Genomic DNA, 130,191 nt, shown 5'->3' with positions numbered 1-130,191 from the left:
TGGACTGTTTAGGCTGTAATGAATGAATGAATGAATGAACAACATCCACGGGTTCTTAGTTCTCCATAACATTTATATTTGTACATAATACATAAAATATTTGTTTTATTATTGGCGTGCATTATTTTTACAATAGTTTTACTTAAGACCAGTATTTCTAAAACTGTCTAGAATTGTTAGGATAGTCCGGCGCCGGCGCTAGAACGGTCCGGTAGTGGATTATTAAATTATCACTCATGCATCATATCTTTATCATATCATATCAAGATTTATTATAATCAATTATGGCCAATGCTTAATATAAAATCGATCCGATGGTGTTATTTTGCGCCGAGTCAATATAAATGTAAAGTTTGTACCTACATTTGTTATACATTTGTGATTGATTGTACCTACATTTAAGAGAGTAATATTGAAAGAAGAGTGAATGCAGGAAACAGGGTAAATGGAGCTTTGCACTCCTTTATAAGCAGTCGGAAGATGTCTAACAGGGCTTCTTTGGCTGTGCATGAGGGGGTGTTGGTTCCGACACTCATGTACGGAAGTGAACATTGGGTATAGCAGAAGAAACACGAAAGCAGAATAAACGCAGTTGAGATGAGAGCGTTAAGAAGTATGTGATAGGGGTTAAATTGAATGACAGCATAAGAAATAGTGAGATAAGGAAACGTTGTGGTCTGAAAGAAGATGTAGTGACAAAAATTGAGAAAGATATGCTCCGATGGTTTGGTCATGTCGAGAGAATGAGTGAAGAACGATTGACGAAAAAAGTGTATAAGGCGAGTGTGAATGGAAGGGTTGGAAGAGATAGACCTAGGCGGACGTTCCGAGACCAAATAAGGGACGTCTTGAAAAAAGGCCAGGTCAAGAGTACCCTAAACCGAAGAGCATGTATGCAGGGAATAATGAAAGTGGACGAAGCAAAAGAAGTATCTAAGGATCGTAGCAAGTGGAAAGAAGTGGTCTCTGCCTACCCCTACGGGAAAAAGGGTGTGATTATATGTATGTTCGTATGTATGTGTATTATGTGACACCTCTAAGTAGGTACCAACATGCACAACTTGTTAGAAGGAAAAAAACTATTATTATGACCTATAGTCCTATACAATAATTGTTTGTCTTTATACACATTTTATACATTAATTTATATAATAAGACTGATCTCTTGTGTCGAGGATATGAAAACTAACAACTAATCTATATATATCAAGGACAAACGCGACGAACGATAATAAATACATAGCTCTCTGTTTAGCCTATACAAACATTACTTTTGAATTGAGCTCGCAATCTCTGTTGCTACTCAGTAAGTCTGACGTCCAGCGTAGGAATTTCTACCAAAAATAGCAAATGGGTGAAAAACGTGAGGAGATAAGCAAACAATATTTTGACTGACTGACTTTGAAGTCATAATTTACATATTTCTGACCGAATTCAAAAAGGACGAGGTTTTCAATTCGGTTCAAATGAAAGAAATACCAGTAAGTAGGTACTTACTTAGATAAAGGCAATTATAGAATTCAACTTTTATATTTTATTCCACATAGCCCTCTATTCGCCTTATTCTCAAATAATGATCTTTTCTTGACTTTAAATACAGACATTAAATAGTATATTTTTAAAACAATAATAAATAAATTTTAAAAACATTTTGTTACATAATAAAACTTATGTTTTTGTTCACTGGTAAAGAAACCCCTTCACCTTGCCCTTCATTTTCCAAAGCACCTGTTCCGACTAGTGATCTCGTCGAGATCTCACATTTAGTTATAGAAATCTCGTCCATCGTCATCTTCGGAAACCACATCTACCTTTATTCAAGGTTTATTCAGCAAAGTCCTATTAATATTATAAACGCGAAATTTGTATGTATGGATGTATGGAAGTTTACAATAATATAACTTATACATTACTACCGAAAGTACTACCGAATGGATTTGAATGAAAGTTTACAATAATATAGCTTATACATTAGAATAACACATAGGCTATAACTTTTAAAGTTATGTGTGAATTGTACATAATTGTGTTTGCTCGCAAACGAAAAAAAATCGACTTCAATTACATCGACAAGTAATACAACGTAGATCGAACTACGCGTTATCAAAGATTACTCAAAAAGTAGTTATCAGATCTCGATAAAATTTATATGTGACCACATGATAAACATCAGCTTTCGATTAAATTAAAAATTATTAAAATCGGTTCACCCAGTAAAAAGTTATTGCGGATGTTCGAGAGTTTCCCTCGATTTATCTGGGATCCCATCATCAGATCCTGGTTTCCTTATCATGGTACCAAACTAGGGATATCCTCTTTCCAACAAAAAAAGAATTATCAAAATCGGTACATCCAGTAGAAAGTTATGCGGTATAATACAACGCAGGTCGACGAAAAAAGCGTCAAGTAAAAACGCATTATTAGATATAACTCGAAAAGTAGTTATTAGATCTCAAATAAATTTAAATGGGACCAATTGGCACATACTACCTTTCGATTAAAACAAAATTTGTCGAAATCGGTCTACCCGGTCAAAAGTTCTGATGTAACATACATAAAAAAAAATAAAAAAAATACAGTCGAATTGAGAACCTCCTCCTTTTTGGAAGTCGGTTAAAAATATAACGATAATTGTCAAGTAAATCGGAAAAAAATCTGCCATCTGCGAGCTATTCTGGCATACGCTGCAAATACCATAGAACGTACACGTAGGTATATAATGTATAAGAGAAATGCTTATCTTAATTAGTCCTTACAAAAAAGTCCGCGACAGCATAGGTATATCTTGTCTTTTATGAGTAAGCCGTTATCGCAAAAACAGTGAACCATAAATACTAATATTTCTAATGCACATTTGGTAGTAACAAATTGATTTTTATATCGCAGATTTTAATGAATTTTAATATAAAGATAGATATTGAAAAAATAATAAGGTACTCGAAGTACTCACTAATCCTGCGTAGACAAAGCCGCGGGTACCAGCTATTAATCTTATACTATTAAACGAGCAATTCTTGTATATATATATATATATATAGAATCTGGATCTCGGAAACGGCTCCAACGATTTTCATAAAATTTAGTATATAGGGGGTTTCGGGGGAGATAAATCTATCTAGCTAGGATTCATTTTCAGAAAATGTCGTTTTATCCCTGTTTTTAGGGAGCGAAAAAAATATCGTTAGAATGCGAAAGTAAATTTCGCATTTGTCAAGTTAGTTGCAATAGCTCGGTGGGAAATCGGTCGGTCGGGACCAACCGAGAAGATCATGGTTCAAATACCCATGTCCCTGGTCAATTATTTTTTCTTTTTCTTTTTCTAATTGCACTGGTTATTTTTTATTTAAATAGGCTGTTCCTTTTTATTTATTTATTATGTCGGTAAAATCGAAAAATATTATTCATATTTTATCATTATTATTTTTTAATTATTTTTTATTTTTGATTTTTGATTTTTTATTTTTATTTATAGTTTTTATTATTGTCGGTAAAAAAAATATTATTCATATTTTATAAATATGTAATTCGTAAATATGATTTTCAAAAAAAAAAACGATTTGTTGGAGCGCCTATCAGTTTTGAGAAGCAATTACTCTCAATCTTGTAATTGTGTATTTTATATCAATTTTTAATTCATCGTTATTTTTTATTTTTATTTTGTGTTAATTAATTATTAGTAATTGTGTTTGCAGGCAAACGAAAAAAAAATCGACTTCAATTACATCGACAGGTAATACAATGTAGGTACACGGAAAAATAGTCGAGAAATACGCATTATCAAAGATTACTCCAAAAGTTGTAATCAGATCTCGATGAAATATGACCACATGATAAATATCGGCTTTCGATTAAGTTAAAAATCATCAAATTCAGTACACCCAGTAGTATGTTAAGTATTATGTAGTTAATGTAAAGTTATGTGGATTTTCGAGAGTTTCCCTCGATTTCTCTAGGAGCCCATCATCAGATCCTGGTTTCATTATCATGCTACCACACCAGGGATATCTTCTTTCCACCAAAAAAAGAATTATCAAAATCTTTTCATAAACGACGAAGTTATCCCTGAACATACATTAATATATATACTAGCGACCCGCTCCGGCTTCGCACGGGTATAAAATATAATTATAGCCTATGTCATTCACTGAAAAAAAACGATTAATATCGATCCAGTAGTTTTGATTTATTCATTACTGCCTGTGGTCCGCACGCGTTAACTTTAGAGTAAAAGCCGGCAGGAGCTGCCGCAAACGCTACGTACCGCAATTTTTAAATCTACAATATCTTCAAAAATATTTATTTAAATCATATACTGTAAAGGGCCATATAGATCTATATTAAATCAACAATGTATTTAAGGTATTTAATTAGATAAGGATTAATGCTGTATTGATTAAAATCGCTTTGAAAATTAGCCATTATTTGTCGTAAAAATTAAATGACAAAAAAAATTTATTGTGGGATATTCATAAGAGATAGACATATATACCATAGCGGAGTTTTCTGTAGAACTTTTCAATGTGTATAATACTTAGTACATTATTTTGATAAATCTCGTAGGGTTCAGGCTGCGTTTGCAATGTAAGCGGTAAAATTGTAATTATTTACGACATCACAATAGAAACCTCAAAAATAACAGTATATCTCCACTATTTAATGGATGTTATTATAGATATAAACCTTCCTCTTCAATCACTCTATCTATTAAAAAAAACCTCATCAAAATTCGTTGCGAAGTTTTAAAGATTTAAGCATACATAGGGACATAGGGACAGACAAAGCGACTTTGTTTTATGCTATGTAGTGATATATATATCGCAACTTCGGTGCAACAAAGTCACAACAGCTTATTTCTTAATTTTACAGGAGAGGACTTTTAATTTTTTTTTTTTTCGCTTTTACTTCCTCTTTTCTGGATTATTATTTATGGTAGGTTTGAAATCTTTATAAAATTAATAGTTTACTTTCTTTGCTATAGTTTAAAAATCTTATATTAAATTATCAAAAAGTCCTAATAAAAGACATAACAAAAAAAGTGTCCTGAATTGTGACTTTGTTGCACCGAAGGTGCGATATATATATATTGAGTTTCCTTCAGCCGAATTGAGAAACCTCCTCCTTTTTTTGAAGTCGGTTAAAAAAGACTTCATCCAAACTGGCAGCGAATCATTTTAACTCTTTTCTACTACTAATCCTTCACGATTTACTAAAAATACCGAGCGGAGCTCGGTCACCCAGGTACTAAATATAAATGTGCCAAAAACTAGCTAAGTGATCTATTTGATCAGCGAGTTCCAGAATTATCGAAAAGGAATCTACGACCTTCTGATAACAATATTAAATTCATTTAATCTTGATTCCGGATAACATCTTCGATAAGCCTTAATATCGACCGAAGAATCCGGATTTAGCGATAGTAGAAAATTTATAAAGAAAAATTCTGTGTATGACTTTGAAAGGATTAACTGGTTTAGTTACATTTTAACTATTAACGATGAGAACAATTGATAAGAAATAAAAATATACGTCATCGATACAAGTAGACAAACTTAAATTAAAAAAATATATTTACGTATTATATCGTCATATAAACAATTAAATTTCTAATTCCTATTGTCTGGATAATAACTAAGAAATGCATCCAGTATAATTATTATTATACTTGGATACGTCTAAGTATTAAAATACACCGGCGAAATTACATTTTTACTACTCAATATCTACTCAATGTCTAACAGACATAGTGCAAAAATAGTTTGGTATACGAATCTAATCTATAATAGAACGTTTATTAATAAACGCGAGGTTATCTCCCTAAATAATTATTTCTTTGAACGTTTAGAACTAAAATATTTATAGAACTAAAATAAATTTGTCTACTAAATTAATCTTTGCTACAGTGTAGTCGCCAAGTCTTAAATTACATCGTGGAAATCATTACATAGTATAAAACAAAATCGATTGCCGCTATCTGTATGCTTAGATCTTTAAAACTGCGAAACGGATTTTGATGCGGTTTCTTTTAGTAAATAGAGTGATTCCAGAGGAAGGTTTATATGTAGGTATAGGTAATACATGAATAATATAGTAGAGGAACACTGATAGTTTTTGCAATTGAGCGAAGCCGGGACGAGTCGCTAGTAAATTATATATTGTAGTATGTAGTTCTTAGCATTTGATATGAATAATATTTGATATGAATAATATTTGAAATAAAAAAAAACGGGTGTGCTTTAGACCACACGACTAGAGAAAACTTCATCACAATAGTCTTGCACCGTGTCTTAGATTTACGAAACGTAACTGTCTATGAGAAAAAGGGAGAAAGAAAATGTGTGCTCGCACCTCTCTCTTGCTCCGTTCGCTCATCTGATCACATTTTTCGTAACGCTCTCGTCACGCATTCACCAGTTACCAAGTCAAGCGTGCGTAAAGATTAAGTTTTACTTCAAAAATAGTCTAAGTAAAATGCCTATGGCTATTTCCTATAAAGGAATGCCTTGGTTCCATACTTTTAAGGTTTAGTTAGATTTATAGTAGAGAGTATCCTAGGCTTTAGGCAATGCAATATTGTTTCGAAACATTCTACATACTTCTTATAACGTTTAGCGCCGACAGGCAGAGTAAAAATAATTTTACCACTACGTACTTAATACGTATGTTTCCTGTCGTGTCGAGATAAGATATTAATATTGGCTTTACCTCAATTAACGTGCTATTCACGTTATCGCATTATATACTTACGTCATGTAATATATTGCTCACGTTGCATCGCTTTCTTGCGATAGCACCTGTATATAACAAGTTTAACCTTTACCTACTAATTCACATAAACACTGATATGGGCCTCAGTCCCTTCCCATATATGTGTAAAGGCTAGTTTACACTTTGATTAGTGTGAGTGCAGGTGTAGTGCAGGTGCTTAATGATTATGACAAAACATGTGTGAACTGCAACTGGTTAGTGCGATTGATTAGTAATCAGCGTAATAAAGTAGCGTAGAGACGTGTTCTATTTTTTTACGAGTAGCCCCGTCCCGCGCGCCTTTACTTCCCTTTTACTCGCAGCTTGTCGGGCTAAGCACGTTTGGACATACTTGTTTAGTGATTGTACAGGAGTATCTATAACCTGAATGTCTTTATAATTATAAGGACCCTAAATATAATCCAGTCCATACTTGCTGTTTCGACGTCCAACAATTGAATTTTACTAAGTGCAGGAGCTAAACAATATTGAACACAACTAGCACTAAGGACTCGTACTCGCACTCGCATTTACTAAGCACCCGCACACGCACTAAGCAAAGTGTAAACTAGCCTTGTTATATTTAAAAATATTTAGGTTTTTTAGGGTTTAGTGCTGAATAACCTTTAGTGGATATATTTAACTGTTACATCAAAGTTTAGAAAACACTTAGAAATTTTTGGCAAAAATCAACGAGAATCATAAATCAAGCATAAATTAAATTTTAAAAATTTTAAAAATCAACAAATTTACCAAAAATCTAATTTTGAATAGTCTGTCTAGCAAACGGCATATACCCTATGGAAAAAATCTTATAAAACATGGACAAATGCAAACCAAATTCTCATACCGAGTTATGAGTCTACGAGAACTCTTATGCTCTCATGTTTTGAGTTTTTCCATAGAGTAAAAATTAAATAAATAAATGGGTAGGTACTATAATAGAAACAAAAAAAAAAATGCGGTCATCAATTAACACACAGTCTGGGCAAACTTGCTTTGTACATTGAAGGTGTACATGTTTTATGCATGCAAAAGCATACGATTGAAGATTCAAAGAACATGTGTGGCACCTTCTTTCTTTTTTTCTTTTATTTTTCTTCAACTTCTTCACGGTCAGGTGCAGGCATATGCTATCTCAGCACATCTACCAAGCTTAAACGTAGGTAGCTCACATGGCAACCTTTTGTTCAACGCTCGTCTTCTGATTTGAGGCAGTACTTTATGAGCTAATTAATTCGATCTACTACTACTACTATAACTAATTCAAAGCTATTTAGTATTTACAAAAAAGTTTCATGAATACTGAGGTGGGGTCAAAGGCTTATGAGAAATTTCAAAATGAATTTACTTACAGAAATTGCACACGCTGTTGTTGGCAGCCTTGGCGCAACTAACTCGTAGGCAATCGAAGGTATCGTCCCGTGTGCAAGGAAGTAAATTCAACAATTATATTTACGCAAGGCCTGAGAAGCTTCCATCAGTTGTAACTAGGTTATTATTCTCAACAGAACTTTGTTTAAAAATAAGAATTTTAAGGCGTTTCTAGATTGTCACCTAGGGAGTGTATACTTGAAATAAACTCTAATAGTTAAAAGGTTGAATAAACTTTCGAAAAAAAAAAAAGTATTTTAGGCTAAACATAACACGTTTAGTAATTGAATATATAATACAAAAGGTTTTGTATCGGATAAATCCGACTCAGGCGGAATAAGGCCAAAATTTTTTGTCGCATAAATGACAAATCCGACTAAGGCGGTAAAAGAGTTAACCTAATATCGACGCCACAGGGGTACTATTTCTTTTTTCAAGTAATTTAATTTCCTTCATTTCAGAGTACGGTATATAATTTCATAAGGATTAATTTTCATTGTTAGGGGTAATTATTTTTTTTTCTGTGTAATTAAATATTAAATATATTATAGCTGAAGCGATTTCTAAATTAGAATCTTAAATTGGTTACTTTCGTTATTTATCAGGTAAAAGGAAAAAATCAAACGAATAAATATAATTTATTTTTTTTATATTTGCATTAGAATTTCAGAGGCGTTACAACACCACAGAGCAATTAGATCTTAAATTGTGAAAGTTATGGAATGTTTAGTGTTTAATCAACCTCCTCGATGGTGGGTCCGGCACCGCCACCGGGGGCTGCGCCACCGGCTCCGGGCGCTCCGCCAGGGAAGCCCGGCATACCACCTGGCATACCGCCTGGCATGCCTCCGGGGACTCCTCCTGCACCCTGGTACATCTTAGTAATGATCGGATTGCAGATGCCCTCTAATTCCTTCTGTTTGTGCTCGTATTCTTCCTTATCAGCGAGCTGGTTCGAGTCGAGCCACTTGATGGTGTCATTGCATTTGTCTAGAATGGTCTGCTTGTCGGAGTCAGTAATCTTGTCCTTGAGCTTCTCATCCTCCATTGTAGACTTCATGTTGAAGCAGTAAGACTCGAGGGCGTTTTTAGCCTGAATGGTCTCCTTCTGTTTTTCGTCCTCATTCCTGTACCTTTCAGCCTCGTTGACCATGCGCTCGATTTCTTCCTTGGAGAGACGACCCTTGTCGTTGGTAATGGTGATCTTGTTCTCCTTGTTGGTCGATTTTTCGACGGCTGATACGTTTAAGATACCGTTTGCGTCGATATCGAATGTAACTTCGATCTGAGGAACGCCACGAGGCGCTGGAGGAATACCTGTCAGTTCGAATTTACCGAGGAGGTTGTTGTCCTTCGTCATCGCACGCTCACCCTCGAATACTTGGATGAGTACGCCGGGTTGGTTATCGGAGTATGTGGTGAAGGTTTGAGTTTGCTTGGTGGGGATGGTCGTGTTGCGCTTGATCAAGGTGGTCATGACACCGCCGGCGGTCTCGATACCGAGCGACAGCGGAGTGACGTCAAGCAATAGCAAGTCCTGGACCTCCTCGGACTTGTCGCCGTGCAAAATAGCAGCTTGTACTGCAGCACCGTAAGCGACGGCCTCGTCAGGGTTGATGGATTTGTTAAGCTCCTTGCCGTTGAAGAAGTCTTGAAGGAGCTTCTGCACCTTGGGGATACGAGTGGATCCACCGACAAGTACGATGTCGTGGATGAGAGATTTGTCCATTTTGGCGTCTCTGAGAGACTTTTCGACGGGCTCCATGGTGGACCTGAACAGATCAGCGTTCAGTTCTTCGAAACGAGCTCTAGTAATCGAGGTGTAGAAGTCGATACCCTCGAAGAGAGAATCGATTTCAATACTGGCCTGGGTCGAAGACGAAAGAGTTCTCTTCGCCCTCTCGCAGGCAGTTCTCAACCTACGGAGCGCCCTCTTGTTGGTGGTAAGGTCTTTCTTGTACTTCCTCTTGAATTCCTGGACGAAGTGATTAACCATACGGTTGTCGAAGTCTTCGCCTCCCAAGTGCGTGTCACCGGCTGTGGACTTGACTTCGAAGATACCATCCTCGATGGTCAGGATGGACACGTCGAAAGTACCACCGCCGAGATCGAAAATAAGGACGTTACGTTCTCCACCTCCCTTTTTGTCAAGACCGTACGCAATCGCAGCAGCAGTCGGTTCATTGATGATTCGGAGAACGTTCAAGCCAGAGATGGTACCCGCATCTTTTGTGGCCTGTCGCTGTGAGTCATTAAAGTACGCTGGAACCGTAATTACTGCATTTTGCACCGTTTTGCCGAGGTAAGCCTCGGCTGTTTCCTTCATCTTTGTGAGAACCATTGAACTGACTTCCTCGGGGAAGAATGTCTTGTCTTCGCCTTTATATGATACCTTAATCTTTGGTTTACCTCCATCACTGACCACTTCAAACGGCCAGTGCTTCATATCAGCCTGTACGGTGGCATCTTCGAATTTGCGACCAATAAGTCGTTTAGCATCTGTAACATAGAGAAGGCTAATGAGAAGCTTATTTATGATACTTATCATTGTATAATATGTTGAAAAAAATTCTCAGATTATTTTTATCATTCAATATGTTCAGAGACTCTAGTCTAGTATATTGGGATATCATCATAAAAATTCCAAAAAAGTAAAATAATCAAATTTGGAAATGAAAGATAGTCTATACAAAAATTATTTAATTGATAAGAGCTAAAAAATAGCATATCTGGTCTAACAATAAAAATGAAAGTTCAAAAAACCACAGGATGTTGCTTATCAAAACAATGCAATGATAAAGTACTAATATGAATTTCATATTCATCCGACCAATACTATGAGTAATCAAATTTACCTAAACATGAGTCATCAAAGTTTGGATGACTGATGTCAAGGTTTCTATATATTGCATCAAATTGGCAAACAAATGTTATAAATTTGTCAATTTAGCTATGTAAACCCCTTTCTAATGAAAATAAATCTTTATTTGGACCAATTACTTGACAACCTTTTTTTTTTTTTTTTCATTTACAATTTATTAGTATTCTCGCCCATGTTCTATAATACACCTTATTGCAATCAAAAATACATCTACAACCACTAAATAATAATAAGGTTTATGGCATGTTCTATAACTAATTGTAAAACAATAAAACTTATAAATATGCAATAAAGACTACATTTTTATCATTTATATAGATGCATCCAGAACATCATGGCTTAATGATAGTACCATTATGATAATTATTAATTACCAATATTCTCATAATTATCTAATAAACATTCTTTTCTTTATCCACATTATGTTACAGACATTGTAGTCACTTTGAAGATTAATTATTATTGTAAGCATCAAGGATGGATATTTACAATATATATTTAAAATTGTGTATATACATTTTCATATTAGCCATACATGGTGTTGATATTGCAGATTTTCTATTTTGTAAAAACTTGTTCTAAATTAATTTCTATTATATAAAGGAGAGTATCACTTTTAATTTATAAAACGAAATAGCAACAATAGTAGGCACAGCTTAGTTATCAAATTATTAGTTATTTTTGGTGGTAAATTAGACCCACGCGGCCATGATGTAAACCGTTAACCATAAAATATAACTTACCGAAAATGGTGTTGTTAGGGTTCATTGCCACCTGGTTCTTAGCGGCATCGCCGATGAGACGTTCGGTGTCTGTGAACGCAACATATGAGGGCGTAGTCCTGTTGCCCTGGTCATTGGCGATAATTTCCACTTTACCGTGTTGGAAGACACCCACACACGAGTATGTGGTACCCAGATCAATACCTACCGCAGGTGCTTTAGCCATCTGAAACAATATCAAGATGTCGTTAAATTAAATATTTCCTTCATAAAATGAACATGAATAATTATTATTCTCGACTAATATAACCTTAATAATTTAATTAACGGTATAATTGCGATCTGATGTAAATTAGGCAACGTATTTCCATACAAAAAAAAAAAAATCACGCGGTAAACGCATGGCGGCCATCTATGTAAGCGAACAATCGATGCGGGAACGTTCGGAACGTTCTGGAAACGTTAGAGAACTGACAGAATTAGCATAAAGCTTAAACAAATGTAATACTGAAGACCTAAAATTGTTTCAGACGTAACCACGTGTAATTAGAATTAGTAATTTAAGGTTGTCCGTGCAAAAAATATTGTTAGAATCGGTAATAATAATCATTATGAAAGTTACAACAAGGTATGTTTTAAAAAGACAAAACTGCAAAAATTACATAAATTATTTAGTGACTAATCGTGGAAACAAGTTCCAAGGTACTTTCCGTTTAATATAGGACCTACTGTTTTAAAATATCACATATAATATTAATATAGAACAAATCGTTAAATCTTATGAATTATAATTATAAAAATATAAAATTCAAAGAATTTCAATACTTACTGCTTCAGATTTAGCTTCTTCTTTATAAGACTTAATAGTAGAACACTCAGCAAAGGTGCGCGATTGACGGCCTCTTTTCACGAAATAAGATGGCGCACGACGCTGTACGGGGACTTTATATCCGAGTACGTAATCACTAGACGTCACGAGCGCTTTCTGGAATATTCCTGGCTTTCGACCAATAAGATTAAACCATTTTTGGCGGGTAACGCTACTATTGGTTTGAATTTTCTATTCCAGGACGTCCATATTGAATTCAAGCGTTTTCTGTCATAAGCAGTGATGTTGCATCCTTAAAATATATCGAGTATCGACTTTTGTTTTATTTTGTAGCTTGTTACAAGATAAAAAATAAGCAATATTTTTTGGACTATTTTCATTTGTTTCCTTAAATTTAAAGAAATAAAAAACGTTTGTGTATACCAATTACCCGATGCGCTGATTATTGAAACTATTTTTGAGGAACCACGCATTTTTGAATAATTAAGCAAATTTATCCTTTGATCTAAGGGAAGGTCAGATTCAGAGAGTTTGTTATGAATAATCTTTTGAAAACTATGTATTTCTTGATTAATTTATTCTGTCCATATTATTGTTATTTTAACTATTTTTACGTATAAATCCTGAGTTCGTATTTTATGTCTCCTATTTAATAATATATTAACAGAGCTGAATGCGATATTTAAATTATAATTCAAAAATTAGTATTAATTGCCCATATCTGACGAACTGTAAGCGATAAAAAAAAAATTAAGTTTAAGGTGCCGAATTAAATTTAAAATAGAAGCTATTCAATTTAATATGCATTTTCTAACCTCGCAATGTACGTAACTACGTATATTCGAAAGTAGTTTAGTTTATGTATAGCTATTTACTCATTATAGAATAATAAACACTCTAAATACCACTCACGATTCATGTTAACTCATCCTATTGTATTTTTATCTATTTAGTGAATTTAATATAGGTCAGAAGGCTTTTTTCTGTAGCTTAATTAGAAAGATCTAAAACTACTTAACATTTGGAGTTACTGTCTTGTATTAAATAAAATTTTATATCGATATTTTTCAAGCACAACATTAATAATTGAGTTTGACATCGTTGACATTGAGTGCCTACCACAGATAAAATATTTGCCGCCATTTTGCGATAGAAAAATAAATCAATAAAGCAAGGTGGGGTGCAAAGTATAGCCAAGCGCATTGCGTCTATTGATATATTTATGTAATATGGCTGTACTGGCTTGTTATGTGACTTCGTTAAAGGGGAAGGTTCTCAATTCAACTGTATTTTTTTCTTTTAAATGCGTGACTTCATAACTTTCTTCTGGGTCTACCTACCGATTTTGATAATTCTTTTGTTATCGAAAGCGTGGTACCTACTTCTTACTTGTCATGGGGTCCCGTTTAAATTAGGTTAAGATCGTCAGATTAGTAGTTTTTGAATTATTTTTGTATTCATCATCATCATCACATCAGCCTTTTGCAGTCCACTACTACTGGACATGGGCCTCCACAACCTATTAAATAATATAATATCATAAGGCCTCCACAAGTTCACGCCAAAAATGGCGTGAACTCATATGTTTGGCCCATAGTCACCTGGGCAGGCGGGTTGGTGACCATGCGGTGGTATTTTTGTATTACTAATTATAAATAAATAATAATGTCGATGTACTTTGAAGTTGATTCTTTTTTTCGTTTGCGAATTAATACATCTTTACTTTCTTCAATAACTCTTGTCTTTCTATGACCATGTATTAAATATACGAGTCTCAATTATTTTGTTGTACCTACTACAACTATACAAAATAATAAAAATATTACAATTAGGGCCTATTTCACTCGTTGTGGATAATGCTATTTGACGAATTACGATGTAACTTTTTGAATTCTACTTACTATATTTATAACTTTTTTCTATTTTCAAATATTAATCTAAAAGTTGTCTCTTACTATTTTTGTACCTAACTTTTTTTTAAAGTGCCAAAATCAAAAATAAATATTTCTGCATGCATTAAAAACATTTTTGAGTCATTTTGTAGAAGAGCTTATTATTATATGTATAATTAACTATGTATTACCGACTTAGAATGTCTATTTAGCTGAGGATTTGCAAGAAACTCAAAGGGTACCTCTGTGGGGTACCTAATCTTAACTAGGTAGTTTTTAACTTACTTTTTATTCATTTTTGTATTACAATGTAGAATGTTGCTAATTATGTAGGTAATTCCAATAGCCGCTTTAAGTGTATTACTGTACTTGTACACGGAAAATTTTATTTTTTTCATTTATTTAAAATTGGATACTAGCGTTATTTCCGATTTCAGTAGTTAGCAATAAAACACGTTCTAACTCACAAACTTTTATTAAAACAGTCAAATCAAATAAATAACTTTCACACGCCATTTTGAGCTAAAAATAACATTTAAATTTTTTATATAAAATTCAAAAACGTAAAAACAGACACAATATACTTTGTGCAACATCAGAAATCTTTACATGAGTATTTTAGTATATTTTTCACTTTCCCGTGTCCAAAAGTTTATACATTATGTAATAAGTATTTACTATTAACATGACAATAGTATATTTGTTTTACTCAATGAGAAGTAAAGTATAAGTTGTATGACTTATATTGTATAAGTGGCAAAAACCTATAACACTATGTTATCGATTACCACTATGTAGGCTATTTTAATTTTGTCTTATTTAGAGTTAAGAAATTGTTCTTCTTTAGAAAAAAAAAGTATTAGTTACGAACTGCTTCATTTTGAATATTTAAAAGTATTATACCATATATTTTTGTACCTAATATTGACTTAAGTTATAATTTGTCTTTCACACTTACATTAACACACTTCTTCTCTTATCGATTATTTAAAAATATTTATTACAAGAAAAACAACAAACATATTTAACAAAAAAAAAGCTTTCCCTCATAAGTGAATTGTATAAAAGCATTCTTCTTATTCTAACATAACACGAAATACCAATTTACAGTAGACAAGCTCACAAAAACTCAAAATTATTTAAAAACATTTTACACCATATTTTAATTCCATATGAGATTTCATATGTACTTCCCAATTTCTAAGAATTCATGGCAAAGGACATACATGTCATGTGATAACAATAATAAGATATAAATTACCGTAGTCTGATTACTACAAGCAAATGTTTCGTTTTGCTCATGACCTTTTATTTTTAATTATTTTATTTTGGAAATACATTACAAATATTCAATAAAAATATGTACAAAAATCATAAATCAATCAAGTTTCCAAATAAATTAAATACATATTGTATTCGAATTATTACACTTCTCAAGGTAAACGAATTATTTTGTGATATGGTAATCAGGCTTAATCGATACTATTGTAGCAGTCAAAACTATTTCAGCTTATTTTTTTTTTAATCACAATATTTGTCATCATCATCTTGGTCATGTTATAAATACAAACTTCTTTTGAATTTTAAAATTGAATAAATTAAAGATTAAATATAATTGAATTGAAAATTGAAATACTTAATTTAAACTTAATTTGAAATACATAGGTTTTTATTAAAAACGATTTCAAAATGATAAAGATTATAAATACGTAATGCTGTTAGTTTTTGTTTAAAAGAGGTATATCCATTTAGACTTCAATAAAATCATGATATAGTTTCTCGTCGGTCCTAGAAAGATAAAACATTTTGAACTTATGTTAAATAATTGGCTTCGTAAAACTAAATTTAGATAAACGTGTAATTTACTAATAACGGAAAATAACAGTAAACTCATTGTTTCCTATAACAAAATTAATTATGCGCCACGGTTCGCTTAAACCGTAATTTAAAATTATCATATCGAAAATTTCGCTCGAGCGGGTGTATCGTTCCATAGCTTAATTGGCTAGAGCGCCGACACGGTCAGTCGGAGACGCGGGTTCGAACCCCGCTGGAGCGGTCAATTTTTGATATGATATTCAAAAATGTTTAGAATTCCTAATGTGGGTAACACAACAATAAAATCTTAGATATTAATTATATATATGTTAATTTAATCTATTCTTCATATAATTCAGTCACAGTAATTTATAAATTAGCGTAATTTCAGGTTATTTTGAGGAGACTGCTTGACGTGTGAAAAATTTTGGCTTTAGAAGCAAAAGCTAATGCAAGGGCAAAACAAATCTAACTTGATGAGGCAAACCAATATCAATCAACTTACCAAAGCTGGCTATAGAGTTAAGGCTTATTAAATGTGTATTTAAATGTCTTACACTCACCCACATAGCTATCTCCATTATTGGTATTAGATCCTCTCTAAGAAAGTAGCTAGCCATATTTGCAATACCAATTGTACAGGTGGCCCTGTAACTACTATAGATAATTTCCCATATGTAGACAAAAATAAAAAAAGAGAAATATAAAATTTTATTCACAACCTGAATTCATCTTATATTTTATATATGAAGAACAAGATTATTATGTTAACGGGAAGAGATTTATTTCCTTGAAAGTCTGAAATTACTAAATCAAATTTACTATACCGTATTTACCAAAATTAATGTATGTCATCATGCTAAAGTACCAATGTGTCAACTAATCTGAAGGTTAAAACTTAAAAGGTAAAACCGCGAGGGACGTTAGTCAATACTAAAACTACGACTAGATTGTAGATCATGATATCCTGAAGTAGGACTGGTACATGGAACCCAAAGCGGTTGTCAGGAACCACGCGAAACAGCACCACCAAGTTGCGAAGCCGAACAACCCTCGATATACTTGTTCTGTGAAAACCTGAATGTATTTTAAATGGTATTAATTTCATTTTATATAAATAAAGTAGCTGGCCTGGCGAACTTTGTACCGCCTTTTTTTGTGAAAATAATAATTAATCATTTAGAAATAATAAAATATAGCCTATCTTATAAGTTGGATCAAACTGCACACAGTGTTAAAATTTGATTAAAATCGGTTAAGTACTTTAGGAGTCCATCGCAGACAAACAACGTGACGTAATTTAGATAAATATCTTTAAAACACACACAGTCGTCTTTTTTTATATCATTAGGTGACAAACAAGCGTCTGGCTCACCTGATGGTAAGCGATTACCGTAGCTTATAGACACCTGCAACACCAGAAGCATCGCAAGCGCGTTGCCGACCCAATCCCCAATCCCAGGAGAGCCCTCTGGTCACCTTACTCACCAACAGGACCAGAATACTGCTAGAAAACAGTATTATTTAGCTGTGATCTTCTGTAAGGTCGAGGTTCTGTAAGGTCCATGTTTCTAAAGTAAACACCTTAATGCTTGTGTGATAGGTAACAGTCGACTGATATAGCAATTTCTTTTTGGAAAATATAAATATACTTATACATAAATAAATACATATACACAACCCGTGGAACAGAACAGACCACTACAAAGTGCACCAACGGACTAGTCAAAGACCTAATTATATAATTTTACTAGTATTTGACTTAGAGAGGCCTGTGTCTAGCAGTGAAATACGTAGCCTGAATTGATGACGATGGTGAGTGATAATTTTATAAAGAGGTTATACTAAAGTCTCTAAATTAAATAAAAAAATAACAATATACTTTAATTTTTTATACTATTGTTTAAAAAAAAAAGATTCCTTACCATTTTCAAATTCTCCCACGCCATTTGAAACTGTTCCATTCCTTCAATATTTTCAACAGGTTTCTGTTCTGGTAACGCAGCCTCTTGTTTGTAAAATAAAGCTGCCCACGAGTACCCACCGAGTGTCTTATACATAAGTGCTAAATACAGACACATTATGATAGGACATATGTACTGTAATGCTACCACGCATAGGTAGTAAAATACTGATGCTATCTGTAAGGTAAAATATAAATTTATAATTCTTTCGGCTAACAAATTAGGAATGTTTATAAGTAAATCAATGGGTTATATTTTACTTATATGTAATGTATAAAATTCTCGTGTTGTGGTGTTTGTAGTTAAACTCCTCCGAAACAGCTTGACCGATTCTCATGAAATTTTGTGTGCATATTGGGTAGGTCTGAGAATCGAACCACATCTATTTTTCATCCCCCTAAATGTCAAGGGTAGTCCACCCCTAATTTTTTTTTTTAATTTTTAGATAAATTGTTTATTCTTTATTTTATTATGATTTGGCGTTGAAAAATACATACAACCTTAAATTTTCACCCTTCTACCACCAACCCTTTTTTTTAAATAGCGTTTAGCGGCATGACAACGTTTGCCGAGTAAGCTAGTTTTTTTATATTATTATCTTATGTAATGAATTTATTGGAAGTCGGCTTGTTCAATCAGATCTTGTCTGAACCAACTTCCCAATGTGCCAAATTTATACTAGAGTTTGTAATTAGTAGTATTAAGTTAAGATCTAGTAATAATTTAGTATTATAATTTAGTTTATTTAAGAATGTTAAAATAGTTAGTTTTATAATAGAAAAGTTTAGTATAGGACTGTCATGTACATATGTATAAAAGTCCCTAATAAAGATATTAAAAAAAATAAAAAAATCTTATGTAATGTGTGTCATTGTAAATTAATAAAAGTAGCGTACATAAAAAAACATATAACAGTAAATTAAAAAATAAAAGTGTAAGTAGTCTGGGAATATAAAAAAAAACAACAAAATGAAAAAAAAAGAGTGCTTAAGACCACCCGTCTGAAGTAAAACTTCTTTAGCTTCATCTAACTTATATCTCTCTCTGAACTTCCGTTCACCTCGCCCGATCACACTTTTCATTGATCACACGTTACGCTCTCGTCATGCATTCACCAGCTTAGAGTCCAAAGTCCAAGTCAAGCGTGCGTAAAGAAGCTTTACTTCAAAACTGATAAATCAAAAAATTCGAAAACAACGTGTGCCTGTAATTTCATAAGTCGGGGTTCTAAGTATAAGTTAAGGTCTTGCTGTACACATATTTACACTGTTTCAATCATACATATTACTATTAACATATGTATTTATATTTAAGTCTTTCATTATACATTACAAATGTAAATATTACCTTTTTCTGCAGGTCAATATTAGTTATCCTTCCAGCCTCTTTCTTTTGTACATCAAGTCGCTTCTGAGCCATATCTAAGTACGCTTGTAGTTGTCTAGGCATTAAAGCTATCCGAAGCAGTATTGTAGCTATAACTAGCACTAGACGAAGGGAATCAAATGCTTGGTCTGTCATGCTGAAATGACATAAATAATTTTCAATAAAAGTTATCTGTTTATGTCAATTTTTTTCTTGACACGACTTTGTGCAAGTTACAACCATTATTACAATTTAAAAATAAAACATCAGGCAAACCAAATATTGGAAAATTATAAGTCTAACTTTTGTTTAAATCCAATATACATATAGCTAATCTATATTTTATCGAATTAATTTACCAGTTCATTGATGAAAACAATAAGACAAAGTTACTCCACAATTTTTATCACTATCAATTGTTATCAATATTTTTTTTTGAAAGGCCAATAATAAATTCAACATGATACTTTAAAATAATACACCTCAAAATATTTATTGTAGATAATTAATAATTTTGTACCATATAATGTTACCATAATAAAAAAAATAATAAAAATCTCACAGAGGTTCAGTCATTCCTGAGAAAACTCTATCTGCCAGATAACGCCTAGCTACTGGTCGTAGCCATAGTAAAGCCAATGCCGCTGGCAAGCACAGGGAGGCACTTAGTAGTAGACTTGCACCTCTGCTGCCTTCATACTGACTGAAAAGATTATTTTACTTAAATGAGACTCAAGAAATTATATATCAGTTATATTTTTTTTTTGGGTGTAGTCGGTATGTATGTGCTTGTATATACTGTAGGTGTATGGATTTGCATGTGTGTGTATATAAAATGAATCAACATTTTTGCATCCGTGCATGCATTATAAGCAATTAATACAATATTGGCAATACGCCAATTGAACTCTAGTGTCCGTGATATTACAATATTTTAACATAGATGTTAAAGTGTTGACAGATAGTTTATGAGATATATTAAAACACAGCAATTGACTTAATTACGAAGTGTTATATAGGGTCAGGGGTTTCTTAACACATATATCCTTTTTTAAAGTTAAATTTTGGATCTTATCACCAACCCGCAGTGGAGCAACGTGGTGGATTAAGCTCAATCCTTCTCCTACGTGGTAGCAGAGGCCTATGTCCAGTAGTAACAACCGCTCTGGTGTAGCGGTGCGAGTAGTCACCTAAAACACCGACGGTTTGCGGGTTCGATTCCCGCTCGGGATGGATATTTGTATTTGAACAAATATTCCTTTTTTGATTTAGTTGTCTGTCCTTGTGGGTCTCCCTACCGTTCCTCGGAGAACACTTTAAGCCGTCGGTCCCATTTGTTATCATAAATACCTGATAGCGATCGTTACTCGTAGTAGGGAACATATTCGCCAACCCGTAGTAGAGCAGCGTGGTAGTTTAAGCTCGAATCCTTCTCCTACACCCTACCCAACAGTACGACGTTACAGGCTGAATGCATGCCCAGTGGTTGGATGTTACGGGCTGAATTAAATTGATTCTTCTTTGATCTTAAAAAATAAAGTTAGCAAATATAACAAGGCTCTTTATTATAGTTTAGCATTTAATAGCTATTCACCTTAGAGAATCCCAATGCATTCTAGCAACTCTTAAGCCGGGGAAAGTAAACAAAGTACCAATAATAGCTGCCCACACTGCTAACGATAGTTTCAATATCAACTTTGACGCTGGACCCCTGGAAATACAAATGATTAATATTACAATATATTTTTCTAATGTTTACGCGAATTTCACTCATTATAATGAAACAACTTTTTCGGAATTGAGTCCTTCCATGATCATGGTTGTTGTAAAGTATCCGAAATCGTGTATTTCTATTTAGTTCTAATATCCATGTATTTCTATTCAGTTCTAATATTTCATTGCTTCATTTCAGCCTATCGCAGTCCACTGCTGGACATAGGTTCCACAAGTTGGCGCAAAATGGCGTGAACTCATCTATGTTTCCCACTAGGCAGGCGGGTTGGTGACCGCAGGGCCGGCTTTGTCGCACCGAAGACGCTATTTATTATATTCTGATATTTCATGTACACCTATTTGATCAAGCAGATTTTAGTATATAATTGCATGTTTCAATAAAAATAAAACTTACACAGACGACAATCCTTGGTTTTCAAGGAATTTGGAAGCGTTTTCATAAAAGCTGTCATATGCGGGGTCCACGCCTACTTCCAAATTTGATTCATCAACTATCAACACTGCCATAGCGATAAGAAGGAACACACAGAATGCTACAATGCATGTCGACCGTTCACCGATGGATTCTTCACTTGTGAAATACTGCTTTGTTAGAGATAGTAGGATTTTACTGAAGGTTTGCTTAAGTCAATTATTCATACAAATATGTGGTATACACACAATCGGACAATTTATACTAATGTTACAAAACTGAAAAATTAGTTTTTTTTTATTGAATATGCTAATCTCAGGAAATACTGGTATGAATTGAAAAATTCCACTATATAATATGGCTATATAATATTTTAGTATGTTTTCATTAAATTAACGACGGTAAAACAGCGGGGTACAGATATTAAGTATTAATTAAATTTGTTTTGTTTCTGTATCTATTCACTTATGGCCAGTTTCAATACTCTATCTATCTCTAAATTTGCTTACTAGCGATAGATTTTTGACACAATTTATATGGAGTTAACGTCAAAATTCTATCTCTAGTAAGCAAATTTAGAGATAGATAGAGTATTGAAACTGGCCATTAATTTGCTAGTCCAAGATTTGGACACCTGTAAGTGACTTAACAGACTAAAAATTTTAAATGAAAGAATTAATTTAAAATGTAAATCTGTAATTTATATTATCTATATTTCTCTTTTAATAATTTTTTAATTAAAAAAACACATCAGATCAAATAAAGCTTGTTTTCATATCGAAAAATTTCCATTAATTATTTTGTAAAGGATACAATGAAAATAGTACTACGAGCAGACACCATACCATACTTAAGTTGAACTCATCTTTCAAAGGGAAGAATGATGTATAAATCTTAAAAAAACAGAAAACACATTACTTATATTATATGATTCAGCTTGTAACATCCCCCTGCTAGCATAGGACTCTTTCTCTATATAGGAGTAGGATCAGAGCATAATCCACCATGCTGCTCCACTGTGGCTTGGAGGATATGTTCCCTTCTATGAGTAACAATCACTCTCAGGTATTTATGATAACAATAACCCACAAGGACGGACATCCAAAGTGGAAAATATATTTGTAGAAATATGAATATCCATCCCGAGCGGGTATCGAACCCTACAAACCGGCAGTGTACTACACCAGAGCAGTTATTACTTTTATTACTTCACAGCAATATATAAGGAATAAGAGCTCATTAAACAAGCACAAGAATTTTCTTATATAATTATAATTTATTTTGTAAATGTAAACAGCTAAATAAAATAACTACTTAGAGTAACAGTTATAGAGTAAGATCCCCGGCCTTCTAGTCCTTTCTTATTTTATGATGGACTAAATATATACAATGGAGCAGTATTAGTGTGTACAGTAAAGGTACACAAACTGCTAGCTGAGGCCGAGGATCTTGTATTGTTACATTACATATGTTTGTTAACTGTAGTTAATTAACAGTGTTGTTGAAACAATGTTACATAAGGAATACAATTATTGCACAGTAATTCTTACACTTTCTAACTACTTTTCTATACCTTGTCCTATACCCAAAGATTGTCTGGATTAAATCACTCTTTTAGCTATAAGACGAGACGTACATCTTTCTCTAATTGTACTAATTTTGTTTTATTTCTGTATCTCTAATGGTGTACAATAAAGAATATATTAAGGAATGTATACGTACCTCTGACATTATATACACAATTCCCGTGTATAAAGCAAAATCTACTATCCATATGTATTCTGTGTAGAATCTTAAATGAACAACGTCCAAGGGAGTAACTGGAGTTGTCTCTAATTTTATATCTAAACTACGTGGTATATGAAAAGTCTCTGGCTTTCCATTTAACTCATTTTTCCCGCCTTTCTTTCCTTTCGGTTTATCCTTCGGTACGCCCGCTAAAGTCTTTAATTCACTGTTATCTGGATACAAATAACGATATAATCCTTGGGAACATAATAACCATCTTGCAAATGAGTAATTACCAAGCTTTTGTATCAGTGATACCATATTCAGTGTTATTACCAGCTGAGCTCCTAGTAAAGCCTAAAACCACGATTATTTTTGATTAATTACATGTAATAATTTATTAATAGCAACCCGCTATCGTTTCCGTGTAACATACCATTGCTGTATTAATTTCATTGGCTGGAAAATCTCATGACCGTCTAATTTTAATGAATTATTTTTAATTCTCTCCGGGATCTCTAACCTCAATCACTACTCCCACACAAAATATTATGAACTATTACGAATATGAATAAAGGTTTTATCTAGTTTATGTCATTTAAGAGACAGCTATATAAAAACTTTATGTGATAGAAAGAGGTGTGAATATAAATAACCTGTCAAAAATAGTACGTATTTATTTTAGTAGATTTATGTAAAGTAGTATTTGTTTAACATTCTTTATAAATATCAATCTCGTTCCTTTCATAAAATTGTAATCGGTTATTAAACATTCACAATATTTATTTTAATTTAATTTTACCAAGAAACAATCAAACAAACTTATAATTTTGCTTTAAGCTTAGATACTTGTAAAATTTCAATAAACTCATCTTTTTAATTATCTTTACAAATGCAATTTAAAATATCAAGTTGACGTTTTTGAAATTGTTTAAATTTTATATAATAAAAGCAAAGCAGTAAATATTAAAAAAATAAAATAAATAATAAAACACTCTAATGTAATTTTTGATACACTTACATTTAAAACGTAACTTTTAAATAATCATATGTTTTGGACTATTTTTTATAATGGTATCCCTTTGTAAATGTCGCGTTGCGCATCGATGACGAGTTCACTCGCTTGAAAATCTTATTGATCGATTTCCATTTATTTCGGTTACGTCGCCGCTGAAGTCCGTTCGCAAGCGGATGCGACGGACCAGATAATTTTTTTTTTTGTGTATTGTGAAGAAGAAAAAGCAAAATGGGGTCGTTGTTTCGAAGTGAGGAAATGACTTTGTGTCAACTTTTCCTACAGAGTGAAGCAGCTTATGCTTGCGTGTCTGAACTTGGTGAATTGGGTCTTGTACAATTTCGCGACGTGAGTATAAAACGCCCCTTTACAATTTTTAAGCTTATTAAAAAATACTTTAACTATTTAACTAAGAGATTTAAAGTATTGAAATGAGAAAGAAAGTTTTTGACTACTATTTATCGAATATATCTTTTCTAGTAGTCTCCTAAAGATATTTGTTTTAATGGCCTATAAGTATACATAAAATTAAATATTTGCCGAATTAGCAGTGATATTTATTTATGTCATCTTAGAATGAAAAAAGTATTAAAAATACAACTTACAGTTATGTTATATAGAAGTATATTCTCAGTTTAATTTATAGAAGCCCTAAATTGTTAGATCATAAGAAATTTAATTTGAGCTTAATGGCTAAATAATTTTTATTGCTTATAAAGTGCATTTAGTGATCCTCATCGAATTAAAAATATTCTATTTCTAAATTTAAAAAAAAAAATAGGTTTTTTGTATTGCCACAAAGTCAGGATTATTTTTAGGTTTTGATAAGACTTTAATATATAAATTGGAATTAAATTTATCTTGGAATTATAGAAGAATAAAATACATAGATATTTTCAATATATATTAATATTTAAAACTTATCTTAACCGAGTTATTTATCGAGTATATTATATATATATGACTCATATTGTCAATAATATAGGTACAATAATTCTGCAATTATGATTTTAATTAATCGACTATGTTTATAAGGAATAATGTTCTAAGATTTTATTTTATTAATAATAATGATTTCAATTAAGCTGGTATGTATTAAATGTTTTATATTGATTGATATATAAATACTGCATAAGTTAGATACAGAGATAACTTATAGTGTAGAACATAATACAGTTACTTTTTATAATATTACATTTCTTAACAATTCCTTGCAACAAAATTTACATTCACATTCATTTAAATCAAGTAGCTTTATAAACTTAATTTACTGAAACTAACTATAGCTACAAATACAATCATTGATAAAAACCAATATAACTATAATTTAAAACGATGATTTAAAACTGCTTTGAAATTCTACTTGAATAAAGAAAATTATGATTTCGATTAATTCCCACATAATGTACATTGAAAATTATATAATTTATCATATCAAAATATTATATAGTGTGTATCATGACTTGTCCAATGTAATTACATACAATAAAATATGTAACAAATATTCAATGTTAGTTTAATTTACTGACAACTAATCTTGAATCATAAAAAAATTTCCACATATTTGACTAGGCGGTTTATGCTGTTTGTTCTTATCCTACTTTGTATGTGGAGTTGATTCCCACTCTGATATATATTATATTTAAATATATTTATTTGTATGTCCCTATTTCCAAAACAATGTTCTATACCAGTCAACTGTTACCTAAAACCTAAACTACCTATTTATGTGTAAATTTATAAAAAAAAATTAAAACAGTTTTGTACAGTTTAATATTTCTTACCTAAAAAACAGGCCATTAAATTGCCTTAGGAAGAGATGACTGTTTATGTGTAACATATTTATTAATTATATTTGAGTGTTTGTTTCCTTCACTGACGTTCAATTGTTAGTCATTGTCACTTTATGTTTTCTTAATAAGGATGTTCTTAAGTGGAAACTAAATTAGTTTTATAAACACTTCAAAGATACTTAGACTAATAAGCAAGCCTTGTAAGCAATGTTTTTTATACCCTTCACTGTATATGGAATGGTATCCAAAATAATATAAGAGATCTCGGTGTCAACTTAATTTTCACACCTCCAAAGAACATTGTCGACATCATTTTAGGTATTTTGTTTTTAAAGGGAAACCACTAATAAATGTGTTAATTCTATGTCGTTCTAACTATTTGAGTTTGAAAAACCTGTAAATATTATTCAAATTGTGTTAGTAATGTAGCAATAATTGTCATTTTTTTTGAAGCTCCTCAGTATACCAGTATACAATAAATTGTTGGGCTTTTTTTTTTTAATTTCACTGTTGTTTTTTTTTTCATTTATTTTAGAAACACAATTGTTATACAATGTGAAAAATCCATTTTTGACAGTAGTTTCAAAGCTTTAGTTCCCTGAATATCTGGTTTGAATTGATTATGGATGTAATAATGCAACAAATAGAACATTTATATAACAGTCCAATAAAATAGAGATTTATTTAAAAATATATCATTTTACATAAGTATATAACTTGACATTTTAGACAGCATCCGGAATCATGTAGGATGTGTGTGGGACAGTGAGACTATGAAATTGGATGACATTGTATGATTTTTTTCATATAGGTATCATCTTTGTGATTTTTCTTTCATTCACTTCAGCCTATCGCAGCATCCTCCTATCGGCCTCCTTCTCGAAGTTATTGCAGCCTAGTTGGAGGGTATGGCCTAGGTAAAAATAATTCTGAACAACTTCAAGAAAGGGTACCATCGACCGATACCGGTCTCGGTATAACTTGGTTAGTAAACATAACTTTCGTTTTGTCTAAGTTCATACCGAGGACGACTCGTCGAGAGGATTTGGCCTAGCTCATCCAAAGTCTCCGCAAAAATGACGATAGACTCGGCGAAACGAAAGTGAGAGATGCATTTGCCGTTGACGTTGATGCCTCGTTCCAAGGTCTTAAAGACATCCTCCAGCACAGTGGTAAAAAGTTTCGGCGATATTACATGTTAGTACCTAGCTATATCGCAAGTCGATATGACATCTTCGCAGAGTCCAGGACAGCCCAGGTCTCGACAGAGTCGAAGGCTTTCTCGTAGTCCACAAATGCCATACACAGCGGCTGATTATATTCACTTCTTCTTCTATAATTTGCCGAACAGTATGGAGGTGGTCTACGAAGCTTTCGACGAGACGATTTATAACGACCCTCGATACCAGCTTATACATTTCTGTCAATACTACAATTTTTTTTTTACAATTAGACCTTCCGCTGTTGCCAAAGCTTTCAGTAAATTACAGTACTTTTCTGTTTTTTTTTTTTTTGGACATTGGTCATGTGAATAAAACAGGCTTATGTATATGACAGATACTTTACATTATGTAATACTATAAAAACGTAATATTGTTTCAAATTAGTTTAACGATCACTCGTCATAATGATATATATACCAAAAGAAATAGATACTGAAATTTATATATGTATAAGGAAAAAAATACCATTTACAGTGATGCCAACATGATGAATAAAAATCTAATTACATATTTTGAAATCATGTGATTTTAATTTTGTGTATTGTGGTAATACTTATACTTATCATAATCAATATTGAATTAATAATATTCGTATTTTTTTATCTGATAATTTTTTATCGTCTTATAATATCAATTACATAAGTGTATAAAAAACAATTGATGCATACATTTTTTTATATTTTGTACTAGCACCAGTGTAATATTAGTAATTTTAATAAGAAACCTTAGTTTTCCATAGTGATAATATGAGATGAATTTTTACCCGACTGCAATTGGACTAAGCTCCTTATTTAAATTTTATCAAATTCCATACTGCTTTGACTTTAAATTATGTATAAAATTTCACGCTTCGAGAAATACAATTTGCAACGAAAAACTGCTATAAAGGCTTCAGGGGATTCCCATATAATGTCTCGTGATTATGAAAAAAATACAGCATTCAATTATTTTATTAAAAACCTTTGTGTGCAAGTTTTACTCAGTTTAAGATTTTAGATTGACATGGTTACTTTTATTACTAAAACTTCATAAACGGGATAATGATGGAACGGAAAATGGTAAATACCATATTTTTTATTTGCATTTTGCGACTCTCGTGAACACATTCGCAGTTAATGTCAAAATATCGAGCTCCGCAAAATGAAAATAAAAAACATGGTAAATATCCCGTTTTTGGATAGTTTTTGACTCGATATTTATGTCGTACCAGGTCGGATATTTTTATTTTGCTGCTTGCTAGCTGACCCAACAGGTGTCCTATTCTACGAACTGACAAACGCGTGAAGTTAAAATAATCCCTACATTTTCAGGCGTTTCCGATTTTCATCTTTTCCTTTAGGACTTTTTGCATTGTATTAGAAATATTTAAAAAAAAATTAGCCGAATTGATCCAATCTTACCAATTAGCGATTAATTTTTATTTATGTAGACTAGTTTCACCCACGTTAATTTAAGAAAAAAGAGTTACTCCAATATTATATAGCCGTATAGCTCACCTCGATAAATGGGCTAACACTGAAATAATTTTTCAAATCGGACCAGTACTTCCTGAGATTAGCGCGTTCAAGTAAACAAACAAACAAAATCTTCAGTTTTATAATCTTTACAATTATAAATTACGCGTCACGTTGTTTGTCCGCGATGGACTCATAAACTACTTAGCCGATTTTAATTAAATTTGCACACCGTGTGCAGTTTGATCCAACTTGAAAGATATAGCCTATCTTTTAATGGCCTATCTTTTTATTTCGATACGAAGTTCGCCAATTTAGCTAGTATTAGTATAGATTTAGGTGTACACAGTACAGATTAATCATAATCTTTCTTATATATCAAAATGAATCGCAAAATGTGTTGCTAAGCGCAAAACTCGAGAACGATTGGACCGATTTCGCTAATTCTTTTTTTAAAATGTTCCTTGAAGTACGAGGATGGTTCTTACGGAGAGAAAAATTCTAAAAAAAAAAAAAAAAAATAAATTTCCTGAAAAAGTCTAAAAACAACACTTTTCTATACTCCCATACAAAAGATTTGTGATAATACTTAAAAGTCACTGTTAGGCGATACGAAGTTCGCCGGGTCAGCTAGTCATTAAATAATAATATATTTTACTTTTGTGTACAATGAAAGAAGGACTGATAATTATAATTACATATACAGAAGTCAATTAAAGTTTACATAACGTATCAAACTCGACTATAAATGTGTCATTTACGAGCATAGTTCATGTTCGTACAGTTTAATCGGCTTTTTGTATCAAGGCTGTTTATGTAGTTAAATGATTTCATTAGTATATAATGCCTATGTAACATGTTGATTGTTTTTTTTTTTTTTTAATACTAATTTGAAACCTAAAAAAAAATGTATGACAAATTGTTGGGATCGATACGATACCAATTAAAAAAAAAAAACCAGATCAATGTCAATGACATGAATGTTATTTATGCGTAGTCGTGTGACCGTATTGAGTTCTCTCCAGTTAGATTAATTAATATTAACGGTTACAGGCTTACGGCTCATCTCATGAGTTCTTGTGTGTTGTTTTATAGCCTTACTAGCTGACCCGGCGAACTTCGTATCGCCTAACACAAAATTTATCGTATGGTATTAAAGTTCAAATTGACTTTTAAGTATTATCACAAATCTTTTGTATGGGAGTATAGAAAAGTGTTGTTTTTAGACTTGTTCAGGAAATTTAAATTTTTTTTTTTTTTGATTTTTTCTCTCCGTAAGAACCATCCTCGTACTTCAAGGAACATTTTAAAAAAAGAATTAGCGAAATCGGTCCAACCGTTCTCGAGTTTTGCGCTTAGCAACACATTTTGCGATTCATTTTTATATATAAGAATAGGCTTATATCCCTCCTTAAAATATTAGTTATCTAATGCGATACTAATTGGACTTGTAAATCCGAAGAAAGAACAATTAAAATGTTCGCGTCGTTTGTGTGCCGAAGTGTTGATAAGGAAAATGTATATTAAAGCAGGCGCCTTGGCGTATAAACAGTCTGAGAGGGACGAGGGTCGTCATATTTAATTATTGTATCGAACATATAAGCTATTATCGTTGATGGTAATTGCTTTTGCTTATGACCTTTTAACGACGTTGGATAAATTTAAAACAAATAAAAAAAAATAACAAAGGAACAAAGAAACGACTGTCTAAGTTGTTACTATTTATTTTATTTTTAATTTTAAAGGTAAAATCGCTTGCTTTATATGTTCAGAGAATAGGTCCTGCTCCGTTCTCAGAAATTTGCAGTCTCGCACTGCTTGAAGCGAGCGGCTCCTTACTTTTTTTAGTCATCAGTCTCACTTCTGTTATATGAAAATGTTTTGCTCTTTATGGTGAATTTTAATACTGACAGTTCCATTCACAAATCTTTAATTTCTTTAAGGGTCTTGACGTTTTTAATAACATTGGCTTCCGTCTAACGGATAAAACTTGATTATACATTTAACTCAGTTTGTTACGTGATGTTGTAAATTTTTTTCTTACTATGTATAAAACTTTTACCATAATTATCTTCTATACTTCCTTGTTCCGCCACAAAGTTGGCTGTTACGTAGGTAAAGGAGAGTATACATCAGCAACTGTGCACTTGCCAGCTTTTCTATCAAGTTTGTTTGATACATCTAATAGTATAATTATCTTTTAAACCAAGATAGTTCGGTAGCCGCTGGGTCCAGTTCACGTTTTCCTCTTCCTTTATAGATTGACATCACATCAAAAACTAAACTTGTACACCCAGATTGACGCTATCGAACAATTTTTCATTCCACGGATGTTCAGTATGTCAACTTTTTGTTTTACAAGTTTAACTTATTACAAAAACTGGTTACTATAATTTTATAGTTTTCTTATATTATTTTTGATATCTTAATTTTTTTTACAGTTTTCTGCTTTGTCACCTAACTTATGACTGCTCCACTTTATTTGAAACATAAACTTGCCATGAAAATCTATTATATTTTCTCAGCTTGACGTCTTAAAAATATGACGTAACTGATATGTTGAGTTATTAAAGTCAGCATAGTCATACATCATGTACTAAACACATATCTTACGCTAAGTGCCTAAGTGGCACTCAGGAATAGATTAAATTTCTTTTAATTATCGCCGAGTGGCACGAAAAGAAATTAAAATTTTACTTAAATTTTAATTTCTTTTCGCGAAACAAAATTAAAGTTTAATTTTGTTTCGTGCAACTCGGCGTATAACAAGTAATCTATAATTAAAAATAATCAACGTAATTGTTGAAAAGCCTTTCGAAAAAAAAAAACTGTTATATTCTATCCAATCTATTCCAACTAATAATTTTAATGTCAAGTGCTTTAGTTTTGCATGGTATGTCCAATCTTTGTGAGATAATTTATTTTTCTTACATCATCACATCAGCCTATCGCAGTCCACTACTGGACATAGGCCTCCATAAGTTCGAGCCAGAAATGGCGTGAAATCATGTGCCACGCTGGGCAGGCGGGTTGGTGACCGCAGGGCTGGCTTTGTCGCACCGAAGACGCTGCTGCCCGTCCTCGGCCTGTGTATTTCAAAGCCAGCAGTTGGATGGTTATCCCGCCATCGGTCGGCTTTATAAGTTCCAAGGTGATAGTGGAACTGTATTACCCTTAGTCGCTTCTTACGACACCCACGGGAAGAGAGGGGGTGGCTATAGTATTTAATGCCGTAGCCACACAGCATTATTCTTACATACCTATTTGAAATCTTGACAGGCGTATTTGCGTAAAAATATTGCATTGAATGAAATGAATCCCTTTCTGCTATATGGAGTAAGAGAAGAAAGAGAGAAAAGTTCGCAGCAGTGGGAAGTTAGGCTAGATCAATAAAAAGAAAAATAATAAAAAAAAATTATGTGGTGTCATGGGACACCAGATAGGAAAGAAGTTCCTTCGGATAGTATAGAAGCAACACAATTTGAAAAAAAAATGTTGAATTTTATATATATTTTCTAGTTCTTGATTATTTTTTTTTTTTTTATTTTGTTGATTGGTTTTTAATTAAGTAGGTACATAATAGTATTTAGGAAATTTAGTATTTTAGAAAATATACAAATACCGTAATATAAAATAAATCAAACAACATAATAATAATAATATTTTAGTTTTACAAACGTCATATTATACAGTCGTGTGACTGATATTACGTCACTTTCGTTATATATTTTTCTTACGGTTTTAGTATCACATTTTTTACAGTTCGGTCGCCCAAATGTCAAGCTTGCCGTAAGGAACTTTGTTCCAATAAAGACGTATCTGTCTAGAAATGAAGAACTTACTGGTGAAAAACTTTCTTTCTTATAATAATTTCAAAACACATCTACACAACATCATTCTATGGAATTAAATTTTCTGTTCTAGTATCATACTAACTTTGTCCCAAAAACAATCAAAATATTTTTTGCAACGTATCAAATTGTTGTAATAAGTATTTGATAACCAATATTAACATTACCTTACCTTTCTCCAAGTTCTATTATATAGAGAAGGAGGCCTATGCCCAACAGTGGGATGTTACAAGCACGAATCAATAAATCATTCTTATATATTAATTGTCAACAGTTAAATCCAGACGTAAACGCCTTCCAACGCAAGTTCGTCAACGAGGTGAGACGCTGCGATGAAATGGAACGGAAGCTTCGATATCTCGAGAAGGAAATCAGACGGGATGGTATTCCCATGCTGGAGATACCGGGAGAGGTCCCAGAGGCGCCTCAACCCAGAGAGATGATCGATCTTGAGGTATGTATATGTGTAAATATTTATTTTATACTATATTGTACACCACAAATATATTACAAACAAAGCATAAAGATAGTTACAGACAGTGAAGTACAATGGGCGGACTTCTGGCTAATTAGCCATTTCTTCCAGACAACCCAAATATGTAGATACAGGGTCTATTTCTTTAATTGCCGATAAAGATATTACAGCAATAAGTTACACATGAATTTTATCAGTAGTAAATAAACCAAGTCTTAGTTAAGTAAAACTCCTCTTAAGTGCCTCGGAAAGCACGTTAAGCCGTCGGTCCCGGTTGTTATCATGTACATCTGATAGCGATCGTTACTCATAGTAGGGAATATATCCGCCAACCCGCATTGGAGCAGCGTGGTGGATTAAGCTCCGATCCTTCTTCTATATGGGGAAAGAGGCCTATGCCCAGTAGTGGGATATTACAGGCTAAAGCGTAGTTAAGTAAAACTAGGTCCTAGGTTTTGCTTGACCCAAACTTATAAATCATAACTTGGTTTAGCGATTTGCGAATCTACTCATAATCTGGTAGACAAAGAGAAAAAATATACAATACAGACACTCATCTTTTGCATAGCGTCTCCGTCAGATAGCTTTATGAGCAACTTATTAGACAGGTTCACAAAATTAAAGCGTAGTTAAGTAAAACTAGGTCCTAGGTTTTGCTTGACCCAAACTTATAAATCATAACTTGGTTTAGCGATTTGCGAATCTATTCATAATCTGGCAGACACAGAGGAAAAAATATACAATTCAGACTCATCTTTTGGATAGCGTCTCCGTCAGATAGCTTTATTAACAGCTTATTTAACAGGTTAAAAAAATTATGTCTATTAATAATAAAGAGCTTGGTAAAGTTGTTCAGATCCGTACTCTAATATTAACTTATATTTTTGGTTATTTTACTATTAATCACAGCGATCTCTTATTATCATGTATTGTGTAGGGTGATGATGATATGTTTACATTAAACTCGCTAAAGATTATAGTATATTATAATTATAAAAATACATAAACATAGAAAGTAAGATTATTATAATTTATTACGTTTTAATTATAAACTTTACAAGAAGCCGCTTCTGTTGAAGAGGTACGTCTGTGATTTTAGATATCGTCTTCAAACCAATAGAAATACATGTTTTAGTAAGAAAACATTTCGAGAAATAGTCTCCTACATAAAGACATGACGAAATTTAATAACAGTAATGCATGTGCACCTAAGATATCTTCAGCTACCGTATTATTTAACGAATAATACTGGGATCAGCCACTTTAGATATCTTGGTGAATTCATAATCCGTTAAAATTGTTATGTTATTAAAAAAAAGTCGAAATATCCATTTTCATATAACTCATAGCACCAACGAACTATAAAACTGTAAACAAACATGTTATTTGGCGTTATTTCATTAAGTTTATATCTACAGGCGACTTTTGAAAAACTCGAAAATGAACTTCGCGAAGTGAACCAGAACGCAGAAGCGCTTAAGAGGAATTACCTCGAGCTGACCGAACTCAAACATATTTTAAGAAAAACGCAAGTATTTTTCGATGAGGTAAGTCCTAAATCAACGCACCTGAAATTTGTAATTGAATAAAAATTTTAAGTCACATGATTTAGCTCAACATTTATCGATATAACAACGTTTAAATGTTAATCTATATGATATTTGATGTTTACGTAAGCCACCTCGTAGTTTAGACTTATAAATTAATCGTGAGATAAGATAAATCGTGCTGACAATACCCTCATGAGGCAACGTTAAAATAATTACGATTAACAACATTTTTCAGCATAACCAGTCGACCATAAAATTAGAATCCAATTACATCTCATAAAACTTAGTACCCAATGCCAGTAAATAATCAAAACCATTTTATCCTAAGCATAGTTATCCCAGGTAACGCTGCTGTTGTAGAAAAAAACTAGCTCCAAGTCGATTGATTTTTGAACCATGTTTTTGCGCATTTGATGTTTTTATTTTTCATTTACCTTGATTTAATTTTCTTTATGATTTGGAATCGATGTTTCATTAAACACTAGTTCCTTGTTCGGCGAACCGGCGTTATGCGTCAAAACAAATGATTTTTTTTACTAAATATCTCTTCGTTTACTAAAACCTCAGCACTGCCTCTGTACAATTTGTTAACACTTTCTCTTTTACAACGAGGTCGTGGGTCTTCTTCATGAAATCTCTTAAATAAGTGTGACATTGAAACAAACATTCAAGATATTTTGATTATACTGTTAGGATTCCTATAAAATTGACAATCACTAAGTTCATGGTCACTGTCACATTACTTTATATTATTACATGCAAATGAACGCTGCAATTGTTATTTGACTGGTCATTGAAAATAAATGCAATGGTAATGTAAATAATATAAAATGCTATCAAAACGCATTAGCGTCGGTAATGCTAAACTCTCCGAGAATGTGACATTAACATTGAACGCGTAACTGACCTTGGCGCCATTTCGGCGCTTGTGTGCACAAGATGGCGGACCCTTCGCGAGAGGAAGAACAAGTGACGCTACTTGGGGAAGAGGGACTCATGGCGGGAGGGCAAGCGCTCAAATTGGGGTATGCAGATAAACTTTAAATGTTCTCGGACGTGCTCTGACTCCTGCGTTTTTAGTAATAGGGGCGACGTAATGGAGTCAGAGCAAGTTATGGAACGGTATTATTTTTCCAGCGCTTGTACTGTGACGCTGATACGGGAGTCTACCGCTCACCACTCAGGCAAGCATTGGAGACAGCCGGTTTATAGTATATTATCAAATTAACACCTCTTTTACTTCTTGTGTGATGGAATGATAGCTTAGTGTAGCACCGACGTCACCTTACAATTCTCAATTTCTAATACGATGCTTATAGGTTTAGACGAGTCCCCTGTCGAGTGCTAATCAACTGCTGCCTGAGTGAGTTTTAACTAACAAAAGTTTTTTCGAAGACAATTTATTTTTGAAGTCCATCCGCGTAGCGAAAATTTTTTGGTTCGAATGAAAGTGTACGATCATGTTTTGTTCATACCGTCATGCTTTGTGTATTTGTTATAATGTTTGCATGCCAGTTTAATCATATCCGTAGCTATAATTCACTTTTATTTTCGAGAACACTGAAATTACATTTATTAAACGCAATCGAATGTAGGTAGATGTTGAAACTAACAATGCAAAAGCTTTTTTTTTAATTCATAGCGGTAATTGCAATCGAACATTTGAAGACGCATTGGCGCTATTTTTTTACTACAACAGGCAATAAAGAATTCATGAGTATACATGTGTGGGTTTAGCTTTCGGCTTGTGACGTTATTTGGGCAATGTCTTGTCTACATGTTTGTTTGTCCGCTAGCACGAGGGTGGTGCCAATACCACTGAATCGATGACGCGCGCCCTGATATCAGACGACCCGAACAAACATATGGGACAGGTTCAATTAGGGTATGTATGAGTGTACATACGAAACTAGTTGATACTATGGGAATTACGGCTGACCGGCAGTTACCCGGAGATGTTTTGATATCTGGAATGCATTTCAGGATGTGGTGCATGATTTAATGATATGGATACGATGGAATAACCGCTGCTTTTCGGCTGTATTTATCTTGTTTGCAGCTACGTAAACGGGCGTCGCAAATTTGGATGATGATTTGAATAGTATATCTAAATTCATAAATTTAACTAACATAAAGTTTGAAAACTACATAAAATCTAATAGTACCCTTTTCAGGATTCGGTTTCTTGTCTTGAGATAAATGTTTATTTAAATATATCCGAATATGTTAAAAATATAGTTCTAAACTTCTGTAAATTATTTTGTTGACATCATATAATTTGTACCAAATTTATATACTTTGTAATATTTTAAAATCGCTCCAGCGACACTCCTGGGTACGTACGAGAGTACTATTTTCACACTTAAACCTACAGCGATCTATCTAACTGTTGATACTAGCTTGACAGTTTTATTATTTGACGGTAAATTGTTCCCTCCAAAATAAATATTTACCATAACTCGCGCAAAACGCAAAGATCAACAGGTAAAAATTGTTGCTGATTTGAAAACTTAGAAGTCCCTCTTAATCGTAGGAACGAAGCCACAATGTCCTGCATGCTGAATTCAGAATTGACAAATAAACAGAACCACTAGTTGAACTAATAAAATTGCCATTGCAACCGCGATACGATTTCACAGTTATTTTTTTAATGATTGTGTTTTAAATATATTGATTGCTAAAATGTTTCCTTGATTTACTCCTTAGTTTTCGGGATAAACAAGAGTCCTTGGAATTCCTGCCTTGGTTAGTAGAATTGTAATTTATTAGTAGTTGGAAATTTGGTGAAGATTGTTATTGGTGGAAGGCTGTAATTTTATTGGCGGTGAATTTTATTCAACCTTCGGAATTGAAGATGAATTCAACAAGTTCCATACACAAATAAGTGTCAAACATTTGCCATATATGTTCGAATACGTTTGCTTTATCAGAAGTTATTCATTTCAGTTTCGATGGTTGTATTGTGTATTCAGCTGTTTTAGAAATATTTGTATTTATACGCTTACTAACACTTCGCCTTTCGCTATAGTATCACTGAACGTCACTGTCACGTGTACCTGTAAATATTAATTTGGACTTCAAGAATAGATAACGGATATAGGTGCGAATTTTGTAAATGCTAAATTTTATTCTGTTTCTTTGTCACATGTTTCTAATAGAATAAACCGTTCAATGTAATTGATAATTTGTAAACAGGTCGTAGTATTTATTAATTTCAATTTGACCCTTATTTATATGACTAGATAGCCTTGTCCAGTTTGTTCTATGTTTCGTTAAGTGCAGAAAACTTTGTGACAACGAAACGTAAAGGATACTATTCTTTCGATTATTCTAACAGCGTCTTGGTACGAGTGTATTAGATATTAATTTTTTTTGTTCTTTTTTTTTACTCTTGTTTTCAGGCGACTTAAACTTTTCATTCAGAGCTACATTTAATACCAAAATAATACTTACATAAAATATTATATTAAGTTTATCGTACAAAGCGAATTCCAATATTATAAAAAATAATTACCGTTAAAATTTTAACCTTCAATGCGATCGATGTCTTTAATAGATTATTTCGTTCTGCGTTCACGTTATCGAATACGGTGTGACACTGTGTTGTATTAATGGGCACTCTGTTGTATTTTACGTACAAGTATCAGTCTGTGTTGTTAGTTGGTAAACGTATCCAACATCGGTCGTTAGTATCACAATGGCTCTAGGATAGTCTAGTAAACGATGCATTATGAGATCACATATTGTCGTGCCTCGTTTGTCATGTAGGGCGGGTGATCCGTTAATTTTTATTTAACTTTGCTTGTCTAGTAAAATTATTTCAACAATATAAAATTTGTTATATGTCTTAATAATGTAGGTGTTGCAATTGTTTTAGGTTAAAGTTCGAATTATTTTACGGAATAAATAAATAATACGTATGAGTAACAATAGGTACACTAATCTATATATATAAAAGCGAAAGGTCACTCCACGAAATCTCCGAAACTATAACACCTACAAACTTGAAATTTGACAGGTAGGCTCTTTATAGGACGTAGAGATCCGCTAAGAACGGATTTTACGAAACTCGACGCCTTAAGGGCGTAAAACGGGGGTTGGAAGTTTGTATTCCTATGTTTTTGAAGTAAGAGACTTGAAATTTAAAATGTATGCTCGTATAGATGGTGAAAAGGTGTCCAAATAATGTATCTTTAGAAATTAACTCCCTTTTGGAGTTAAAACGGGGGATGGTAGGTTGATTCACTCATCACGAAATCTCCGAAACTATAACAGCTATAAACTTGAAATTTGACAGGTAGATTCCTTATAGGGCGTAGACATCCGCTAAGAACGGATTTTACGATACTCTCCCCCTATGGGGATAAAACGGGGGTTGGAAGTTTGTATGAAAGTCCTATGTTTTTGAAGTAAGAGTCCAAATAATGCATCGTAATCTATATATATAAAAGAGAAAGGTCACTGACTCACTGATCACGAGAACTCAAAAACCGCTGGATGGTCCATCCATCCAGGGTGGACAACGATGAAATTTAGCAGGGAGGTTGATTATAGTTAGTGTAGTTAAAATTTAATAAAATGGAGTTAAGTAAGTACCTGTTTGTTATACCTACTGTGGTTAGGATACAAAAGCCTTGTACAGTTTTGTTATTATTTAAAATTTTAACAAAATCATATTATTATATATTAAAATTATTATTTTGAACATATCAGTATTAATTTTAATAGAAGAGTTGCTGGCGGTTTTGCTCTTATTACATAATTTACTATCCTTTGAGAACTTCTATAATACAATAAACAATTATGTGTTATTCTGCTTATCCAGCTATATGAATGCTAAAATCATTTCAGGTTTTATTAAGCCGTTCTTGAGTGATTTTGTAACAAACACATCCATTGAAATTTTACATTTATATTATTACGACTTTTTGAATTAAAACGTCTTTACATACGCTTGATGCTGTAAGCTGGTGAATGTTTCACGAGAGCGTTACAAAAAGTGTGATCGAGCGAGGTGAACGGAAGTTGAGGGAGATATACAAGTTAGTGAAGATAGAAAGAGAGATTGAGAGTTACGTTTCGTAAGTTAAAACTATAAACTTCAGTCATATGGTCTGAAGGACACTTGCTTTTTTATGATTTTGATTTTTTGTTTTTTTTTTCATAAATAATGAAATAATATTTGTATGATAAGTTATCACGATGCTTGTTGTATTAGAGATGACACGCTTGTGATGTAAATAAAACCAATTGAGAAAGATATCGGAAATCAATCGAGATTGTAAGAGTTAAATCGTCTTTCTAACGATAATATTGACTCGTGCTTTGGTATTGTTTATCAAGGATTTGATCTAGATAGATTAGATGGATAGAGGGCTATCGAAATTACGTTCAAATGTTGATTCTCATTTAGAAATGAAGACATTAAAGAAAGTGTGGCTTTCGATTATGTAAATATGGATACATAATTTTAATAATGTCATGAATAGAGAAGATATGAAACCAAAAATTTCTAAACTACGTCAATTCGTTTTTAATTACATAAGCCTTATTCGGGATCAAAACGAATCGTTTCTTGAATGTAGGAATCGAGCTTACCTAAGTGTGTTTGATGTTTTCCCGAACTTTTTACAAAACTAATTCTTACACAAATAAATGAATTGTCACGTAGGATGGAGATGATACAATGTAGATTGTCTGTTGCACTTGAGAATCCCACCTTAATTAAAATTTAAAGACATTTCAAATAGTGTCAAATTCACAAATCTCAACCTAAACTCGTTTCTTAAACAAGGTTAATGACACTTTGAGATATGTAGGGTTGCCAACCATACTTTATAATAAAGTATTCTACTTTATTTTTGGTAAATATACTTTATACTTTTACAAGCAAATAAAGTATATGAAAATACTTTATTTTCAATCTTTACTGTGATGCGTGAAACAAATACTCATTATGGGTACTTAACTATTTAACGGTACACATAATGTAAAACGGATGATGGAAAGGATTTAAAATTACTGAACGAAATGTTAGATGTCAGATGTGGTGTTTTGAATGTGACAATCTGACATTTGTCACAGATGTCACTGCTCCGGTCACTACTCACTATCAACGATATTGTAGAAAAATTGACCGTTGGCTTTGTTTATATGTAGTTAAGGAATTAATGGTTGGAAAAATGGTTTGACCTTAGCGAAGATAACTGACTTTCAATACTTCCTAACGTGTCCTTAAAAAATGCGGTTAAATTTGAACATTTTGAAATGATAATTATAAAAATTAAATTGCAAGACAGATTAAATATTAAGATGTAGGATATATATTCCGAATTTATAAGACTTAAAGAGTCCAAAAAAAAAAAATCATTAATAATGATAAAGAATTTCCAGAGAAAAGTACAGTTGAAAAATGGCAATATATACTTAAAAATGCACCTGATAGCTTACCAAATATGAAAAAAAAAATTCTTACTTACTCTCTGTTCCCACTACTTAAGCTTTCACTGAAAGGGTTTTTTTAGTAATGAATCTAAAGTAACGAGAAGAGAGAAATATAGCGTCAATAAATTCAATTAGAAACGAATTTTTATTTATATAAATTTAAATATTCATTGTTTAACGAGTTTGAAACATTTAAACACAACAAAAAATTGTTAGCATGTGCTAAAGGCACACAAAAATACGTTTATAAAGCAATAAAAACATAAAATTTGAAAAATACTTTTTTTTTCCTTCCAAATACTTTATTTTTTCCTATCCAAACCATTTTATACGTTTTTTTTGTCAAAAAAAGTTGGCAACCCTAGAGATATGTTCTAGATTAGTCCATCCAAAAGACCATTTGAATCACTATTTGGAATGTTTGATTTAATCAGAACAGAAGTGTATTTGACAATAACATTGAACTTGAAGTAATGCCTGCGGTCACAAACCCTGCCCACTGCCCAACGTGGTGACTATGGGCAAAACACACGAGTTCACACCATTTTTGGCGCGAATTTGTGGAGGCTTATGTCCAGCAGTGGACTGCTCTACAGTAATTTAAATTATAAATACTAGAAAAAAAGAGGTTCCTATAAGTATTTTTTTTTAATACGTTATATTCTAATATTTTTATTATAGTATAAACTCTATCATAAAATCGGAGATTCCCTTAAATAAAATTTATTTACTCATACAAGCTATTCTTAGTACTGAATACGATATACGTCAAGTGAAAAAAATCGATTTGGTAACAACCAAAACAAATAATGACGAACAGAAAGAAATGTTCCATTGATAAAATACTTCTATTTTTAAATTAAGTGCGATGCTTATAAACTATTTAAATATATAATGCGTTATTCAAACACGATAGAGTACGATTAAATTATTAGATCAAATAGTTACTATATAATAATAATAATAATTTTGTTAAACTTTTAACAAAGCACTCGTTAACAGGAAACGTACCAAAGCTATCAAATGAAATGTTTAATACAACAAAGATTGTTTACAGATGGTGTCCGTTACATCGGACGTTTACCTTACACGTGAATTACGTATTAGTGATGTGTGAGACGTAAATATTGATTTAGTCATGTACGTTAACGCCTGGACATTTTTACATGAATTTAAAAATAATTATGTTAAATGTATAGTAAGCAAAACTAGAAATAGATAATTTGAAACCGACTGTGAATCATTTAAATCTGGTCCGTAAGAATCACGATAAAAAAAAACATAGTAAACATAGTAAACATATATAATTAGTTTTTAATAGTTTCATAGGCTTCTATATTTAAATATCTGGTCTTATTTATCTTCTATCTGTATAAATAAATAAAAAAAAAACTCAAATGTATGTGCGCGTTATAATTTCCGAACGATTACATTCAATTGGATAGTTCTTTCTTTTTGCGGAAAAGAAATATAAGAAAATCGATATAGGGGGATATCCATTATTTAAGTCTTTTTAAATATACAACTAGGTCGGTAAACAAGTGTACTGCTCACCTAATGGTAAGTAATTATTCTAGCTTATAGACGCTTGCAACGCCAGAAGCATCGCAAACGCGTTGCTGACCCTACCCCCAGTTCCCCCAGGAGTTCTGGTCATCTTACCACAGTAACACAACACTGCTTAAAAGCAGCATTATTTAGCTGTGATCTGTAAGGTTCGGATTTTGAGCACGATATTTCCTGCTGTGCGCTACCTCAGTTACATTTATGAGACTCCCTACCCAGTGTGACGTCAACATTTATCAATTTTATACCTATAAATTCTTATTTATTAATCAGGTTGGACATTATTATTATTCCCATGAAATTAGCAATTAGATATATTTTGAAATGTGATGTCACAAAATTTTGGATCCCTTCCCACCTGTAGTCACAAAGTCCACATCTCGACGACCCCCTTGACGTGTGACGTAATTTATGTTGGCCCTTAGTCACAATAGATGGCAGTAAAAAATTTGCGTTTTTTAATAAATATTAAAATACTCAACAAAGCGTATGAATGAATTGCACTGAATGCGTTACCCTTGGATACAAGTCTGAACGTAAGAAAAGTTTAAAAATAATTGCATTGACAATTGCTTCGTCTGTGTACGTATGATGTATGTATTTATTTTTAAAACTGTAATTATGACGAGCGTCTACCGGAATGGCTTTAGTATAGACAAACATTTGATAAGAGTGGAATAATTGAAACATTTAAATATTTTGTAATCTTAAATTACATTAGGTACTTAAAATTTTTCTATTTTTTGGCGATTACGTAATTATAAAATAAAAATAATCAATCGTATTTTGAACCTAAGTGTAGTGATTGTGAGTCGTCTAAGCTCTATATTAATTTTTAAATGATTTTTTTACCATTTTAAACAAGTCATTGATTAAAACGAATTCTGAATTTGTTTCTTTTACACACTTCTATGGGTTCTTTATTTAAAACATCGAAAGATAAGAATTACGTTAAACAATTGTGTTGGAACAATTTTGAAAAAAGAAAACTAAAATTTCGTCTTGAATTTTTTTTTTATAGAAATATTAATGTAATAAATATAAATATAATATGTAATTGAAAAACATATCCGTCACACTCATACTATATTTGACTTCTGATATAAAAAAATAACAATTCTAATTCATTTCTTAGTTAAAATAAATAAGGAATTCATACACATGACAAATTAAAGTGTATCAATCACGGGTTGTAATTAAAGTCAGAACTGATTATCGCAAGCGATACCGTCTGCGTCAACCTTATTTACGTTTACGTAATCTTAGCGTTTTCTCACAAACTTCACATTGTGCAACTTTTCTTATCGACAGTAAATTTGTAACGCGGTTCTGTTAGAGAATCGTATACTACAAAAGATTACGAAAGTCATTTGAGTGTTCCATATAATATAAAATAAATAGTAAGTAAAGTAAAGCCGCGCTCTTTCACACTGGATTGGGAATGTACATTTCAAGATCTTTTGGTCCACGATCTTGGAAAAGATATATAAGTTATGCAGTATACAGAGCTTGAAGGATTGGCGAACTATATTTCCGTCAAATGACGAAGTCTAGTTCAAATCGTCTGGGCTTAGTAAAGCTAGCTTTGATAATGGACATTTTGTGTATTTTCATTATTACCAAACAAATAAAATTGGTAAAAAGTATTAAACGGTCCATTGACAATTTTACTTTTAACATAGTAAATTTAAAATCTACATTTCGAATCGTTAGTAGCTTATATAACTGTATGATATAAATATACGATAAAATAATTTTACAAGGTAGGTATTTGAATTGTGCAGTCCTTGTGGGTCTCCCCACCGTGCTTCGGAGAGAACGTTAAGACGTCAGTCCCGGTTGTTAACATACCCGATAGCGATCGTTACTCATAGTAGGGAATATATCCACCAACACGCATTGGAGCAGCGTGGTAGATTAAGCTCTGATACGTCTCTTACATGGGGAACGAGGCCGATGCCCAGTTGTGGGATATTACAGACTGAAGCGTATTTGAATGAAGTAAATTATTATCTTTCATTAAACTATTTATACAACGCATAGAACAAGAAAGTCCAATATTATATGGGTGCTAATTATTTGTATCCGAGTAAATAGGAATAACCCACGCTACTACTGAAATTGTGACGTCACAAGTGACGCCATTATTGCTAGTTGCTACAGACGAAGAGAGAGCCTAAATAAGAGACTTGTATTTTTTATTTCGCTAAAATAATTAAAATGAATAGTAGGTGTAATTCTAGAAAAAAATATATAATTGACCCGAAAGCAATACCGTTATTAGTACATATAGTGACTATTTCTAAATGATTAAATGTTTATTTGACGTCATCGTTATTTTATATAATAATTGCTTTATAAAAAAAAATAGGAGTATTCTTATATTATCTTTCGTTTACGTAAATAATGTTTATATGTATGTATTCATGTGTGTTATGTAATTATTAATCCTTCTGAGAATATATAGGTAATAGGTAACATATGTATGTATTGTTGTAAATATATAAACATTATCGACTCTATAACATAATCGTTCTCTATCATTGTTATAGATATTATTATTTTTCATAGTAAAGTTTTAATGGAATTAGTCGTTTGAAGTTACTAATTATTTTAATATAACGCTCTGAATGAATGGTTTAGGTTTATCCACATATTCATTGTGCTATATTTAAAAAAGGAGAATTTGATTCATATTAAAAAAAAAGGTTTAAAAAGGTAAGTGTCGCTCGTAATCAATACGGAAAGGCTGTATGGATTATAGTCCTTTGATTTTTCCTATTGGGGATAAATTTTAAAACAACAACAATACGGAAAGTTTGTTTACAAAAATGGTTTTACACATATTCGGAAATATTTTATGTATATATACCGGAGGTGTGTTTATTAATGTGTGAATTGAGCCGTTATTTACTCGTAAAATTAATAGTACAAATTTCATAATATACGTATATAAACATATTTTATATTTATTTAAAAAATGCTTCGTAAGACTATACAGAACCATTTTTTTTTTAATGTATAGCTTTAAAATATATTTGTATATAATGACATGTTACATGAAATGATTATACAATACATGCATACTTAACATTTCCGTTTTTGGTCAGTGTTGTAGCTTTACATCCAGTATTGTTCGTAATATTACATCGGCACAATTGTCCAAAATGAGAAAAGACCCTAAAAACGTTACGTATACAGACAGACTTGGTACCGAGCCAAGGTGAAACGTCCCTATACACGAACCATACGAAATTGCACTTACACCTACCGTCTGAAGTATGAAAATTTGTTATCACCCTAATTTGTTCGTTTGACGATGTAATGTACCCCCTATGACCGATGGTTTAGGTTCAATATGTAATTAACTACATCTGTCTGTTAGAGGAAGTCAGAAATAAACCAGACGAACGTAATATGTTTATTATGTTTGGTAGTTCCCCGATAAATTCCGAAAACTGTCGATTAAATTTCGTGTTAACTATTTTTTTTTTTATATAAACAAGTTTTTATAACTTAGAAATACATAGAATAAATTAGAAATGTTTTCGATTCGGGCTTGGGTTGTTTATATCAATTTAACAAAGTATTGATTATCTCGTTATAACTAAAAGTAATTATACCTATGTGCTGTGTGGCTACGGCACTAAAGAATTTAGCCACCCCCTTTCTTCCTGTGGGTGTCGTAAGAGGCGACTAAGGGATAACAAGGTTCCACAACCACCTTGGAACTTAAGAAGCCGACCGATGGCGGGTTAACCATCCAACTGCTGGCTTTAAAATACACAGGCCGAAGACGGGCAGCAGCGTCTTCGGTGCGACAAAGCCAGTACTGCGGTCACCAACCCGCCTGCCCAGCGTGGTGACTATGGGCAAAACACATGAGTTCATGTTATTTTTGGCGTAAACTTGTGGAGGCCTATGTCCAGCAGTGGACTGTATAGGCTGTAATGATGATGATGATGAATTATACCTAGTAAAAGTGAATTATGTAGTTTGTGTAATAATTTCGCTGTAGTAATATTTATATAAAAAACTAGCTGACTCGGCAAACGTTGTCTTGCGAAAAATTGGGGTTGGTGGAAGAAGGGTGAAAATTTAGGGTTGTATGTATTTTTCAACGCCAAATCATAATAAAATAAAGAATAAATAATTTATCTAACAATTAAAAAAAAATTGGGTGTGGACTACCCTTAACATTTAGGAGAATGAAAAATAGATGTTGTCCGATTCTCAGACCTACCCAATATGCACACAAAATTTCATGAGAATCGGTCAAGCCGTTTCGGAAAAGTTTAACTACAAACACCGCGACACGAGAATTTTATATATTAGACTAGCTGACCCCGCAAACGTTATTTTGCCATATATGTTATTAACCCCCTTAATTCCCCCCCCCCCTCCCTATTACTTAGGGGGATGAAAAATAGATGTTGGCCGATTCTCATAGATACCGGATAAGCACAAAAAATTTCATCAAAATCGGTCAAGCCGTTTTGCAGGAGTATGGCAATCAAAACTGTGACACGAGAATTTTATATATTAGATTAACTGACGGTTCCAAAGATGAATTGGGTGTAGGTGCTGTTTTTAATGACGTGCAGAGTAAAAGCTTCAATATGACGTCAAATATTTCAATAATGCATGCGGAACTGATTGCCGTGTGATAAAAAATATTCTGTATCTGTCTATAAGAATCGTTGTTTTAGTGATAAGGCCCTATCTAATGGTTTATTTAGCTCGCCAGATTGCCAATATTAGGACTATTTGAAGACTAACAATGCGTTGAATTAATTATTTTAGTATTTAAAGTATACAACACTGTTACTGGTGAAGTTCTGGTTTCAAAGATATTGATAATGTTCAAGAACATAAAATTGTTTAAAACTAAAAACAGAAACAAAAGTACCAGGGAAACATGAAATGTGAAGAGGTTAATTCAGACACTTCGTAAACAAATCACGATCAGAACGAACGTTACTTATACATTCACATGATGAAATGAATAAATGAAAGCAAATGCTTTCGCAAGCTATTTGCAATTTATATCACAAAATACATTTTCCTGTCCTCGGTTATTGCTTTCACCGAAAAACGTGTTTAAAATACCATATCAGATTTTGTTTGTTCAAAGCCCCAAAAAATATATGGTTAAACATAATTATAGATGATATAAAAAGTATCTTATCAATATACCTATACAAAAAATACATGTCAAATCGTGTTTATTAAAGTTAATGGAAATTTTTAAACATGTAAACCGGTAGACAGAATATTAGAAGAATTATTTATATTTATAAGGACAAAAATCATGTTTAAAATATAAAATTTGTGAACTAAATTATTTATCACATAGAAGAAATAGGTACTGCGTGACACTATTTAAAAAAAAAAACTCCAAATAGGTTGTATATTTTATGAGATACTAAAAGAAAAATGACAACAACGAAGAACAATACAAGACCTTGTATCATGTTTGGTCGTTTATTTTCAGACAATGGACGTAGCACTCTTCAAATTGTATACGATTGAGACTCAACACAAAGACATCGACAAATATAAAAAATATACGTAAAATGACTTTAAATGTATCATTAAATGACAGCTTTAATTAAGTCTTTTGTTTGGTTGGAAAATTACCCTCTATTTGTAATCTTTATGAAGATGACTTCAAAATTTTCAACTGTAATTTGATTATCTCTCTGTAAATGATAGACAACAAATTAGTTTCTCGTGTCTCGACTCCATCTTTGTGCGGGCTAGTAATATTCAATATTCAAACAAAAATAAAAATAAAAGTTTAATAACTGAAAATACAGTCAAATCCAGACTCGCATTTTTACTACTAGCACGATTTTAGTGGTACTGATGGTAGGCTACCGTAGTCGTAACGTAGCGTTGCCGACTCGAACTCTGTCTACCTTAATCGAGATAAAGAACACAGAGAACAGTATTATTTGGCCCTCCGCTAATGTTATTATGAACTAAAAAGAACTTATTGTTAAGTAATAATATATTTTCAAAAACTTAATTTTACAATTTCCTGGTATGTCAGATTAAAAGAAACTTTATCGGTACCTTAAACAAATATTTACCACATTTGATATTAATCGAAAACACCTGGCTATTTATTGACCGGGCGTGTAACTGGGACGCTAACGTATTGACAAGCGGTATTATTATTGTCATGTTGCCATGTAGACTAACGATAATTTTATTTAATCAATTCCAATTAATTATAATGTATACGTATGATAAAAATTTTAGTTTAATCGTCTAATAACACATACAAAACATTTAATTAAGCTTTTGACATATGTTTATAACGAACCTGTGGTTGGAGGTCCTAAACTAATGTTTTCGTTAAAAAGAGGTGTCTGAATAGTTACTCATGAGATCACACCGATCACACTACAAACCATTTATAATGATAGTAAAAAAGAACAAAAACCAATAATTATTACATATTAAAATATTTCAATAAATTATAATTGTGTTTGCTCGCAACCAAAAAAAAAAAACGACTTCAATTATATCTACAAGTAATATAACGTAAGTAGACGAAAAAAATAACAAACGCACTAATCGCCACTACGATTTTCGAAGGTTTCCCTCGATTTCTCTGGGATGCCATCATCATATCCTGATTTTCCAACAAAATAAAATAAAATAGGAATCAGCGAAATCGGTTCATAAACGACTTAAGTTATCAGCGGACACACATCTTCTAATATATAAAATTCTAGTGTCATTATGTTAAACATTGATCTCCTCCGAAACGGCTCGACCGATTTTAATAAAATTTTGTGGGCATATCGGGTAGGTCTGAGAATCGGCCAACATCTATTTTTCATACCCCTAAGTTATAAGGGGAGGGGGGATTAAGCGGGTTAATAACATATATGGCAAAGAAACGTTTGCGGGGTCAGCTAGTAATATATATATACGGTCAAATTGAGAAAACTCCTTTTTTGAAGTAGGTTAAAAATGAATGAAAAGTTTATTTTCAAATATTTATTGAACTTATTTATCAACCGTTAGAGCTTTAGCATTAATCTATGATAGAAATATTTTGTAGGTCAGCATTCAATTTGTAACGGCAGATAATATGAGATAAGCATTAAATCCTATGTGTTGTAATAAACTACATTTTGAGAGCCACGCTTCTTAGTGACACCGAAACTAAGCCATGGGTTTGAACGAGGCCATTAAATTTTTATAACACCAATAATATTTTTTCCTCACGACACTTATAAAATAAAATTATTTAAACTGAGAATCTCTGGCTTAAATAAAAGTATAGCTGGTAATAGAAGAAAAGTTTGTATGTGTGGATAAAATACAATACAATTACAAAAAATAAAATAAAAAAATAACAACAAACATAAATAAAATAACACGCTCTTTAACACTCGTACAGGTACTTATGTTAAAGAGTTTCCTGTTTTAATTATTGCACCTATAATATAAGTACGTTATGTTTGAGATAACATTTGAAAACGACAATCACGAAAAGATAATTAGTGCAGTTTTTTATTGTTAATAAAAATTAATTACCCCATGACTTTGTAACAAAGCTTTACCTAGTTGGAATATTTGTTAAATAGGTCTGACTCGACGGACCAACATTAATTTTTTTTTTGTATTTTGCCCAAAAATGTTTAGTCCACTTTATAATATTGTAATATCTTTGCACAGTTTAATAAAGATGTATGATTATGATTGTTCCATGTTTGATTTTTTTATATAAACTAACTCTGTATAAGATTATTTTATAATAATCTGTCATACACACACGCACTGTCGTTATTGAGTTTTTATCAGTAAAATGATTTGCTGTATAAATATACTTATCAAGTTAGAATTCAAGGGATTAATGTTTTTTTTTTTATCAAGATTATATAATCAAATCAATCATACAATTTTAAACAGTCTATTCAACGTAAAGTCTATTCAGTCTATTCAAAAACTAATTACAATTATTTAAAAAAGTACATTGTTGTTTATAACGAATAAAAATGAAATGCAAAATACGTACATTAGTTAATATAATAATAAAAAAGTCAGTGAAATAATGTAAGATATGACAAAGCAAACAAGGAAAATTGTTAGAGCCAGATAAAAAATTGGTATGGTCTTTATCATTGATTTCCCCAAAATATCAGAACAGCTCATCACGCTTCTCTAGTGTGCTGTATTTTCTTGTATTTTTTTAATATTATATTATAATAAGAAGATTTTTTAAAGATAAAAATAACAACAATATCATTAATAATAGTAATAAGCCTCAAAATTTGAAAAGTTTTTCGTAGAGTTTTAATCCCATGTCCAAACGACCTCAGACATTTATCTTATCCTATATTGTAGTCTTACTATCGTTAGTCATAAGCGCGGAGCTATTCTGCAACCAATAATGCAGATCCAACTTGTTGTCCGCAACGACAACCAGCCTTCATTTATGCACATTTCTGTGTTAGGAGTTCTATAACAATCATTAGATATTTGAGATCAAGATGTAAAAACCATTTTGTAAACAATGCTTAAAAAATTCAAATGCGATATATATATTTTAACAAAACGATATCAATTTCTCCTTAAAACAGTTTATAAATAACAGTTAATTAAGCATTATACCAATTGGAGATTGGTTCAGGCGAAATTACAGTAAAATAATAATTTGGAATATTTAAAGTACGACAGTTGTATGTTATGTAAACGTTATTTATAAATTGGAATTATTGTAAATATTATTTAAATCAAATGATTCATTTTACATTCCAGAACTTATTTTTAAGTAAAACTTAGAAGAATGGTTTTGTTAAGCTTTTAATTAAAATGCGGTTTTGACTACGATTGGTGATATTAAAAATTGACTCAATATGGTAGAATAATTTTTCGACAGGTAAAGCTGTCACTGCAAAGCTATAACATTTTAGAATATATTTTGGAACACATCTAAAACGAATTGGAAGACCAGCATTAATACAATAGATAAATGCAAAATCAATTGTACAAAACTATTGAGTCAATTTTTAGACCACATCGACATTTGAAATGGACACCTTGGGGATCTTTTCTATTTTCATAATTTCTGAGTTCTAATGATATTTGGCGCGTAGTTTCGTCGCCGGTGTCATACTACGTGAGCGAATCCCGGCTTTTGAGAGGATGCTATGGAGAGCTTGCAGAGGAAACGTATTCCTCCGACAGGCTGAGATTGACACACCTTTGGAAGACCCTTCATCGGTAAGTAGAATTTTCTTATTTTTTGTCACTGACAATTAATGTCTATTTCCAAATGGGCAGTTTGTTAGCCATACTATATTATGATTTATTCTCGCGTAAAAATTGTCCTTTTGGAACTCCTTATTTTGTATACATAATCCAAAGGACTAAACGTTTTGACCTTTTAATCTTGCAATGATCATTAAAATTATATATGAATTAAGAATAACAATAAAAGGTCAAATAACAATCGTTCAATACTAAAAGTCATAAAACCAGACTTCATATAAAGCCTATAATGATATATTTATATCAGAAACAATATAAAACATTAAAGAAAATTTAGGATGTCTGGAAGAAATAGATAAGAAGCCATGGGGTCCTTCCGTTGTACTACACAATGTTTTGTGGTTAACAACAATACAGGGATATCCCAATGACCTTTTATCTTAAAATGAAAAGTTTGTAATTCTGCCGTAAATAATATCAACAATTGTCTGAATACGAAGTCAAGGTTACATTGTTACGAGACTTACAAGTAAATTTGACGCAGTTCGATTACGACCTACATTTAATGAAGCGATTTGAACTGCTTTTTCGATTATCCGTTTTTTAGACATTCGTGTTCAATCATGGGCCAATAGGAGAATGATGGGTTAGGCGAATTGTACATTGTATGGAACAATCTAAATGATCAATTCGGAAGGTCGGTTGTCAAACGCAAGTTTTATGATTACTGCGGCTATAGATTTTGTTGATGCTAATATGTTGTTTTTGAAGATTGTAAATATTTTGTAGAGTATTTAAAAATGTAATTATTTCATAGAAGAGTGACCAATAACGTAACAAAATTTCCACTATCAAAGAAGTCATCCTATGTCTAAGAAACGAAATCTCAATTTCGCAAAAGCGAGATATCAGAGTGATCTCGCAAGATTGCTACTGATAGTAGTATATAATTTAATAAAAAATGTAATAACAATTGTTACCTGTTTCAATGTTTGCTGATAATTCTATATGACGTATAACTGTATTCAACAGATAAAAGTTTGTTCTTATTATATATATTTTTCCCTGTCATCATCAAAATCAGCTTTTTCTGTCAGACATTTCAATTAGCGGCCTTTGAATCCAAATGTTGTAATTAGTTTAGATGAAATAATGGACTATTTCCTCCTACCACTTGGACCTTTCAGCAACATATGCGAAGGTTAATTTTATCACTGGAAGCTAAAATAGGCCCTTAAAATAATACTAAATGACCAATAGCTTTAACCAATGAATCTCTTTCAGTCGGACCAAGTCTATAAGTCGGTGTTCATAATATTCTTCCAAGGAGATCAGCTGAAGACCAGAGTTAAGAAGATATGCGAAGGTTTCCGAGCTACGTTGTACCCTTGTCCGGAAGCTCCAGCCGATAGACGTGAAATGGCCATGGGTGTTATGACCAGAATTGAAGATTTGAACACGGTAAGAAATATTTTTATAACAGTTTAATGGTATATTCATTAAAATTTGTTTTGACACGAGTAAAAATGAATTATTTTAAAAACATTTGAATTGAAAAAATATTTCTGTACTATCCAGAGGATTGTAAGTTAACTAACATATCGTAATTGTTATCGGTAGTGTCAGGAAGAATGTATTGGTTTATTTATATCTCTGTAGAAGATTATTTTCTTTGATCCAAAGTCTAAAGTTTAGACTCTAAACCCTTAATAAACTTTTGAGTGATAATTTAAAACATAAACATTTTTTAAGATTATAACAGATAAAGTACGTTAATTTTTATCATCTTATTATTTACACCAATTTAGTGCTAGTTTTAATCTTACGCAATGAATTATAATGACTATGTATTTAACTATTTAATAAGCATATAATGTCTATTTACCAACCTTCACTGCGTTCCGTGTCACAAGGTTTTGCGGTACCGTCTTTACGATATTGTGAGACTCGAACAATCGCGCCATTTAAAAGGCTTATAAACAATTGACACACGACGCTCCAAACATATGTGTGTATATGATAAAATTGTAAGACACACAAGTCTATAAATAAGTAATATAAAAAAAGCTACTTTAAAAGAAGGATTTTTATATCATTTGTCTGCCTATAAGTCTATCTTATATTTGATGATTTTTATCTCGATGTACAGTTTCCATCCAAAATGAATGAATGATAACTTATTTCCAAATTCCATGCATACAAAGTTTCTGGAAAAACTATTCGTACAATAATAATTGTGAAACTTGTGAAAGTGCTATTAATGTTGAATATTAATTTATTTTCTTAAGTATTAAAAGTCAAACAAAATTATTACAATATTATTAAACTTACATGGGAATCTTTATTAATGCTACTTACTTATTACTGTAATAACTATTTCGTGTAGTTGTGCGTGTAGTCGCCTAAACATTGACGGTTTCCGGGTTCGATTCCTGCTCGGGGTGGATATTTGCATTTGTTCAAATATTTTCCCGGTTCGGATGTCTGTCCTTGTGGGTCACGTTAGCCGAGCACGTTAAGCCGTCGGTCCCGGTTGTTATCATAAATACCTGATAGAGATCGTTACTCATAGTACAGATGAACATATCCGCCAACCCGCAATGGAGCAGTGTGTTGAATTAAGTCCAGTGATTTTCCTACATGGAGAAAGAGGCCTATTCTCAACAGTGAGATATTACAGGCTGAATCGTGACTTGTTACTTACCTTATCTTATTCAGAATATATTTCTACCCTCCTTAAATAACTTTATGCAGGGTACATTTTGGGCATAAACACATTATGTTAAAAATTGCTCGAAATTTGTACAATAAAAGTAACTATGGTAACTAAATATGGTATTTTTCTTGGTTATCAGGTTCTTGGTCAAACTCAAGACCACCGTCACCGTGTACTTGTGGCAGCCGCTAAGAACATCAAGAATTGGTTCGTCAAAGTTCGCAAAATTAAGGCCATTTACCACACTTTGAACCTCTTCAATTTGGACGTCACGCAAAAGTGTTTAATCGCCGAGTGTTGGGTGCCTGTTTTGGACATGGAGACCATTCAGTTAGCTCTAAGGAGAGGCACGGTAAGACAAACTTCTGATAAGAAGATTTTTTTTAAAGAATATCCCTTTTTAGGTTGTTTGTATTTATATTTTGCTAAATTTTTGTTTTTTACCAACTATACCTATCATTCAGTGTAATGCAAACTCAGCATTTCCATGTGTTACGGAGGACAATTTATTTTAATGATGCTTGTTCGAAATTTAAAATGTTTCTCCTTCAAAGGCATAACAATAAAAATTTATTGTAAGCTAGCAATAATTTAAGAAGTTTTCATGTATTTTTTGAATTGTTATAATGTAAATCTAAAATCTCTCTTCTTTATCTCTACGTTGTCATAAAGAGTTTACATTCTTTTTGAATTGACGTATTGCATTGATCAATCATTTGTATCAAAATGCTTTAATTTTACACTTTCTGTCAACTTAAGTATATCCATTCAACTATTAAATGCCAATTAATAATCAACAAGTCTTGGACCTTTATCGCCGTATGTAAATAGTTGATTCAAAAAAGTGTATGTTAATACTTATTTCAATTTATTTATTTTTACAGGAACGCAGCGGAAGTTCCGTTCCGCCCATCTTGAATCGTATGGAGACGTTGGAGGACCCGCCCACGTACAATCGAAACAACAAGTTCACTTCCGCTTTTCAAAACCTCATCTACGCGTATGGTGTCGCCACCTACCGTGAAGTAAATCCAGGTTAGTTATTAATTGTGTGAGTGTTTCAACACATCGACATCTCTCAGGTGTAGTGGTGCGTGTTTCGTGTACGCGTTCGAACACCGATGATTTCGGGTTTTTGTCTGTCCTTGTGGGTCCACCCGCCGTACCTCAAAGACAATGTTAAGCAGTTGGTCCCGTTTGTCCTCATAGACACCTAATAGCGATCGTTACTCATAGTAGAGAATATATCCCTCAACCCGCAGCGGAGCAGCGTGGTGGATTAAGCTTCGAACCTTCTCTTACGTGGGGAAAAGAGGCCTATGCCCAGCAATGTGTTGTTACAGGCTGAATCGTGAGAATTTGGAAATAGTATCTAGGTTATGTCAGAATCATATTTTTTATAATCGAAGTTAGAGGTAGTTTACGGAAACAGAGAGGAAATTCTATTACCAGTTAGACACAAATAATTTCACAAATGTCATGGGATAGAGAAAACACAATAAAGATCGATCGATGCTGTTAAGAATTCAACCTTAATTAACTTTTGGATACATTTTTCTCCAAAGATTCAACGTTTTTTTATGTTCGTTTTCAATCGATACAATAGGTACAGCTAACTAAATAATGAAATAAACTCGTATCTCCGCAGCTCCGTACACAATAATAACGTTCCCGTTCCTGTTCGCGGTGATGTTCGGCGACCTCGGGCACGGCGCTCTGATGGCGGCCTTCGGGTTCTGGATGTGCTACAAGGAGAAACCACTGCAGGCCAAGAAGATCGACAGCGAGGTTAGCATTTTTTTTTATACAACTAGGTCGGCAAACAAGCTTACGGCTCACCTGAGTGTAAGCGATTACCGTAGCTTATAGACGCCTGCAACACCAGAAGCATCGCAGTCTCGTTGCTGGCGCTATGCCCAAACCCCGACAGGTCTGGCCACTTTACTGTTGGGAGCTTTACTCACCAACAAGAACACAACACTGCTTGATAGCAGTATTATTTAGCTGTGATCTTCTATAAGGTCAAAGTACTTACTATCCCAGTCGGGCTGCTCCATATTTTAAGCAGGAAATTCCCTGCTGGGCCCTACCTCAGTTGGAGTAGTATAGCGGCATTTCTCTTACTTGTTATTGTAAATGTGCGTGCGTGCGTGTTGTATACGATGTACTTACGTTGATCAACTGATTAAAATCGGTTTTTGTTGTCATTTTTTTTGCCGAATTTCGTTATCTGTTAGTTTCGACCATTCTTTACTGATCTGTGCAGTCTACAATGCAAATGATAAAATCTTCTATCGTCTGTCTTCTATCTATCGTCTATTTTTAAAAGTGTAGTATTATGTGGTAGAACCAGATATATGGGCTGTATATTTAGTATATTAAAGAAAGTACATTTTCTAGAACTCCTTTTATTTAAAATTAATTTAAATGTTTTTTTTTTTCAGATTTGGAACATATTCTTCGGCGGACGATACATCATACTGCTCATGGGTCTATTCTCAATGTACACCGGTCTCATATACAACGATATATTCTCGAAGAGTCTTAACATATTTGGTTCTTCTTGGAGGACTAATTATAATGAATCCACGCTCAGAGAGAACAAAGATTTACAATTGAATCCAGACTCGTACGACTACCTGCAGTCTCCGTATCCCTTCGGTATTGATCCCGTTTGGCAGGTATTTATAAATTTTTATGTAACAATGATAGATTAAAATAAAAAGCGTTCATCTTCCTGCCCTCATCCCACTTATGTAGGGTCGGCACAACATGTTTTCCTCTTCCAATCCTCTCTATTATTCGTCATTTCGGCGCTCTACTCCTTTCTTTCTCATATCCTCACTCACACAATCCATCGCTTTTTTGGTCTGCTGATCGCTCTTCGTCTTTTGACATTCATCCTTAACATTATTTTACCAATATAGCGTTCATCCCTCTTCATTACATGCCCATACCACGCAAACCTATTGCTCCTCATTTTCTCCCTCACGGGTGCTACTTTCAAACTTTCCCTTATACACTCATTTCTAATCCGATCTTTCCTCGTCACGCCACACATCCATTACCACACATCATCTTAGCATTCTCATCTCGGCTGCGTGCACTCTTCTTTCATCCGTCACTTTCGTTGCCCAACATTCTGATCCATACATTACGACAGGTCTTATGATCGTTTTATAGATTTTCCACTTAAGTTTAAGAAGCATTCGTGGATCACAAGTTGTTTCAGAGACCTGTCGCCATTTCATCCATCCCGCATTTATTCTATTTTTCACGCCACGGTCTGTATTGCCGTCCTTTAAAAACGTTAATTTCTATAATCTCTGTTACAATTTATTACCAAGTCTTGTAAGTGGTCAAAGAAACTTTTATTATAACCCTTACATATAAATAAATATTATTACTGTTTTAATGGGTTTTAGATCATTTAAGTGACAAATGGAGTTACATAATTATTTTTTTTTGTCATGTAGCTGGCCGAAGCCAATAAAATCATCTTCATGAACGCCTACAAGATGAAGATATCAATCATCATCGGTGTCTTCCACATGTTGTTTGGTGTCAGCCTTTCGCTTTGGAACCACTTGTAAGTATGATTTCTTTTTGGTTAACTTCAAAGGTTTAAAAGTCGATAAGACAATGTCATTACCCTCGCAGTTTACTTGTGTTTAGTGCCGTTCTTTGTATGCAGTCACTGTTACCAGTGATGTCATAGTCAAATATATATTGATAGTACTGGACATTGAGAGGATATTTAAAAAAAAAATGTAAAAATAATTGTGTTTGCAGGCAAACGAAAAAAAACCGACCTCAATTACATCGACAAGTAATACAACGTAGATCGACAAAAAATAGTCAAGTAACTACGCGTTATCAAAGATTACTCAAAAAGTACTTGTTAGATCTCAAATAAATTTAAATGGGGACCCATGACACATATAACCTTTCGATTAAAAAAAAATTGTCGAAATCGGTCCACCCGGTCAAAAGTTCTGATGTAACGTACATTAAAAAAATACAGTCGAATTGAGAACCTTCTCCTTTTTTGGAAGTCGGTTAATAATATTTAGCTTTTTCTATTGTCGATATTTGAGCCAAAACTGCAGTTTTTTTTTTTTAATTTAATTGTCTGTATTTTGTAAATGTACTATTGTGAATTTTAATGAAACCGGCTATGATTTGAAGTCACAAAACGAACTGAGACACTGAGTACATTTTAAGTCCGAAATTAGTCCACTTATCTCGAGTGAAAGGATAAAAGTTATTGCCGCGCTTTGTGGATTTTGGGGTTGTAGAAATAGAATAATATACTAGTTTTTAAAGTTATGAATTTTAATAGCACGCGGTCAGAAAACAGGGGGTAGGTTCGGAATCAGGCGCGTTAGGCACCTGATTTTCAGCCTTTATTTCCTTAGCTGGCCCACGCCGCGACAACGTACCTTAGAAAGTAATATGGAAGGACACTGGCCTGACTAATTCCCGGTGATGATGGTCTTCAGTTCCGTCTTCGTCCGATGACCGGCGGAGATCTCCACCGGTGTAAATGCCGGTAATCAGTCAGCCCGTTATTAATCGAGGGCAGTGACTCGATTTGTAGCAAAGTATAATTAAAGATATAAATCTTAAAGTAAAAATCCTGGAACGAAGAAAGTTCCGAGTCAGGAAAAGAACAATTCAGAAACCAGTGTCACAATTAGCAAAATAATAAATAATTACAATTTTCTCGTTAAGTTAAGAACACCAGCAATATGTAACTATAATAGATATCATGAGAACTTACCCCAGCGGGATTTAAGCCGAGTTAGGGTCGAGGTTAGGTCTCGAGGTTCGGCGGCAACGAAATGCAAAGAAAAAGAGAAGCAAAGACACGCGAGCAAGGGAATATTGACAAGCAAAAGTCTATGCGTTAAGCATAGTCTGTATTTTTATAAATTATTAAGTTTAAATTTAGATATTAAATTATTTTATAATTTAAGGAGTAGACAGGAATATCAAATTTAGAATTTCTAATTACAATTAAATTGATTTTATTAAAGAAAGATCAATAATTACCAAAAAACATCAGCGGCATCTATCAAGTCCGTTAGAGAAAAAACGCCGATATGAAACACCAATAGTCACAAAGTGTCGAAAAGTTGCCGATAGATGGCGCCACAAGTAGAAGCATGATAAAATAAAGTGAAAAAACTTAACTTTTACTACAAGATCTTATTTATTAGAGTAACGTTCCAGCACAACGTTACATTATTATGTAATCGCGAGGTTGACTGAGGTAGGACACAGTAAGAAATATCCTGCTCAAAACTTGTAGCAACCCGACTGAGGAAGTATTAAATCTCACAGAAGATCACAGCTAAATAATACTGTTTTCAGGCAGTGTTGTGTTCTTGTGGTGAGTAAGGTGACAGAGTTCCTGAAGGGTTTGGAGGTAGGGTCGGCAACGCGTTTGATATGCTTCTGGTATTGCAAGCGTCTAGGCTCCGGTAATCGCTTACCATCAGGTGAACTGTATGCTTGTTTGCCGACCTACTTGTATAAAAAAACGAGTGTGCTTTAGAACTACACGACTGAAGTAAAACTTCCTTATCAACAGGTCTGCACTGTGTCTTAGATATACAAAACTGGCTATGAGAGAAAAAGAGAAAGAAAATGTATTCCTTTCTTTCTTGCTCCGTTTTTCTCGCCCAATAACACTTTTCGTAACGCTCTCGTCACGCATTTACCAGCTTACTCCCCAAAATCTTGGGTGCAGCGTGTTACCTACAAGTACTATAATTTATTCGTGTTTAGAATGTAGTGACTTGTCGCTATTATTTGGTTAAGTCAAGGCATGTTCGAATTGACCATTAAAAGTAAAAGCTTTCAGACAGGCGTTTCAATTTACTCCATTTTAATTGTAAATCAAGGGGCGCGGTTAGCTATAAAATATTCAAACAACACGCTGTATATTCTGTGCCCGCAGATACTTCAAGCGCCGCATCAGCGTGTACGTGGAGTTCATACCGCAGATCATGTTCCTGACGCTGTTGTTCTTCTACATGGTGTTGCTCATGTTCATCAAGTGGACCTCGTATGGACCCACCGTGGGACACTTCGGCAGCCAGGAGCCTGGTGAGTAGTCTGGCTAAACAACTCGTTACGTGGACTAGGGTAGCAGGTTTTTTAAGATAATGAAACAAAATGACATTTTCAAAATCGGTTCATAAACGACGGAGTTATCCCCGAACATACTTAAAAAATATATATACGGTCGAATTGAGTAAACTCCTCCTTTTTTTTTTGAAGTCGGTTAAAACAATTTTGATTTTTTTTTACAGAAATCGTGAAGACAAGTGGTTTTTGCGCGCCATCGATCTTGATCACCTTCATCAACATGATGTTGTTCAAAGAAGACGCGAACTCGCGGCCGCAGTGCGACCCTACTATGTACGCGGGACAAATAGGCCTGCAAAAGGTATTTTTTTTAAATGATTTGTAACATATTAAGAAGAGCATGTATTACCCTACATTTACTTGCAAAAGTCTTTAGGCTTGCCCGCAAGTAACAGTCTCACAAATTTTATATAACACTTATTGCTATAACATTTACAAAAACAAATCTTCAACATATTACTAAAACAGTTACAAGAACACATTTATACTAAACTTAGACAAGGTTTGTTAAACAAAGTTTCGCTTTTACCCTACTTAATAGAAATCGCGTTTCCTTTATTTAACAACAAAACACTCATCGACGGTATGATCAAAAAAGACAATTACAATAAAGATAAACATACGGATGTAAGCGAGATAGGTTGGTTTTCTATGCTCTGGTGTAATGGTGCGTTTGCCGTGTCGGTGGCGACTAAACACCGACTGGTCATTAGTCCTTGTGGTTCACCCCACCATACCTCGGTGCAACGTAACGTGCTCTACGTTAACATAGTATTAACTATCATATATCCGCCAACCCGCATTGGAACCCCGTAGTGGATTAAGTTCTGATCTCTTTCCTACATAGGGAAAGAGGCCTCTGCCCAGCAGAACACAAAAATATGAACAACTAAATTTAGGGCCAATTTTGTATGCTGAAGACATTAAAAATTGTAAACGCCTATATAAAGAGCTAGTTTGGTTTACAGAACGTAATATTCTAAACCTATTATTGGCTTCGGCGTTACTTTAATGTGGCGGTATGTTTTATAGCCCTTTGGTTGTCAAGAATGTTAACTTATAAATTATGTCAGAATTATTTTCAGTTCTAAACCTATCTTGTATCTTACCTTCTTGACTTCTAATTCTTCTTCCATTTGACTGATATATTCTATATAAATAGTTGAGACATTGTATGTATTAATGTGTTTTTATTTAACGCTTCTCGCTTGTATATCCCGAATTTCCATTTAATTTTTTTTTTCTTTTTTCTTTGTAGGAAACGCAATATTTATTTTAAGAATATTCACAAAAATATAAACATAGAAATTTAGGCAAAGCTCGGTAAATGTATTGTTTTATTCAATTGAATGTTTTTTTTTGTCAGTTCTTCGTGATCTTGGCTCTGCTGTGCGTTCCCGTGATGCTGTTCGGTAAACCTTACTACCTGATGAAGGAGCAGAAGAAACGCGCTGTAAGTAATACAAAAATCATTGATGTTTGACTAGTCTACATTAAGTCGTTATAACTTATGGTGCTTTGATTTCAGAGATAGCAAGAATTGTGCAATTATTGCTGTTGGTTTGCAATTTAAAAGCTATAGCCAATCGTGCCTTTAGATTTCTATAAATGATTGCTGAATTTAATAAAAGAAAAAAATATATAAATATTATGTATCGAGATAATTTTTTTTTTTTTTATAGTTGTAATTTTAATTTAAAACTATATTAAAGTTGAAAAAAAGCGTTTTGGCAACTAAAACACGTAATTTGGCTTATCAATATTGAAATTATTTCGCCACTTTTAAGCACCAGTCTAATGTCCCCCCCCCCCAGATCCAGGGTCACCAGAGCATGGAGACGGCCGAGAACGGCACGGCGGGCGGGGCTCCGGCGCCGGCCCCCGCGCACGGACACGACGACGACATCACCGAGGTCTTCATACACCAGGTACAGTCCACTCACCACCATATTAGTATTATTATGTTTTAACTAAATCGGCAAACAGCCTTACGACTCACCCTAATCGTGAGCGGTTACCGTAGTCTATGGCTTCCCGCAACATCAAAGGCATCGCAAGCGCGTTGCCGACCCTATCCCCAATCCACCCAGGAGCTTTGGTCACCTTACCACAGGAACACAAAATTACAACTAGTTTTGTATTTATTTTGCTAAGATATTCTGTAGTTGTTGTTGAGATACTTCCCTGAACACGTTGCTTCCGACTTTGATCAATATAACTGCAAATTTATGATCCAATCTTCCCCATCGGTGAAAAAATATACTATCATCTTAAACTCAAAGACCACATGAAACCTCTATATTGATTGTTTTTTATCGACACCACACGTACCACAAAAAATTGAACAATAATACGACAAACTAGACAATAACATAGTCTTATTTTCATTTTAGGCTATCCACACTATCGAGTACGTGCTGGGCAGCGTGTCTCACACTGCGTCCTATTTACGTCTGTGGGCGCTGTCACTTGCGCATGCGCAGTTAGCTGAGGTCGCCTGGAATATGCTGCTGAGGAAGGGTAAGCGCCAAATTTACTTAAACACAAACAAAATTGGGTACAAGTCCAATGGAGTCACACGTACTCAATACTATTAATAAGTAAGCATAGAGTCTTTTACTCTGACCCCGACGACACTAAAACAGATGAATGACAACATTACCGTATTTTACAGTACATCCTTATTACAGTAAACCTTAGCGTATCTTAACACCTGAATATACTCAACTACAATGGTATTTTTGTAAATTTCAATATATGACCCCTATTTAATTTGGAAAGCTTTGATGATCCCTCTAAGAGCAGACTAAAATCTATAAGTGAGATCAGAGATATTTACAGGAATGATGTTAATTAACGTACTGTTACCAATCAGTATGTGTGTGTCCGCAGGGCTGAAGTCGGCGGGCTACCAGGGCGGCATCTACCTGTACGTGGTGTTCGCGGGCTGGGCCGCCATCTCCGTGTCCATCCTCGTGCTCATGGAGGGGCTGTCCGCCTTCCTGCACACGCTGCGCCTGCACTGGTGAGGAACACTGAGGCGGTCGTCGCCCAATATATCTACCAGGGCGGCATCTACCTGTACGTGGTGTTCGCGGGCTGGGCCGCCATCTCCGTGTCCATCCTCGTGCTCATGGAGGGGCTGTCCGCCTTCCTGCACACGCTGCGCCTGCACTGGTGAGGAACACTGAGGCGGTCGTCGCCCAATATATCTACCAGGGCGGCATCTACCTGTACGTGGTGTTCGCGGGCTGGGCCGCCATCTCCGTGTCCATCCTCGTGCTCATGGAGGGGCTGTCCGCCTTCCTGCACACGCTGCGCCTGCACTGGTGAGGAACACTGAGGCGGTCGTCGCCCAATATATCTACCAGGGCGGCATCTACCTGTACGTGGTGTTCGCGGGCTGGGCCGCCATCTCCGTGTCCATCCTCGTGCTCATGGAGGGGCTGTCCGCCTTCCTGCACACGCTGCGCCTGCACTGGTGAGGAACACTGAGGCGGTCGTCGCCCAATATATCTACCAGGGCGGCATCTACCTGTACGTGGTGTTCGCGGGCTGGGCCGCCATCTCCGTGTCCATCCTCGTGCTCATGGAGGGGCTGTCCGCCTTCCTGCACACGCTGCGCCTGCACTGGTGAGGAACACTGAGGCGGTCGTCGCCCAATATATCTACCAGGGCGGCATCTACCTGTACGTGGTGTTCGCGGGCTGGGCCGCCATCTCCGTGTCCATCCTCGTGCTCATGGAGGGGCTGTCCGCCTTCCTGCACACGCTGCGCCTGCACTGGTGAGGAACACTGAGGCGGTCGTCGCCCAATATATCTACCAGGGCGGCATCTACCTGTACGTGGTGTTCGCGGGCTGGGCCGCCATCTCCGTGTCCATCCTCGTGCTCATGGAGGGGCTGTCCGCCTTCCTGCACACGCTGCGCCTGCACTGGTGAGGAACACTGAGGCGGTCGTCGCCCAATATATCTACCAGGGCGGCATCTACCTGTACGTGGTGTTCGCGGGCTGGGCCGCCATCTCCGTGTCCATCCTCGTGCTCATGGAGGGGCTGTCCGCCTTCCTGCACACGCTGCGCCTGCACTGGTGAGGAACACTGAGGCGGTCGTCGCCCAATATATCTACCAGGGCGGCATCTACCTGTACGTGGTGTTCGCGGGCTGGGCCGCCATCTCCGTGTCCATCCTCGTGCTCATGGAGGGGCTGTCCGCCTTCCTGCACACGCTGCGCCTGCACTGGTGAGGAACACTGAGGCGGTCGTCGCCCAATATATCTACCAGGGCGGCATCTACCTGTACGTGGTGTTCGCGGGCTGGGCCGCCATCTCCGTGTCCATCCTCGTGCTCATGGAGGGGCTGTCCGCCTTCCTGCACACGCTGCGCCTGCACTGGTGAGGAACACTGAGGCGGTCGTCGCCCAATATATCTACCAGGGCGGCATCTACCTGTACGTGGTGTTCGCGGGCTGGGCCGCCATCTCCGTGTCCATCCTCGTGCTCATGGAGGGGCTGTCCGCCTTCCTGCACACGCTGCGCCTGCACTGGTGAGGAACACTGAGGCGGTCGTCGCCCAATATATCTACCAGGGCGGCATCTACCTGTACGTGGTGTTCGCGGGCTGGGCCGCCATCTCCGTGTCCATCCTCGTGCTCATGGAGGGGCTGTCCGCCTTCCTGCACACGCTGCGCCTGCACTGGTGAGGAACACTGAGGCGGTCGTCGCCCAATATATCTACCAGGGCGGCATCTACCTGTACGTGGTGTTCGCGGGCTGGGCCGCCATCTCCGTGTCCATCCTCGTGCTCATGGAGGGGCTGTCCGCCTTCCTGCACACGCTGCGCCTGCACTGGTGAGGAACACTGAGGCGGTCGTCGCCCAATATATCTACCAGGGCGGCATCTACCTGTACGTGGTGTTCGCGGGCTGGGCCGCCATCTCCGTGTCCATCCTCGTGCTCATGGAGGGGCTGTCCGCCTTCCTGCACACGCTGCGCCTGCACTGGTGAGGAACACTGAGGCGGTCGTCGCCCAATATATCTACCAGGGCGGCATCTACCTGTACGTGGTGTTCGCGGGCTGGGCCGCCATCTCCGTGTCCATCCTCGTGCTCATGGAGGGGCTGTCCGCCTTCCTGCACACGCTGCGCCTGCACTGGTGAGGAACACTGAGGCGGTCGTCGCCCAATATATCTACCAGGGCGGCATCTACCTGTACGTGGTGTTCGCGGGCTGGGCCGCCATCTCCGTGTCCATCCTCGTGCTCATGGAGGGGCTGTCCGCCTTCCTGCACACGCTGCGCCTGCACTGGTGAGGAACACTGAGGCGGTCGTCGCCCAATATATCTACCAGGGCGGCATCTACCTGTACGTGGTGTTCGCGGGCTGGGCCGCCATCTCCGTGTCCATCCTCGTGCTCATGGAGGGGCTGTCCGCCTTCCTGCACACGCTGCGCCTGCACTGGTGAGGAACACTGAGGCGGTCGTCGCCCAATATATCTACCAGGGCGGCATCTACCTGTACGTGGTGTTCGCGGGCTGGGCCGCCATCTCCGTGTCCATCCTCGTGCTCATGGAGGGGCTGTCCGCCTTCCTGCACACGCTGCGCCTGCACTGGTGAGGAACACTGAGGCGGTCGTCGCCCAATATATCTACCAGGGCGGCATCTACCTGTACGTGGTGTTCGCGGGCTGGGCCGCCATCTCCGTGTCCATCCTCGTGCTCATGGAGGGGCTGTCCGCCTTCCTGCACACGCTGCGCCTGCACTGGTGAGGAACACTGAGGCGGTCGTCGCCCAATATATCTACCAGGGCGGCATCTACCTGTACGTGGTGTTCGCGGGCTGGGCCGCCATCTCCGTGTCCATCCTCGTGCTCATGGAGGGGCTGTCCGCCTTCCTGCACACGCTGCGCCTGCACTGGTGAGGAACACTGAGGCGGTCGTCGCCCAATATATCTACCAGGGCGGCATCTACCTGTACGTGGTGTTCGCGGGCTGGGCCGCCATCTCCGTGTCCATCCTCGTGCTCATGGAGGGGCTGTCCGCCTTCCTGCACACGCTGCGCCTGCACTGGTGAGGAACACTGAGGCGGTCGTCGCCCAATATATCTACCAGGGCGGCATCTACCTGTACGTGGTGTTCGCGGGCTGGGCCGCCATCTCCGTGTCCATCCTCGTGCTCATGGAGGGGCTGTCCGCCTTCCTGCACACGCTGCGCCTGCACTGGTGAGGAACACTGAGGCGGTCGTCGCCCAATATATCTACCAGGGCGGCATCTACCTGTACGTGGTGTTCGCGGGCTGGGCCGCCATCTCCGTGTCCATCCTCGTGCTCATGGAGGGGCTGTCCGCCTTCCTGCACACGCTGCGCCTGCACTGGTGAGGAACACTGAGGCGGTCGTCGCCCAATATATCTACCAGGGCGGCATCTACCTGTACGTGGTGTTCGCGGGCTGGGCCGCCATCTCCGTGTCCATCCTCGTGCTCATGGAGGGGCTGTCCGCCTTCCTGCACACGCTGCGCCTGCACTGGTGAGGAACACTGAGGCGGTCGTCGCCCAATATATCTACCAGGGCGGCATCTACCTGTACGTGGTGTTCGCGGGCTGGGCCGCCATCTCCGTGTCCATCCTCGTGCTCATGGAGGGGCTGTCCGCCTTCCTGCACACGCTGCGCCTGCACTGGTGAGGAACACTGAGGCGGTCGTCGCCCAATATATCTACCAGGGCGGCATCTACCTGTACGTGGTGTTCGCGGGCTGGGCCGCCATCTCCGTGTCCATCCTCGTGCTCATGGAGGGGCTGTCCGCCTTCCTGCACACGCTGCGCCTGCACTGGTGAGGAACACTGAGGCGGTCGTCGCCCAATATATCTACCAGGGCGGCATCTACCTGTACGTGGTGTTCGCGGGCTGGGCCGCCATCTCCGTGTCCATCCTCGTGCTCATGGAGGGGCTGTCCGCCTTCCTGCACACGCTGCGCCTGCACTGGTGAGGAACACTGAGGCGGTCGTCGCCCAATATATCTACCAGGGCGGCATCTACCTGTACGTGGTGTTCGCGGGCTGGGCCGCCATCTCCGTGTCCATCCTCGTGCTCATGGAGGGGCTGTCCGCCTTCCTGCACACGCTGCGCCTGCACTGGTGAGGAACACTGAGGCGGTCGTCGCCCAATATATCTACCAGGGCGGCATCTACCTGTACGTGGTGTTCGCGGGCTGGGCCGCCATCTCCGTGTCCATCCTCGTGCTCATGGAGGGGCTGTCCGCCTTCCTGCACACGCTGCGCCTGCACTGGTGAGGAACACTGAGGCGGTCGTCGCCCAATATATCTACCAGGGCGGCATCTACCTGTACGTGGTGTTCGCGGGCTGGGCCGCCATCTCCGTGTCCATCCTCGTGCTCATGGAGGGGCTGTCCGCCTTCCTGCACACGCTGCGCCTGCACTGGTGAGGAACACTGAGGCGGTCGTCGCCCAATATATCTACCAGGGCGGCATCTACCTGTACGTGGTGTTCGCGGGCTGGGCCGCCATCTCCGTGTCCATCCTCGTGCTCATGGAGGGGCTGTCCGCCTTCCTGCACACGCTGCGCCTGCACTGGTGAGGAACACTGAGGCGGTCGTCGCCCAATATATCTACCAGGGCGGCATCTACCTGTACGTGGTGTTCGCGGGCTGGGCCGCCATCTCCGTGTCCATCCTCGTGCTCATGGAGGGGCTGTCCGCCTTCCTGCACACGCTGCGCCTGCACTGGTGAGGAACACTGAGGCGGTCGTCGCCCAATATATCTACCAGGGCGGCATCTACCTGTACGTGGTGTTCGCGGGCTGGGCCGCCATCTCCGTGTCCATCCTCGTGCTCATGGAGGGGCTGTCCGCCTTCCTGCACACGCTGCGCCTGCACTGGTGAGGAACACTGAGGCGGTCGTCGCCCAATATATCTACCAGGGCGGCATCTACCTGTACGTGGTGTTCGCGGGCTGGGCCGCCATCTCCGTGTCCATCCTCGTGCTCATGGAGGGGCTGTCCGCCTTCCTGCACACGCTGCGCCTGCACTGGTGAGGAACACTGAGGCGGTCGTCGCCCAATATATCTACCAGGGCGGCATCTACCTGTACGTGGTGTTCGCGGGCTGGGCCGCCATCTCCGTGTCCATCCTCGTGCTCATGGAGGGGCTGTCCGCCTTCCTGCACACGCTGCGCCTGCACTGGTGAGGAACACTGAGGCGGTCGTCGCCCAATATATCTACCAGGGCGGCATCTACCTGTACGTGGTGTTCGCGGGCTGGGCCGCCATCTCCGTGTCCATCCTCGTGCTCATGGAGGGGCTGTCCGCCTTCCTGCACACGCTGCGCCTGCACTGGTGAGGAACACTGAGGCGGTCGTCGCCCAATATATCTACCAGGGCGGCATCTACCTGTACGTGGTGTTCGCGGGCTGGGCCGCCATCTCCGTGTCCATCCTCGTGCTCATGGAGGGGCTGTCCGCCTTCCTGCACACGCTGCGCCTGCACTGGTGAGGAACACTGAGGCGGTCGTCGCCCAATATATCTACCAGGGCGGCATCTACCTGTACGTGGTGTTCGCGGGCTGGGCCGCCATCTCCGTGTCCATCCTCGTGCTCATGGAGGGGCTGTCCGCCTTCCTGCACACGCTGCGCCTGCACTGGTGAGGAACACTGAGGCGGTCGTCGCCCAATATATCTACCAGGGCGGCATCTACCTGTACGTGGTGTTCGCGGGCTGGGCCGCCATCTCCGTGTCCATCCTCGTGCTCATGGAGGGGCTGTCCGCCTTCCTGCACACGCTGCGCCTGCACTGGTGAGGAACACTGAGGCGGTCGTCGCCCAATATATCTACCAGGGCGGCATCTACCTGTACGTGGTGTTCGCGGGCTGGGCCGCCATCTCCGTGTCCATCCTCGTGCTCATGGAGGGGCTGTCCGCCTTCCTGCACACGCTGCGCCTGCACTGGTGAGGAACACTGAGGCGGTCGTCGCCCAATATATCTACCAGGGCGGCATCTACCTGTACGTGGTGTTCGCGGGCTGGGCCGCCATCTCCGTGTCCATCCTCGTGCTCATGGAGGGGCTGTCCGCCTTCCTGCACACGCTGCGCCTGCACTGGTGAGGAACACTGAGGCGGTCGTCGCCCAATATATCTACCAGGGCGGCATCTACCTGTACGTGGTGTTCGCGGGCTGGGCCGCCATCTCCGTGTCCATCCTCGTGCTCATGGAGGGGCTGTCCGCCTTCCTGCACACGCTGCGCCTGCACTGGTGAGGAACACTGAGGCGGTCGTCGCCCAATATATCTACCAGGGCGGCATCTACCTGTACGTGGTGTTCGCGGGCTGGGCCGCCATCTCCGTGTCCATCCTCGTGCTCATGGAGGGGCTGTCCGCCTTCCTGCACACGCTGCGCCTGCACTGGTGAGGAACACTGAGGCGGTCGTCGCCCAATATATCTACCAGGGCGGCATCTACCTGTACGTGGTGTTCGCGGGCTGGGCCGCCATCTCCGTGTCCATCCTCGTGCTCATGGAGGGGCTGTCCGCCTTCCTGCACACGCTGCGCCTGCACTGGTGAGGAACACTGAGGCGGTCGTCGCCCAATATATCTACCAGGGCGGCATCTACCTGTACGTGGTGTTCGCGGGCTGGGCCGCCATCTCCGTGTCCATCCTCGTGCTCATGGAGGGGCTGTCCGCCTTCCTGCACACGCTGCGCCTGCACTGGTGAGGAACACTGAGGCGGTCGTCGCCCAATATATCTACCAGGGCGGCATCTACCTGTACGTGGTGTTCGCGGGCTGGGCCGCCATCTCCGTGTCCATCCTCGTGCTCATGGAGGGGCTGTCCGCCTTCCTGCACACGCTGCGCCTGCACTGGTGAGGAACACTGAGGCGGTCGTCGCCCAATATATCTACCAGGGCGGCATCTACCTGTACGTGGTGTTCGCGGGCTGGGCCGCCATCTCCGTGTCCATCCTCGTGCTCATGGAGGGGCTGTCCGCCTTCCTGCACACGCTGCGCCTGCACTGGTGAGGAACACTGAGGCGGTCGTCGCCCAATATATCTACCAGGGCGGCATCTACCTGTACGTGGTGTTCGCGGGCTGGGCCGCCATCTCCGTGTCCATCCTCGTGCTCATGGAGGGGCTGTCCGCCTTCCTGCACACGCTGCGCCTGCACTGGTGAGGAACACTGAGGCGGTCGTCGCCCAATATATCTACCAGGGCGGCATCTACCTGTACGTGGTGTTCGCGGGCTGGGCCGCCATCTCCGTGTCCATCCTCGTGCTCATGGAGGGGCTGTCCGCCTTCCTGCACACGCTGCGCCTGCACTGGTGAGGAACACTGAGGCGGTCGTCGCCCAATATATCTAATTGCACAGTATTAATGAATGTGCCGGGATATTATTTAATTTTGTGATTAGCGATGGGGGTAGTATTGAACAAGATTGAGCGACTTTAAATTTTATTGTGCAATATTTTTCATTTCACTGCTCGAAGCCGTCGCGGTATTTTAAAATACTGCAATATAATAAGCAATGATACTGTTAAAGGTAAAGAAAGGGAATTAATGCATGAGTTTATTGAATTATAGAGATATTTACCAGCTTTGTAGCATATCTATAATATAAAAATGAGTCGCTGAATGTGTTGCTAAGCGCAAAACTCGAGAACGGTTGGACCGATTTCGCTAAATCTTTTTTTAAAATATTCCTTGAAGTACGAGGATGGTTCTTACGGAAAGAAAAATTCAAAAAAAAAAAATTAAATTTCCTGAAAAAGTCTAAAAACAACACTTTTCTATACTCCCATACAAAAGATTTGTGATAATACTTAAAAGTCAATTTGAACTTTAATACCATACGATAAAGTTTGTGTTAGGCGATACGAAGTTCGCCGGGTCAGCTAATAAAAAATAAAATTTAAAATATTTTTTAAACCATTCTTTAGTCCATAATCGTTTTCTTTTTTTTTTTTCATTTGTTCAACGCCACAAACCGCCAAAGATGTAGATGTTACTCGCACAAAATTATTGATGCGAAAGATTTATCAATTTTATTGAGTGTTAAGATTCAAAGAGGGTATTCAATATTATTAGGCAATCTTATTGTAGGGCCGCCCAACACTTACAAACAAGTAGGCGTGCGCGCCTTTCGTTATTTGATTGTGTGTGACTTTTACACACACACACAAATAATTAACATATATACATACATAACATATACAAAAATAAAATAAAATAAAAAATTTGATGTCCATTTATTACTGAACTAGCACACATTTCAAGCTCAAAATAAAGTAATTTAGAATTATTTTGTATTTGATAACAATTAAGACATCAAAGAAAATTGCCGATGTACTAAAATTTATTCCAAGAAGAAACCTGTTTCTACGGAAACAACTCAAACAGCATGTCTGATGACGGATTATATTTTTGATTAAATTAGAATAATTTGTCAAAAAGTGAGTTATTAGCTGCTTCGCTATAGCTTATATTTCATATGTTTTCAGGGTCGAATTCCAGAGCAAATTCTACGCCGGGGAAGGTTATCTGTTCCAACCTTTCTCCTTTGAAATCATCCTCGACTCAGCCGGTCAGGGCGAGGAGTAAACACAAAAACATAACCTTATAAGTTTTTACTTAGTTGTCTTTAAAGCATATTATAAAGTCGAATTTGAATTAACGAAAACGATGTTAAATAGAATAATAATCGATCTTAAATGGTATAACTAGAATATTTTTTCCTAGTTGAATTTCATGAATAAAAAATTTGAAGAAATGTAGCAATGGCGTAGTCATATCTATCTCTTATAAGTATATCTGGTCACACTAGTGAAGGTAAAAAATTAATATATTCAAATAAAAAATAATTGTCTATGACTATGATCTCTTAGCGTTCCGATTCCTAGACTAGAAATTGTCCTTGGTCATAAAAAATGTTAATCTTCGGCTATGCCAACGCAATCAAACCAATTAAATAATAACTTATTAACTTATATTCGATGTATTTTATTCAATGTTAATGATTATTCGTATTTTAAGCCTTAAGCATTCATTAGTAATGTTCTGCATAGTACCTATAGTTATTGCAGAGTATCCACTAAATGGAAAAAAATGATCCTTTTTTTGTATTTCTTTTATAACTCATTTTATAAGTGCAAATGTACTTAAAAACCTTTTGAATTCGTATGTTTTTTTAACCGAGGCTCTCTTTATATGTAAAAACGTAATATAAATTATCGGTTCGTAGATCATCACATATAACCAACTTATATATCCTTAGGAAATGTCATTTAGCTTCTGGTTATCAAATAAAATATATTACATAGCACAAATTGTTGTTTTATTTGTAATTATTTATTTTCAAATACAAATTTCAGTGTAATTATGATATAAATGTAGGAATACAAACACGGTAAACATATAAAAAGTAAGTATCATAAAACATATATCACGGCAAACAACTAATATATATATATATAAACCTTTCTAAATTGAAACCGCTTAATGGGTTCAACATATACACAGTTTCTACACTGCTTCAAGGAATTCTGTAGTGTCCAAGAAAAAGGTATAAGATATTCTGTTGTGTACAAGAAACAGGTACATGAAATTCTGTAGTGTACAAGAACAGGTACAAAGAATTTAGTCATATTCGGCCCCGATGGTGATGCTGATGTCTCCGGGAAGCACGTTCGTTTTGTGGTACCAGCGGTTCGTGTCCACCACCACTGGGAAATATAATACACACACTTATTGTCCAATAGAACATAACATAAATGTAGAGAAAGATCCCAGACACCGCAGACGCTTCTTATTTTCTGATGGACAAAATATATGCAATAAGTATTGTAGCTGATATCTGAGAATTGGCCTCATCTAGCGGGTATGCATACCTTTAATGTACAAACTAATATTATTGTATAAATTTCGTCCAAAATAAATGTCGGGATCTGGGATATATCTGGGGAGTATCTTGAAAGTTTTGTTAATGCAGAGAATTTGTGTGTTAAGATAGGTTTGTAATCTGTATTATCATCAATATGCCATCTTTTTTCAATAACTACCTACCTATGAGATTATTCTAGCCCAGGAAAAAAGATTTTTAATAAACAAACGTTTCGTGTCTTCTAATCTTTTTTCCAATTTCAATATAATTTTACTGATGTCTTATTTATTTCTCCAATACTCCACTGAAAACGTAAAATTAACAGTCATAGGCGGACCGTGCGCTTGTTTGCTACTCTGTAATGGGTAATCGTCATTTCAGGATAGGTTTATTTTTTTTTACCTAAAATTAGGTCAAAAAAGGTAGGAGCCTTAAAAGGATAAAAAAAGTATCTCTCACGTATCTCTCCTGGAAGCACGGTAAAGGAGATCCTCGAGCACTCGTACAGACACTCCGGAGGCGGAGCCAGCTCCCAGCGCTTGCGGCCGCGCACTTGTGCCTGCCACGACACGTGTCGCACAGAGTCCACCTGACGCGACACATGTCCATCACTATATATATATATATATATATAAATATGTAATACATATACATATATATATATATATATATATATTATTAAGGAAAAAAAGTCTTCACGTTATATTTATGCTGCAAACTCATATTTTCACACCGGAGTCGTGACACATCGAGTCCATCTGACAGGCTTTACATACGAATAACTTCAAAGTTATCAAAATTTGTGGAATTACGATGGCATAATGTCGTACGGTCGAATATTGAGGTATCTAAAAGCTACAAAAAAGTTTGAAATGATCTTATGATTGATTCAGCTTGTAACTTCCCAGTTCATGGCAAACGCCACTTTTCCATATAGGAGAAGGGTGGAGCTACGTTACCTGCTCCATTCCTCTGGAACGGTAGGGAAACTCACAAGGACATATTAGTACACTTTGACAAGGAGAAATATTCGTACAAATATAAATGTTATCCCCGTTCGGGAATCGAACCCGTCTATACGCACAACTAAATCAGAACCAATGTTAATGTACCAATGTTATAGAATATTAATAAGAATCCTATAAAAAGGAAAACTCGAAACCTTCGGGACTAAGACAGATACAACTAAGTTTTTTATCGTCATTTAGCAGTTAAACCAGCGAACAGCTCGTGAATTATGAAATAATAATTCTTAATTACTAATCCACCTGCTGTAGGAAAGTATGAATAAACCTAAAAATGAACTAATAAAACGTTTATCTGTATTTGAAAGCATAGAATGCGACAACTTTTGACACACGAAGAATTAGAGGATTGCAACCGTCTCAGTTTTTACGACAAAGTGCGTTTGCTAGCCGGAGACCAGGTAAATGAGGAGTTTTCGAGAAGTCTACGGCCTAGTTGGCGCTTACCCTCGCATATTCAGACAATAATAGCTTCGACATACTTAAAACGACAACAAGCTTAAGGAGAAATGAAGTAGCTGAATTAGCTGACAAAATTATCGAATTTCAAACATTCTGTAACTACTTACGTGCATGTGAGCTCCTTGCCCTGGACCGCCCATAAAAATCCAATCTACCATATCGCTCTCAGCCGTCTTCGGCAGGAAATACGGCCTATTGTAGTACTTCCTCAAGGCCCTGGTCTCCTCATCGTAGCATGTGCTCCAACCCACGTACCACGGCTCTCCAGACAGGTTTGCTCTAGTTTCATCCATATTAAACACCTCGCTCAACGAGTTCAAACCGGACTTATAAGCGAAGTAGAAGCAATCGTTTATTCTTCTACCCATTTTGGTATTCCGGTAGAAGTCGACGAAAAAATTAAAATTGAATTTCTGTGAATTATGTAAAATAAACAATGTAATATTATCCACCTCTGTAAATTTATAATTTTACTCTTTTTTAAATGCAGGGAAAGGTTTTTTTTTAAATGTAGGTACGCATTAATATTAAAGATCGATTAGTTTTTAACCTATTGAGACCACCATTATTTAAACTTGGTCTCTTGATACTTTTGTTAGGTAAAATTTTGTTACCGGGCGTTAAACAACAACTTTCGAAACAATGAACGCGTTCGCTTGAGTTTATCTATCCACACAAATTAAAATTTCGTAAGTTTTGTAAGTCACCAACCCGCCTGCCCAGCGTGGTGACTATGGGCAACACACATGAGTTCACGCTATTTTTGGCGCGAACTTTTGGAGGCCTATGTGCAGCAGTGGACTGCGATAAGCTGAAGTGATGATGAATTTATCTAACGGATGATGATATCCAACGGATAAAAGCTTTTCATGTATAATTTTTTTTAACTATCAAATTGCAGTTTTAAAAGTAATTTTTTACTTCTATAGCTTCCCAATCCTTCGTAGCATCGGTGACAATAACGGGCTTAGTGTTATACGCGTACAGTTCCTCAAATTCATCTGCGCTTATGTTTTCCAAACGTGTGACGTCAGTAACACCGATACACATCGAGCAGTCCTCTGGCTGTCGAAACAGTGACTTGAGTTGATCGGGTAAATAAACAAAGCAACCCTGAAAATAGCAATTTGAACATAACAACTTTTATATTTGTATTGAACAAACTAAATAAGTATTGACCTGATTTAAGAATTCTTTGAACTGCAGTATTACTGAATGACAAAGGCTACATTTGAATCCACAGAGCGGTCATTTTACGAATGATATTGGCAAGGGTGAACTTATTTCTGTAAGAGATCTCTACCAGTCTACCCATGGTGGTGAGAGATGATTTTAATAGTGTTTAATATACTTCACAATGCACATAAACATGTTTACTTTCAACCTTTAATTAAAAAAAATGTCTTGTTAACTCCGACACGCGACTGGAGTTTGGTTCTTAAGAAAATTAGCATGGCATTTAAAAATAAAATCATCAATTTTTTTTAACGTTACTCTCAGAGCAAGTCTCATTTATTCTCATAGGATTTCATTTGCTTATATCGTTTTTTAAAAAGTGAAAAAAAAAACTCAAATAAAAATACTTATATAAAAACTTACTGTAATCATCGCTTCTGAATAAAACCACCAAATGACGGCAGACGCAAATATTATTAACCCAAGCACAATATATTTTTTCGTAGTGAAACGTAAATAAAATAAATTAATAAGTCGTTTATTATTTGGAAGATCTAAGCTCGAAATAAAATAATCAGTGAGTTTTAAACTATCAATTTTGTTTAATATTTTATTTAATTTAAGTTCTGCACTTTTAATTTTTTTCTCACAAACTTTTTCCCGATCAGCGGTCATTTTGGAAACAAGGACTAAGGGTGAATAAAAGGTTTGTAATCCTCACACTGATATTTATAGCCAGCTGAAATCTAGAGTTATGCAATGTGTAGAATGGTCTTGTGTTTAGAAATATAAACTTAATGGAAAATATATAATATTCTTATTTATAATCTATCTTATTAAATAAATATATAATATATTTATATTATATATATAATATTCTTTTAACAAAAAGACATCCTCCTTAAACGGTCGCTACCATTATTTCTCGGCTGTTAATTTTAACAATTTACAGCCACTAGCACTGTGATATATCTTAGACGGTATATTTACCTAAGTTCTCCATATTTTGGTGCTGTTGCTAAGGTCATATGATTCTTGCGAGTGCAGTTAATGCAACCGTGAACAAGGCATAAATCTATATTTATATTTTCTATCTCCAGCTTAAAGAGTCTCTGAAAGACTAAGGGCATGTTTCACTAGTTCTGTTCATTTTTAGGGTTCCGTACCTCAAAAGGAAAAAACGTAACTCTTATAGGATCACTTTGTTGTCCGTCTGTCTGTCAAGACCCCTTTTTCAGGAACGAGTGGAGGTATTAAGCTTAAATTCATATCAAATACTCGCGTCTACTGTCCCTTGGTGCTGTGAAAAAATCAAACTTCTAAGCCAACGCAATCAAAAGATACAGCCGTTTATGCTGCAAATTTTCAAAAACAGATTAGTATAATTATATGTAACTTTTTCGACATTCGCAAGGGAATCAAAACTTACAGGGTACTTCAGGTGAACTCAGAATTTTGAAATTTGCATTTACGAAGCAACGTCTTATAGCACAAATAAAGGGAAAATTGCGAAAATCATACATTTTAGTTACATCATATAACATGTACGAACTACAACTTAAGTTCTGAGGTTTTAATAGATGGCGTTATTGGTATTTTTAGTCGCACTTACATTATTATAGCTTTAAGTTAATGTTAGTTCTAAGATTTATTAATAGATGGCGATGTCTGTCTTTTACATCGCGCTTACATAATGCCATATGTAACAAGTCTTATTAAATTTGATGGAATGTAAAATTTGTATACCCTTAAATTATACCGTTGGTGCACAAGGTTTTTTTTGATTTACAATCCTTGTTGCATCCCTCGTTTTGACCTGTCAACACCGGGTGTTATACATGGTCTTCGAGCTGGATACGTGGGAACCCTCAGCCCCGTTCTGGAAAGTCGTGCTAGCGGTGACGCGATTTTGGAGGATTAGGGTGAAGGTAACATCCTGGAAGAGGAGCAGCTCAGCTTCAGGAGTGGAAGCTACTGCAGCAGGGGTCCAAGTTTGGTGGTGAATCCGGCTTTGGACTTCAAGACAGAGCTGGTGAGGAGCAACTGTCAGGATCCAGGATCAGTCTGATGCCAGGCAGAAGGTTGACGTCACAAGTGAGTGAGCGAGATAACAAAACAGTGAGTGTTTGAACAGTTTTTAATTTTAATAAAGTTAAAGGAATTTGAACCTTATATATTAAAAAAACTTAACTTAGACGTTTTACAATAGTGCAGTGACTTAAGAAATTTTGAAGATATTTCGGACTTAGAATAATTTAGTAATAATTAGTTCTAACTTAGTTAGATTTTAAGGTAAATTGTACGGTACGGGGAACCTATGCCCAATTTTTGTCAGAGTTGCTAAGTTTTAAACACTTAGAAAAATTTTCATTAAATATAACTTAGAAAAATTTAGCAAATTTTTAAAATCTTTTGTTGTTTACTTAATGTTAAAGTGTAATTATAATACATTAATTATATTGTAGTTTGCCCTATCTTTACTTTGCTATTTTTTGTAATAACACATATACTTTTTCTTACTGAATTAATTAATTTATCTATTAGTCAAAGTAATTATTTTGAATTTTGTTTAGTTTTAACCGACTTCCAAGAAAAGAGGAGATTCTTAATCCGTGTGTATTTTTTAGTGTTGTATAGTTAAAAGTTAATTATGGAGTCTGAAATAAATTTACAGCTTGATTGTTACGAAAAAATGGTAAAAGCCAGGAATAATTTTAAAAAATCGCCAAAGGAGCGTCTGACACAAGCGTACTGTCAAACTAGATTAGAGTCTTTGGAGATGTTATGGTCCGATTTTTCTAGAACTCACAAATCTTTAGTAAAAACTTATGGGTCTAAATTAAGAGAGCAAGATTATTATAAAAAAGATTTTTATGAACAAACAGAAGAATTGTTTATTGAGTATAAAACTGAAATTAAACAAAAACTTAATTCAGTGCCTAGTAATTTGGATCAAACTTATAATGTAAATAAATCTGAAAGGTTAAATACAGAATCATTTAAGTTGCCGAAGATTGTGATTCCTAACTTTTCGGGAAAATATACGGAGTGGATCACATTTAGGGACTTATTTTTATCATTAATTCATAATAATTCTAGATTAGACAAGGTACAAAAGATGCATTATTTAAAAAGTTCCTTAATTGGTGAAGCAGAACAGTTACTTCGACAAATTCCAATATCTGAGGCTAATTATGATAGGTGTTGGGAACAATTAAAATCAAGGTATGATAACAAAAGATATCTGTCACATTTTATTCTTAAAAGATTGTTGAGTCAGAGAAATTTAACTGTAGAGTCATCAAGTAGTTTAAAGGAATTAATTGATACAACAAATGATTGCTTAAGTGGTTTACAAAATCTTGGAATAGACGTTAGTAGTTGGGATATTATTATTATACACATTATTTGCTTAAAGCTTGATCCAGAATCTAGAAAACAGTGGGAATTTAATATTACTAGTAGCACTCAATCTGAAGATCTGCCGACCTTAGATCAGTTTAAGGAGTTTTTAACTAATAGGTATAGGGCACTTGAATTTTTGGATACTAAAGTTGTATCAAATAAGTACCAGTCAAGTACCAATAAAAATAGTAATGTTGTTCAGTTTAAGAGTCTTCATGTAACCAAGTATCAATGTGTATTTTGTTCTGATAATCACAAATTGAGTTCTTGTAAAAAATTTATAAATCGAACTGTTGACCAACGTCGCGATTTCGTAAAAATAAATAATTTGTGCTATAATTGTTTAGGAGCAAATCATGGGGTGAAAACGTGTACATCGAGTAAATGTAACTTATGTCATCGGCGTCATCATTCACTTCTTCATCCAAAAGGTGTTGATATCGGGAAATCTAGTGTTGTGCAGGTTGAATCTGAGGTAGCGCAAGGTTCATTTCAGGGATCAGGGCTTAATAAGGAGACAGGTAAGGCTGAAAATTCTTCGGCTTTTGTGGCTTGTAATTTTTCGGCAGGGAAAAAGAAACAAGTATTGTTAGCAACGGCGCTAGTCAATGCTGTGTCAAAGAATGGACAAAATCATGTATTGAGAGTTTTATTGGATCAGGGCTCTCAGGGTAATTTTGTGACTGAAGCTACAGTCAATGATTTAAAATTAAGACGGACACCTATTCGAGGTCATATTACAGGAGTAGGGGGAGATAGGGAGATAATGTCCAAAGCAGTAGTTACTTTGAATATTAAATCTAGGTTTGATTCCAATTCAGTATTCACAGTGCAAGCTTATGTTCTGAAATCCATTACATCTTTTCTTCCGGGGAGGAAAGTGGATAAATTGGAGTTTCCAGAATTTGAAGGAATCGAATTGGCGGATCCTGAATACAATCGGCCTAATCGAATAGATGTGTTATTAGGTGCAGAATTGTATAGTCAGATTATCCAAGAAGGTATACGCAAAGAGCCCAGCGGTTCAATAGTAGCTCAATCTACGAGCTTAGGTTGGATTTTGTCAGGGGCTTTGCAGTCATCAAATATTTATACAGGTGTAGTGGCATTACATTGTCAACTGCAAGAGGGAGATGAAATTTTAAAGAGGTTTTGGGAAATAGAAAATGGAATAAGCCTAACGAAAGAAGAAAGTTATACAGAGGAGGAGAAAAAATGTGAAAAATATTTCATTGAAACTACAAGTAGGGATGAAACTGGAAGATACGTAGTAAGATTACCTTTTAAAACAGATAATCCTATGTGTATAAAGGGAGAATCTAGATCAATAGCAGAGAAAAGACTGAAAGGATTAATGAAGAGATTTGAAAAGGATAAACAGCTACAAGCTAATTATAAAGCAGTGATGGATGAGTATTTACAGATGAACCATATGATTGAAGTCGAAAAAACGGATAGTAAAAGGGAAAGTGCACTCTATTTAGCTCATCATCCGGTTATTCGTGAAGACAAGAAAACGACCAAACTGAGAATTGTTTTCAATGCTTCTCAAGCAGGCACAAATGGAGTGGCACTAAATGATGAACTTCTTGTTGGACCTTCAATACAACCAGACTTGCGACATTTAGTTATACAATGGAGGTTGTCTAGAATTTGTTTGACTGCAGACATTATTAAAATGTATCGACAAATTAAGGTTCATGAGGAAGATACCGATTTCCAAAGGTTATTATGGATTGATGCTGAAAGCCAAGAAGTCAAAGACTATAAGCTTCTTCGAGTCACATTTGGCACAGCATCGGCTCCATTTTTGGCTGTACGGACTCTCCAGCAAATAGCAATAGACGAAGGTCACAAGTATTCGTTGGCTGCTGAAAAGGTTCGTTCAAGTTTCTATATGGACGATTTGATGTGTGGATGTGAAACAGTAACTGAAGGAATAGAAATTTATAAGCAGATGAAAGGATTGTCAAAAGAAGGCGGATTTTAATTGCAGAAGTGGGCAAGTAACAATGAAGAACTGATGGAAATTATAAGAAAAGGCGAGAAAGATAATGAAGAGAATGATGAACTAAGGCAAGAAACGAAAGAAGAGAGGAATATTAAAATGGATGAAGTCATAAAGATTCTTGGGCTAACATGGGAAAGAAGTACTGATAATTTTAGATACAAAGTAAATCTTTTAGAACAACAGTCACCTATTACTAAAAGGAAAATGGTCGCTGATATATCACGTTTGTTCGATCCACTTGGTTGGATAGCACCGTGTATTATAGTTGCAAAAATTATGATACAGAGGCTCTGGATTGCAGGTATTGCCTGGGATGATGAAGCACCTGAAGAACTACTTAAAGAGTGGTGTCAGTTCCGAGAAGAACTTTGTAAACTGCATGATTTTCGGATACCGAGATGGCTAGGAACTAGTTTAGGTGATGTCCAAACAGAATTACATGGGTTTTGTGATGCCTCTAAAATGGCATACGCAGCAGTTGTCTATATAAGAAGGATTGATTCTGATGGTAATGTGCATGTGGCTTTAGTTGCAGCGAAATCTAAAGTAGCGCCCATAAAACAAGTTTCGATTCCGAGGTTAGAGCTTTGTGGTGCTGTTGAATTGACACGGTTGATGTTAGATGTGGCTAAAGTCATGAAGATAGAAGTTAATAAACTGCATGCATGGACCGACTCTACTATCGTGTTGGCGTGGTTGGACAGCTTGCCTAATCGATGGAAGGTATTTGTAGCCAATAGGGTTTCAGAAATATTAACTTCCCTGAACCCGAGTCAATGGTCACATGTCAGCACTGATAACAACCCTGCGGATTGCGCATCACGGGGAATAACCCCTTCAGAATTAATCGGTAAGGATCTGTGGTTGAATGGTCCAAGCTTTCTATTAGATAAAAACATTAAATATAAAAAACCAGTAGGAATAAAGACAAATTTAGAAGCTATCAATGTTCATTTTATAAAGGAAGAGGAAGAAATTTGGGACAGATTCTCGTCTTTAAAAAGAATGATAAGAGTGGTAGCGTACTGTAGGCGGTTCTTACAAATGAAAAAACCTAAAACAGAAAGATACAGAGGTTATTTGAAAACTGAAGAGTTAAAAAATGCACTAGAAGTATGTATTCGTAAGGATCAAAGGAAATATTTCGGTGAAGAGATAAAAAGCATAAAAAGAGGCGAAAATATTAGAAAGAACAGTATGTTAAAATTTTTAAATCCTATGTTAGATGAAATGAAAATATTGAGAGTTGGAGGAAGATTAGATAACTCGGATTTGGAACAGTATAGAAAACATCCTATAGTGATGGCTAATAATCAAAATTGAGTCAATTGATTATTGCTGATGCACATTCACAAACTTTACATGGAGGTCCGCAACTGACCATAAACTACATTCTAAACAAATATTTTATATTAGGAGTCAAAAGGTTAGTAAAGGCTTATGTAAGAAAATGTGTGATTTGTGTTAAGAACATCGGACAAACTCAAAACCAATTAATGGGCCAGTTACCCGCTGTAAGAGTTACCCCTGCACGTCCATTTTTACGTAGTGGAGTTGATTTCGCAGGTCCTATACAAATGCGCACAGCAAGAGGTCGTGGACATAAGTCGTACAAAGGGTACATTTGTTTATTTGTTTGCATGTGTACAAAGGCTGTGCACCTTGAGGCAGTAAGTGATCTTACAGCACAAGGATTTCTTCAGGCATTTAAGCGATTCGTGGCCAGAAGAGGGCGCTGTGAAGACGTTTGGAGCGACAACGGGACAAATTTTGTTGGGGCTTCAGCGGAGATCAAGAAATTATTCTTTCATGAAAAGGCAGGTATGCTGCCCGAGATTGCAGAGATGTTGGCAAATAATAATACAACTTGGCATTTTATACCACCGCATGCTCCCAATTTTGGTGGTTTATGGGAGGCTGGAATCAAATCAGCTAAAATGCATCTGAAACGCGTTATCGGCACCTCTACTTTAACTTATGAGGAAATGTCAACTGTTTTGGCACAGATAGAAGCATGCCTTAACTCAAGACCGCTATCGAGATTAGATACAGATCAGGGAAATGTGGATATCTTAACACCGGGACATTTTTTAGTAGGTGAACCTCTAATTAATGCTCCAGATCACAATTATGAGACATCCAATATAAGCTCTCTTAGGCGATGGCAGTATACTCAACGTATGAGTCAAGAATTTTGGCGCAAATGGTCTAGGGAATATTTGAACCAGTTTTTTCATAGGTACCGATGGTCAGCCCAAACAACACAGCCTAAAATCGGGGATATTGTTTTAATTAAGGAAGACGGTCTCCCCCCATGTCGTTGGATCTATGGTCAAATAGTTAAAGAACATCCAGGTCAGGACGGAATCTCGAGGGCGGTCACAGTTCGATGCAAACATTCACAGATTAAGCGTCCCGTTAATAAATTATGTATTTTACCCATAACTGAATGAAATGTAATGACATATATATATATTTTTATTTACATATTTACACTTTATAAAACTTACTACTATTTTATTTATGGTTTTACTTACTTCTCAAAGTTGTTTTATTATGAATTATAGTAAATTAACTATTTTATGTTATAGTGTTAGTACTTTACTTTTTTATTTTAAGGACAAAATGCAGTTTGTCCTTGGCGGGCGGTAAATGTACGAACTACAACTTAAGTTCTGAGGTTTTAATAGATGGCGTTATTGGTATTTTTAGTCGCACTTACATTATTATAGCTTTAAGTTAATGTTAGTTCTAAGATTTATTAATAGATGGCGATGTCTGTCTTTTACATCGCGCTTACATTATGCCATATGTAACAAGTCTTATTAAATTTGATGGAATGTAAAATTTGTATACCCTTAAATTATACCGTTGGTGCACAAGGTTTTTTTTGATTAACAACCCTTGTTGCATCCCTCGTTTTGACCTGTCAACACCGGGTGTTATACATAACATTTTTTTTAATAATTTTTGTATAAGACCCTCGGTGCGCGAGGACGACTCTCACTTGGCCGTTTTTTTTTCTTTTTTTACTACCGAATTCGACTACGTCTATGAAATATTTCTATTCGCATATATAAATCTTAATGTTGTAGTTTATTATATGAGGAGAAACAGGTCTTAATTGACAACGCGTTGGCGCAACGGCCGCATTAATGGTTTTTAGCTGTTGCGCTGGTGGTTGCTAGTTCGCTCCGCACATGAGAAACATTTGTATTGGTCATACAGATGTTTACCGCGGTCTGAATGCTTGTGCCGTCCTTGTAGGTCTCCCCGTCGTGTCTCGGAGAGCACGTTAAGCCGTCGGTCCCGGTTGTTATCATATACACCTGATAGTGATCGTTACTCATAGTAGGGAATATATCCGCGAACCCGCATTGGAGCGGCGGGGTGAATTAAGTTCTGATCCTTCTCTTACATGGGGAAAGAGACCTATGCTCAACAGTGGGATATTACAGGCTGAAGCGTAGGTCCTAATAGTCTATTCTACCTCCTGCTGAATGTTTGTATCTTTATCGGTCGAATAGCGTTATTCAGAACTGGTGAAACAGTACTCATATAACGGATAAACAAACTTTATTATCACCAACCGAAAGATAACAAAGCCTTATTCCCCTTCAGTCAGCAATACATTCTTCCCGGTCGTGCTTCATTTGTTAATTTTAGAAAAAGAGTTATGGCTACACTTATTTAGTAAACTAAGTGTAATTTTTGTTTACAGGTAACGTAGTCGAATGGCGAAGTGATTTTACGTCCAAGCATTCCCTTTGAAGGAAAATGTAGTTTTCTTTTAGCAGTTTGACATTTATATTACGTACACTAATAGTGCTATGCAGTAAAATACAACAACGTGCATTACATAGGTATCTTGAGTACCTATAAATATGTATATATTTTTAACTTAATATTTATTCATTTCAATAAGCAGATACTGTTTTACATTCATCGCTCTGTGTCAGTTTTACGAAGTTTCGAACGCGTGTTAAGCAGCGATGTGGGTGCAATAGGTATGAAATTGAAATTCATTATCAGCCGGCGACACCACAACTGCGTCCCGTTCAGAACATTTAACGCGTTACGCGTTGACGCTCCACAACAGAAAGGACAATCAATATGGTCTAAAATTAGAGACGGTATGAGATAAACATAGATACTTGTTAGCCAACTTCAATAATGAGAATTTTTTTAATTAATCTTTTGTGAGCAAAACCCATAATTTACTTACTGTACTTTTTAATCGACTTCAAAAAAAGATTATTCCATTCGATCGTGTATAATATATACATATATTTTTTAACTTCGTCGTTTATGAACCGATTTTGACAATTCTTTTTTTTTGTTGGATAGGAAATATCCCTGGTGTGGTACCATGATAAGGAAACCAGGATCTGATGATGGGATCCCAGAGAAATCGAGGGAAACTCTCGAAAATCCGCATAACTTTTTACTGGGTGTACCGATTTTGATAATTTTTTTAATTTAATCGAAAGCCGATGTTTATCGTGTAGTCACATTTAAATTTCATTTAGATCTGATTGCAAATTTCGGAGTAATCTTTGATAATGCGTATTTACTTGACTAATTTTTCGTCTACATACGTTGTATTACTTGTCGATATAATTGAAGTCGTTTTTTTTCGTTTGCTTGCAAACACAATTATATTTTATGCCTATCCCTTTTATAAATCGTTAAAAATATTCTATTGTTTCTTAATCTTCTTCTTCTTAAAGTGCCATCTTCTCACGAAGTTCGGCGATCATTTTGGCAACTTGTATCCTTGATACCGCAGCCCTGAACAACGAACGGGTTCTTTTCCCAAACCATTGGCGTAGATTTTTTAGCCAAGATGTTCTTCTACGGCCCACATTGCGCTTGCCCTGGATCTTGCCCTGGATAATAAGTCGAAGCAGCTGGTACTTAGAGTTTCTCATGAGTAAATTTCTCTGTTTCTTAAACAGTAAAACCTAAATCTAAACAGCGAAAATAAAGTTCCATTAAATATACAGTACTTAACTGTTTAAATATAATAGATAGTAAGTGGTAATTTCATCGGCAGTTGCATATTGTATGCTTATGACCATTTTACAGGCACAGCAGGAAATACCCTGTAATAAATCTGGAGCAGCCTGACTGGGGAAGTGTTTCAATCTTAGAGAATATCACAGCTAAATAATACTACTTTTAGGTTATGTTCCTGTGGTGAGTATACGGTGGTCAGAACTCCTGGGGAGGGTCAATGGTAGTGTTGGCAACGTGCTTGCCATGCTGCTAATGTTACGCTTAGGCTATAGACAGGCTACGGTAACCGCTTACCATCTGATATTGGAACGTAGTAACGTACGCTTGTTTTTCGACCTAGTCGTATATATAAAAATAAAAAAAATCGAACTTAGTACTGATGAAGTAGTCTAAAAATGTTTGTTAAAAATTACTATAGTTAAAACTATTAAAGCTCAATTTGACATCGCTAAAAAATTTAATTTGTCTAAATTAATAAATTGCTTAAATTCATTAGAAAAATTCATTCAAATTGTAAAAATTAGAGTATTATACTCAATTAATTTTATGTGATACTAGCTTCTGCCTACGACTTCACGCGCGTTGAATAGTTAGTTACTTTGGGTTATCGCTAACTTTAACTCGCACTCAAACAGTATAATACTCGCACTTAAACTGTTTACGCAGCGCACGTAGCGGAAGCTCTCAAAAGGAAAAAATACCAGATTTTGAAACATTCTTCATAGATACTTCGCTGCTATTAGTCTTAGCGTGATATATAGCATGTAGCCTTCCTCGATAAATAGGCTATCTAGTACTGAAAGAATTTTTCAAATTCGACCAGTAGTTTCTGAAATTAGCGCGTTCAAAAAACAAACTCGTCAGCTTGATCATATATTGATAAATAGGCTATCTAGTACTGCAAGAATTTTTCAAATTCAACCAGTAGTTTCTGAAATTAGCGCGTTCAAAAAACAAACTCGTCAGCTTGATCATATTAGTATAGATTAAAATAAATAATAATTAATTAAAAATAAATTACATCAATAAAGTACAGATAAATCATTATCTTAGACGAATTGTAAAGTCATGATGACATTGATATTTCATGTCAGACTGTCAAGTCAATATTTTCTAAACTTCGGCGAAAACACAAGTTCAAACACAAAGGTACAAATGTTATAGAATGTAAATATTAGCGAAATAAATATTTATTACAAAAACAAAAAAAAATCTACTGAAACCAGATAAGACATGGCAGCCATACTCGGAGGTGGCCTAGGAGGTCTATCAACAGGTTATTATTTGCTAAAAAATAATATTTCAAACAACAACAACTTAAAACTCTTTCTTTTGGAAGCAACCAATTACTGTGGGGGATGGATAAAGTCGATCAAGACAAAAGATTATATTTTTGAGCAAGGCCCAAGGACTATTCGACCAAGAGGTGCGATCGGTCTTAACACTCTAAATATGCTACAGGATTTGGGCCTCAGTGAACACATCGCTGCAATAAAGCCAGATCATCCGGCCGCAAAAAACAGAATGATATACGTTAACAACACTCTCTACTCCTTACCTTCTAGTTTAAAAGCTATGTTTCAGACAAATGAACCCTTTTCGAAGCCTCTTATTTACGCCGCATTTAACGATCTAAAACAGCCCCAAAAAGAGTTGAAAGATGATTCCATTTACAATTTTGTTGAACGACGATTTGGTAAAGAAATAGCAGATTATGCAATATCACCTATGATATGTGGAATTTGTGCGGGTGATGCAAAAGAAATCTCAGTAAAATTTCTCATGAAAACATTATTTGAATATGAACAAAATTACGGAGGAGTAATAAAAGGGGTTTTTAAATCTATGTTAAAAGGAAAGAATGACGAAAGTTTAGAGTTAAGTGAATTAGCTAAAAGAGCTCAAGAAGAAAAATGGAGTATTTATACAATAAAAGGTGGTCTTGAGACATTTCCTACAGCCATGAAACAGTACCTAGTAGATAATAATGTTGATTTACATTTAAATACCAAAGTAAAAGAAATTGATTTTGTAGATTCAAGTATGGTGAGGCTTAAAATAAATAATGGCGAAGCCTTGACCGCAACACATGTGTATTCATCTGTGCCATCACACATTTTATCTAAGTTAGTTATAAAACAACACCCACAATTGTCGGAACTATTAAGCGAGATACCTTTTGTAACTGTAGGTATTGTTAATTTATATTTTGCGAGTGATAAACCTTTAATTGATCCCGCATTTGGTTTCCTTGTTCCTCCAATCGAGAATTCTCCTATCTTAGGTGTAGTTTTTGACTCCTGTTGCATTCCTGACCAAAAAGGTACAGTTTTAACTGTCATGTTAGGTGGTAGGTGGTTTAATGAAAAGTTTGGAATTGATGTAACTAAAGATAGGCTATATGAAATAGCTATGAAAGAAATAAAATCAATTCTTAAAATACAGGACAAAGTTGCGGCTTACAATGTAGGTATTTTAGATAAATGTATTCCTCAGTATGTGATCGGACATTATGATAGAGTGAACAGGATTAGAGAGTACATACAAAACAAAAATTTGCCCATATCATTAGTCGGTAGCAGTTATGATGGGGTCGGTATTAATGACGTTATTTATTCAGCAAAGACACAAGTTGAAAAAGATGTTACCAAGTGAAATTTTTGATTATTTTTATTTTTATGGGTTGATGTTTATTTATATTTTAGTGAGATTTAGAAACTAAGTACGGGTTATATTCTCAAATTTCAGTATGCATGTCTTCCAGAGATATTCTTTATTAAATATAATATGTTGTGATAATTATAGTACACTATTTATGTTGAAATTGTAAATAAATTGGTTTTTTTTTACAAATTGTTTTATTTTAATAATTGAGTCATTACAGTATAATTATGTAATAATAGTAGTTTATGCAACTGTGATATAATGAAGGGTATTAAAACACGAGTGTGAGTTTATGAAACGAGCGCAGCGAGTTTCTTAATAGTAACGAGTGTTTTAATACCCGTGTTATATGCAGTTGCATACACTACTTTATCTTCACTAATGCAATTAATCAAACAACAAGAGTAAAAGCTGACATTAGTTTATTTATAATAATTGTTCAAAGGACAATGCCCATTTTCTATGAAGCCGTGCTCCGGTACGTGCTTTGACGTGTTCAGACAATTCATATATTTAAGTATCCTTTATTAATTGAAAATATATTTTTAATAATATTCTAAAATTGATTAAATCCGTAGTTTATACTTTAATTAAAAAATATATTTTATTTGTATTCCGGGTTTGTGCTGTCAAAACTTAATAAATATAAATACCAAAACGGAAACGCAACTATAGAAATAAACGCTTTTTTTTAATTAAATTATAAACCCCAACACGACCAGAAAATTGACATATTAAAGTTTTCTTTATTAATTAAAATTAGATTTTTAATAATAGTCTAAAAGTGATCAAAGCCGTGTTTTATAGTTTAATTAAAAAAAGCATTTGTTTGTATGGTTGCTATGACGACTTGCTGTTTATAATTAATCTATTTTGACATAAGAAACGCGGAATACAAATAAAATATGAAATTAAATTCACGCGTACGTGTATTGTCACAGTGATTTTGCCGCCATTAAAATCTAACCAATGAGAGCGCAGCTGCGCGCATGCGCGCGATGTTATAATGAGATTTTACGATATCGATGTGGATATTATACCATCATGTGAAATTGCTTAAATTGAGTGTTTTGTTGTCTGCGCTATAACAGTAGTAATTTTAAGTCAAGTATTGGAAATATAAGTAGAATGTTACAACATTAGTGTAGATAAAAAAAAGAAAAGGCTACCTGTAAAAAGTTATGCTTTAGTGTACTCAGTTCTGATATTGCTTTTATACTGTTCTAATAAATACTGCAATAGAGTTTATTTTCAAATGATAATATTTATAAAAGTAAACCAAATTTTATTTTAACTTTTTTTAGAGTAGTTATGATGAGGCTTAAAAGGAAACGAAACATGGTTTTATAAATACTTTATTTACCAGATATTGCTGTTAAGCTTACATTTATATAAAAAGCTGCTCTTATATACTGTAATTATAATAATTTAAGGCTTTATTTACGTCTAGGTAATAAATAGCATCGAAGTTGATAAAAACTACATTTACATAAATATTCTGATAACTTTGTTAGGTGTTTTACTTTTCATTATCTTAATATAAAAAACATAACCTTTAAATGACTTTCTTAATAATACTCTTAATGTTATTAAATAAAAATTGTTAAAATATAAATTAAAAAAAATTTGCAGTCAGTTGCATTATAAATTTATTTAAGTTCTTAAAAACAATCAATTCAATTACTGTTATATACAACCTCTTTGCAAATGTAGACTTCGAAGTAATATTTTTAACAGTAAAAAAAAATAAGGCAACAGCTTATAGCTACTTATATTCCCTAAGGGTAACAGAATATATGAAAAAAGTTTTGACATCATTTTACATAAAAAAGAATAAATTCGAGATTATTTTGTAGTGTTTAATTTTAACATAATCATTAAGTAATGTGTTATCTATCTTTAGTATTAATAAAACTAATATCAATATGGTTTTTCTGACTTTCGATCTTAAACCGAAGTTGCTATATACGGGTGGAATAATTTACTGATTGTTATATCATTAAAAATATGGTTAGAAATTCATGTAATAAACTAATCGATAATATTTATGTATTTCACTACATAAAATTCATAAGTTTAAACATGTAGGTATATTCAAAATTAAAAAAAATCTATTTGCTTATAAGCACACCTTCTTCTACGCAATAAATAAAGACCTCTATACACAATTTAATGTAATCTCACCACAGACAATTATCTTTCGTAAATTGTTTTTTTTTTTGTAAGTGTGTAATACAAGATAATATACAACAATGACAAACTTCCTTTTTATTTTCGTTTCTGAAATCTATTATGGAGGCTCTGGTGCTGTAGCCCAATATGCCTTACCCCAAATCCGCCCCTGATGACGTATCTTTTACTCACAAACTGTGCCTAGGTCTATTAGCACAGTTGTATACAGAGTATGGTCTCTTTGCTGTGCCGATGCAGCGGAGGGGGGTACTGTATTTCTGTACGAGTACTGCAAGGCTATAGCGGTTAATGCCTGTGTCCCCACTTTGGCGCTAGCATCGGTTGTTACCTTGAGCCGCAGTGCCAGCTTGTTTGACTTACGCCAGAGGATAATGCTGTAATTAAAGATAATGAAAATTTAACAATTTTCGTTTTATATTTTTATTAAACAATAAAGTAATTTTTTTCTTTAATTTTTAGTGCACAATTATTATCTGCGTAATGAGAGCTGCGTTATAGATACTAAATATGGTACTAAAAGCGAGAGGCATTAAGTGCGCTGTGCGACGCGCTGTTCCGACTGCGCAAAGTAAACGTTGCAAAAGCAAACGTTTTGGGTTAGGGTATTCACATGTATAATAAAAATTTACAAACGATTTTGAAATTTTCAAAGATTTTTTTTAACTTTGTTTTAAAAAGAAATTAGTAGCTTTACTTTTAAAAATAATTAAAATTTTGCTTTTGAAGTCTTTTTGATAAAAGCTATTCTAACATTTGTATTGGCCATACAGTGTTTGCCGTGGTCTGGGTGTTTGTGCACTCCTTGTGTGTCTCCCCACCGTGCCTCGGAGAGCACGTTAAGCCGTCGGTCCCGGTTGTTATCATGTATATTTGATAGCGATCGTTACTCATAGTAGGGAATATATCCGCAACCCGCATTGGAGCAGCGTGGTGGATTAAGCTCTGATCCTTCTCCTACATGGGGAAAGAGGCCTGTGCCCAGTAGTGGGATATTACAGGCTGAAGCGTAGAGACTCACTCGCTAGTGTCGTGCTGCGGGTCGTCGTCGTACTCCGCGGCGTCGTCCCGCTGGGAGAGCGCCAGGCTCACGTCCGGCGCCTGCACCGAGCTCACTGCAGGGATCTGCGGCTTGCGCTCTATCACCTTGCTCCATGACATGTCCTGGTACGATCATTTCTTATTAGGAAATATCTATTTATTTTTATTTATTCCTCTTATGCACAGAATATATACAAATTGCAAATTTGAAAACGGTAACATTAGAAATGTCTTTGTGAGACTGACGACTAGTAAGGAACATATATTATAGATTGACAAAATTGATATTGATTTGGTCAAGAAAATGTTCACTAGAGAGGTGATGATAGTATTTTCGTAATAGTTTTATACACAGGTGTGCTCAGATTTTTGTGAAGGTAGAGCAATATGAATAATATAAAACTCGATAAGCACACAGTAGTAAATTTAATTATTTTTAATTTACTGCAACTTTTCAATTACTTTCATTATCTACACTACTTCAATGATATCTTGCGGAGATTTTGGCTAAATCTACTTCAAATTTCATTTATAAATTATTAGCTTCGAGTCCGATTGGAGCAAATCATAGTTTGAATAAAAAAGCTCATTGTTTTTTCTTTAAAATATAATTAAGTAATGAGCAACTGAACAGTATACTAAAGATTAACTTCAACCAAGGTTTGAGAAAAAGAACGAATCCTTATAAAATATTTCTTTAAGTTAAATAATTTAGTAATTTCCTAAAAAATGTAACTACTACAGAAATGCGCTAATTATGTCATTATAGTGCATAAATATAGAATATATTATTTCATGTATTAACTAAAAAGAATCCTTACCTTTTCCAAATTAAGAGATTTCTCAAGAAACTTTTCGATGCTCTTCGGTTCCTCTCTCTCGTCCGCTTCAGGAATGTCTTGTGGTTGCAATAGACGCACTTGCATCTCATGAGCAGTGGGGTTGGTCAGCTTCAACAGGAGAGCCGATGTTTGTCCAGGTTTCACCGATTCATAGGAAATTATCTTCACTTCGGGAACATGATAGCTAAAACATTTTAATAGTTTTGGATCGTTAAAAGTTGAGAGAAGTTTTAAACAATTACTTTAGGCTGGAAACATTGCTCGACCGAACACGAACCGTTCACAAGAACAATGAATCCTACTGCTGTAAATGCACTAATATGCGCACGCTATTTTTTTGCGCAAACGACGGAATAAAAGGCGGCAAAAATATCATGTACACCCTAATGCTTGTAGAACGTTTACTTGAAAGTGAATTCCGCAAACTATTTTCGAGATCGCAAGAAGACGAGGAAAAGTTTTTTGATTATTTCAAAATGTCAATCAGTTTCGATGAACTACAAGTCAGATTAAATGATACTTTGAAACATTCCAATTTTTTGAGCTTCTTTCCAAACTATTGAAAGAATGGCTGTGACTTTAAGGTAAGTCCTTATTACAATAATAAAATACTCAATTATTTATCAGTATTTATTTAAAAAAATTACATTTTTTATTGAAAGTGAGAAAATAGTTTATAACAGTTTTCATTGGATGAATCATTCGTCTGTATAGAAATAGAAATCTTCTGAGAAGAGGGCCGTTTCTGTATCAAATAGGACTGTTGGTTGTTTGACTGACCGAGCTTGTTTGAAAAGGAGATTGTGCTATTGGGTACAACGTGACAGAATTTGTATGTTGCGAATCTTATGAAGTAAAAGAATGCGATGTTCCTAGCTGGCTGCGCTTGACGCTGAGCGCGCGAGACAAAAGTAAGACAAAGTGCGGGCAGCACACTCACAAGGCCAGCAGCTCGATCTTGAACTTGACGGAGCCGGGGTTGTACTCGGGCTTGGTGAGGTTGTGGTCGCAGGCGCGGCAGCGCTGGCTGCGCTTGACGCTGAGCGCGCGAGACAAAAGTAAGACAAAGTGCGGGCAGCACACTCACAAGGCCAGCAGCTCGATCTTGAACTTGACGGAGCCGGGGTTGTACTCGGGCTTGGTGAGGTTGTGGTCGCAGGCGCGGCAGCGCTGGCTGCGCTTGACGCTGAGCGCGCGAGACAAAAGTAAGACAAAGTGCGGGCAGCACACTCACAAGGCCAGCAGCTCGATCTTGAACTTGACGGAGCCGGGGTTGTACTCGGGCTTGGTGAGGTTGTGGTCGCAGGCGCGGCAGCGCTGGCTGCGCTTGACGCTGAGCGCGCGAGACAAAAGTAAGACAAAGTGCGGGCAGCACACTCACAAGGCCAGCAGCTCGATCTTGAACTTGACGGAGCCGGGGTTGTACTCGGGCTTGGTGAGGTTGTGGTCGCAGGCGCGGCAGCGCTGGCTGCGCTTGACGCTGAGCGCGCGAGACAAAAGTAAGACAAAGTGCGGGCAGCACACTCACAAGGCCAGCAGCTCGATCTTGAACTTGACGGAGCCGGGGTTGTACTCGGGCTTGGTGAGGTTGTGGTCGCAGGCGCGGCAGCGCTGGCTGCGCTTGACGCTGAGCGCGCGAGACAAAAGTAAGACAAAGTGCGGGCAGCACACTCACAAGGCCAGCAGCTCGATCTTGAACTTGACGGAGCCGGGGTTGTACTCGGGCTTGGTGAGGTTGTGGTCGCAGGCGCGGCAGCGCTGGCTGCGCTTGACGCTGAGCGCGCGAGACAAAAGTAAGACAAAGTGCGGGCAGCACACTCACAAGGCCAGCAGCTCGATCTTGAACTTGACGGAGCCGGGGTTGTACTCGGGCTTGGTGAGGTTGTGGTCGCAGGCGCGGCAGCGCTGGCTGCGCTTGACGCTGAGCGCGCGAGACAAAAGTAAGACAAAGTGCGGGCAGCACACTCACAAGGCCAGCAGCTCGATCTTGAACTTGACGGAGCCGGGGTTGTACTCGGGCTTGGTGAGGTTGTGGTCGCAGGCGCGGCAGCGCTGGCTGCGCTTGACGCTGAGCGCGCGAGACAAAAGTAAGACAAAGTGCGGGCAGCACACTCACAAGGCCAGCAGCTCGATCTTGAACTTGACGGAGCCGGGGTTGTACTCGGGCTTGGTGAGGTTGTGGTCGCAGGCGCGGCAGCGCTGGCTGCGCTTGACGCTGAGCGCGCGAGACAAAAGTAAGACAAAGTGCGGGCAGCACACTCACAAGGCCAGCAGCTCGATCTTGAACTTGACGGAGCCGGGGTTGTACTCGGGCTTGGTGAGGTTGTGGTCGCAGGCGCGGCAGCGCTGGCTGCGCTTGACGCTGAGCGCGCGAGACAAAAGTAAGACAAAGTGCGGGCAGCACACTCACAAGGCCAGCAGCTCGATCTTGAACTTGACGGAGCCGGGGTTGTACTCGGGCTTGGTGAGGTTGTGGTCGCAGGCGCGGCAGCGCTGGCTGCGCTTGACGCTGAGCGCGCGAGACAAAAGTAAGACAAAGTGCGGGCAGCACACTCACAAGGCCAGCAGCTCGATCTTGAACTTGACGGAGCCGGGGTTGTACTCGGGCTTGGTGAGGTTGTGGTCGCAGGCGCGGCAGCGCTGGCTGCGCTTGACGCTGAGCGCGCGAGACAAAAGTAAGACAAAGTGCGGGCAGCACACTCACAAGGCCAGCAGCTCGATCTTGAACTTGACGGAGCCGGGGTTGTACTCGGGCTTGGTGAGGTTGTGGTCGCAGGCGCGGCAGCGCTGGCTGCGCTTGACGCTGAGCGCGCGAGACAAAAGTAAGACAAAGTGCGGGCAGCACACTCACAAGGCCAGCAGCTCGATCTTGAACTTGACGGAGCCGGGGTTGTACTCGGGCTTGGTGAGGTTGTGGTCGCAGGCGCGGCAGCGCTGGCTGCGCTTGACGCTGAGCGCGCGCGCCGCCGGCTGCAGGCGCGCCGCGCTGCGCGGCTGCTGCGCCGGCGCGCGCAGGCGCTGCGCCAGCGTCGTGACTGGGGGGGGGGGGGGGGCTTAGGGGTTACATTCGTACTTTACGACCGATACTCCGACCGATGAGAATCGGTCGAGCCGTTTCGGAGGAGTTTGACCCGAGAATTTTATATATTAGATGACAAACTTTGTGAATTGAGTTCCCCATATAATATTACTTTTTTATAAGGTTTTGTTGTAAGTTATAAGGTTTACAATATATATTTTTAAGCTTAATTTATAGTTCTTGAATTTCGTCCTAGCTATGGAATAGCTTTCAACTCTTACACATAAATTACATTTTATTATTTATTTGTTCCCTTACTTTGTTTTAAATTAACTTCTTGTGTGTGGTAGTCTTCCGGTAATTCCTCAACTTCAGCTGAAGCTTGACTCGGTACAAAGTTAGCGATCGCCGATGATGAACTCTCACTGGACGGCAGACCAGCTATATTACGAGCCATAGCACTTGTTAGACCTGTTTTGTCCTGAAAATTAAAGTATGGTAGAATTTAATATATAATATTGTAGTTGAAGGATATGGCGAGTGATTAAACTGTCTTGTTATAGAATTTGCATGGTCCCTTTTCATCAATCAAAACACCAAAACCAATAAATACAAATTTGAATTGATTATGTAACCTGTGACTGGCTTTGTTTAAGTCACAGTGCCGTGTCCACATAGATTTAAATAAGAAAAATATCTTAAGCATAATACATTATAACTATAGCATATATATACGGGACTTCATTCTGGCAGACAAATAGCACATATTTATTGATCTGTCTGTGATCAACAAGGTCAAAAACGGGAGTGATCATCGAATGGTAAGGGGCCATTAAATTAATTAAGTTGGAACGGTCAATGAAGTCTACGCTCCGACCAACACTTTCAAATCCAGGGCTCCGAGAACTTTCAGCTGTAGTCGCGATATCGTTTCGCTGACCTAGAAGAATGCGAGTCTGTGGAAGAAATTAAGCCAGGATGGTACATTTTTACAGCAGATAGCCCAACAACTGACTACACCACGACTGCGACATACGCTGATGATACGGCGCTTCTGTCTGTTCATAGCAACCCGGAAATGGCATCATCACAGCTGCAGAACCACCTGACAGAAGTTGAGATGTGGCTGAAACATTGGAGACTAAAAGCCAACGAGAGCAAATCGGTACATGTAACGTTTACACTTAGGAGAGAAACATGTCCATCAGTAAAGCTAAACTGCAAAATTATCCCTCAAGAAAATAACGCAAAATACTTGGGCATGCACCTGGATTGGGCATGAACTTACATGGCAAAAACATATTTAGACCAAGCGCAAGCAACTGGATGGAAAACTACGGTCACTCACACGCCCATCACAACTAAATCCTAAGCAAGATGCTTGTGTATAAAACCACCATAAAACCAATTTGGACTCACGGAATCCAACTGTGGGGAACGGCCAGCAACAGTAATATAGATATACTAGAGAGATTCCCGACCAAAACTCTGAGAACGATGTGTGGCATCCCTCATTGTATAAGTAATAGATATATATACCTCGATCTCGGCTTAAAAACAGTTTGACAGGAAATAGCCCAAAACAGCCTGAAATACCAGGAGAAACTGACCGTCCATGTTGTTTACATGGACGGTCAGTTTCAACTGGCACACGTTCTGAGCGAAGAAGGCGCTCTTCAGCATACCCGGTTAAAAAGAGGTGACATGCCGAGCCTACATAAAAGATTTACCACTTGAAATCAAGAGAGTCGTGTGAAAAGTTTCATACAAGTATGGCTCTTGAGGAAAACATAAACTGAGAAATCAAACAAAGAAGTGGCTTATTGTTGGAAAACATGCCATGCCATGAAGCAGAAGAGAAAAAAAAAAGAAAAGGATGGTACAAGCCATCTTCGAGGTAGAGTCCAAGTTTTTTAAGATTCCAATGGTAAATCTCAAGTGCTCCCTGAACGTACCCTTGGTCTCATAAAGGAAAAGCGCAAACTGTGTGTGCGATCTCCAGCTTCTATGTCAAAATGCAGGCAGCTCAATAAACAGATCTCACAATGGGAAGCATCAAGAACACACTTGAGCGGAACCAAGGCTCCAAACTGTTTACAAGGAATCGGAGTATTGGGCAAGACCAACTGATGAGGTTTAGGACGGGTTCTGGCCACTACCGTAACTATAGTTAGTTTCGTCTAAACCAGAAGTTCAGAGCAAAACTGAGAGGTACTACGGACGGTTATATGTCTCCTCGAAAGCTCCCATTTTTTAATGTGATGAACGACAAGAGAAGCAAGTTGACCCGGCACTATACCGAAGATATCCCAGACGTCAGCCTGTAGGAAATTGGAAGGAGATGACGGTATCACATCAGAGCTGCTAAAAGCTGGAGGTAAGCCCTTTCTAATGGCGCTCCACAAGCTGTTTGATACCGTCATCAGTAACGGATGTTCCCCATAGGTGTGGTGGTTTTGTTCTTAAAAATGGAGACAGAGCCCTTTTAAATAACCCATCACGCCATTGAGCCACGTCTATAAGCTGTTTCCGAGGGTACTTACTAATCGCATTGCTCGCAAGCCAATCTTTCAGCCTCCTGAACAAGTCGGATACCGAAAAGGCTACAATACTATGGACCACATATATACGCTGCGACAGGTTACACAGAAGACTGAGGAGTATATCCTGCCGCAATGTGTTGCTCATGTGGACTATGCGAAAGCCTTCGATTCTATCAAGACCTGGGCGGTGCTAGTCTTTTTAGCAGTGCCAGATTGACTATCAGTACACCGAGGTGTTGAAGTGTTTATACACTATTAAGTTATAATTTTATAGACTATGTAATCATAATAAAAAACTCTTACAGTGAGTGTGAGATATTTTCCTCTGATGGCAAACTTCTTTCTCTCTCTATCCAGTTTTTCTTGCTTCTCCTGTTGAGCTATAGCTTTATAGTATTCAAGGAGTTGGTTCACTCGTGCTGCATATGGGTTGGTCCTCTCAGGCCACCCTCCGGAGGCTTAAAAATACAAAAGTATTATTAAAACTTAGAATGAATTTTGCTACTATGGATAATAAGCAATATCTAATTTTAGTAGTTTCTAATTCTGGCATTAATGTTTACATAGTCTACATAGGTTGAAAAGTATATTTTATTTTACATATGTCATCATTAGATTTTATACATCTGTGACCATGGCGCTTGCAACTGTGTCAAAATACCAGAAATTCAAAATAAACAACTACATACATAGCAAAGATCCTGTTTTAAGTGTAAATCATAGTGTGTTAGTTAGTGATGATGAAAGTTTAAGAAAATAAATTATATTACATATAAGTACAATGATGTGTCGTTTAACTTGAAATGCTTTCTACATACATTCAAAAATTATTCATGTCAAATAAGCAATCTTTATTGATTAACACAGTATCAGAATAAGTAACCCAAAATATATTTTGAATCAATCTGATTCATTCATATTAGAAAATAATTACCTTATGTTTGGTACATCTATAATTCTGTGGTGTTAAGGAAAAAGGAGATACGTACACATATATTTGAACTTTTAACAACGGGCAATTAATAGAAAAGCAACTCATGTGATTTGATTGTAAAATTTTAATTTAATTAATGTTTAATATATTAGTGACTCCTTTTTGCCAAGAGACGTATTATTCTTTTGAATAATGAGAATAATGCTAAGATCTCATTTTTCAAAGTTTTATTTATTGACTTAACTATAAATTGACATCTCCTTTTTCCTTAACACTACAGATATATCCTTTCTTGAATGTCTAAAGATCAGTAGAGATAGCTTGGCTTTAGGTCTTAGCTAAACAAATTTTTTACATATCTATAATTAAATAAATAAATATTTATACATAGCGTACCAACAGGCTGATCAGGGATTCCAACATCTCGAGATGTCCAACGACAGTTAAAACAGGATAAATAGTACATTTTCTTTGGCTGTTTGTTCTCAACTTTTGTATCACCAGCAGCTGGGTCTTGTCGTGGCTGGGCGATAGTTGCTCTGGTTGACAATGTGTGAAAGCAACTTGGGCAGTCGAAACAACTGCTACAACGATTTTTCTTAAGCCTTGCTTCTGACGACGGCATGTTCTCGAGACAGTTTGCACAGTAGTGGGAATCAACCTAGTGAAATAAAAATATTATCTATAAATATAAATAGATGTAAAGATCTAAATATGCTGTTTTTTAATTTTCAATAGCTAGGAAAGGATCTTTGGGTGCAGAATACACAAGAGCTGTTCATTGTAGAGTAAAAAAATAATATACATATCTTTTACAACCTTTAACAAAATTTACATATAAAATTTTATTATATTATTACATAATTAAATAAGAAGAATTTTGCCATAAATATATTGTTGTTATGAAAAATATTACCCAGTTATTTAGAATTACCAAAAAAGTGACACATTTTCATCCTATACTCTTTTTACTTCACTGTTTGTAATATTTCTAACTGCATGAAATAAAACCATACCTTTCAACTAGTTACTTTTAGAAAGAATATGTAATAAGATTTAATGTAGGTTTAATGTTGTTTATGAAAAAGTATGGTAAGAATTTATTTTGAATAAATTAATGACTTACTGCAAGAATACATTGTAATAATTCATAGATGTAACGTACTTCAAATAAAATAAAACAATTCATATAACTATACCCTCTTTTTTATTTGTGAATGGTTTATATTCTCAACAATTAAAACGACTTTTCCAAATAATAATTGCAAGGAAACTTACTTCATGACAAATGCAGAAACCGCATCGTATCTTCAAGCAATGTCGACAAAAGTATAAGTTGGTTATAGGTTTGAGTTGTCCGCAAGAACAGACATATTTAACATAATCTGGTTGTGTTAAATATGCCATATTTTAAAGATTTGTTAACAGAAATCAATACAAAACTGTAAAATTAATGATTAACTAGAATGCAGTCATCAAAAGTCCAAGAGTTGACACAATTTTGGACTGACGGTGACGGCCAATGGTGACGGCTGACACTATAATTGTCAAATTCCAAAGTATACGACAAAAGTTTACAAAGCCTGCTAAAAAAAGGGTAAAAGCTATCCAAAGAGAAATTTGAAAGAAAGAAAGAAATAAAGAAAGAAAGAAAGAAAAAAACGTTTATTTGATCACAAACCAGAGACAAGAACAATAGTTTAAAATGACTATACAAAGCAACATACACATACTACTCTTACACACTTCAAACCATCGCGTGCCTCAGGAATGCGCCAAATTGGTTCGGTTCGGCATTAGTCAGATTGCCATAGTAAAAATGGTACCTGACACTGGTTTTCAACCAAACCATAAAGTCGAGTACGTCACTGACGTCAGTTGCCTACCAATAAAATCTATTAAATCTAAATTATAAATAAATAAATAATAATAAAAAAAAACAAACGTTACGTAACAAATCAGAAATTATACAACCACCACCAAAAACATATACACAGTTATACCACCACCACACACATAAACACGTACTATATTTATATAGAGGACCAAATACAAGCATAAGTAAAGACTAGATAGTATAAGTTATGTGGCTGAGGCGTTTGCGATTATATCCATTGTCTGTTGCTCGACAACAAGGAACTGCTTCAAACACCGTCGGAACGTATCTACGCTATTGAGATCCCTTATCGGCGGCGGCAAGTCATTCCTGACCTTCGCCGCAGAGTAGCGAAATGTTCCTTTAAACGCTGCAGTTTTGTGTGGGTGTATCGAAAGTTGCTGCGAGCACTGTCTGCGCGCAGTGAGCCAGCTCAACTTCTCATACAGATATGGCGGAACCCTATATTTAATGACTCCAAACAGTAGACACGCAAGGTGGTATTTGCGCCGCGCCCTCATTTTAAGAACCGATCGATTATTCAAAAAAGGCGTGACATGGGTTCTGCATGGAATGGAGTAACAAAACCGAGCGCATGCGTTTTGAACTCTCTGGATCAGTTTACCTGTTCGAGCCAACAAACGAGGTCCGTAAACCGTGTCACCATAATTCAATTTCGACAGTACCAGAGCTTCTACTAACTGTTCTCGCAGCTCCTCAGAGAGAAAAGGTCTTATCTTATAAAGTACCCTGAGACGATAAAAACAGTTACGTACTGACTCGGCCACGTGTTTCTCATACCTAAGGTGTCTATCTATCAGTAGTCCTAGATTTCTGGCTTCGTCAACTCTGTCAATAGGCTTCCCCAATAACATTATATTGAGCGATGGCGGGAATTTTCCAATCTGCTTCTGGGCTCCAAAAACCATATATTTCGTTTTTGAGGGATTCAAAAACAAGCCGTTTCTCTCCGACCATACAGAAATTCGGTCCAAGTCATCATTCAAATCCTTTACTGCCCTCTCATGATCTTTAACGTTGAAGGATATGTATAGTTGCACATCGTCTGCATACATGTGATAGCTGGATTTTTGGAAGCAATCAGTTATATCTGCGCAATACAAATTAAACAGAATTGGTCCCAAAATGGACCCCTGTGGTACACCCATCTTCAACGGTGCCAAGACGGATGATTTAGTCTTCCCATCACCAAGTTTTAGTTCTACAAGTTGTTTTCTATTTGTTAGATAGCTATCAAACCATCGCACAGCTGCATTATCAAAACCAAAATAATTCAGCTTAGAATGATGTACAAAACAGTAAAATATATAGTGTACAGATTACTCGTCGATGTAATTGAAGTCGGTTTTTTTTTCTCGTTTGCGAGCTAACACAATTATAACCATTAACTTTCTTATGCATAATAAACAAAACTTTTATGAGATTATAATATTAGATCGTGGAAACAATTTTTTCGTAATATATATAGAAATTCAACATAAGATTTTTCAAAAATTATTTACATTAACTATGGTATATCTATATATCTATCTATCTATACATATATAAAAGCGAAAGGTCACTCATCACGAAATCTCCGAAACTATAAAACCTACGAACTTGAAATTTGGCAGGTAGGTTCCTTAGAGGACGTAGACATCCGCTAAGAACGGATTTTACGATACTCTCCCCCTATGGGGATAAAACGGGGGTTGGAAGTTTGTATGAAAGTCCTATGTTTTTGAAGTAAGAGTCCAATTAATGCATCGTAATCTATATATATAAAAGAGAAAGGTCACTGACACACTCATCACGAGAACTCAAAAACCGCTGGATGGTCCATCCATCCAGGATGGACAAAGATGAAATTTAGCAGGGAGGTAGATTATAGTTAGTAAACGTCCGCTAAGAACGGATTTTTTGATATTCCACTGCTAAAGGCGTTTGATTGGGGTTGATAGTTTGTATGAAACATATACAGCAGCTATAAGTTCGCCTGCTAGGTTATTTATACTGCAGCCTGAAAATAAAACTAAAAATGTGGTGTAGAGAGAGGTTTTATAAAAATAACTAATAAATTATACTAAATTGTGCCTTTTAAAAAATTACTCAGCGTGATAAGCATTTCAAGTGACTGAAATAAAAAAATAATTTGCTTAAACATCTTGATAGTAATGCATATCTTCATAACCACGGGAACGTAGTCGCGGGCAACAGTTAGTGTATTATAAAAATAAGTCCCCAAAAGTTTATGTGATCGATTCCCTCAAAATTTACTGAACGGCTTTTCATGCGGTTTTACCAATGGAGAGAGGGCTTCAAGAGGAAGGTTTACGGAACGACTAAGCCGATTTTGATGAGATTTTGAGTTTCACTGGAAGTTTGCCGGGAAAACTTTGTGACTCACTGATTTAAACGCGGGCGAAGCCGCGGGCACAGCTAGTAATTATATATAAATATATTGTTATATTGCGGAAAACCGGGATGTTTTGCGCGAACTCAGTGAGGCCTTTGTCTAGCAGTGGACTGACTGACTGACTTGATGTAACGCTTAAACAGATAGTTGATTCCGTGTTCATCATCATCATCATCTTCACTTTAGCTTGATACAGTCTACTGCTGGACATAGGCCTCCGTAAGTTCAAGCTCCTCATGTGTGTTTGCCATAGTGACCACGGTGGGTGGCGGATTGGTGACCGCAGGGCTGGCTTTGTCGCACCGAAGACGCTGCTGTCCGTCTTCAGCCTGTGTATTTCAAATCCAGCAGTTGGATGGTTATCCTGCCACCGATCGGCTTTTTAAGTTCCAAGGTGGTAGTGGAACTGTGTTATCTCTTAGTCGCCCCTTACGACACCCACGGGAAGATAGGGGGCGGCTATATATTTTATTGCCGTAACAACAGAGATTTTGTCCAAATGAAAGTCCAGTAATAAAATAAAAAATAAATAAAACAACTACCGCAGGTTAGCTGGAAGAGACTTCTTCTAGAGTTATCTCTACCGGCTTTCTACATATAAATTATATAATGTGTATAACGCCTGACTGAGCGCAGTAGTCAGTGGTCGTTGTCCGGCCTACATCTGACGCCAAGCAATAGTTTTCATTCATTTGTTTTGTTTCATTGCATATTGGAAAATTACTAAAATCGGAAACATTGACATTTTTTTATTGTCCGCTTAACTTAAACACGTCAATTCGCCAACACGCCAACATGCCAAAACTCCAACACGCCAACACGCTAACACTCCAACATGCCAACACGTCAACACTCCAACACGCCAATACGCCAATGCGCCAACACGCCAACACACCAACACGCCAACAGTCCAACAAGCCAACACGCCAACACGCCAACACGCTAACACGCCAACATGCCAATACGCCAATGCGCCAACACGCCAATGTGTCAATACGCCAATACGCCAACACGCCAACAGTCCACCACGCCAATATGCCAACACGCCAATACACCAACACGCCAACACGCCAATACGCCAATGCGCCAACACGCCAATGTGCCAATACGCCAACACACCAACACGCCAACACGCCAACACTCCAACACGCCAATACGCCAACACGCCAACACGCCAATATGCCAACACGCCAATACGCCAATGCGCCAACAAGCCAACACGCCAATGTGCCAATACGCCAACAAGCCAACACGCCAATGTGCCAATACGCCAACACGCCAACAGGTCAACATGCCAATACGCCAATGCGCCAACACGCCAACAGTCCAACACGCCAATATGCCAACACGCCAATACGCCAATGCGCCAATAAGCCAACACGCCAATGTGCCAATACGCCAACAAGCCAACACGCCAATGTGCCAATACGCCAACACGCCAACAGGTCAACATGCCAATACGCCAATGCGCCAACACGCCAACAGTCCAACACGCCAATATGCCAACACGCCAATACGCCAACACACCAACACGCCAATACGCCAATGCGCCAACACGCCAATGTGCCAATACGCTAACACGCCAACACGCCAACACGCCAACACGCCAACACGCCAACACGCCAATATGCCAACACGCCAACACGCCAACACGCCAACACGCCAGACGCCAATGCGCCAACACGACAGGACGCCAACAAAAATTGTTTAAACCTGTTTAATAACGAACCGTTATTTATAATATTATATCTGTCCAGGTCCGAAAGAAGCCACTTCGCTATCTAAGGACATCGTGGCAGGATAGGAAATTGACTTACCCTTTTTGCGCTTGATAAAGCTCCAAAAAAGTTGAGGGTTTGAAGACAAAGTTGTTTCCAGGCTACTCAAATACAATTTATAGTTTAGATTATGAAGCTTCGCGCAACGCTCCCTGAGCAACTTAAAAGTAATTAAATCACGAGGGTTGCCATTTTTACGATATTTAATATTCGATTTACGATATTTAGTATTCACAGTTTTCCCTTTTTAAAAGTAAAACTTTATTCACCGATTCGATTCACCTACATTGGCAGACAGACAAACAAATGAAAAGTGGCGGGAAACTGTTTTCTTATTTTTTAATTTCACCTTTTCATGGTATCAAAAACAGCCAGTTACAAAGAATACAAACAAAAAGATTTTATTGGACCTTAACTAGAGAAAACGAAAAGACTTTTCCCCGACCTATGATAAAAGTATACTTTAATACAGTTGCTAAAAAAGTGGCGTATTGCAGGGACGTATAGCGTTCGGGATGTGACCTATTACATACTCGTACTTTTTTTTTACCTTTCCCGAACTCGTGCGTTCTCTTTCCCAGCTGTCAAAATAATGTTTATTAAAAAGAAAAACCAACCATGAAGTTTTTACTAAAAAAATTATAGAAGTTTTTATGATTCATGCAAATACGTATATTTCTAAAAAGAAGCTACTAATTTTTTCAATATCAGATTTAATGATTTGATTGAATGAGTTTGGTTAGGTTTCATTTAATTTCATCTCATTAAATTTCATTTTCATTTCATATCAATAAAAAACTTCTACTGAAGACTTGGCTGTATGGGCATAGTTCCCTTTGCCTACCAGAATGAAAAGAAAAAAAACTCTGCAAATTCTACGGTTGGCGCCATTTTTCAGAAATATTCTTTATTAAATTGCGACATTTTTTCGCAACTGTATTATAAATAGTCGTTCAGTACACGTGTGGAACCGTCATTGCAACTTGTTCCGACTGTGACATTAGACATTTGTCGGAACTCTGCAATGACAGCCTTTCCACACTTGTAATGAAATATACTATTTCAGTGCTTTCACTTTTGCCACTTGTGCAATAACAGAGTAATTTTTTCCCTTTTACAAAAATAGCATCCTTAGTAATTTTCGATCCGCTTTTCATCTAGATTCATATTAAACTGTGTCATGATATAAGGAATCGATAATCAGAATGCATGCAAGTGCTACATTGGACTACTACCATTGGACTTTCCTAGTACATTTTATTTGTATTTTTTTTTAATTTTGGAACAAATAAAATAATGGAACTCATACTTGTTCATTTTGTACTCATTGAAGTCGTTTTTCGCCATTGTATTTGTTTGCTAACGACTTATGAATCATTCCACAGCTCCTGTAGACATCACCGGAGCAATTAATGATGTTGATCGAGAACTGAAACGTATATACGTACTTATATACCTACTAAAACCTCTGCAAACTTCGTAACGCCATATTTTATTTTCATAAATATCTCTAATTTTTTTTAATGTTCCTATTTAAATACATAAACTACCTTGTCCTGGCAAAAAGGAACACAAAAAAAAGAATTATGCAGTTCTATGCAAACAGTTAAGTTATGCGCGTGCATACATATCAACGGTTAATTTCTAATTATATACATGACTATGATATTAAAACGCCTAATAATTTAAGGAAGTACTATGGGAAGTACTTGTTTACTTATATTGTATACTATAAAATGTACCCATGTTATGTTATACCTACCCGCCTGCCCAGCGTAGTGACTATGGGCAACACACATAAGTTCACGCCAATTTTGTTAGTACAAATGGAAACACTTATGAAGAAATATTTTAACACATTTTTTAACCGACTTCCAAAAAAGGAGGAGGTTCTCAATTCGATTGTATTTTTTTAACCGACTTCCAAAAAAGGAGGAGGTTCTCAATTCGACTGTATTTTTTTTTTTTTTTTTTTTTTATGTATGTTACATCAGAACTTTTGACTGGGTGGAGCGATTTCGACAAATTTTCTTTTAATCGAAAGGTGGTGTGTGCCAATTGGTCCCATTTAAATTTATTTGAGATCTAACAACTACTTTTCGAGCTATATCTAATAATGCGTTTTTACTTGACGCTTTTTTCGTCGACCTACGTTGTATTATACCGCATAACTTTCTACTGGATGTACCGATTTTAATAATTCTTTTTTTGTTGGAAAGGAGATATCTCAAATTTAGTACCATGATAAGGGAACCAGGATCTGATGATGGGATCCCAGAGAAATCGAGGGAAACTCTTGAAAATCCGCAATAACTTTTTACTGGGTGTACCGATTTTGATAATTCTTTTTTTGTTGGAAAGAAGATATCCTTAGTTTAGTACCATGATAAGGAAACCAGGATCTGATAATGGGATCCCAGAGAAATCGAGGGAACTTCTTGAAAATCCGCAATAACTTTTTACTGGGTGTACCGATTTTAACAATTTTTAATTTAATCGAAAGCTGATGTTTGTCATGTGGTCACATATAAATTTCATTGAGATTTGATAACTACTTTTTGAGTAATCTTTGATAACGCGCAGTTACTTGAGTATTTTTTCGTCGATCTACGTTGTATTACTCGTCGATGTAATTGAAGTCGGTTTTTTTTTCGTTTGCGAGCAAACACAATTATTTTATGTATGTTACATCAGAACTTTTGACCGGGTGGACCGATTTCGACAATTTTTTTTTTTAATCGAAAGGTGGTGTGTGTCAATTGGTCCCATTTAAATTTATTTGAGATCTAACAACTACTTTTCGAGTTATATCTAATAATGCGTTTTTACTTGACGCTTTTTTCGTCGACCTACGTTGTATTATACCGCATAACTTTCTGCTGAATATACCGATTTGGATAATTCTTTTTTTGTTAGAAAGGGGATATTTCTAGTTTAGTACCATGATAAGGAAACCAGGATCTGATGATGGGATCCCAGAGAAATCGAGGGAAACTCTCGAAAATCCGCAATAACTTTTTACTGGGTGTTTCGATTTTGATAATTTTTAATTTAAAAGCTGATGTTCATCATGTGGTCACATTTAAATTTTATCGAGATCTGATAACTACTTTTTGAGTAATCTTTGATAACGCGTAGTTACTTGACTATTTTTTCATCGATCTACGTTGTATTACTTGTCGATGTAATTGAAGTCGGTTTTTTTTTTCGTTTGTCTGCAAACACAATTATTTCTAATGACGCATGATTTATTCTGTAACTAGCTATAAATATTTAGTACTTAAGTTGTGAATTGTAAATATCATATATATTAATACGCTAAGGTTAAGATGTTTGCCTACCTTTTTAGAAAAAGCCTCACAATTACTCTAAGTACATAAATTATATATCATTTTAAAGATAATTGCTTGCTCTATCGGCATTCACAACAAAAAAAATATTATTGCTTTTATTTTTGTGAATTAATTAATTATTAAAATTATATGTATGACGGTTTTCATTTTGAAACAACGTCAACGTGATTGACTGTCGGTAATTTTTTTTACTTATTTAGTGCGAATTATTTGCACAGATATTGCTAGTGTATCTATAATATTGTTAGTTTCGAAATAAATTATTTAAACAAAGGTACATTGCTGTTTGAAATTAACAATGCAAAAGTAAAACTGACTCTGTATTGTTACCAGAAGCACGTATCTTGGCGAGTTGACGCCATTAAGATACAAGTGAAAATCGTGTTGCGATATTTTCCAGCATTTCCAAGTTACAATGTTGTGGGTAGTAAGTGAAACTAGTACAGTTAAACATATTAAGATAAGAAAACAACACACATGCAAATCAAAACAAATGCTGAAAAGTCAGAATATTAAGTTTAGTATTTAAAAATTAGCAAATTAAAACTTTTAATGAAGGAATACCTACAATGGAGAATCTTCATATTATAGGTACACATCGCTAATTAGGTTTATAAATAATAATTATATGCTAGCCGATTGTCCGATACTTACAACCGCTCTGGTGTAGTGGTGCTACTAGTCGCCTAAAACAACGACGGTTTGCGGGTTCGATTCCCGCTCGGGATGGATATTTGAATTTGTACAATATTTCTTTTCGATTTCGATGTCAGTCCTTGTGGGTCTCCCTACCGTGCCACGGAGAGCAAGTTAAGCCATCGGTCCCGGTTGTTATCATATATACCTGATAGCGATCGTTACTCATAGTAAGGAACATATCCGCCAACCTGCATGCATGGAAAAAGAGGCCTATACCCAGCAGTGGGATATTACAGGCTGAATGCGATTGTACGATAATTAACTTTTTTTTTTGTGAGCACGAAAACTTCTTGTTATTAATTTATTCGTAGGTATATGATATTTTATGAATATGCTATAAATTAGTTAGCACTTCTCCTATATTATAGGTATATATGTAGTATACATAGGTTCCGACCTATAGTTATTAAAGGAGTCTAAAAGTTTTATATTTTCAATAAAGTATGTCACAAAACAAGAACAACGGATTTCAAATAAGAAAAGGATGTTCTTATGTCCTTGAGGCTATGGTAAGCCTCCGTTCAAAGTAAGAGTTCTGAAGTCTCATCGTGGTATTATGGAACGAGTTTCATATGTCATAGAAAAGGGCCGATTGTGTCCGTGAGTATGGGAAGCATAAAAATAGTAATATAATATATTATAATAAATTAAATTTATAGAACAATGAACACATGAGCTCACGTTATTTTTGGCGTAAACTTGTGGAGGCCTATGTCCAGCAGTGGACTGTATAGGCTGTAATAATAAATAATAATAATAGAACAATTACTACAGATAGGTTGTAAATTGTAGACATAGATAAGTAGAGCTAATTCCAAAAATTACAAATTTTGAAGCTGATGGATTGAGACTCTTTCAAGCCTTTCACAAATAAACCTGGTGATTCAGAATAAGATATGATAATATTGTTTTGCTGAAAGTTTCATAGAATACGGTATGTAAAACACTACAACATAGTACTGCACAGCTAGTAGACATTGTAGTAATCACCATGTCAACCTGAAATCACGTTCCCTCCCCACGCGTGACCTACTCCTGTCACTGAACGATATTAACGCTTCGATTCCTCGCACGAGCCTTGCACGCAACTCTGTGATGAGAATTATAAACCCTGATAGCTTTAGGGTTGCCATTTTAATTTTTTTTAAATTAATACTAGCTGACTTTTTTTAAATTTTCTTTTATTGTTATAAAATAGATCTTGTCCTGATAATATATAGATCTTGTCCTGATAAAAACGAAGGTAACAAAAAAGATTTGGTGGAGTCGTTTCAAAATTATGCTTGTACATTCATTGCGTCGATTATTTTATACATATAGATGAGTATTGCGGTAAGACGAGGATTGCGGAAAACCAGGATGTCTGGCGCGAACTTGGGGAGGCCTATGTCCAGCAGTGGATTGCAATAGGCTGAGCTGATGATGCTTATGATGATCATGATGATGATAATGATGATGAGATTTACCCTACGGTTTTGATTCAGCATTATTTTGTAAAAGCGACTCACTTCAGCCTATCACAGTCTACTGCTGGACGTAGGCGTGAACTCGATATTTGTTGCCCATAGTCGCCACGCTGGGCAGGCGGATTGATGACCGCAGGTAAAAGCGACTAATGACGTAAATTTTTTTAGTCGATAATTTTCTGTGATTTTAGCAGTCAAGCAGGCAGATTGTACAACTTTAAGTAAATAAACGAACGCTCGATTCCTAGTAGACTTTTTTGTAGTGTTGAGGGTTCAGAAACACACAATATAATAAGCACAATCGCCCAGACCACCTCAAAGCTCTGTGTGGTAAATGGAAATAATAATAATAATAAATGTTTGTTGTGAGCGCAGATCAAGACTGCAAACGCAAGCGTAACACGCAGTGCTGTGCGCACATCAAAGCGTCTACACTTTGTAATTGTTATAGTCATTTTTTGTCTAAAATAAATTGTGTTGTTACCCGGAGGTAATACAAAGTAACGTACATTTCCGAAGTATGCTGAGGACTATTTACACAAGTTGTTAACTTTTAGATATGGTAGTTTAAAAAAAACAACTGTCTTAGATAATATTAATAATATAATAGAAGTAAGAGAATTATTACGCATCGGAAACTTTATTATTAAGACTTTATTAAAAATACAAGCGACCCGCCCCGGCTTCGCACTGTTGAAAAAACTATCAGTGTTCCTCTACTATATTATGCATGTATTATACGTATAAACCTTTTTCTGGAATCACTCTATTTATTAAAGAAAACCGCATAAAAATCCGTTGCGTAGTTTTAAAGATCTCGCATACAGACAGCGAGAAACGACTTTTTTTATAGTAATGACACTTTTTAAAAATTTAACGCAACTATCTACATTAATTTTATATTTAATTTTTTTCTATATACTGTAGAAATAATAGTTGTATCTTTGTGTCTTTAAATATAACGATAAAAAATAATTAAATATAAGACCTGATTTCGGATGGCAACACTCGTCGGTTCTTTTAAGGCATGCCAACAGGAACCGCGAAGCCTGAGGCTTTCTAATGTCGTAATGTATTGCGAAACTAGGGATCAATTATGTCACAAGTATTAATTACTCACGTTTTTTAACTGCAAATGGAATGACAACATTTTTCGATTCATTTTATATATGTAGGGTACTTAACTTATAGTTCTACTACTTTTTTACTCTGTAAAGTCTGTATTGCTAGCTGTGCCCGCGACTTCTTCCGCGTGGAATTTAACAAAAAGTTATTGTTCAAATTTTATTCGTAGTTATAAAATAAATAATTTTTTAAAATAAAAGTAGCCTAAGTTACTCCTTATTATATCAGCTATCTGCCAGTGAAAGCCGAGACAGAGGCAGACAGACAGACAAAAATTGTACAAAATGTCATTTTGGTATATGTACTGTGTATACATCCATATGCATTTAGCAAAAAGCGGTCATTTTGATATTACAAACAGATACTCCAATTTTATTTATTTGTATAGATAACTTACAATTTAATACATTTTGTTGTGGATATTCAACTGTAACAATGTCAAATCTGTATAGTACCCTATTGAAAGTTCCAGATACTTCCAAATAAAAAAACGATGATTGATTGGAAGTTATTGTATAGTTGAAAAGTTTGAAACAGGAATTCTAAATTCTTAATTCAAATTTGATACGTTAAAATACAATTTTTATCGGGCATTTTTCGATCCAGATAGATCTATCAGGATCCCCAATGGAACTTAACATTTTACGCTATTGAAACCACAATAATAATTATTAAAATTTAAGATTGTAAATTTTTTGTGGAAACATGAAACTTTGAAAAATATTATTAATTTTTCTTTCGATACATCTCTTGATACTTGTTAAAATCTCACTGCTGGGCTATATACGCTCCAAAAAGGAGATCAAATGTATGAATGGTCGATTTTATTGATAATTACAACAATTTCCCGACTTTGAGACAGAATTCCTAACTGGCACCTGGATCGATGGGCTAATATCCTCATACAAAAACCGGGATGAAGAGTCCCAAAAAACCGAATTATTTCTACTCAGACCAAACCAATATTTATCAATACATTCTCCGAGCAGATATCAAAACCGCGACCATCAAGTGTTAATATGACTTCTCACACCTCTGTATCAAGAGAGAACATTCACAGCACCATTTTACTGAAGTAAAATTTCTTTATGCTCGCTTTTCTTGGGGAGTAAGCCGGTGAATGCGTGACGACAGCGTTCGAAAAGTGTGATCGCGCGAGGTGAACGAAAGTTGAGAGATATATATAAGTTAGTGAAGATAGTAAGAGCAAGTTACATTTCGTAAGTTTTACTTCAGTCGTGTGGTCTTAAGCTGATTCGTTTTTACACCATCATAGAATTTTAGATGAGTGATAAATTAGTTGAACAGAATTGAACTAAACCTCCTTCTCGTCTTCCCCATATAAGTAGAATATTGAGTCCGAGCTTAATACATCATTCTGCTTTACTGCGGACCGACAGCTTTACATCTTCAGATATGGTACAAAAATCTACAAGGTCCTACACGCATCGAAAGAAGAAATAACAAATATCTTTGCAAATACAAATATCAACCGTTGCGTAGATTACATGCTTCAGATCACTACACCAGAATGGTTGTTGTTGATATATTAGTAACAATATTGAAATAAACCGATTCTTATTAAAGAGCTTTCTCTTCTTTCATACATTTTACGTAACGCATGGCTCGCGTAAAGTCGCGTCAACCCACAACTGAGCTTAAATTTTATAGAAGTCATCAAAATATGTATTCTTTATGTAAAGGTGGAGTTCGTATATATTTGTCATTGTTTTAAATATGGATGATACTGACATATATATATATATATATATATATATATATATATATATATATGGTAATTGTTTTGTGTAATAAACACAATTATTCTGTTTGTTTTATTTTAAGTAGGCTAGGACCCATAATCAGCAATCATTATGTCCTATTGAAAGGTATGGCCGCCAACTTGTATGTAGACAAATTCTCAACTGTTTGTTATTGCTTTACGTACATTATTTTTTCTTATTCTCTTCACGACCACTCTTTCTTTTCTCTTTCACGACCGAAAATGTAAAATAAAAAGAAAAGTTGTGTAAAATATATTTACAGTCGAAAGTGGCTCAACTGTAAAGAAAATCTTTTAGAAAGCTGAAAGCTCGTAGAAAACTCCGATTCAAGCTCGTTGTATTTGGTAACGATTTTTTTGGTTCTGGTAATAACAAGTTTCAGTAAACCTGTAGTATATTAGTAATTAAGTAAATAAAGGATCTTTACATACAGGAGGATAAAAGCGAACGGTATTAAATTAATCTTTTTCATTTATTAGGATTAGGTACAACATGACGTATCCAATGTTTACATGACACCGCGTTGGCGCAACGGTCACAGCTATGGATTGTGCCTGTTGCGCTGGCGGTTGCGGGTTCGATACCCGTACATCACAAACATTTGTATTAGCCATACAGGTGTTTGCCGTGGTCTGGATGTTTGTGCAGTCCTTGTGGGTCTCCCCACCATGCTTCGGAGAGCACGTTAAGCCGTCGGTACCGGTTGTTATCATGTACACCTGATAGCGATCGTTACTCATAGTAGGGAATATATCCACCAACCCGCATTGGAGCAGCGTGGTGAATTAAACTCTGATCCTTCCCCTACATGGGGAAAGAGGCCTATGCCCAGTAGTGGGATATTACAGGCTGAAGCGTATCCCATGTTTGCTAACCACCACTTATGCCGTTGGAGATGTTGGCTAATAGGCACTTAATAAAGTGTAGCCAGAGCAGGGATTAAGCAGTTTTTCTATGTTTAGTCATTGGTTCTTACAACTTTTGACAGTGTATTTTGTAAAAAAAAAACCATAATAAAAAAAATCTAAAAGAAGATAATATTTCTGTTCAAGTTAATATCTCCCAATATTGTATAATATGTCTAAAAATAAAACTTTCTTCATATTATGACGACAAAAGCGTATATCGAAAAAACAAATAGGTATAGGTATGTATATATATTAATAGTAAATACAAACGTTGTTAAATAATCTTATTTAGCACTTAACCTCATTAAATCAACACTATGTGTGAAAATTATCATAAACTCGAGTATGGCTTATAACAAACTAGCTAGGAGTTATCGGTTTTGCCTTTTTAATTTTTCAGGACAAAAGTAGTCGATGCGATTATACTGGATCTTCTGCGATATACAATGCGATAGCTGTCCTGGCGTGATTGATTGATAAATATACTTCCAACTTTCCCGTTTGTAATATAATCTAGCTGAATAGACGAATTTGTTACCACTATACTTATTTTTTGTGTAGATAGATTTTGTTTTTAATTTTCTTTTATACAAAACTTATCTTGGAATAACGAATACAGAAAAAAGAATTTACGACTTGGTGCAGTCGTTGGAAAGTCTTGTTCGTACATAAATATTGGCGATGCATTTTTTTTATATATATATTACTAAGATTCAAGAGGTTGCAAAATTCGTTGTTCTTCTAGTAAAAAAACAAATATGTACTCTGGTATTATACCATTATATAATTATATATTTTAAGGTGTTATAAGACTTAGCGGATGTTGTTTTTGCGCCAAGAAATTTGCAACCGTTTTTATTAACCTCTAGGTTGTTAGTGAGGACTTGTGGACTAGTACCTTCGTCAGTATTTATGTCTCGGAACCGTATGTTAAAACGGGCAGAAGGCATTTCTCGAAGACTTTATTGTCTTCAAGAATTGCGGAATCTTCGAAGAGAATACTCGACGAAGTCGGCCAAATGCGGCCCGGCCCAACCTCTTATCGGCTTCCTTCTCGAAGTAGTTTCGAACTAGTTGAATGATATGGCCTATTAGCCATAATCCTGAACGACTTCAAGAATCAACCGATCCCGGTTAATAAGAACACGCACTAGCTACGTTATTTTATTTAATTAAAAATACTGAAATGATAAAAAACGACGGATAATAACCCAATAGCTATTATTTTATTATATAATATTAAAATAATCTTAATTTAAAAGAAAAAAGTAATTAATACTCATATCATTAATATAACAGCTTCAGAATATTGATATATAGGTATATTCATATTTCGTAACATTTAGTGTACTGTAGAAATATATATAAGAAAATGTATGACAGGATTACTATGTAAAAAAAATATGGCTTGACATCTATATTTATACAAATAAATAAAATTGGAGTGTCTGTTTGTAATATTCAAATAACCTCTTTTTACTAAATGCATATGGATGTATACACGGTATATAAACCAAAATAACATTTTTTTACAATATTTGTCTGTCTGTCTGTCTGCTTAATCCGGCTAATGAAATGGCTAATGCTTTGAAACGTCTGGACTAATTTTGACGGGTCTTTCACTGGAAGATAGCTGATGTAATAAGGAGTAACTTAGGCTACTTTTATTTTAGAAATTTATTTATTTTATAACTCTGTGAACTGAACAATGACTTTTTTGTTAAATTCCACGCGGAGGAAATCACAGGCACAGCTAGTCTAATAATATAAATGCAGAGGTTTGTAAGGATGGGTGTATTTAATGACACGCAAAAATTACTTAACTTATAGTAAAGAAACTTGTTGCGTAGCTGGAGGACCTCGCACAACACTTAGGCTAATTTTTACCTCGACATACCCATGGGATCAGACACAATTGTATAAAATGTTCTCGCCATCACTGATATATACTGCACTCACTGCTATAACTAAATATAAATAATATAAATAAATCTAATATATAAAATTCTCGTTTCGCGGTGTTTCTAGTTAAACTCCTCCGAAACGGCTTGACCGATTCTTATGAAATTTTGTGTGCATATTGGGTAGGTCTGAGAATCGAACAACATTTATTTTTTATACCCCAAAATGGGGGGGGGGGGGGTTAAGGGGGTTAATAACATTTATGGCAAAACAACGTTTGCGGGGTCAGCTAGTATAATATAATAAATCTGGAGCAGCCTGACTGGGGAAGTAAATACCTTAACCTTACAGAAGATCATAGCCTAAAAACATTGCTCTCAAGTAGAGTTGGGTTTCTGTGATGAGTAAGGTGACCAGAGCTCCTGGGCCTCCCCAGGTCGGGGGTGGACTAGTAGAGGCATCGTGATTATTCTGATTTTGCAGGCGCCTATAGGCTACGGTAACTGCTTACAATCAGTGTCGTATGCTAGTTTGCCCTTTTATAGTATGAAAAAAAAATATTACACATTCTAAACATTTTTGAATATCATATCAAAATTTGACCGCTCCAGCGGGGTTCGAACCCGCGTCTCCGACTTGCCGTGTCGGCGCTCTAGCCAATTAAGCTATGGAACGATGCACCCGCTCGAGCGAAATTTTCGATATGATAATTTTTAATTTTCGGTTTAAGCGAACCGTGGCGCCGTCTATAGTGAGCTCTTTACAGAAACCCGTAACTATTCAAAGTTTCATATAACAATGAAAATCTTTGACAGGAGACGACACCGTGCTATTTTTAATATCTAAGATTTTTATTTTTGTGATACCCACATTAGGAATTCTAAACATTTTTGAATATCATATCAAAAATTGACCGCTCCAGCGGGGTTCGAACCCGCGTCTCCGACTTGCCGTGTCGGCGCTCTAGCCAATTAAGCTATGGAACGATGCACCCGCTCGAGCGAAATTTTCGATATGATAATTTTTAATTTTCGGTTTAAGCGAACCGTGGCGCCGTCTATAGTGAGCTCTTTACAGAAACCCGTAACTATTCAAAGTTTCATATAACAATGAAAATCTTTGACAGGAGACGACACCGTGCTATTTTTAATATCTAAGATTTTTATTTTTGTGATACCCACATTAGGAATTCTAAACATTTTTGAATATCATATCAAAAATTGACCGCTCCAGCGGGGTTCGAACCCGCGTCTCCGACTTGCCGTGTCGGCGCTCTAGCCAATTAAGCTATGGAACGATACACCCGCTCGAGCGAAATTTTTTATGATATTCAAAAATGTTTAGAATTCCTAATGTGGGTATCACAAAAATAAAAATCTTAGATATATTACACATTATTAATTCGTCATACATGAATTTTATATCATACAATTTACCAAATATGTAGTTATAAGTCTAGACGTGATTGAAGAATGTTTCAATTACTTCTAATTAACCTAAATATTTTAGCAATCGCTTTGAATAGTCATAGAATACCGGTACAACGATATTCGGAATTCCGCAATAGTTGGAATGTACTATATGATTAATGTATTAATGTATGATACTTTATGGGTGTATTCCTAAATAACTGTTAGTATCTTAATCAGTTTGTTGGCAGTTATTTCTTAAATTAAATTAAAAAATTGTTGATGAAATTTTAAGGTTAAAGATCGTTTATTTCTCAAAAGAATACAATTCACTTACATGAGAAATTACAAACACTAAAATTTAACAAAAATATTACATGTTGGGTACATCGCAACACAATATATAAACAATTTATCGTCGAGACAAGAAATAAACAATATGTAGGGTAGGATTAAAATATATATACACAAGTTAACAGAAATATGCGCAACTGGAAGTGTCATTGTTAAGGTGTTATTTTATGTTTCATTATTCAAATTTGCTTAATTTATGTAATATTATTATTATAATTAACTTAAATAAAAAATAAAAATAAATTTTATAAAAAAATACACTTTAGTGTAAAATTGGATAAAAGTATGTGTTCATAAGTTTATACTTTCTGTTACTAAAATGATCCAAATAACTAGCTAATGAAATCATAATTATATTTTATACAAATCTGCAATAAAAAAAATAACGTCACAGATTAATTTTTTTTTGTGCAACATAAAAATTATTTTTGTACATTTAGTATCTCTGATATAACTGGTATAATAATTTATAATTACTTTTTATTTATAATTATATTTTCGGTGACCATCATACCTATACTAGTATTATAAAGTTGAAAAGTTTTTTTATTCGCTAATTTCAGGAACTAATGGTTCTAATAAAAAACCCTTTTTGTGCTGGATAGCCCATTTATCGAGGAAGGCCATAGACTATTTTTCTTCAATTTAACACATGCGAAACTGCGGGATACAGCTTGTCTGATATAACTGGTATAAGTATTCGCTTCAGCCTGTAATATCTTACTAGTGAGCATAGGCCTCTTTCCCCATGTAGGAGAAGGAACAGAGCTTAATCCACCACGCTGCTCCAATGCGGGTTGGCGGATATATTCCCCACTATGAGTAACGATCGCTATCAGTTGTACATGATAACAATCGGGACCGACGGCTTAACGTGCTCTCCGGGGCACGGTGGGGAAACCCAAATGTAGTATAATAAACATTATTAGGCATAACTCAAAAACTACTCATCAGATAAGGCATTTAAATGGGACCACACGACAAGCTGTCAAATAAAAGAAGAATTATCAAAATCGTTACACCCAGTAAACAGTTATGGGCTAATACACGTAGTTGAAAATCTTTTCCTTTTTTTGAAGTCTTTTAAATAGCTAACTGAATATATTATAATTTATTTTTTAATTTTCTTTCGTACATACCTCGTACCGAAAGTAAGAACACATAAAGAAGAAACAAAGAAGTAACTGATTTGGAACAATCGGAGGTCAGGCGAGTATATAGGTATAATATATTTTAATGAAGCATTTTTATTTATAAAGATTTATTTAACACTAAACACTCTCGGCCAGAGTGGATTGTCAGAAATTTATTTCAATTGCGACATTTCCGTTTCATACGTAGTTACAATTTTTAACTACTAACATATATGACTTATTTTTCGTTATACGTAAGTAAACATTTTATTTTAAATATTATAATATTCTACTTAATGTTTTGTATAAATTGAAATACATTATTTTGCAAAATATTCGATCTGTAACTAAACATGACAATACTTAACAGATTAAAAATAAAAGTATCGAATAATAGGTATATTACTTTAAAATATTGAAGATTAACGCGATATATAGATGATAATTTAAGATAATCTATAATATTTTCATCACCACCAACCCGAAGTCGAGCAGCGTGGTGGATTAAGCTCAAATCCTTCTCCTAGATGGAGAAAGAGGCCGATGCCCAGCAGTGGGATGTTACAGGCTGAATCCAATCAATGTTTCCGTAACAGTGTGTAATTTGTTGGATTCATTCTCTTACCTAATATGTAACGTTTAAAAATTTATAATTTTGTAAAATGCTCATAAACTTCAATGAGTTACGTTTTATCGAAAAATATCGTAATTTTTGGCAATTTTACATGACTATTGCACATGATTATTACAGGAATAGCTTTTTAAATATTACATTATGTATTTCTATATATTTCAGTTAAATAATTAATGTTTGTGTCGTTTTGGGTAAATGTTAAAATGTCTATAGATAAAAATTAATCAACGAAATTACTGCACCAAATTGCGTACTAATTTTCTTTTTCTGTCTTCGTTATTGGCAATACAAGCTTTTTACACAATAATCTATTGATTAATAAAAATAAATTACGACTACGAAATTCGGCCTATCATCTAGTTTTAGATAAATCTTAAAAAAAAAAAACTGTTAAAATGTAAAAAAAAAGAATAATTTTGTTTCCAAATCCGGCGTCAATACGTCTAGTACCAAAAGTACGTGAACTTTTCGAAAGGTATAATACGTCAAAGGGTCTAACCGGTTAGTCAGCTTGACTAATTAAAGGCCGGTTTCACCGGCTATGGGTAAAATTGACCCTACAAATAATTTACGAATAAACCCTACCAGCAGGAGGTAGAATAGGCCATTTGAATATGTTTCTCCTCAATTAATAAACCTCAACTTTTAGATTGACCTTTGCGAATAAAAATATCTCATAGTAGACTTCGATGGTAAAAGATAATAATCTATCATAAACTTTTATCTGTTGGATACTGTCATCCGTCGAATAGCGTTATCAACAACCGGTGAAACAGGCCCTAGGTGCCGATTCTGAGCCGGCGGGGAGACCGCCGAATATCGTGATAGCGCTCTGTTGAGCAACGGCAACGAGCGCGGCGCGTTTGCGCATGCGCTAACATTTTCCTGCGAACATTTGCGCACGCAGGTCCAAAAAAAAAAACAATAAATTAAAAAATAAGTATGACTACCAGTTATAAATGACATATTAATTTTGACAACAGAAACTTTTTCACTAGGAGTGACTTGTTGATTTTTTTTATATGATAGTCAGTTGTTTTTGATATATTGATATTGTGATAAGTGTGTGGTCGTGATGTGGTTACCATGTGGGTGGCGGGACTGCTGTTACTGATGAGCGAGGTCCTCGCATACAACGGTAGCTACGTACCCTATAACGATGTGGTAAGTTGTACAGATTAAAAAAAAACTTAAGGGGCTACATCACTCTGAGAAACTTAAATAAGACTCGGTAATCATGAATATTTTGTATTGAAACTTATCCATTATTTTATTTCGATCTTTACACACTTTTATTACTTGTTATTACCTACTTGAATGAATTTAAAAAAAAAGGATGACGTTTGATGGACAATTTGCGGGAATCATAAAGGCCTCATGGTTCATCAGAAACATAAAAAAAATGAAAATATTTCGTAGATATGAGTTAAATACATGGCGGTACCGACGTAGGATTATCATAAAAGGAATAAGTTTGATATTTGTTATCATTCGGAAATGTGTTTGTTATTTTAGACTATTTTCTACTTAAAAACATCGATAAAACAAAAACGGTTATTTCAAGAAAAAAATCCGAGGTAGGTACAGATTAAAAAAATAAATGAGAATTAAATATAATAATATTGATATTCGCCATTAGAAAATTATTTACGATACCTAAATAAACTGCCAATACTTTTAAAAAGCTTAAATATAGATGGATAAATATTTTATTCACTCAACGAATAATCTTGGGTTTTTTCTATAATCTAAATTTTTTACATTAATTTGTACATTTTATACTATTTTATACTGTTAATAACCGCTCTGGTGTAGTGGTGCGAGGTGTCAATTGAAACTGTATTTGTACAAATATTCCTTTTTTATTTGGATGTCTCGAAGAAGCCGTCGGTCCCGGTTGTTATCATAAATACCTGATAGCGATCGTTACTTATAGTAGGGAACATATCCTGCAACCAGCTTTTTTTTTATGTCACTAGGTCGGCAAACAAGCGTACGGCTCACCCGATGGTAAGCGATTACCGTAGCTTATAGACACCTGCAACACCAGAAGCATCGCAAGCGCGTTGCCGACCCAATCCCCCAGGAGCTCTGGTCACCTTACTCACCAACAGGAACACAATACTACATGAAAACAGTATTATTTAGCTGTGGTCTTCTGTAAGGTCGAGGTACTACCCCAGTCGGGGTGCTCCATATTTTGAGCAGGAAATTCCTGCTGTGCCCTACCTCAGTTAAAAGTCAGCTTTAGAGCAGCGTAGTTGATTAAGCTCCGATCCTTCTCCAACATGAAGAAAGAGGCTTATAGAGAAGAGCCTACAGAGGCCCAGCAGTGGGATGTTACAGGTTGAAAGCGTATGCGTATATTGTTAATTCAACAAAGTCTCTGTCAATAACTGAGTTTGTAAATGATTCTTGAATGAAAAGATGTGGGGTCTAGTTTTAATAAATTAAATAATAATAAAAGTTAAAAAAACGATTAATTTAACTGATGCGGCATCAAGTATCAATAGCTAAATTGTAACGAAGCAGGCAAACTCGCGGTTACTATCAACTATGTAGTTTTTGTAATAATACACGCTTTAGTTAAATATATTATGTGTTTTCGATGATCAATTTAAAACAATTACAAAAAAAAATATTAATGATTAATTGTGAATTAATTACAAAGAAATGAAACACGAACATTCGCCAAAGTCTAAGCCTAACACAGGGAAACTAGATCATCTAATTTTTCTGGTCTATTTAAATCTATCTATATAAATAAAAATGAATGATGCTAAGCGCATAACTCGAGAACGGCTCGACCAATATGGCTAATTTATTTTTTTATATGTTCCTTAAGGCCCACGGAAGGTTTTAATATAAAAAAATATTATTAACTTTTGACAGAACGAAGTATGTCCGGGCAGAGCTAGTGTTAAATAAATAAACATCATACATTCAACGCAATCGGGGCTTTACGTCTCCTCCTGCCCTAGTTACTTTTATGATTGTGAGATCTCAGACCCCTTCAGAAGATCACAGCCAAATAATACTTTCAACTAGTGCTGTGTTTCTGTGGTGAGTGAGGTAGTTAGTAGGTGTTTGTGCAGTCCTTGTGGGTTTCCCCACCATGCCTCGGAGAGCACGCGTTAAACCGTCGGTCCCGGTTGTTATCATGTACACCTGATAGCGATCGTAACTCGTAGTAGAGAATATATCCGCCAACACGCATTGGAGCAGCGTGGTGGATTAAGCTCTGATCCTTCTCCTACATGGAGAAAGAGGCCTATGTCCAGTAGTGGGATATTACAAGCTGAAGCGCGAGGTAGTTAGAGTCCAGGGGTAGAGTCGGCAACGCATTTGCGATACTTCTAGTGTACAGGCTATAAACTACTGTAACCGCTAACAACCATTTAGGTTGTACGCTTGTCTGTTACCCTGGTCGGTATTCACCATGAATAATAATTGTTATCAGGTGTTTACAATAATAATCGGGGTCGATCGCTTTACGTGCTCTCCGAGGTACAGTAATGAAACCCAAAGGAACCATTACAAAAAATCGAAACTAATATTTATACAAAAACTGAATTATTATAATATTAATTATTATAGCCTTTCGGAGCCTGAATTGATCCTGAGACTTTTAAGGTTAGTTAAAATTTTGTCACCACTGCGCCAGAATTGTCATTAAAAAAATATAGTAATATTTTAAAAACATAGTAATCCTTTATTTTTTTTTCTTAGATAGCATCTAACAAAAATATTTGAATGCAATCAGTTATGTTTTTGTTTGAAAGCTGATCTGTATTCTAAGTGAGTGAGTTTCTGTTTCTTTTGAGAGACTTTTTCTTTTGCTGTGTTTGGTCGCAAACAAAAACAAAAAAAAAAACGATTTTAATTTATATCGACAAGTAATACAACGTAACGTAAATACGGATTTTTTATAGATAACTCAATTCTCGTCAGATTTCAATCAAATTTAAATGGGAACACACGAAAAGTATCAGCTTTGATCAAAAATTAATCATCAAAATTCCCAATCTTGTTTCCCAAACACCTTGTAAAAAGTTAATAACGCATTAAAATACGGTCGGTTTACTAACATTAGCTTTTATGCAGTAAGAAGAAGTAGTTGTAATTTTTTTCGTTGTATGGATTATAATTGTGTTCATTTGTGCCAAGGGTGAAAAGTGAAGTTGCTTAGGTGTAGTCAAGGATCCAACTTCAATTCAATTTTGAGGGCATTTTAAATAATGTTCATCTTGTTAATAATTTTTAATTTATAACACAATAAAAGCAACAGTTTTATATTATATTACTCTTAAGAATAAATTATTATTATTATTATTATTACATACAAATATTTAAATTTGTCCTTTTGCATTACCACCCGCTGGTAACTTTCCGTTAAATGTAACAAGTCTTGTGAAACGATTCAGAAGTTTTTTTGAAAGTCTACTTATACGAAAGTTTTATTTAAATATTATTTGCAACATTTTAAAGACAATAAAATATATATGTATAGGTACATAAAAAAACGTAATCGGCTGTTATCTGTACACGATAGATATAAAACCAGTCGGCGACGCGCTTGTGATGCTTCTGATGTTGGAGTCGTGTATAAGCTACGGTCGTCGCTTACCATCAAGTGAACCTACCTAGTTATGTATTAATAAAAATACTACAGTTCATTTCAAAATTTATATTTGTCTGTTTCTTTGTTCCGATAAAAAGCAAAAAGTGCTTCACGGAATTCGCTTCAGCTGGTAATATCCCACTGCTGGGCCTAGGCCTCTTTCCTCATGTAGGAGAAGGATCAGTGCTTAATCCATCACGCTGCTCTGATGTGGGTTTGCGGATATATTCTCTACTATGAGTTACGATCGCTATCACATGTACACGATAACAAACGGGCCGCCGGCTTAACATACTCTCCGAGGCACGGTGGGGACACCCACCCACGAAAACTGCACAAACACCCAGACCACGGCAAACATCTGTATGGCCAATACAAATATTTCTCATGTGCGGGGATCGAACCCGCAACCGTCAGCGCAACAGCCACAATCCAGAGCTGTGAGAGTAGCGCCAACGCGTCGTTGATATTGGATATGCTATTTTTATTGTTTTTTTATTGTTTTAAAAGTATTACATTTCTCTACATATTGTTGGGTAACTCTTTTTATGGATGTTAGAATCTGTAGTAGAAGGCCTTGCTCTATCATCGCGAAAGTGTAATAGCGTACCCGTGATTCCGCCTTCTCCATTCTAGGAATGACTCCGACATAACCTCCAGGTCCCCCAGTCTGCGAGGCGTTAAAAAAAAGTGACAAGGGTCCATACCTACATCAATGCAAGGGTCTTTATACAATTGTCATCTAACTTGAAATCTAGTGTAGATTACATTTTATACATCGTCTAGAAGTGTAGTGATTGCTCTATTGACAATTCTAGTAAAATCGTAATGAAGTCGATTATAGTGTACAATATTCAAAATAAAATAAATCCCTTATTTTTAAGTAACCTTAAAATGATTTTAGAATCGTAATTTTACAAATCATTTGATTAGAATTAATTCAGTTAAAAATCGAAAAAAAAAAAAAATATTTTAAAGCAAACAAAATTGCGGTTCTGTTAGTAATAAAATAAAGGAAGATATGAGGTAGAAAGCAGGCGTTAACCTTTCAAATACGAGAGAATAAGTTAACCGAATGAACTTTAAAAAAAAAAACGATTTACACCGTTGTTTAAACATTACGGCATTATGATTTCTTAATAAGTATTGTATAATATCCATTGACTTTAATTATATAATATGAAAATCTTAATTAAATTATAAATGTATGGTATTGTAGTTTTAAGTAGGCAGCGTGCGTGCACGCGCAAGTAACGGTAGGACCGCTTGCAAATCGCATTAAAATTCATGCTTTGTTATGTTCTCCTTACATAGTTACGTCAGAGGAAATTATTTGTGATATTTTTTTGTTCCTTGTTACGGCTTAATAAATTTAAAATACGTTTTTTAGGTTCACCGGGTGTCCTCCTTTTTATAAATATGGTTCAGTTGATTATTATCTAATAATTACTGCAGTTATATTACTCGTTTGTTGATGTTTGTTACTAATGCTCAATCAATGTTCTTAATGCCTATCAATGGTCGGAAAATTTAGGATGAAAAAACGCGGCGATATAGGACAAGGTAATTTTTGGAAATTAAGTTACAGTTTTGCGCAGTTTTGCCAGCTAACGAAATTACAAGCTAAAGTTAGAACGCATATATTTCTTAAAAGTATACAGAACCATCGCCGCACGTGATCGACTCATGTGTCTCGGACGCAAAATATATGTGCCGAGTGCAAATATTTATTATTACATAATAAACGTGATTATTCAGGTTTTTAGTAGCTTTGTATGCCACATTTGTTTTACGATTATAATTAATGTATTTATTTATTCAACAACAATTGGTGCGCAAAATGTACTGCCAATGTCACTGTTGATAAAATAATCGAATGAAATAAAAAAGGACAAAAAAAATTACAATAATTAATAGTATTTTACTAATTAAATTAATTGATAAATCCTGAATTTTGTATATATTTTTAATTTTCAAATAAATATGAGACGCTTATTGAGAACTGCTTACTGTCAACATATCACAGAATGCAAAATTGGGAAAATACGCATAAATAAAATGACTCAATTTTCTAATTATTTACTCGACTACGATAAAGCCAAAATGAGGGTTATAATTTCAGCTATCTAAGTAAATAATTACTATATCTCTGTCATCTGTTCCTTTATATGCCACAAACTACTTGTCATATGTAGACAAATAAATCATTAGAAGCGTCGGTTATAGGCTATGTTGTGTCACATTATATTGAATGTGGTGCACTCTATAGGACATAAAGTGACTTGCGAATTTTTATTTGTTGATGTCAGCTTTTAGGCTTTTAAAAATAGCGCGTTAGACAGTTTGCAAGACAGGATAACGGCTTTTCAGCTATTTATTAAATAAAATGAACATCGATCATTAGTTTTTTTTTTTGGAATTAAGTTAAATATGAAAATACCTTGAACAAATCATTATTGTGTTTGGTCGTAAAAGAAAAGATTCAAGTAAATACGCGTTATTAGATATAGCTCGGAAAATACTCGTCAGATATCGATTAAATTTAAATGAGACCACATGACATGCATCACATTTCGATTAAAAATGTTGTTAGTATACACAATTACGTTATATACCTAATTACAATTTGTATAATAAAATTGATATCAAACATTAATAATTTATAATAAAGGTCTTACAAAAAAGTTTGAACACGTACAATCGGATGTGTGGTTGAGTGACTGAATATATTAAGTAAGTAATACGTTGCCACATACAACCAATTAAATTATGAATTGCACACAAAAGATCGTGCATTAGCATTTATGAAATACACTAAAGTTTAATGACTAGACGTATTTTCCGAATGCACACGAGTTTTTTTTTTTTTGACTCTTATCGATGACCTTCATTTTTTTATAACTTTATTAGCCGAGGCTTGCGGTTTTATCCGGATTAATTAATGATAAATCGTACTAAAATATTATGTAGTCTATAGCCTTTCGTGGTAAATGAAATATTAAACACAAAATGAATTATTCAATTGGAACCAGTATTTCCTAAGAATTACGCGGTCAAAATAACCTTACCTACTTTACCTTAAAAATGCCTTTATAATATTAGTATTTAATTATATAGTATATTATAACCTTTCCAGTACATGAGCTACTAAAGATATAAGCTGGATGTCTACAGAGGCTATAATTCTCTTCATTAAAAATTTTTCGTACATTTTAGTACTTCTAACCTAGAATAAATAATTGCGTTTGCTAGCAAATGAAAAAAAAACCGACTTCAATTACGAGTACATCGACGAGTAATACAACGTAGATCGACAAAAAAATAGTCAAGTAACTACACGTTATCAAAGATTACTCAAAAAGTAGTTATCAGATCTCGATAAAATTTAAATGTGACCACATGATAAACATCCTCTTTCGATAAAATTAAAATTATCAAAATCGGTACACCCAGTAAAAAGTTATTGCGGATTTTCGAGAGTTTCCCTCGATTTCTCTGGGATTCCATCATCAGATCCTGGTTTCCTTATCACGGTACTAAACTAGGGATATCTCCTTTCCAACAAAAAAAGAAATATCAAAATCGGTACATCCAGTAGAAAGTTATGCGGTATAATACAAGGTAGGTCGACGAAAAAAGCGTCAAGTTAAAACGCATTATTAGATATAACTCGCAAAGCAGTCGTTAGATCTCAAATAAATTTAAATGGGACCAATTGGCACACATCACCTTTCGATTAAAAAAAATTTTTTCGAAATCGGTCCACCCGGTCAAAAGTTCTGATGTAACATACATTAAAAAAAAATACAGTCGAATTGAGAACCTCCTCCTTTTTTGGAAGTCGGTTAAAAAATTAAGTGTAGTTACAGATAAAAGATATATAGGTACTTACTCCATACTTGTTTTAAGGCATATTGTGCCAATTTTTGTGCACACTTCGTAACATTCAAAAATGAAACCAGTTATTTTTTTGTGTTACATTTAAAGAAGTTAATATCAGAGCCATAATTTTTTTCATTATCTAGAACACCAAAAATTTAAATAGTAAAAATTAGGTCGTAAAAACGTTTATATCATTGATAGTCTGTACTTATAAATATAATCTAAAACTTGTTTTTTTTTGTCTCAGCATGCTAATAGAAACGATCAGACAGATTAAAAATATTTTTGAATAATCTCTAAAGCCTAAAGCCTTGTAATCGCAGAAGGTTACATATTTTAAAATATTTTGTGGATATAATTATTAAGAGTTTAGCAGTGTTTATGAATTTCGTGATTTTTAATAAGGTCATTTTACAATGATGACCGTACAGTTTTATTATGTTTTAGATTTCTTTTTCTCATTCTCTTTCTCCCTCTCCCTTTTTGTCCTTAGTTATCTCTGGCATAGTTCTCTTCTATGGGCTAAATAATGTTTTTTTTTAAGGTGTTTTAGTCAAAGGAGCTGGTAGTAATGTGATTTTCATTTTATTTTAAAACAGTTTTTAAAAGATAAGTTACATTTGGAAGATATATGTTTAAGAAATGTTCATTTTCCGGAATCAAAAATAGCCTATTATTATAATTAATATATAAATCCAAAATAT

At 35.9% G+C, this 130,191-nt stretch overlaps 9 protein-coding genes and 1 long non-coding RNA gene across 12 annotated transcripts; 6 read left to right on the top strand and 4 right to left on the bottom strand.

Annotated features, from left to right (window-relative positions):
- Window positions 1-8,750: 8,750 nt before the first annotated feature.
- On the bottom strand, window positions 8,751-12,653 carry LOC123655192 (heat shock 70 kDa protein cognate 4). The gene is made up of 3 exons (XM_045591029.1): window positions 12,551-12,653; window positions 11,743-11,947; window positions 8,751-10,617 (listed from the first exon to the last, which is right to left on the bottom strand). Exons 2-3 carry the CDS (start codon window positions 11,945-11,947, stop codon window positions 8,852-8,854), a joined length of 1,971 nt encoding a protein of 656 aa, XP_045446985.1. The 5' UTR covers window positions 12,551-12,653; the 3' UTR covers window positions 8,751-8,851.
- Window positions 12,654-16,953: 4,300 nt separating this feature from the next.
- On the bottom strand, window positions 16,954-24,023 carry LOC123655020 (transmembrane protein 161B). Its single transcript, XM_045590868.1, has 9 exons — window positions 23,900-24,023; window positions 23,458-23,820; window positions 22,549-22,628; window positions 21,718-21,933; window positions 21,184-21,300; window positions 20,152-20,292; window positions 19,572-19,746; window positions 18,186-18,401; window positions 16,954-17,337 (listed from the first exon to the last, which is right to left on the bottom strand). Exons 1-9 carry the CDS (start codon window positions 23,900-23,902, stop codon window positions 17,218-17,220), a joined length of 1,431 nt encoding a protein of 476 aa, XP_045446824.1. The 5' UTR covers window positions 23,903-24,023; the 3' UTR covers window positions 16,954-17,217.
- A 522-nt stretch (window positions 24,024-24,545) lies between these two features.
- On the top strand, window positions 24,546-73,262 carry LOC123655190 (V-type proton ATPase 116 kDa subunit a1). 3 transcript variants are annotated; one of them, XM_045591024.1, is made up of 19 exons: window positions 24,546-24,826; window positions 33,074-33,253; window positions 34,693-34,821; window positions 36,621-36,709; window positions 37,531-37,569; window positions 51,954-52,080; window positions 53,353-53,529; window positions 54,924-55,136; window positions 55,669-55,819; window positions 56,433-56,572; window positions 57,229-57,465; window positions 58,261-58,373; window positions 60,750-60,898; window positions 61,105-61,241; window positions 62,307-62,393; window positions 62,755-62,868; window positions 63,334-63,460; window positions 63,833-63,965; window positions 72,438-73,262. In XM_045591024.1, the coding sequence occupies exons 1-19, from the start codon at window positions 24,710-24,712 to the stop codon at window positions 72,535-72,537; spliced, it is 2,559 nt and encodes an 852-aa protein (XP_045446980.1). In that variant the 5' UTR covers window positions 24,546-24,709; the 3' UTR covers window positions 72,538-73,262. The 3 variants fall into 3 exon arrangements, with proteins under 3 accessions (XP_045446980.1, XP_045446981.1, XP_045446982.1); XM_045591025.1 differs by having other exon boundaries at window positions 62,307-62,408; window positions 62,767-62,868; XM_045591026.1 differs by lacking the exons at window positions 36,621-36,709; window positions 37,531-37,569 and adding an exon at window positions 35,764-35,849.
- Window positions 73,254-77,154, bottom strand: LOC123655191. The gene is made up of 5 exons (XM_045591027.1): window positions 76,903-77,154; window positions 76,225-76,416; window positions 75,411-75,716; window positions 74,276-74,405; window positions 73,254-73,658 (listed from the first exon to the last, which is right to left on the bottom strand). The coding sequence occupies exons 1-5, from the start codon at window positions 77,152-77,154 to the stop codon at window positions 73,573-73,575; spliced, it is 966 nt and encodes a 321-aa protein (XP_045446983.1). The 3' UTR covers window positions 73,254-73,572.
- Window positions 77,155-79,171: 2,017 nt separating this feature from the next.
- Window positions 79,172-81,874, top strand: LOC123655075. The gene has a single exon (XM_045590913.1). The coding sequence runs from the start codon at window positions 79,172-79,174 to the stop codon at window positions 81,872-81,874; it is 2,703 nt and encodes a 900-aa protein (XP_045446869.1).
- Window positions 81,875-81,907: 33 nt separating this feature from the next.
- LOC123655074 lies at window positions 81,908-83,218 on the top strand. The gene has a single exon (XM_045590912.1). It carries the CDS (start codon window positions 81,908-81,910, stop codon window positions 83,216-83,218), a length of 1,311 nt encoding a protein of 436 aa, XP_045446868.1.
- A 173-nt stretch (window positions 83,219-83,391) lies between these two features.
- On the top strand, window positions 83,392-84,348 carry LOC123655073. Its single transcript, XM_045590911.1, has one exon. The coding sequence runs from the start codon at window positions 83,392-83,394 to the stop codon at window positions 84,346-84,348; it is 957 nt and encodes a 318-aa protein (XP_045446867.1).
- Window positions 84,349-84,411: 63 nt separating this feature from the next.
- On the top strand, window positions 84,412-101,994 carry LOC123655189. Its single transcript, XR_006743323.1, has 3 exons — window positions 84,412-84,421; window positions 85,433-85,437; window positions 101,779-101,994. It is a non-coding gene; the product is annotated as an uncharacterized LOC123655189 (long non-coding RNA).
- On the top strand, window positions 88,004-89,760 carry LOC123655187 (protoporphyrinogen oxidase). The gene has a single exon (XM_045591022.1). The coding sequence runs from the start codon at window positions 88,148-88,150 to the stop codon at window positions 89,567-89,569; it is 1,422 nt and encodes a 473-aa protein (XP_045446978.1). The 5' UTR covers window positions 88,004-88,147; the 3' UTR covers window positions 89,570-89,760.
- Window positions 91,211-101,649, bottom strand: LOC123655188 (dynactin subunit 4). Its single transcript, XM_045591023.1, has 8 exons — window positions 101,426-101,649; window positions 100,544-100,808; window positions 99,517-99,671; window positions 96,989-97,151; window positions 96,503-96,686; window positions 93,631-93,835; window positions 92,790-92,932; window positions 91,211-92,145 (listed from the first exon to the last, which is right to left on the bottom strand). Exons 1-8 carry the CDS (start codon window positions 101,552-101,554, stop codon window positions 91,935-91,937), a joined length of 1,455 nt encoding a protein of 484 aa, XP_045446979.1. The 5' UTR covers window positions 101,555-101,649; the 3' UTR covers window positions 91,211-91,934.
- Window positions 101,995-130,191: the final 28,197 nt, after the last annotated feature.

The sequence above is a fragment of the Melitaea cinxia genome, chromosome 7, assembly GCF_905220565.1.
Source record: "Melitaea cinxia chromosome 7, ilMelCinx1.1, whole genome shotgun sequence".
NCBI lineage: Eukaryota > Metazoa > Arthropoda > Insecta > Lepidoptera > Nymphalidae > Melitaea > Melitaea cinxia.
Note: the sequence above shows the minus strand (reverse complement) of the source record. Positions and strands in the feature narration are given on the sequence as shown.

Coding starts and splice junctions, on each gene's coding strand:
- LOC123655192 (XM_045591029.1), bottom strand. CDS start 11,947: ATGGCTAAAGCACCTGCGGTAGGTATTGATCTGGGTACCACATACTCG. Junction 10,618..11,742: donor CCCTAACAACACCATTTTCG/GTAAGTTATATT, acceptor TCTATGTTACAG/ATGCTAAACGACTTATTGGT.
- LOC123655020 (XM_045590868.1), bottom strand. Junction 21,934..22,548: donor CTCGTAGTACTATTTTCATT/GTATCCTTTACA, acceptor GCAAACCTTCAG/TAAAATCCTACTATCTCTAA. Junction 19,747..20,151: donor TCAGGAATGACTGAACCTCT/GTGAGATTTTTA, acceptor ATGTCATTTCAG/CATGACAGACCAAGCATTTG.
- LOC123655190 (XM_045591025.1), top strand. CDS start 24,710: ATGGGGTCGTTGTTTCGAAGTGAGGAAATGACTTTGTGTCAACTTTTC. Junction 53,530..54,923: donor GAATTGAAGATTTGAACACG/GTAAGAAATATT, acceptor CTTGGTTATCAG/GTTCTTGGTCAAACTCAAGA. Junction 63,966..72,437: donor CACACGCTGCGCCTGCACTG/GTGAGGAACACT, acceptor ATATGTTTTCAG/GGTCGAATTCCAGAGCAAAT.
- LOC123655191 (XM_045591027.1), bottom strand. CDS start 77,154: ATGACCGCTGATCGGGAAAAAGTTTGTGAGAAAAAAATTAAAAGTGCA. Junction 75,717..76,224: donor AGGATTGGGAAGCTATAGAA/GTAAAAAATTAC, acceptor CATAATTCACAG/AAATTCAATTTTAATTTTTT. Junction 74,406..75,410: donor GGCAAGGAGCTCACATGCAC/GTAAGTAGTTAC, acceptor GTGTCGCGTCAG/GTGGACTCTGTGCGACACGT.
- LOC123655075 (XM_045590913.1), top strand. CDS start 79,172: ATGGTAAAAGCCAGGAATAATTTTAAAAAATCGCCAAAGGAGCGTCTG.
- LOC123655074 (XM_045590912.1), top strand. CDS start 81,908: ATGGAAATTATAAGAAAAGGCGAGAAAGATAATGAAGAGAATGATGAA.
- LOC123655073 (XM_045590911.1), top strand. CDS start 83,392: ATGGGCCAGTTACCCGCTGTAAGAGTTACCCCTGCACGTCCATTTTTA.
- LOC123655187 (XM_045591022.1), top strand. CDS start 88,148: ATGGCAGCCATACTCGGAGGTGGCCTAGGAGGTCTATCAACAGGTTAT.
- LOC123655188 (XM_045591023.1), bottom strand. CDS start 101,554: ATGGCATATTTAACACAACCAGATTATGTTAAATATGTCTGTTCTTGC. Junction 96,687..96,988: donor AGAAGTTAATTTAAAACAAA/GTAAGGGAACAA, acceptor CCCCCCCCCCAG/TCACGACGCTGGCGCAGCGC. Junction 92,933..93,630: donor AATCTCTTAATTTGGAAAAG/GTAAGGATTCTT, acceptor TGATCGTACCAG/GACATGTCATGGAGCAAGGT.